The 134,232-nt window shown below is 38.6% G+C and overlaps 3 protein-coding genes across 3 annotated transcripts; 1 reads left to right on the top strand and 2 right to left on the bottom strand.

Moving 5' to 3' along the window:
• Positions 1 to 15,349: 15,349 nt before the first annotated feature.
• Positions 15,350 to 46,312, top strand: LOC139736885 (conserved oligomeric Golgi complex subunit 4-like). The gene is made up of 18 exons (XM_071647545.1): positions 15,350 to 15,451; positions 27,566 to 27,648; positions 28,176 to 28,290; positions 30,377 to 30,427; positions 30,934 to 31,060; positions 31,394 to 31,587; positions 32,173 to 32,329; positions 33,178 to 33,346; positions 34,291 to 34,387; positions 34,590 to 34,751; positions 39,542 to 39,627; positions 40,513 to 40,729; positions 41,252 to 41,425; positions 41,584 to 41,760; positions 42,517 to 42,618; positions 44,315 to 44,443; positions 45,179 to 45,270; positions 46,140 to 46,312. The coding sequence occupies exons 1-18, from the start codon at positions 15,350 to 15,352 to the stop codon at positions 46,180 to 46,182; spliced, it is 2,277 nt and encodes a 758-aa protein (XP_071503646.1). The 3' UTR covers positions 46,183 to 46,312.
• Positions 46,313 to 56,594: 10,282 nt separating this feature from the next.
• On the bottom strand, positions 56,595 to 78,202 carry LOC139736884 (anoctamin-10-like). Its single transcript, XM_071647544.1, has 13 exons — positions 77,965 to 78,202; positions 76,519 to 76,726; positions 76,158 to 76,292; positions 75,304 to 75,426; positions 69,242 to 69,484; positions 68,599 to 68,928; positions 66,342 to 66,397; positions 61,985 to 62,059; positions 60,726 to 60,938; positions 59,259 to 59,450; positions 58,442 to 58,573; positions 57,829 to 57,945; positions 56,595 to 56,767 (listed from the first exon to the last, which is right to left on the bottom strand). Exons 1-13 carry the CDS (start codon positions 78,145 to 78,147, stop codon positions 56,642 to 56,644), a joined length of 2,133 nt encoding a protein of 710 aa, XP_071503645.1. The 5' UTR covers positions 78,148 to 78,202; the 3' UTR covers positions 56,595 to 56,641.
• Positions 78,203 to 96,846: 18,644 nt separating this feature from the next.
• LOC139736868 (mRNA (2'-O-methyladenosine-N(6)-)-methyltransferase-like) lies at positions 96,847 to 128,096 on the bottom strand. Its single transcript, XM_071647529.1, has 15 exons — positions 127,685 to 128,096; positions 123,893 to 124,083; positions 123,113 to 123,261; positions 116,881 to 117,035; positions 115,263 to 115,410; positions 110,000 to 110,083; positions 107,999 to 108,098; positions 107,476 to 107,638; positions 106,984 to 107,159; positions 103,991 to 104,077; positions 102,682 to 102,866; positions 102,132 to 102,225; positions 101,330 to 101,430; positions 100,558 to 100,632; positions 96,847 to 98,931 (listed from the first exon to the last, which is right to left on the bottom strand). Exons 1-15 carry the CDS (start codon positions 127,983 to 127,985, stop codon positions 97,701 to 97,703), a joined length of 3,240 nt encoding a protein of 1,079 aa, XP_071503630.1. The 5' UTR covers positions 127,986 to 128,096; the 3' UTR covers positions 96,847 to 97,700.
• Between the last annotated feature and the right edge of the window lie 6,136 nt (positions 128,097 to 134,232).

The raw sequence follows: 134,232 nt of genomic DNA, 5'->3' as shown, positions 1-134,232 counted from the left end.
TGTATTCACTCAGAATTCACTCGGCTTAATTTTCACTCGGAATTCACTCGGCGAATGGGTTTCACACAAATTTCACTCGTTACAAGAGTGAAATTCACTCGACAACGAGTGAAAGTCACTCTTAATTGAGTGAAATTTTATTCACTCCTTCCGAGGAGTGAATTATTCACTCGAAATTTTTTAGAGAGTACTCCGCATGTAATAATATAGTAGAGGCTACTATGTAATCCCGTGAGATTTTTGTGCCAAAATTGATTTTTTTTGGCTAACTTTGTTAATTTGGGGGTGCTGAATCCAAAAAACTTTGGTTCCATTTTTTCTGACCACGTCTTCAGCCGCCATTTTGAATTTCAAAATGGCCGCCATAGCAAACTGTATTTTTATCCATATCTCATTAAGTGAGCATTGTAGAAGCTTCAAATTTGGTGCAAAATGCATGGTTGTGATGTCAGACACTCTGATATATCATTTTCTGATATTGTGGATTGTTTTGATACAATTACTAGGCTGCCATCTTGAAATTCAAAATGGCCGCCGTAGCGATTTTACGCATATCTCATGTTGCAATTATTGTAGGAGCATCAAAGTTTCAGTAATGCACATGCTTGTGGTGTCTAACGTTCCAGTACAGCTGTTTCCTATAGTAGATCATTAGATAGGCCACCATCTTGAAATTCAAGGTGGTGGCCAAAGAAAAACATATAAATGTAATACTGTGGTAACCGCCATACATGAATTTGCCAAAATTGTCCTAGTTAGACCGAATTCATTTTCAGGTCACGCAGAACGACAGCCATCTCTTAATTCAAAATTGCCGCCATAAATTCAGACTGTAAGGACGAGGTTCCAATGACGTCATCAAGCCATCCTGAGGGGCAAACACTGCGTGGGGGGGGGGGGGGGGGGGGGGGAAAGGGTCCCATACCACTTCCCATAAGTGTGGGTAAGCGTGTAAGCGTTACATCCCACATCCCATAATAGCCAAGCGGGTATGTGGTTCGCGTACACGTGATTTGTTTTAACTCTCAGGCAAGACATTATTTGTTGTCATGGAACCTTGTTAATAGTTGTTTTTAATCCCAGTCATTACAAAAGCAAGCATTGATCAATGCGATTAAAGGTGAGGTTCAAAAACTTGATACTGCCTCGAGAGAATAAAGACAAACAAGTAAAAGTCTCGCAATGGCAAAAATGCCATAGTCACCCTACCAGGCATCCCATTCACAGGCGTGTTTGTTGACCACGGAGCTCATAATTGCTGGATGTATTTCTGGAATAACACAGAATGAATAAGGAATGCCAATGAGTAGATTTTACCTGATTGCCCTTGTGTGGGTCATCCTTAATTATCAAGACTTCCAAGATGCTTACTGATGTACCGCCAATGATTCTAAAACTACAAAGGAGCAATAATAGCTCAGTTCTTTGGCACTTTGGATGCATAAGAATTCCTCAACAATTTAGAACATCATCACACGAGGGCAATCTCAAAAATTGCCACTGCATTGAAAGTTATGAATATGGTGCTTGGCAATCAGATATCGGAAACGTTCAAGGAGGATATTCTAGAAAGGGATGAAAAAGAAAGTTTTCATGTTCTGTACTAAGAATTTGTATCTGAAAGAATTTTAAAAAAATTAAAAAAAAAACCTGTCTGGGATAATATGAGAAAAGATCTGTCTGGGATAATATGAGAAAGGCCAGGCATTCAGCTCTTGCAATTGAAATATTCTGTGTAAGATTGAATCAAAAGTCGTAAGCTTAAGAGGGCCACAATCTTCTTATAACGCTTCTACCAGTACAACAATCTGATAAACTTGTCATTATCCAGTCATTACTGGACGATACAATTATCGGAAGTTATATAAGTTCTACTGTTCTAAGTAATTCCACAATCACTCTCCATCTCACAATTTTATGGCCTTCTTTTCCATCTGACACAGAACAGGGAAAAAAAAGAAACAAAGGGTTCATCAAAGATGCCATGGGAGCTGTCACCTGTCACAACGAGGAAGCTGATATCCTCATTCCATTGCATGTATTAGATGCTACTTCAAGAGCAACAGAGAATTTCAGAGATATTGATGATTATTACGCATAGACACTGACATTTTCATTCTCCTAATGGATCTTTGCTTTACTTTTGCAACTGCATAGCACGTTGTCTGCTCCATCACTGGAAAAGAAGATGATAAAGTACAATTGACACTGTTGAGAGATTATGTTCTGCAAATTGTTGCGAAAAACAAAGGTCTGCTTGCTCATGCCTTTCATGGCAAAGGCTGAAGTTGAGAATTTGAGGATGTCTCAAAGAGCAGATGGATCAAGAATTCTCTAAGCCTTGAATCATGCAGAATGTGCAATGAGACAGTCCATGCCTTCCAGAAGTTGGGCGTAGATGACTTCAACCTGGACAATTGCTCTCGTAGAATCTTGATACAACACATCCAGAGAACAAACCTTGTAAACCTTCACAACCTAATTTGTGCCTCTACTTCAGGGGAATATAATATGGTACATTGTCGTTATTTCAAGCGGATATACATAAACTGTGCAATTAAATGCTTTGAGCTCCCTACACCAATGGTAGCCACAGAATTCATTATCATGTTCATATGGCAAGAAATGCAAAAGTCATTGTTTCTGGAAGAATTTAGAACCAATGCTCCACTGTGTTCAGCCCTATACAAGTGCTGTGACTTCAAAAACACATGCAGGGAACGAGCCTAGAAGACATTAACTAAGTAAATTTCCGATAAATTTTCAAGTATACCCACACGGCTAATATTGTTTATTTAAACTCCACAACCAAATCGTCTAAATGGGAGCATTTAGTCACTCAGACACAGTTATTTAGGCACTTTTGAAAGTCATTTGCTTTGACACCAGAATCACATGATTTCCCATTCACAAATTTTGCCCAAATGCAATGCTCTTGAAGGATTGTTTCCCATGGCAGCCATTTTGCATTTCAATGTGGCAGTGTACCTGCAGGAAACAGTTCCGTCTATGCAATGATAATACTATTTATTGAAGTGATTCACTTCCACATATTTGTAGGTCCTACATGAAAGTGCTCCAGCATGCTTGAGTTTGCAGGGTAAAGATCTTTCAGCACCAAATATGGGTCGAAATCCACATCTTGAATTTCAAGAGTGGCAGCCAATGCGAATAATCCATTATTACAGAATGTATGATTATGTGCGTGTATGTTTGTAAAAGAATGTACAATGTACACCTCCATAAACATTGATATGCCTAAAAGTTGCTTGTAACCATAGATATTAGCTGAAAAGCAGCCATTTTGAATGATAAAATGGCAGCCTCAAAAATGATCTGCAATTTTACGGAGGGGATCAAAGTGCATCTGAATGTTCAACATCATGAGCCCGGTTTATGCCCGGAATGTGAACTTTCTGTATTGTTTACAACATGAAATATTGGTCAAGATATGCATTCTGGTATGGCGGCCATTTTGAATTTCAAGATGGCCACCTACTAGTATAATATCAAAATGGACAGAAAAAGATGTTTCAGAAAGTCTGATAGCATACGCATGCTCTTTGCCCCTAGTTAGAACCTTACACACTGCATACGACTCCAGATATAGGCCCAATTACATATGCTGTGGTGGCCATTTTGAATTTCAAGATGGCCGCTAACCAAAATGATCCATCATTTAAAACAAAAATGTATATATTAGCATGTCACATCATGTCACATGTCACTTGTCACATCATAAGCATGCTTTTTGCCTCAAATTTATACTTTCCATAATGCTTACAACCTGAGATACAGGTAAAAACACAGTTAGTTATGGCGGCCATTTTGAATTTCAAGATGGCAGCCCTCAAATTGTATCAAAACACTCTACAATAACAGGAAATGGTGTATCAGAATGTCTGACATCATAAACATGCTTTTTGCATCAAATTTGAACCTTCATTGATGCTCACATTATGAGAACTGGGTCAAAATACAGTTTGCTATGGCGGCCATTTTGAAATTCAAAATGGCGGCTGAAGACGTGGTCGAAAAAAATGGAACCAAAGTTTTTTGGATTCAGCACCCCAAAATTGACAAAGTTAGCTAAAAAAAATCAATTTTGGCACGAAAATCTCACGGGATCCAATATTTCGACATAGCAGACCGTACTAAAACTCGAGTTACATGATAGGGTCAGAAATATGATACTTTTACTGCTTAACATTGCGTGGATGAAACAAAAAGTCATGTAGAAATACGCGTATAAATGTTCTCATCTTTTTCAAAAATAAAAGAAATAACATGACGTTAACTTGAATGAACATGTTTGGAATTGACTGCCCATACGCGAAATTGAATGACTGAAATACCTTTTCGACTAGTGCTGGCGAATTTGAATGACTGAAGAGCACGTGCCAATTTGAATGCCCGTTTTATGAATTCGAAAGGGACATGTGCAAATTTCATTGATCGAGATGCTTAATTGAAAGAAGAACTTGCAATTTTGAATAACAGAATGTGCAATGACGAGGATTTTCGCTAAATTGAATGAACCTTCTATCAAATGGACTGACAAAAGAGCGAAATTGGCCGGGAAACCTATATCATCTAGCGAGGTCTTATATATATCAGTGTAACATCTTAACACCAACGCTTGAAACCCGCGTGCCCGTCTGTTTCTCGATATTTGGGAGTGCGTGGCTTCCTTAAAGACAAACTGACAGGAGACAGAACAAACAAAAAACAGGGAGTTTTATTTGGGTATACTTTTCGGTAAAGGTGCGAGAATCAGCGGAAGGGATACAATGCACTACTAATCCCACCCTTGAAATCCCACCCTTAGGGTGGGATTTCACGGAGCACGCGAACGATTTGCGAAGGACGCGAATGACAAAATCCAACATTCGGAAAAGTTTTTCTCCGAATGTTTTCCGACAATGAAGCCGAAAACTATTCTTGCGCAATTTGTGCGAAGTTCCCACGACGTATGTGCGATTGTCGTGTGTATCATTGCTAAAGTACAGCATGTTACGTACACGAAGAACACGCGACGGAAATGCGAACGAAACATTTTCAATAATCATGGGAGAAAATGTAGCAAGGAGAGGTGGAAGCAAGAAAAAAAATCAACTCAAAAAGCTTTCTTGAGTTGATTTTTTTTCTTTCATGTATTTCTCCTTTCTTTTTCTCTCATTTCTCTATCGTGTGTTTGCCTACATTTTTTTCCCCCTAGGACGTATCTCCACTAGTAAAGCATTTGTTCCTTTTTTTTTTTTGCAGTTCCTCCAACACATAATCTCTATAGTTCAAATGAAATTTACATACTTAAAGGGAAGGTAAACCCAAAGAACAATGTGGAGTGAGTGAAAGCAGCAACATTAGTAGAACACATCAGTGAAAGTTTGAGGAAAATCGGACAATCGATGCAAAAGTTATGAATTTTTAAAGTTTTGGTGTTGGAACCGCTGGATGAGGAGACTACTAGAGGATATGACGTATGAGTGGACAACAATACAAAGAAAATATAAAGGAAATTCAACAAAAATTCACTTTTCTAGAATTATGAAAGAGCAATGGACCAACCGCTTTCAGAAAGCAGGAAGAATAATTGCTACCCTTAACATATGTCAATATCAAGTTGATGGAATTTGTAATTTTCATGAAAAATGGATTTTTGCAGAATTTTCTTTATATTTTCTTGGTATTGTTGTCCACTCATACGTCATAACCTCTAGTAGTCTCCTCATCCAGCAGTTCCAACATCAAAACTTTAAAAATTCATAACTTTTGCATCGATTGTCCGATTTTCCTCAAACTTTCACTGATGTGTTCTACTAATGCTGCTGCTTTCACTCAATCCACATTGCTCTTGGGGTTTACCTTCCCTTTAAGATTGATTTTAAGTGTATTCTGCGATTTTTTTTTGTATATCAAATATTCTTTCTCTTTGCTAGTCTTTAATTTCTTTCGTTACTATAGTTGTTAATATTTAATTGTTTGATGTTTAGATGTATACTACGATTTTTATTTGTAGAAAACGTACAGGGCATACATCCCTCAAACGTGCGCTAAACGTTCGCGAGAATGTCTCAAAAGGTACGCGAACAGTTCGCGATTACGTCGTAAAATGATCGGAAAAACTTCGCAGATTTCGCGTAACATACGCGAGACATTCTCCGAAGTTTCGGAGTCTGTTTGGGGTTTCACGAACATTTTGCGAACATCGCGCGTGTCTTGCGAAGGTCTTGCGCATATGACGAAGCTTTAAAGACACTTTCGAGAACAATTCACGAGCAAATCCCGACTAAGTGTGCGGAAAAGGTTCGCAAAAAATTTCAAACTTTTTTGAAATTATCGCCGAAGTAAAAACGACATTCGCGAACAATTGACGACGCTTCCGAACCCTCACGTTTGTTTGGCGATCTTTTGCAGACTAAAATGCGAATGCTGGATTTTGCCATTCGCGTCATTCGCAAATCGTTCGCGTGCTCCGTGAAATCCCACCCTTACGCGAATGGCAAAATCCAGCATTCGTATTTTAGTCTGCAAAAGATCGCCAAACGAACGTTAGGGTTTGGAAGCGTCGTCAATTGTTCGCAAATGTCGTTTTTACTTCGGAGAGAATTTCAAAAAAGTTTGAAATTTTTTGCGAACCTTTTCCGCACACTTGGTCGTGACTTACTCGTGAAATGTTCTCGAAATTGTCTTTAAAGCCTCGTCATTATGCGCAAGAACTTCGCAAGACACGCGCGATGTTCGCAAAATGTTCGTGAAACCCCAAACAGACTCCGAAACTTTGGAGAATGTCTTGCGTATGTTACGCGCAATCTGCGAAGTTTTTCCGATCATTTTACGACGTAATCGCAAACTGTTCGCGTACATTTTGAGACATTCTCGCGAACGTTTAGCGCACGTTTGGGGGATGTATGACCTATATGTTTTCTACAAATAAAAATCGTAGCATGCATCTAAACATCAAACAATTATTAACAACTATAGTAACAAAAGAAATTAAAGACTAGTAAAGAGAAAGAAATGTTTGATATACCAAAAAAAAAAAAAAAATCCCGCAGAATACACTTAAAATTAATCTAAAGTATGTAAAATTTCATTTGAACTATAGAGATTATGTGTTGGAGGAACTGCAAAAAAAAAATCAAATGCTTTACTATTATAGTGGAGATAGGTCCTAGGAAAAAAAATGTAGGCAAGCACACGATAGAGAAATGAGAGAAAAAGAAAGGAGAAATAGAGGAAAGAAAAAAAAATCAACTCAAGACAGCTTCCACCTCTCCTTGGGTACATTTTCTCCCACGATTATTGAAATTTTTTCGTTGTTCGCATTTCCGTCGCGTGCTCTTCGTGTACGTAAACATGCTGTACTTTACCAATGATACACACGACATTCGCACATACGTCGTGGAAACTTCGCACATATTGCGCAAGAATAGTTTTCGGCTTCATTGTCGGAACACATTCGGAGAAAAACTTTTCCGAATATTGGATTTTGTCATTCGCGTCCTTCGCAAATCGTTCGCGTGCTCCGTGAAATCCCACCCTAAAGCTAACATGGGTTACCCTGACGGTCCTTATAATAGTAAGTTATACTCAAGTTTATATTGCTAGGCTGCTTTAATATACACTTAACATTCGACGTACTGATGAATGTGGCGGCGTGTAACTTGACTGCCGTTTCGTCTCGAAGGCACAGCTGATCAGAGAACGAGTGGACATAAGGAAATACTATGTATTCTCCTACAACGATGCTGATGATGGCTAAACTCATTGGTCTAGCAATCAGCAAAGCGCCCCATCCATGCAAAAAGGCCAAGACTTCGCCATATCCCTCATGAAGGTAGGTGTGATCCCCACCAGCTTTAGGAAACATCAGGGCTAGTTCCATAAACACCATTGTCCCTGAAGAAAGCATGATAGAACAATACACTCAGTAGCCTACAGCATATAGGCATTTAATCATTTTCAACCATTTATATGACAATGGATCTTATTCAACCGCAGAAAAAACATACACTGTCGTAGGTTAGAATGTCTTTCCAGATTTATGTTGTTACTCTTAATCTTAATTCTTTATGAAATCAAATCTTGGGTTAGTTATGATAAATAAGGACTTAAAATTATGGTGTCTAAACATACACAAATACACAGCAACCCAAGCACACACGTATACCCCCCCCCCCCAACACACACACACTTATATTACATGTATTAACTCTGAATTCAGCTTGAAGGAGATAGTGTATGGAAATGTACATTAAGTGTTTTCATCAGGTAACTATTGATTGAATGGGATATAATACAGTCGAAATCGTCTCTAGACACAATTATTTGTCTCATTAATGTAGTAATAATTACCATGTAGTGGCTCCCTAACGTGAATCCAAAGATACATACATATACATATTATATTTACATGTACCGTGCATACAAATACTACAAGTAAGGACATTTTTTAATGAGTTTACCGATAAGGGCGATGACACCGCAGAAAAACCAAACAAGTAGACTGGCGCCGGGACTCCCGCTGTACCTCAATACCCCTCTCGGAGACACAAATATACCAGTCCCGATGACAACCCCGATCAGCAGCGAGACAGTTTCGACTATGCCGAGTTTTCGGCGTAGAACTACCGGTGAGTTTTGCGTGCTTTGGATGGAGAGGAGGGTGTCGGTGCGGCTGATATCGGACTTCATGCTGACCTTGCTCTGGGAGCGATCCAGTCTTGGAGGTTGACCACCTTCCGATCTGTAGACTGGATAGGAAGGTGCAGATTCATGGTTGCTGATGCTGCTGTCGTTGACCATCTTCTGAGAGTTATCCCCGCCTCTGGGAGTGGGAGGCGCCATTTAGCTTTTCCGTGCTATGACCGCTGCATGTAACACAATGTGTTTGTTGAACAATTATCGTCCAGCGTGGAGTAGGTCAGCCAAAGTGCTGCATAATATATTTATATTGAAAACAAAGAGGAAAACTATCACATAGATGCATGAGGGAGAAATCTAGTTGGGAGTCTCAAGCAATCAATCATGAAAACAGACAAATCTTGTTTTAAATGATATTGATCAAGCTGCCGTTATGAGCGGACTCGTGGTATCTACATGTTGGGTCGCTCTACAGAATCCAAAGATCTCATGTTGATATTTACTCTGTCTCTGAAGGTCGTTAATTTATCTGATTGTGAGAGAGGTGCCGGGCAGTGACTACCAGAAGTTCACTGCGATGACTTTTGTTAACGTATTCGACCTCTCCCTCCCTCCCTCCCCCCTCCCCTCCCCTCTCTCTCCCTCTCTCTCTCTATCTATCTATCTCTTGACCGATAATAAAGTCTTGGAGGAAGACCAGTGCTTATCACCTTTAAGGGAGATTCTATTCTATATCATGTTCCTTTGAATGAAAAAATAAAAAAGAAGCATTAACAAAGTTGATCAGGGAAAATTTGGGCGAAAACAGATGCATTAAAATGTGTTGCGCAGCTCTCCGTCAATTTTTTCCCTACAAAAGTTTCCCTCAGACTTGTTCTTGGTTTATAATAAAGAGTATTATTGCTTTTGCGAGTCTTCCTCGAACAATTTCTGTTATTGCCCAATTTAAAAAAATTTCTATCAAAATCCGTTGTGTGTGTGTGTTTGTGTGAGTCCGAACATTTCCTCCACCTTCACTTACTTCTCTGATTTTTCTGCTTTCACAAGAACAACACACTGTCAAGATTAATTTCCAAGTAAATTTTAACAAAATGAAGTTACAAAATACCAGTTTGGTAGTAAAAACAGAAAAAAATCCCAGAAATATTCGTCTCTCCGTCAAAGCAATCAGCTACAATTCTGTGGTTGCTCTGTTTTATCATATATTCCACCGTCTACTTGGCACCATTACAGCTTGGTGTAAGCACTCCCTGCGTTTTCATTCTAATCACGATCCGAACCTGATACCGATATTTACTCAGTCATCTAAAAGTGGATATTTAACCAGCAATGATTAGAATGAAATGACTCGTATAATCACAATTTATAAATATACCAGTACTCTGCCACGATATATTAAACTGTTCTTGTGAACCTGTAATGGTATATTACAGGATATTTTTTCTTATCAAAATGTCATCATGTACATGACAACCAGAGGCGTAGTGAGCAATCTTATCCCCCCCCCCCTTTTTTTTGGGGGGGGGGGGAGCGCAGAAAAAATATGCATATCACTTAGTGCCATAATGGGCAATTTTTTCACAAGGGGGGGGGGGCGAGGGAGTGAATGTTGATATTCACGATAATGGTCAAGATGTGGACCTACAACTATGTTTTATCTTAGGAATACATGTACTGTATTTGCTGTTCATTAGCCACGAATCTAGAGTAGCGTGCACCTACCTACTAACAGTAAATAGATAAATAATAAAAAATCCACTCGACGGCGTCCGTTAAAAAAAGAAGAAAGATGTCAATGTCAGAGCATAGCTAGGTGTAAGATTTTGTGCGTCAGCGCAGAACGAGGAACGCAGCGACCGAACGTGGGTATAGGGTGTGGGAGAGGGGTTTTCTCCATCCTTTAACCCTAAAAGGGCCGGGGGGGGGGGGGAGGCGGAATCCGCCCCCCCCCCCCCCCCCCGACGGTTTCGCGCTATAAATCTGTAACGCGAGAAGGCCTCGTCGCGAGGCTTCTTGACTTTCTTCGTTCAAGTCTCGCGCAACTTTTGAGATCAAATTTGCAACGTCCGCGCATACTTTTGCGAAGCCACGCCCATTTTCGTACCGGAATGTCGCCCCAAAACGGGCACAATTTTATGATTTTGTGTACATTTCCTATGGAAAACAGTGTTTTGTCATGAAAGTCATAAAAACCTGATTATTTTTACAATTAATTACTTTCATTGATTAATTTTGTGCTAATTATGGTAGAAAAGTGGTCAGTGACACTTTCCAATGAAAAAACAAAGAAAAAACAAAAGTTGAAAAACAAGGAAATACATAAGAAATTCTGAAAACAATACAATACATAAGAATTGAAAAGAGTTTTGGAAGGTTTTTGTGATGTACAATTGTTGAATATGCTAAAACAGATTTGCAGATCAAAAATTAGACTCTCAATGCTTTTAATTAGGCTAAAATATCATCTTGAGCTTAATTTCCATAAATTAAGAATTGATAGTTTCAAAAAAATCTTATGACACAATCTTGTAGATTATGCCGTGGGTCTCACGCATGCAAAATTTCATCGCGATCGCACCACCAATGGCCGAGATCTCAGGGGGGAGGGGGAGAAATCCATCCCCCCCCCCCCCCCCGGTCTGAGCATTGGTATAGCCAAAAAAGCCCGGCCCCTTTAGGGTTAAGGGTATTAGTAGAGGCTACTATGTAATCCCGTGAGATTTTTGTGCCAAAATTGATTTTTTTTGCTAACTTTGTTAATTTGGGGGTGCTGAATCCAAAAAACTTTGGTTCCATTTTTTCTGACCACGTCTTCAGCCGCCATTTTGAATTTCAAAATGGCCGCCATAGCAAACTGTATTTTTATCCATATCTCATTAAGTGAGCATTGTAGAAGCTTCAAATTTGGTGCAAAATGCATGGTTGTGATGTCAGACACTCTGATATATCATTTTCTGATATTGTGGATTGTTTTGATACAATTACTAGGCTGCCATCTTGAAATTCAAAATGGCCGCCGTAGCGATTTTACGCATATCTCATGTTGCAATTATTGTAGGAGCATCAAAGTTTCAGTAATGCACATGCTTGTGGTGTCTAACGTTCCAGTACAGCTGTTTCCTATAGTAGATCATTAGATAGGCCACCATCTTGAAATTCAAGGTGGTGGCCAAAGAAAAACATATAAATGTAATACTGTGGTAACCGCCATACATGAATTTGCCAAAATTGTCCTAGTTAGACCGAATTCATTTTCAGGTCACGCAGAACGACAGCCATCTCTTAATTCAAAATTGCCGCCATAAATTCAGACTGTAAGGACGAGGTTCCAATGACGTCATCAAGCCATCCTGAGGGGCAAACACTGCGTGGGGGGGGGGGGGGGGGGGGGGGGGGGGGGGGGGAAGGGTCCCATACCACTTCCCATAAGTGTGGGTAAGCGTGTAAGCGTTACATCCCACATCCCATAATAGCCAAGCGGGTATGTGGTTCGCGTACACGTGATTTGTTTTAACTCTCAGGCAAGACATTATTTGTTGTCATGGAACCTTGTTAATAGTTGTTTTTAATCCCAGTCATTACAAAAGCAAGCATTGATCAATGCGATTAAAGGTGAGGTTCAAAAACTTGATACTGCCTCGAGAGAATAAAGACAAACAAGTAAAAGTCTCGCAATGGCAAAAATGCCATAGTCACCCTACCAGGCATCCCATTCACAGGCGTGTTTGTTGACCACGGAGCTCATAATTGCTGGATGTATTTCTGGAATAACACAGAATGAATAAGGAATGCCAATGAGTAGATTTTACCTGATTGCCCTTGTGTGGGTCATCCTTAATTATCAAGACTTCCAAGATGCTTACTGATGTACCGCCAATGATTCTAAAACTACAAAGGAGCAATAATAGCTCAGTTCTTTGGCACTTTGGATGCATAAGAATTCCTCAACAATTTAGAACATCATCACACGAGGGCAATCTCAAAAATTGCCACTGCATTGAAACTTATGAATATGGTGCTTGGCAATCAGATATCGGAAACGTTCAAGGAGGATATTCTAGAAAGGGATGAAAAAGAAAGTTTTCATGTTCTGTACTAAGAATTTGTATCTGAAAGAATTTAAAAAAAAAATTAAAAAAAAACCTGTCTGGGATAATATGAGAAAAGATCTGTCTGGGATAATATGAGAAAGGCCAGGCATTCAGCTCTTGCAATTGAAATATTCTGTGTAAGATTGAATCAAAAGTCGTAAGCTTAAGAGGGCCACAATCTTCTTATAACGCTTCTACCAGTACAACAATCTGATAAACTTGTCATTATCCAGTCATTACTGGACGATACAATTATCGGAAGTTATATAAGTTCTACTGTTCTAAGTAATTCCACAATCACTCTCCATCTCACAATTTTATGGCCTTCTTTTCCATCTGACACAGAACAGGGAAAAAAAAGAAACAAAGGGTTCATCAAAGATGCCATGGGAGCTGTCACCTGTCACAACGAGGAAGCTGATATCCTCATTCCATTGCATGTATTAGATGCTACTTCAAGAGCAACAGAGAATTTCAGAGATATTGATGATTATTACGCATAGACACTGACATTTTCATTCTCCTAATGGATCTTTGCTTTACTTTTGCAACTGCATAGCACGTTGTCTGCTCCATCACTGGAAAAGAAGATGATAAAGTACAATTGACACTGTTGAGAGATTATGTTCTGCAAATTGTTGCGAAAAACAAAGGTCTGCTTGCTCATGCCTTTCATGGCAAAGGCTGAAGTTGAGAATTTGAGGATGTCTCAAAGAGCAGATGGATCAAGAATTCTCTACGCCTTGAATCATGCAGAATGTGCAATGAGACAGTCCATGCCTTCCAGAAGTTGGGCGTAGATGACTTCAACCTGGACAATTGCTCTCGTAGAATCTTGATACAACACATCCAGAGAACAAACCTTGTAAACCTTCACAACCTAATTTGTGCCTCTACTTCAGGGGAATATAATATGGTACATTGTCGTTATTTCAAGCGGATATACATAAACTGTGCAATTAAATGCTTTGAGCTCCCTACACCAATGGTAGCCACAGAATTCATTATCATGTTCATATGGCAAGAAATGCAAAAGTCATTGTTTCTGGAAGAATTTAGAACCAATGCTCCACTGTGTTCAGCCCTATACAAGTGCTGTGACTTCAAAAACACATGCAGGGAACGAGCCTAGAAGACATTAACTAAGTAAATTTCCGATAAATTTTCAAGTATACCCACACGGCTAATATTGTTTATTTAAACTCCACAACCAAATCGTCTAAATGGGAGCATTTAGTCACTCAGACACAGTTATTTAGGCACTTTTGAAAGTCATTTGCTTTGACACCAGAATCACATGATTTCCCATTCACAAATTTTGCCCAAATGCAATGCTCTTGAAGGATTGTTTCCCATGGCAGCCATTTTGCATTTCAATGTGGCAGTGTACCTGCAGGAAACAGTTCCGTCTATGCAATGATAATACTATTTATTGAAGTGATTCACTTCCACATATTTGTAGGTCCTACATGAAAGTGCTCCAGCATGCTTGAGTTTGCAGGGTAAAGATCTTTCAGCACCAAATATGGGTCGAAATCCACATCTTGAATTTCAAGAGTGGCAGCCAATGCGAATAATCCATTATTACAGAATGTATGATTATGTGCGTGTATGTTTGTAAAAGAATGTACAATGTACACCTCCATAAACATTGATATGCCTAAAAGTTGCTTGTAACCATAGATATTAGCTGAAAAGCAGCCATTTTGAATGATAAAATGGCAGCCTCAAAAATGATCTGCAATTTTACGGAGGGGATCAAAGTGCATCTGAATGTTCAACATCATGAGCCCGGTTTATGCCCGGAATGTGAACTTTCTGTATTGTTTACAACATGAAATATTGGTCAAGATATGCATTCTGGTATGGCGGCCATTTTGAATTTCAAGATGGCCACCTACTAGTATAATATCAAAATGGACAGAAAAAGATGTTTCAGAAAGTCTGATAGCATACGCATGCTCTTTGCCCCTAGTTAGAACCTTACACACTGCATACGACTCCAGATATAGGCCCAATTACTTATGCTGTGGTGGCCATTTTGAATTTCAAGATGGCCGCTAACCAAAATGATCCATCATTTAAAACAAAAATGTATATATTAGCATGTCACATCATGTCACATGTCACTTGTCACATCATAAGCATGCTTTTTGCCTCAAATTTATACTTTCCATAATGCTTACAACCTGAGATACAGGTAAAAACACAGTTAGTTATGGCGGCCATTTTGAATTTCAAGATGGCAGCCCTCAAATTGTATCAAAACACTCTACAATAACAGGAAATGGTGTATCAGAATGTCTGACATCATAAACATGCTTTTTGCATCAAATTTGAACCTTCATTGATGCTCACATTATGAGAACTGGGTCAAAATACAGTTTGCTATGGCGGCCATTTTGAAATTCAAAATGGCGGCTGAAGACGTGGTCGAAAAAAATGGAACCAAAGTTTTTTGGATTCAGCACCCCAAAATTGACAAAGTTAGCTAAAAAAATCAATTTTGGCACGAAAATCTCACGGGATCCAATATTTCGACATAGCAGACCGTACTAATACGTACATTGTACGTGTGTGTGTGCGTGTGTGCGCGTAAACTAGTAAACAAGATGGCAGCCGCCACGTCTCCGAATGAGCTGATGGCTGGTGTAGAAAACCTCACTGAAATCACTGAAATTCAGAGTGCCTTGTCTAAACTTTCTAAAGAGGAGGTATGTAGACCTATGCGCCTTTGGCGACATATTTCAAACAGCTTTCCTGGTCTTGCTCCGTCGTACCGCTGCGACTTTTACTTGAACGAACCGAGCAGTCCGAATGTTGACGATGCGATGCGAAGCGCGAATGACATCAACGTTAGCTATGTACCAGCATGTAGCCTACACACTGCACTGCTGCCCTTCTTCCAACGCCAGCAGAACGGCCCGCGGCCCGTTCGTTCGTTTGTCTCCACTACATAGTACAGTACTGTGGACTACAGGCATAGATCTAGATCTAGTATTTAGTACCGGACACACACATTTTTGCGTACTAATGACATTCTGTACGCGCAAACTTCGTAGATTTGCCTCACAGAACTTTGTGTGGACCGAAATCGCAAAAGACGCGGCATAGAAATGTAAAAACACGAAGAAATGCACCTCATTTTACCTCAAAACAGTCCCATTTAATAGTTGAGTGATCCGCACCTCGTCATTACCAACAATACTTCATATTTATGCATGTTTGAATCACATTTCGTGACTGAAATTCTATGAAATCCCACTCACATATGGGCAATTCGGCAATTCCACGGTAACTGACGTTACGCGTAAGGATTTTCATGAAATTGTTTACGTTGTAGTTTTGTGAATGAAAGCACCTGGGACTTGTAATTAGCATTGATGAATGAGTTCATGAGAATGAAGAAATACTGTAAAAGTGGAAATTTTCGCGGTGTTCAAATTTTGGCGCATTTCGCGCAACCAGAAACTAGCGCGAAAATAACAGCACGCGAATATTTTTGCTTGCCATATGTGCCTGTGCGTGATGTCTTGATTCCGCAGAATTAAAAACACGCGAAACTCTTCCGACCCGGCCAAGCGCGAAAAATTAGTCACGCGAAAATATCCACTTTTACAGTAGGTGGAAAATTTTCCCCTCAAACTGCATTTCTTATCAAGCAAGTGAAACTGTGTCGGTAACTGACGTTACGGAAAAAGGACATGGGAAATTATGGTGTAGATTTAAATGGAGATATCTCATGTCCCTGACTTCTAACCTTTATGTGTTTAATATGGTAATATACTTAATAGGTTCTTAGGAACAGGTGTGCAAAATAATGTGCACTTTAGATATTTCCTTTTAGCACCATGCCAATTTCAGTGAAGGCATGACGGTAACTGACGTTAGGCTTACATTTGCCATAGGGTTTACACATTATGCAAAATCATGATTGGGAATAGTTTTGTGATATTTTATAATTCTGACCTTTCAGAGTGATTTGTTTGATATGGAATCATATCTTGGTTCATCGATTACAAATGCACAAATGAAATGAAACATTAGTCCATTTTCTTTGTGTTCTTCGAAACTGAAAGGTAAATATGTCAGTAACTGACGTTACACATACTTTTGCTACGGGTTTACAGAGAACTAATTTGTTTAACAGGTTATTATACTGCTGCAGTTTACCAGTAACAATCCCAGGCATTTACAAAGCAACAAATTAAAACAAAATCTAAAGACACAAATGGGGTGGGGCCCTTAGGGGACAAGTTCCCCCCATGCCCTAGCACAGTTGAGCAAAAATAATGTAAATACTCCAGAGGATATTTCTTGACATTTGTCTTAAGATTGAATGCTTATTCAACAGTTAAGATTACACAGATCCATTTTAGATTCAGCAGTTCCAAGTATAAATATTGACATAACTAAAGTTTGTTTGTTTGTTTGTTTTTTAATTGAACAAGAAAGTTTCTATCTAGAGTGCCCCACCCATAATGCCCTGTAGTACTACACAAAACACATATATTTTTGTGTGTTTAGAATATATATTTTTCAGGTCATGGCAAAAAAACGTACAAATATCAACTCATAAATAAGCATATATATGTATGAAATCTGACTGTGATATATTTCTTCTTCTTTTCTTTATTTTATTCCTCCTTCAAGGCATTGTTAGAGCCACAAATAAAGATTTGATCTCCATCATCAATTGATTTAAATGAGTAGTGTTACATGTTTTTTTCTGTGAAGAAGAAACATTATGCTTTTTAGGTCAAAAGGGCATTATTGGTTTACTCCTGGCTTGAAGTAAGATAATTGTTTTACTTTTCCTTTTCACTGGTATATCAAGGCTTGCAAATACATCCCAGATACAAAGAAATAGGACTTTGCAACGAAAGAATTCTAAGATCAATATAAACAAATCTTCCCGTTCATAATTATCATGTATTACAAAATGTCCCTGCATGAATGAATTAAAGTGATCAACAAATCTGAACAGTTTCTTTTACCCTAGAATCACCTCTCACTTTGAGCAACATCAGTGTTCAGTTTGAAACAGTTATGACAGTACATGCCTTATGTACCATAATACATGGTGTGCCATATTAAAACTAAACCAGACATTTAAGTGCAAGCGAAGAAATATATCTGTTTGTGCATTTGCCTTGAGGTAGAAACTTCACTGAGCTTCCAGAAAAAAAGAAAAATGCTAGCAAAAGCAGTAATTAGTAAAGATTATAGAACTGTTGGTATACAGCTGTACACAAGCTTTTTAATACACTAGAAAAAAGTGGTTACCATGCAACCACATCATTGATTAGGCCTACAAACTTTGGTAGCTGTACCATCCCATAGGACTGTGAATGTACTGTCCACATAGTAATTTGAGTGCATATATGGCATGTGGTAAACCTAAACTTCCAGATGATTTAACCTTAAACTTGTGCTGAACCGAACATCAAAATCTTAAACCAAGAAAAAAATGATAATAATAATAAATAAATAAATAAATAGATTTAAAAAATAAAATAAGGTGAACAAAAACAAATGTATCCATGGACATACCATGGTGATGAAATCATTCCCTATCAAAGGGATTGTTGCTCTTTGTTGATAACCTTTGACCTGTCAGATGTATTTAAATGGCCTGAAGTCAAAAAATTTGCCTCAGTTATAATTACTGTTACAGTAACTGACGTTACATACTGGTATACGGGCATGTATGATGTTTCGGTAACTGACGTTACACATTTTGAAGTATTCATTTTGACTCTCCAGTATGCCAAGTGTCCTTATTTCTGGTATTCAAAGGAAGGCGTATGGGCATACATTAGAAATCCCAAGTTACATCATACAGAGCGTACTCACTTTCTTTGATGAATGAAGTTCAAAATTCCTTGTTTTTGGTAACTGACGTTACATCCATCATTGTCAAACTAATTAAAAGTTTTTCTCAAATTCTTTAAAGCAACCAGCTTTTTTTCTATCATGTGGTAAAAGACATCCCTGGTATTAAACTGCATACATATAAAAGATTGTTGTTTAGAGTATTAGTAAAGTGGATATACAGAGAGTAAGTTATGTGACAATACACTCTTTCTTACTATTAAGTTATGGGCATATTTTGGCAGCCATATTGAAAATCAAAATGGCCGCTTTTTTTGAAAAACATCTTAAAACTTCAACTCAAGTATTGTCTGAAAATGTATGGTGTTTGAAACAAATATCATTTTGAATTTTTGGCATCTGTGTCCTATATACCGTGGAATTGCCCATATGCTGAAGATTCCAATAGGCTAACTGCGTCCAGCCCTTACAAGGAGCGTCCCGGGGTTACCAATAGGCCTACTACAAGTACAATATTATTAGAACCAAAAGTTCACTGATCGATATAGGAAATTTGTAGCTAGATATATCGTCCTCGGTTTCAAACGTGAATGATGCGGAATAGTTGTGCGCTACGGAAGGGGCCCGCAAGTAGCGCAACTCGTCACCCGCGCGCCGCGCATTTAATGCAGCTCCCATAGACAAAGCATGTAAAATAGAAGTCGATTTCTCACAAGGACTTATTGCGTGAACTGTTCGAAATTTTCAAGACAGACATATTACCGTAGAATACAAAATTTGAGCCTCATTTGCCGATTTTTCGTTGTCATCCGCTCGGTGAGAATGTGTACGGTGATTTGTGGGATGAATTGTGATTCTGGTGCTATAGTCAAGGCGCTAATTCCTGTACGGGCCTTAATTAAGGAGTTCGTTCAACCCACCCCGCAGAAAAGGTTTGACCACACAGAGTGGTAGATGGGACCTCCAGGAACACCCCCAGGTAGTATGTGAGTCGAAATTGTGGTATCAATAAAATTTTACAGGCCATTTTAGTTGCGACAAGACCTTATTGTTCGAAAAAGAGTCTGTGCACGCCAAGACTACTACACGCACCACTAGCACTGCTACAGGCGCCAGTGCCAGTGGTGCTTGTAGTAGTCTTAGCGCACGCAGACTTTTTCCTCGGCAAACAAGGGTTTTTGCCAGCAAACTCACTAGCTGAGGTCAGTGTAGTTTAGTTTCTAGCCGTTTTTATTTCGTGTATATTTTTTCCGAGTTGCAGCAAGCCGAGTGAGGTTGCATACCCAGTGATCGTGACCCCAAACCGTTCGGAGCGTCGCAATCACTTGGTATGCGCCTTCGCTCGGCTTAGCACAATAAAGTGGGCTTCTACACATGCGCAAGCTGCAACTCGGAGAGATGAAAACGAAATAAAAACGACTAGAAACTAGACTGGGGTCGGTTACGGCTGGCACTGAAAATTACAACATAATCACAGTTTTTTGCAGTTATTTCATGAATAATTCCTCAAAACACCGTAAAACCATATATATATATATGTTGCTAGAGATGTCAGCAAACAATGGGATACATTGTAAGTTAAAATATTGTGCATGGTTACCATGGTAACCAGATGTATACAGGTGATTGAACATCCAAAAAATGCCTCCAACTGCTGCAAACTTTGGTATTTTTTGTTCAGTTTTTTTTTTTTTTTGTAGATAGGTGAATTAAAAACAAACATTTCTATTGATTATTGTTCAAAAAAGTTTTTTTCGGGAACCAGTAATATCCAATCAGGATTCAGCTGTCAATACTTAAGAACTAATGCCCATATTTTCAAAAAGCTCAATAAGCATGTCATTCTGCATAATTGTACCATTTACCGTACTTTTAACACATATTTGACTTCAAATTACAGGCAAATGTTGTTTCCAGCAATGTATGGACACAAAATTCCCTTCAAAATCTATGTTAATACAGAGAGCAAAGCCGACGATATTCTGATATTAGCTTTTTAGAGTTTATATTTACAGAGAAATGGTTATTGGAAACAACCTTGGAAAAGAGCAGAAGAAAGCAATTGATTGTTCTTGTTCTTAAAGGAAATTTATTTAAGAATGCAGATAAATTCCTTTCTAAAGAAGGAATATACACGTACACTGCATTATCCATCAATGGAATTAAAAGCGTACTTTTTCGTTGGTAAGTTAGGGTTAAAAATAAAAAAATAAAATGAAAAGTCATGACATGTAAATTTGTATTAAAACGTGCAGTAATGAATTAATGCTATTAAGGAGAGAATGAGGGAAAATCTTAGGGGTCCTATCCGTTTTATCCAGGTTAACTTTGTAGTGTTGAGGTGGGTAGTTTAACCCTATAAAACCCAAGGGGGGGGGGGCACATTGTGCCCCCTACCATATCTTCATTTGCCGCTCCTAAACCCTTTACCCGATTTCAACCAAATTTGGTGGCTTTTCCTAAAATCTTATTACAAACATTTTGATATATAATTTAGGTATGTCCGATATTCCTGTTTGCTATGGCAACCGTAAACTGACAACCATGTTAGTCAGATTTTGTATGATTTTCTGTTTCAATTTCAGTTAACAATATAATTATGGATGAAATTGGGGTTTTCTTGGCTATAGTTTGCTAAAGGAAAGAAATGTGAAGTAATTATGGTTGAGAATTACCCTGAAATGGTCTTCTTATTATTTCCTTTATTTTCTATATAACATAGGCATCAAACAATAGATATAATAGAAATAATCGAAAATACAGCATTTTTCAAAGATTACCTTTTTAGCTCACCTGAGCCAAAGGCTCAAGTGAGCTATTGCGATCGCCCTTCGTCCGGCGTCCGTCGTGCGTCGTGCGTCGTCCGTCGTCCGTCGTCCGTCGTCCGTCGTCCGTCGTCCGTCGTGCGTCGTGCGTAAACTTTTTACATTTTCATCTTCTTCTTGAAAACCCCATGACCGATTTTCATCAAACTTGGCAGGTAGCATCCCTAGGGGGTTAGGAACTCAATTTGTTAAAATGGGCACCATGCCCCACCCAGGGGGCCCCCAGGGGGGCCCAAACCCCCCAAAATTAAGGAATCTGTAAAAATCTTCTTCTCTAGAACCAGAAGTGATAGAGCGAAGTTAATACTATGAGTTAGTACATTGATGACTGTAGTTTCAAGTTTGTTCATGGCAGAATCAGGGGTGCCCCCCTTGGGACCCAGGGGAGGGGGGTGGGGAAGGGTTCTAATGGGGCCTAAATTGTACATTTTCATCTTCTTCTTGAGAACTCCATGACCCATTTTCACCAAACTTGGCAGGTAGCATCCCTAGGGGGTTAGGAACTCCATTTATTAAAATGGGCACCATGACCCACCCAGGGGGCCCCCAGGGGGCCCAAACCCCCCAAAATTAAGGAATCCGCAAAAACCTTCTTCTCTAGAACCAGAAGTGATAGAGCTAGGTTAATACTATGAGTTAGCACATTGATGACTGTAGTTTCAAGTTTGTTCATGGCAGAATCAGGGGTGCCCCCCTTGGGACCCAGGGGGGGGGGGGGGGGGGTGGGGGTGAGGAGGGGTCCTAATGGGGCCTAAATTGTACATTTTTATCTTCTTCTTGAGAACCCCATGACCCATTTTCACCAAACTTGGCAGGTAGCATTCCTAGGGGGTTAGGATCTCAATTTGTTAAAATGGGCACCATGCCCCGCCCAGGGGGCCCCCAGGGGGCCCAAACCCCCCAAATGAAGGAATCTTTAAAAATCTTCTCTAGAATCAGAAGTTATAGAGCTGAGATAATACTATGAGTGAGTACATTAATGACTGTAGTTTCAAGTTTGTTCATAGGAGATCCAGGGGTGCCCCTCTTGGGGGTAGGGGGAGGGGGGTGGTTGGAAGGGTCCAAATGGGGGCCTGAATTGTACATTTTCATCTTCTTCCTGAAAACCTCATGATGGATTTTTGTCAAACTTGGCAGGTAGCATCCCTAGGTGGTCAGGATCTCAATTTATCAAACTGGGCACCATGCCCCACCCAGAGGGCCCCAGGGGGCCCCAATTCCCCCAAATTAAGGAATCTTGAAAAAATTGGGCCCTTATTGTACATTTTCATCTTCCACTTGAGAATGCCTCGTCAAATTTTGGTAGAGCTGTGAATAATTTAGATTAGTGACTGCGTGAAAGGTGAACTTGCGATACTCAGGTGAGCGCTAGACCCGCGGGTCTCTTGTTATTTTGTGTTATCTTCACACAAGCTTTGCCTGGAATATCATTTGTTTATCATAATATCAATCTGTAAACTTAAAATATCAGTATTTTGGAAATATGAAATGTGATACAAATATATGCACCCATTCCAAGCAATACGTAATAGGTTTCATATATTTCTTTATATTGTAATGAATTACGCCCCCACATGTTGACCTTGAGAAATTTCAACCATAACAAATAGTGAACGTTGACTTGCTCTTCCTTTGTAGTAAATATGAAAATGATTAATATAAAATAACAACATATTTACTGGGGATAAAGAAATAGAAAGAAAAAACATGATTTTAGCATATTTTCTATGTATTTTTCTATGTATTTTTTATATTTTGGGAAATACTGCCCTCAGTGGGTAACCTTGAGAAATGTTGGGTCATGTAGAGCATGAGTTGCTCTACCCATGTGCCAAATATGACGGTCATACATCATATAATAAAGAAGTTATGTAGGGGGCACAATGTGCCCCCCCCCCCCCCCCCCCCTTGGGCCTGGAAGGGGTCAAAATAGCTTGGGCTTTATAGTTAAGACCCGACCTACAATAGGTGATCATGAGCACGTAAGGCAAAATAAACAAACGTGTCTGGATTCCAGATATTTTTTTTTTCACGTTATCCTACTTTGTTGTGGCAAACTTATAAATGACTGTGGAAAATAGAAAGTTATCTGAGCCCGAAATGTCCTTAAAATACCCTAATCCACAAATAAGATTGTTGAACAAAAAAGTTACAAAACTTGTACTGTAATGTATAACAAAGTACTGAAAGTCAGTCACACTGTGAGCTCTAGTAACAGGCAGAACAAGAAATTCATATCTAACAAAGAACTGACGATTCGAACTTGGTTATGAAATATCACCATAAGTTGTCCAAATAATGATACCCTATATCGACAGAATGAATCAAATTTCGTGCACTTACAGTCCACGAAAAGCAAAAAAAAATGTATCTACACTTTAGATATAGCCTATAACAAACAGAATGATTCAAATTTCGTGCACTTACAGTCCACGAAAAGCACGAAAAAGTATACACTCGAGATATTTTTTTTCACTTTTATCGCACGCTGGTGTGGTACAAACATAAATGCTGATGGTATATTTAAGACAGAAAGTTGTCTGATCGTCTGAATTGTCTGACCCTGAGACGTCCTTAAAATACCCTGATTCACAAATACCTCGATCCACAAATAAACTTGTTGAAAATAAAGCTAAAATACTTGTGTGTATACATATATATATATGTATAACGAAGTACTGAAAGTCAATCCATCACACTGTGAGCTCTAGTAACAGGCTTAACAAGAAATGAAAAATTGAATTCATATTTAACAAAGAATTGGTAATTCGAACTTGATTATGAAATATCACCACAAGTTGTCCAAATATATATAGCTTACCAACGAAAAGTACGCTTTTAATTCCATTGATGGATAATGCAGTGTACGTGTATATTCCTTCTTTAGAAAGGAATTTATCTGCATTCTTGAATAAATTTCCTTTAAGAACAAGAACAATCAATTGCTTTCTTCTGCTCTTTTCCAAGGTTGTTTCGAATAACCATTTCTCTGTAAATATATACTCTAAAAAGCTAATATCAGAATATCGTCGGCTTTGCTCTCTGTATTAACATAGATTTTGAAGGGAATTTTGTGTCCATACATTGCTGGAAACAACATTTGCCTGTAATTTGAAGTCAAATATGTGTTAAAAGTACGGTAAATGGTACAATTATGCAGAATGACATGCTTATTGAGCTTTTTGAAAATATGGGCATTAGTTCTTAAGTATTGACAGCTGAATCCTGATTGGATATTACTGGTTCCCGAAAAAAACTTTTTTGAACAATAATCAATAGAAATGTTTGTTTTTAATTCACCTATCTACAAAAAAAAAAAAAAACTGAACAAAAAATACCAAAGTTTGCAGCAGTTGGAGGCATTTTTTGGATGTTCAATCACCTGTATACATCTGGTTACCATGGTAACCATGCACAATATTTTAACTTACAATGTATCCCATTGTTTGCTGACATCTCTAGCAACATATATATATATATGGTTTTACGGTGTTTTGAGGAATTATTCATGAAATAACTGCAAAAAACTGTGATTATGTTGTAATTTTCAGTGCCAGCCGTAACCGACCCCAGTCTAGTTTCTAGTCGTTTTTATTTCATTTTCATCTCTCCGAGTTGCAGCTTGCGCATGTGTAGAAGCCCACTTTATTGTGCTAAGCCGAGCGAAGGCGCATACCAAGTGATTGCGACGCCCGAACGGTTTGGGGTCACGATCACTGGGTATGCAACCTCACTCGGCTTGCTGCAACTCGGAAAAAATATACACGAAATAAAAACGGCTAGAAACTAAACTACACTGACCTCAGCTAGTGAGTTTGCTGGCAAAAACCCTTGTTTGCCGAGGAAAAAGTCTGCGTGAGCTAAGACTACTACAAGCACCACTGGCACTGGCGCCTGTAGCAGTGCTAGTGGTGCGTGTAGTAGTCTTGGCGTGCACAGACTCTTTTTCGAACAATAAGGTCTTGTCGCAACTAAAATGGCCTGTAAAATTTTATTGATACCACAATTTCGAATCACATACTACCTAGGGGTGTTCCAGAGAGTCCAACCGACCACCCTATGCAGTCAAACCTTTTCTGCGGGGTGGGTTGAACAAAGTCTTTTTTTCTGGATCCCTGCGCCTGGACTACTAGGACTAGGTGCGAAAGACGTCGATTATTTCATTGCGAAAATCGTGTCCGGTAATAGACTAATACAATGCGATTTTGCTCCGCGCAAAAAGACAACTTTTTTAAGAGGGGTATGTTTGAAGCATAATTTCTAAAAACTGGAGCGAACAATTGACATAAGTTGGCTGAATTCGTAATTTCCAGGACTCTGAGTCTGTGAATAAGTGGTGTTATTTTTAGCCGAAATTTCATCCTCTGAGTATTGAATTCAAAGCCACGAAAAAAAAGCATCCGGTGATACGATCTACTCTCCTAGTCCTACTATGTCCTAGTATACTATGATGATTTTGTTTGTCTCCACTCTCGCTATGATAATTTACAAGTAGATCATAAGCCCATATGCCCCAGGCCAAAGGACAACCCAAGATTGTTAGAGGGTTCTAATTATTCGTTACCGATCCAAACCATCATCATGATATCGGCGTCATCGCTTCTTCTTCCTCCGAGCTAAGACAGAAAGATCCGTCTGTCCGGAGGAGTCTTTTATTGTATTTTATATTTATCATTATTATCAAATTTTTTTTGACGTTCTCGCTCTCATCCGAGGTGATCCATGAAGCCAGATGCAGTCTCCGTGGAACATATCCTCATCGACCAGATACAGACCGATCTTTCGCTCAATGATTAAGTCTAGTAGACTGTAGCAAATTGAAAGGATTTTAATTTCGGCTGTTTTTAAAGTTTGTCTAGAAACCCCTAGATCTGAGATATGATCTAGCTAGACTCTCTAAACGGTTATGTGGTTATGTGGCCTCACAATTAAATTTAGATTTTAATCATTTAATTCATTGTATTTAGCCCACCTAGCCTAAATTTATATTCATGTAATTAGGCCTTCCTAGTACTAGAGTAGTGTGTAGCTAGGGTAGGATCTAGATTAGTATCGCCACCCACACCAAGGTTCAACCTCCCGTGCCAAGGTTCAACACATAGAATCAAAGCATAGAATCTTAACTGCACCAGCCAGCACCAGCGACCCCATGGCCCCAACACGTATAGTTGGACCTTCTCTTCGGCCTTTTTTTATTAAATACCTTGTATCATAGAAAATATCTCTCAGTTTAAAGTTAACTTCATTCCACTCGAGGCAGAAAATACCGCAGGTTCATATCCCGGGTTTAGATTGTTGACTCGTGCTGTACGGGCGGAATTGTCGGCAACAAACACAAGTGACATTTTTTACTGAACACTGGCACAAGCTCATCATTCTAATTGACCGCCCATTTCCCCATTGAAAAGCATGTAAATCCAGTGAATGGGCAAATACGTGTTAACATTAATTACGTGTATTACTAGTGACTACACCTCACTAAATTACTACACCTCACATTCAACTGGACCCCATGGAAGACCAGCTTAACGTAGCTGAATATTGACTATCCAGCCATCTTCTCAGATGGAAAATGAACAAACAAACAAACAAATGAGGAATTTTGTTAATTTCTTTTTCCTCCTGTTTCCTCATGTTATTTACCTGTGACTATCCCTCTAATTTCTCTTAATTTGTATTCATGTTTGAATGTTCAAGCGTATTGTGGCCCGTTCCATGTGTACTTTTGATTTTATGCGCGAGGGTGGTTGATCTAAAAATAGGTGGTTGATGAGAAGTAGACTTACTAGATGTATATGTGTTTTTTACTGGTTACAGTGTGTTTGGGTCAATAGAACCTTAGCCCGACCAGACGCCGTGCGAAGTATGCGTCTTCTATACCCACTACAACTGTATAGTTAATAGAATCTAGGTTTTCTACACTTGCAGGCAGTCAAATTATGGGCGGTTTGCATTAGGCCTACACCTGAATTTTAGTTTACCTCTAGTAAATTGTTTACTAGATTAAACTGTTAATATGCTAATATGGCATTGTATAAATTTACAGCCACATACATGGTTCTTTCCATTGTTCAAGTTGCTAGATACATCCACTCGCACCTTGCACATCTAAAGTGAGGTATACAACATGCTCCTTTCTTTCTCTCTCTCTCTCTCTCTTTGTTCCAGCAACTTGTGACTGACGAGATCTCAGTTTTGCTTGACCATCATGGACACCTGGAATCCAAGATGAATTCTCTGCATAGGATGGGGTAAATTGCCATGCAGTGATTTCTTTGGATAAACTCTGGTTTAGAAATTCATCTTCCATCTTTTGAATGAAAGATTTGTTCAGCCAATTAAAAAGCAAGTGCCATGGAAAAGAAAATACACCAGTTATATTTATACTTCAAAAATGTGTGATTCCTGTATAGTAAGATGCATAATATATTACATTATGCAACTAAAGCCTGTGAAACCCTGTGAAACCCTGTGAAAGTCTTCTTTCATCATCCCATCACCATTGCTACTGTGTTAGACAGGTAGTCATATGATAACAAGGCTGTGACATATTTGACTCTTCAGCAAGAAATTCTATCATGTTTACAGAGTTAATAGACACTGAAGTGACAAAATAATGGTATCGTTTTTTTATGTTTCTTGACAGATTGTTAGCATAAACTACTGGGAACCTAGTCAAAGCCAATGTGAAACCTTATTTGATGCCCTGCTAAGCAAGACTTGAATCTTTTCATCTTTTTATCTTCTTATTTTAATTTTTGCTTGTAAATCAAACTAGACCAAACTTGCAGCTGGTCCTGACTGATGCTAAACAACTCAGTGGCATGATTGGGTTCACATCCGAGTTGGCAGAAAATGTCAGCAGCAAGGTTCGACAGCTAGATCTTGCTAAGGTAAAAAAAATGGAAAATACAGTGCTTAGCAAAGATATGAAACCAGAATTGTGTCACTGTAATAGACTACTCCACTAGGTATGTCCTCTCGCTAAATGACTGATCTATCTTTCTAAGTATCCTTACTTTGTAATGATAAATGTAACTTACTCTGAAATGTCAACAATGAATATATTTCTTTCTTTCATTCCTATCCCTTTACTATTTTTTCACCTTTAACCCTATTCTAACTGGGCTATTTGAGACCAAGTTTTTACTGGGGGGGTCAATTTGACCCCCCCTTCAGATCTCGGCCACCGATCGCGCGATCGCCGCGAAATTTTGCCTGAAGATAAAGCTGGATGTCAACTACAAGTTTACATGGTCATACAATAGAAAAATGTTTCCTTTCTATTTTTAATAAATTAATTATGCAAGTTTGTGCATGAAATCATATTTTCACCTATAACTCCATTAAAAAGACTGAAGTATTGGTAAATTTTTGTGTCAGAATTCCTCAAGACATATCAAACAATTTTCATGTAAAAAAATAGCACAATCAAAATCAATTTCTTATGTTTTTTATTGTTTTGTTAATTTCTTATGTATTTTATTGTTTTTTCGACCTTTTGTTTTCTATTGTTTTTTTGCCAAAATTTGTTGTAGGCACTTTTTCAGGCTTATCTATACTAGAATTGATTAATTTCAATGGTTAAAAATTGAAATAATCTAATATGTATCAATTTAACCAAAAAACACAATTTGCATTCAATTTGAACACAATATCATGAATTTGAGCTGTTTTAGGGTTGACATGTATATAAATAACATTACGTAACTTCAGAACGGTGTACCCGGATGTCGCAAATTTGATCTCAAAATTTGCGGAAGACTTCAATGAAAAAAGTTGTGAAACTATGTGGCAAAATCTTTGCGCGTTGCCGAATCGTGGCGCGAAACGTCGAGGTAAATTGGTAAATTTTTGTGTCAGAATTCCTCAAGACATATCAAACAATTGTCATGTAAAAAAATAGCACAATCAAAATCAATTTCTTATGTTTTTTATTGTTTTGTTAATTTCTTATGTATTTTATTGTTTTTTCGACCTTTTGTTTTCTATTGTTTTAAATTGACCCCCCCCCCCCCCCCCCCCCCCCCCCAGTTAGAATAGGGTAAAATGTGCATTTTTACTTCCTGGTGCTATAACATTACTTGTGTGTGTGCAGGGAATGATTTTCCTGGTTAAGTATAGCAATTTGTTATGCACTTCAGTGAGACTGCTGTATACAAAATGTCATTTGTCTACCAGTTTCAATACATAGAATTGTACACGAGTTTGTTCAAAATGTATGTACATCAACTAAAATTGCTATTCAATATTAAGAAGGGTAATTAGTCCCTGGTGTGTGTATGTCCTTTTTTTAGCTTACCCGAGCCGAAAGGCTCAACTGCGCTTTTGCAGTTGTTCACTGTCCAGCGTCTGTCTTGTTCCTGTAAACTGATGGCTGGAGAGTGACCATGTTGGCAGGAATCATCAATTGGCGGAGGGGATAATAGATTTTACAAAAGGTGGTTGTGTCTTTTGGACCAAAGGGGCCTGTAGGATGGACCAAAGAAAATTAGAAGGGTCTTGCACAGGGGGCCTGTAGCAATCCCTGAACCTCAAGATTTTTTCAATAGTTTGCCTCGGGTGTATTGCTCTGATGATGAAAAGTGAAGTGTGGCGTTCAGGTCAGCACATCTGTGGGTCTCTTTTTTTTTTCCATTAAGCACTCTACCAATGTAGCATCCTTCACCTACTTTGTCTGTTAGAGGAATTTAAACTCTCTATGAATTAAGGCCTACTATCTGAAAATGACAATACAACTGATCTTTAGCATAGTATTGAGCCAACACATATTGTCATATGAACTGCTGTCATCAAAGTTGGCACACTCTTGTTATCATCTGTAGTATTATCATAATTTGTAGTGTTAATAGAATCATCATTATTATCACTTCATTTGATATCATCAGATGGTGTTGTAGTGGTGATGGTGGTAGTGATAAATGCATAAATTTTGTACAGCAAAGAATTAATACTATGCCTTTTTTGTTTATTCTGTAGAGTCGTGTTCAAAGTGCAATCCAGAGGGTAAATGACATACTTGATTTAAAGGTAAGATCATGTCAAACTGAGCATAACAGAGAATTTCAGTATCTTACTGTACATCCAATATAGAAATCTTTAATATCAACCTGCATTTTTTTTTCATTAACGCATGGAAGCAATAAGCACAAATTGCTGCTGAATTTACACATATTATTCCTTGGGAAGAAGAAGATAAAAACAGTCATTGATTTCAATTTCTATTAACTTTCAAGTTAGCTGGAAGTTGCAACAGAAAAAAAAAAAATCAAAAGGTATTATTACTGAATGTCCCTGGTAACCATTAAAACATGTTGTGATAAAATATCTAAACTTTCAAGAGTCACTCATGTCATAGATATCTGTCAGTGATACATTTGCTTATACATTTTGTACCTTGGTACCTTTACTTTGTCAATTATGTGTCATTGGTGGGAGTTGGAAGCGTCTCAAGGTTCTTGCATTTTAACACAATCAACCGTGTGTTCAGGGAGAATGTGTTTTATTTTTCCTCTTACTCTCTCTCCTTAACACAGTTTTGTACTGATGGAGTCCAGACAGCCCTTCAGTCTGAGGACTATGAAAAAGCCGCTGGTCACATCCACAGATACCTAACACTGGATGAAAAGGTTCTGAAGCAGGTCATCTCTGATGCCAGGGAAGGTAGGAGAAAGAGAAATAGCAAATTGCATCTTCACATGTAGTTTTTGTGTTGTATTACTTGGATGCACTGCATTTTGTTCTTAAAAGTTTGAAGGAGAGAAGTGCCAAGATAGGTGGATTATGCTAGGTGCTGTACTAAAGTTCATTTCTACACCACAGCATCATGGGATACACTTTTGTTTTATGGTAATGAATATTTCCACTGTAAATGGTGGAACTCTGCTATGCCTTTGTATATGATAAGTTTTTGTTATCAAAATACAAAAAATGCAGTCACTGCGAGTGCCAGTCATGCCTTGCCCATTTCACTTTTTCGTAATATGCTGGATGCAGGTAGCAGCATTGACGCCTCCCTCAAGGTACTGCATGAGGCTGAACAGAACCTGAAGGGCTTGGTGAGGGAAAAACTGGACCAGGCCATCAAGTCCTCAGACCGACCCTCCGTGGAGCGCTTCTTCAAGATCTTCCCCTTGCTGAACCTTCACGAGGAGGGGCTGGCCAAGTTCTCCACATACCTACAGGCTCAGGTGAGGACTGAAATCATGACAAGAGGAACCTGTGGTTGTGGCTAGATCTAGTGGACAGTGCACAGTGGTTTCCATTGATAGCTTCATAGTTTAAGCCATAGTATGGTACATGTATGGTACATAATCCACAGTAATCATATGTTGTGAAGGGCTCTGAACACCACGGGATGGTGAAAAAGTGGTATACACAAAAAGAGACAGATTTCATTATTACTTCTCTTGTTATCATAATCATCAGACATTAGGAGCAGAAGTAGTAGTAGTAGTAGTAGTAGTAGTAGTAGTAGTAGTAGTAGTAGTAGTAGTCGTAGTAGTAGTAGTAGTAGTAGTAGTAGTAGTAGTAGTAGTAGTAGTAGTAGTAAAGTAGAAATAGTTGTTCGAGGTAGTGATAGTGGTCGTCGATTTATAGACAGGAAGTCAATACCATTTTTAAAAAAAATTTTTATGCACCAAACTCTAAATAGTGAAAGTTTGTGTCAAGCCCTATATTATGAATGAAATGACAAGGCACTACTCACTGATCATAAGAGGGAGAAAGGTATCTATGTTCAGAGTTTGAGATTTCATGCTACCCTTTCCTTGCAGATTGTCAGCAACGCTAAAGAGCATCTGGCAATAGCATCGAGCGTCGAAAGTACAGACAGGAGAGCAGGAGTCTTGTATGCAGACGCACTGACGAGTCTGTTTGAGGATGTTGGGAAGATTATTGAGGTCCATCAGCCTCTAGTTGAAACATACTATGGTGAGAGGAGTTCCATGTTTTGATCAGATCCCAGATTTGAATTTTAGGATTATATGCTATTTCTGCTACACAGTATTTCAGTCTAACTTTGGTTGGAATGATTATTTTCTGACAGCACTTCATATATTTTGTGAAAAGCAAGTATGAAATACTAGTATCCTGCAGTCCAAATAGTGTGATAGCATGAAAATCTTTACATTTCACTGAACCTTTCCAGTCTCACGATCTCTACATAGTAGGACCATTAGCATAGTGGACATTGTGTGTATGAAGCGACTTTGACAACTAGAGTAAGTGATGGCAATGTACATCATGCCTGGTATTATGAAATTTTTATTTCATTTTTCAGATGCTGCGAAAAAAACAACAACAACTTTTGCCTGAGACAGCAAACCATAAGAGACATTTTATAAAAGTCAGTATTATACAACAAACTTCATGGCCTGTCAATCAAACAAACAAGCAGCTCCCTGTATGAATGCAAAACTATGTCCATATTCATGACCTTGTGGCTAGAGATGTTCAAGAGGAGTGAAAATTGGTTTTGTCAAACTCATCTCTTCAAATTTGTTGCCAAGATCATGCTATTCAAACATCAAGCTTACACCTAGAATCAAGCAAAACTAAGGTGATTGCAAAACAGGTGTAAACTACAATCTAATAAACCTGATTACAGAGGCATGACCCTTTGCTGTGAGATGAAAAAGTAATGACAATAATGGGAATAGCGTGAGAAGGCATCAGACTTATTTCTTAACTTGTTTGAAAATAAATCATTTGCGATGTACGAACCCTGTGGGGCATGTTATTACTGAAGATTCACCTGATGTTAAATCATGTCCCTGTAGGACCAGGGAGGCTGTTCACCATGATTGAATATCTGCAGAAGGAATGTGACAGACAGGCCCAGAAGGTGATCAACACGTTTGTGGAACAGCGCGACTTTGACAGGAAGGCACAACAGGTCCAGCAGAGCCTCAGCAGGTCGGCTTACAAGTCATCAGCAGTTCACGACAAGTAAGGCCTTGATGGCAGGGATGGAGAGAGAGAGATTGGAGGCTGAGGGTGTATGTGTGTGAATATATAGGATATCCTAGGGCAGCAATAGGCTCTTAACAATGTTCAGTTTGCTCATTGCATTGAGATGTCAAGATTTTTCTGCCGTAGGTATAGAGCGATGCAGCAAAATTTGTGGCATTTGACAAAAATGGTAGCTCCTCAGTTAACCTGTTGAAGACTAGTCCCCGGTATACTCGGGCAGGTGTCAATGGGGAATGTGTGTTATTATAGCAAAATGTTTTTGTCCTCAATGGGTCAAATGTAAGTGACTGACACTAGCAAAATGTTTTTGTCCTCAATGGGTCAAATGTAAGTGACTGACACTTAGTAGCACAGAATGGGTATGAAACCAAGTTCATTGCTTCCAAAAATTACTGTTTTCTTTCAAAGCTGGGTTACTACTACATTTTTTTTTTTTGGGGGGGGGGGGCATAAAAAGAGAAACTGAATCACCGTAAATCGTGTCAAGCTGTCAATGCATTTACATTTCCTGAGAAAATAATTGCCTTTAAGATGGACATGGAAAGTTTTTCAGAAAACTTTTTATGTTATTGCAGGCATAGGAATGGTGTTATACCAGTATGCTGATGTTTTTTTTCTTCTAATGTTTGCACTTGGTCGAGTAAGATGAATTTGAAGTGTTTTTTTAGTTCCACAGAATCTGCAGTATCAAAACATAAGATAGTATTACTTATATAACAAGAAAACAATTTGCATGCTGTTATTATTGCACTTGTTTCTTCTCTAGCAAAGTGCAAGATGTTCACACCACAAAAAGTCCACTTTTATAGTATAATTCATGATGCCACTCACTTGCAATAATCATTATTTTCTTGAAGTAATGATCAATGTGAATGTGTGTCAAAGACGTTTCATGGCACTGTTTGCTCTGCTGCCAATAGGCTGGACCCAAGGGATCTAGATGTGTTACTGGCAGAGTGCACCCTTCTGAATGCGAGGACAGAGCTCTACCTGAGGTTCATTAGGAGGCGTGTTACGGTGAGCTGATGTACCTTCCTTCAGATTGTTATAAGGCTAAACCATTAACTAAGTGGTACCCAAAGGCAGCTCTATCATATGTAAATGCTAAGTCATCTTGGCACAGCAGGCCCATAAGGGTTAATGGGCTGGATTGTATTGTCCAAGTTATACTTTTCTTCAGATTGGTAAGAGCCATCTCTCACTGCTACTTGCTTCCTAGAGTGACATTGAGGTGTCCAACGAAGAGGGACCAGCCAAGGAGGAGAGTCTGTCGCATCTGGAGCGGCAGCTGAGAGAGTGCGCCCTCAGCAGGAGGATGCAGGAGATCATTGGAAACTACATCGTGATGGAGGAGTACTTCATGAGGGAGACTGTCATGAAGGTTGCCCGAATCTTGTGTTTGTCTTTCTTTGTCGTGAATTCAGTTTCCTTTACAAAATATTTGTAACATTCACCAAATATCATTCTTATTTGTAGATACGAGTGGATTATAGTCACTCAGAATTGTATACCTTAAGTAGTGGAGCGGCATAGCTTGAAAAATTAGAGGGATTGTGCATTTTATGATAAAAGCACCAAATTTCGCACACATGTTGACAATTACATTAGAAATAAATTCAGATATTGGGCCATCGAAAATAGCGCCCTCAACGGCCATGGCAGCCATTTTTCAAACTGGCCGCCATAAATGCCATTTTTCGTTAAAATTTACAAATTTCAGAAGGGAAAATCAATAAGATTTTGCAAACGAGTGGGAAATAACATTCAAAATAAATTTAGACATTGGGCCACCGTAAATTACGCCCTCAACGGTAATGGCAGCCATTTTTCAAAATGGCCGCCATAAATGCCATTTTTCGCAAAAAATTACAAAGTTCAGAAGGGAAAATCAGTAAGATTTTGCAAAAAAGTGGAAAATAACATTTAAAATAAATTTAGATATTGGGCCATCGAAAATAGCGCACTCAACGGCCATAGCAGCCATTTTTCAAAATGGCCGCCTTAAATGCCATTTTATAGTAAAAATTTACAAATTTCAGAAGGGAAAATCAATAAGATTTTGCAAACGTGTCGGACATAGCATAAAAAACAAGTTCAGATATTGGGCCATCGCAAATTGCGCCCTCAACGGCCATGGCAGGGATTTTTCAAAAAGGCCGCCATAATGCCAGTTTTCATAAATTTTACACATTTCAGAAGGGAAAATCAATAAGATTTTGCAAACGAGTGGGATATAACATGTGAAATAAATTTAGATATTGGGCCATCGCAAATTGCGCCCCCTAACGGTCATGGCAGCCATTTTTTCCTAAATGGTCGCCATAAACGCAATTTTTCGCAAAAAATTTAAACATTTCAGAAGGGAAAATCAACAAGATTTTGCAAACGAGTTGAAATAAAATTCAAAATATATTTAGATGTTGGGCCATCGCAAATTGCGCCCTCAGCGCCAATGGCAGCCATGTTTAAAATTGGCTGACATAAATGCCACCTTTTTCTCCGAATTTACTAATTCCAGAAGGAAAAGACAGTGAGATCTTGCACTCAATTTAAAAATTTCGTTTGAAATATTTCTTGCGCCTATGTATTACATTATTGTAAATAGCGCCCTCTATGGCCATTGCAGCCTTTTTCAAAATGGCCACCATGGATTCCATTTTCTTTTATTTCCTGATTTCACAAAAGGAAAAGTCAATAAGATTTTGCACACAATTTGAAAATTATGTTTGAAATAAATATTTGTATTAGATTATTATAATACTGCCCTCAACGGCCATGGCCGCCATATGCCAAAATTGCTGCCATTGTCATAATCATTTTGTTTTAAAAAATGGTAATTTCAGAAAGAAAAGTCAATGTGTACATAAATTGAAAATCATGTTTAAAATCAAACAATATATCTAGATTGCATTAACTCTAGAAATTGTTCCTTCGCAAATTTTCAAGAAGAAAAAAATGCTTATAACGGTAATTGCAGCCATTTTCCAAAATGGCTGTCATAGATGCCATTTTTCTTTAATGAAGATGTCCTAATGCCGGAAGAAGACAGTAAACATTTTTTTTTTGTTGCAAGTTGACAATACATATAAAGAAGTTTAGACATTGGGCCATATTCATAAACTGTGTTCTCAATGGCTATTTCAGCTATTGGTCAAAATGGCTACAATACACTCTTCTTCTTTTTTTTTTGTCTTGAAAATTTGCTTTAACTTCAGAAGGAGAGGACAGTAGAATACTCACAGAGACATTATATAATCTGAAATATGGTGTTACGGAAATCATTTGAGGAACATTTGAAATAAACAAGGCAAATGCTTAGCAATTATATCTTACCAATGATGAATGCATGTTTTAGGTGGCAAACATAAGATTTCCGAAAAAGAGTAATATGAATATCCAGGGATAATGGCGCCATGTGTTAACTTTGACAGTAACACCATATCATTGAATATATGGGATATATGACGTGTATCTATTCTAAAATGTAACTTCCTAAATATTCTTAAAACAGATACGAAAAAATGGCCTTTCATATTACGATAAAAGTTAATCTACTTGCTATGTTTCCATAAAACACATACCTTTGATATCCATACTGTTAGCCGTCACACACGAAATACTGCAATTAGGACTAAACTGAAAACATGAATTACGAACTAACCCATCAATGAAACCTTTTTTAAAATTTAAATTTCTTTGAACACCAGATTGCATTAGATATAATGGCTGTTTAGCAGTATTCTATTGCTTTCTCCTTCTGGAATAAGGCGATAAGCAAATAAGAATAAGGAGTGTGTGGAAGCCATTTTGCCAAAGAGCTGCCATAGCCGTTGGGACGATGTTTAAATGGTGGCTCAATATCTTCATTTCAAATTTAAATTCAAATTGAAACTTGAATTTATTTGAATGTCTTTTATCAATATTCACAAGAAATTATATTGTCTTCTTGTGGCATTATCATATTTTCAAGAAATAAATAGCATCTATAGTGGCCATTTGGAAAATGGCTGCCATGGACGTTGATGGTGCCATTTGTAATGAACTCATATATTATTTTCTTTTGAATATGATTTTAAACATAAAGGTATGTACAAATTTCTTGGTTTTCTCTCTGAAATTAGCAAATCTTTCCAGAAAAGAAAAGAAGAAAGAAAGAAACAGACATCCATGGCGGTCGGCATGGCCCTTGAGGGCGCCTTCTAAGACGACTTTACATTTAAATTTATTTTTTGAGCATAATTTTAAACTTGTTTGCAAAGTCTTATTGACTTTTCCTTCTGACATCAGCAAATTTTTGCAAAAAACAAAGCAAAACAAGGGGGGCATCCATGGCAGCTGTTTTAAAACTTGGCTGCTATGGCTGTTGAGGGTGCACTTTTGGATGGCCTATTATCAAATTCAGTTTGAATGTAATTTTCCACCTTTGTGGAAAAAAAAAGACATTCATGGTGGCCATTTTGAAAAAGGCCTGGAATGGCCATTGAGGGGGCAATTTGCAATGGCCCAATAAGTTTACTTTTGAATGTACTTTCCCACCTGTTTGCAAAATCTCGTTGGCTTTCCCTTCTGATTTTAGTAAATCTTTTCGAAAATATAGCATTATGGCGGCCATTTTGAAAAATGGCTGTCATGACCGTTGAGGGCACAATTTCCGATGGCCCAATATCGATATTTATTTTAAATCTCATTTCCCATTTATAACCAAAATTTCATTGACTTTTCCTTTTGAAACTAGCATTTTTTTAATGAAAAAATGGCACTTATGATGCCCATTTGAAAAAAAGATGGCTGCCATAGCCATTGACAGCGCAATTTTCAATTGCCCAATATCTGGATTTATTTTGGATGTAATTTCCAGCTTGTTTACAAAAAAAAAAGACCATTGGCTTTCCCTTCTGATATTTGCATTTTTTAACAAAAAATGGCATTTGTGGCAGCCATTTTGAAAAAAAAGGCGACCATGGCCGTTGAGGGCGCAATTTCCGATGGCCTAATATCTAGATTCATTTTGAATGAAATTAAAATTTATGGGAAAAATTTATTAACTTTTCCCTTCTGAAATTTGCAAAATCATCGAAGAAGTGGCACAGCCATTTTGAAAAAATGGCTGTCATGGACGTTGAGGGCGCAATTCACAATGACCAAATATTTAGATTCATTTTGAATGTAATTTCCCACTTGTTCGCAAAATCTTACTGGCTTTCCCTTCTGAAGTTAGCAAATATTTTGAAGAAATGGCATTTATGGCGGCCATTTTGAAAAATGGCTGCCACTGCCGTTGAGGGCGCTATTTCCGATGGCCCGATATGTAGATTTATTTTGAATGTAATTTCCCATTTGTAACCAAAATCTTATTGACTTTTCTCTCCTAAAATTAGTAAATTTTACGAAAACATGGCATTTATGGCAGCCATTTTGAAAAATGGCTGCCACGGACGTTGAGGGCGCTATTTACGATGGCCCAATATCTAAATTTGATCTGAACGTGATTGTCAGCCTGTGTACGAAATTTGGTGCTTTTATCACAAAATGCACAATTTTTCGGCTATGCCGCTCCACTAAAGCAAGAAAATGATTTTTTTTTTTCATTCTAGAAATTTGTCAAAGGTAGTTAATAACTACTGTGCTTGGCTCCATTCACCTAAAGTAAACAAACCTTAAAGCAACACATTACCCAAAGTGTTGTGAGGGGGAGTGAAAAGAGCATGATTTACAGATTGTCTAGTTTTAATATATTATCACAACATTTATTTTCCGTATTCAACAGGTGCCAAGTTTGTTTGTATATTTACATGCCATCGTTGTTGTCTTTTATTTGAGGATATCCATAACCACGAAATAAAGGCTGTAGTTATCATATACGAGTGTAGGAGGGTTGTATTGCATGTCTATGTAATGTGATTCATAATGCAGCTTGCACCAGTAATTGAGCTGGGATAGAATATGAGTAATATAAAATATATGAGTACTAACAGTTTACTTAGGTAAAACATACATAGCATAGAAACATTTGACTCTTGTATCACTAGCATCCTATGAGAGCAAACTTTTTTTTTTTGGGGGGGGGGGAAGGAAACACCATGTAAGTCACCATGTAGTATTGATTTATTCTTAAATGTTTTTATGATCAATATATAATAATCAATCGCTGCTTTCTTTCTTCTTGCAAAGGCCGTCAACATGGACAGCATAGAGCCAGGGACACACACATCAAGTATGGTGGATGATATCTTCTTCATTCTCAAGAAGTGTACCAGGTATTCCTGAGAGAAGTGTGTAACATAAAAATGAATGATTACAGGCTGGCATGTTGAGATGTGTTTAATGACCAATACTCTGCCGATGATTTTACTTGTTATACAGGAGCCCACACGCTCTGTACTGTGTAAGTGGTATGTTTGTTAGTTTGAAATCAACCACTCTTCTGTCTTTCAAGCCCCATATTGTTCCATAAGTTTTCTCTTAAGTCCCATGTATTTTTTTACAGTAAACTTTTGAAGCATTAGCCTGCTTAGGCCAGTAAGCTGTAAGAACATATGAAATATGCCAGTAGGTTACTTATAAAACCAATATACATTATTATCATATCATTTAAGTGTTACGTAGTATGTTAATAGTTCAAAAATATAAGTCAGGGAAAACTGCACTTGGTTTTTACCCTGAGTTTGAGAGTATGATGCAGATCCCTCAGAGATCATGAATAGTGATTCTTTCTCTCTCTGAAGTATTCATCTTTAAAATCTACTTGCATTGTCAGTTTGGGTTTGAGGATTTTGATATTCTTTATCCACATTGTTGGCATCAATAGAATATAAATTCACCTAGGTTTTGGAGGATGCATTGTTGTTTATCATTTCATGTAGGAAACTGTGGAGCATGCTTGGATACTTCTATATACTTTAAACAGGTATGAAAGAAAATTTACCAAAAAAGAGTTTGTTATTTGTTTTTTGTTTGTGTTATAATGCAGGAAAATGTGGCATCTCCTCACCTTTCTCTAATAACTTCATTCTCACACTAAAATAACAAACACAGCTCATGCTGAGATACTCTAAATGCATTGGATGGTAAAATATGACGAAAACCTTCTTTCCTTCCTTGAAAAGATATCCACCACCTTTCTTTCTCTCTCCTATCACCAGGAGGGCCATGTCAAGTGGCAGTGTGGACTGTGCATGTGCCATGCTGAACCACACCAGCACTCTCCTTGGAAGTGACTATCGTGATGTATTGTACGGCAAGTTAAGGGCGGGCTTCCCATCGGGTTCCTTCGATGTGGCCCAGGCCTACAGCATGCTGCAGCAAGGAAGATTTCCAACGTCATCATCAGACACCAATGCGGCTAAACTAGAATTCCTTGTAAGTTCATTAATGTACTGTGATATTTAAACCCTGTAAAAAAGGAAGTCACCTCAAGCAATGAGATATTTTGAATGAAGTCAGTGAAGTTAAAGCATCCAATCAAGAAGAGTGGAGCCAAGGAAATGATTTGCTGTCTATTTTCTTCCTAAGCTACTATCATTCTTTTGTGGATGAACAATAGCTGATTTGTTATGTTTTTTTATACGCAGCTGGACAATAGCCTAGTATAATGATCTGAAGACACTGAATGTGGCATTATGTATTTTCAATGGTCCTTCCACATGTTCACAGAAAAAAACATGCAAAGGGTGCAACAAACTACTGTGTGAAATTGTGCTTGCAAGGAGAAGGGATAGTACAAAGTTGACCACATAGACAAGTTTACAGTGTATACTCAGTAAGAGAGAGAGAGAGATAGGAAGAGAAATGGAATATACATAATATTAATGCTAATCAAAACTTGGACATATTAAGGTCAGTGTACTTTGACATGAAACATATTGTGTCTTTGTTACCCAGACCACCTTGAACAATGTGGAAGTGAGTATAGAGTACACACAGACATTGAGGAAGAGCCTTACAGAGGACTGTCACAGTCTGGTCAGTCAGAGTGGGGAGATGAACAGAGACAAGCTGGACATGTGCTTGACCGAACTCACCACCCACACAAACAAGTTCAAAGATGTGTTGGAAGTAAGTGATCATGATTTCTCTTGGTTCCCATAGCCAAAGTAGAAATGTTTAACAACAAATAAATCAAAGTAACTTTGACTGTCAAACAATCAAGAGTACGGTCAACAGACATTGCTAAACTGATTTATTGGGATTTGATCTCATTGTCTGTGTTGCAGTATGGCCTTGGCCAGCTGAATGCCAGTGCCATCAAGCCACGGATCAAACCAATGGTGGACATGTTCCTATCTACAAGTCACAACATCACTGAGGATGAGTTCTCCGTCTATGAGGCCAATGACCCCTTTGTTCAAGAGTTCATCATGAATCTTGAGCTGCTCCTCAAAGAATTCAAAGTAATGTGCATTAACCTTTTCAGAAACCTGTGATAAAGAAATGTCTGTGATATATAGTATTAACAGTGTATCACGTTCGATTGTTTGATAGCCTTTAAAAGCCTACATTGTCTGATCACAGTTCCAAAAAGTTAAGAAAAATGATCAAACTTAATTTCTTCCTTTCAGCCGTTCTTGAAGTTGATGGAGAATCAGCCAACATGTTATTTTCAGAATCAAGGCAAAGTTTCTCACTTCCTTTGTGCATAATTACTCATATAATCTTTGAAAATTTCCATGGTAGTAGAACTTTCAGGGTGGGTGGTTTCATGGTACATTATGGATTCTTTATTGGATGAGAGTGTGGTCTTTAGAGTGCATGTCTCTGATTGGCTAAAATGGTCACAGTATGGATGGATGATCATGGTTGATTGCACAGACATCCGCACTGTCTGTGAGGGGCTTCACATTTGGCTAAATAAAGGTACAGAACAGGTCCTTAACAGGTCGTCAGCGGCAATTGTGTAGGGGCTCTCGGTCTTATCCACTGTTGTGTGGGGACTAATAGGTGTTGACTAGCCACAGTTGTGTTGGGGCTGGAGGTGTTGACTAGCCACCATTTTGTCCGGGCTAATGTAAGTTATAGAAATAAGCATTTCCTTCATAAACATGAGATATAATATAAGGCTGAAGTACTTCAGAAATCTGTGTAGGTGTTGTATTTGTCACTTCTTGTTCTTTTTTTCCTTTTCTTTTTTAAATCCCACCATTTGCCAGGATTTGCTGACTTCCAGTAACTATGATGCCATCGTAAGCCTCCTGACCAATGAAGTCACAGTTCAGCTAGAGAAAGCCGTCCTCAAGTCTGTCTTCAACAGGGTAAGAAGGGAAGAACAAACCATCACGCCTTATTATTTGACAAATGAGTCAAGTTGTCAGGGCTGTCAGAGTAAGGATCACTTTTTCCTCCTGCGTCCTCCTGTGCAAAGAATGTAGCTGGTACACTTTCATTGCCATAAACCCAATAAAAATGGCTGGAGAACACAGCACAGTTAAAAAAACAAAACAAACAAAACAAAACAAAACAAACAAAACCCTGTAAAACAGGTCATCACTGTGTGTATGTGGATTTGATTGGCTGTGATGCTCTTGTCACATGTACATCGTAGCTCTATGAAGCATCAGAATGGAAACATTTTGTATCTGTAATCACTATCCAATACTCCAAGGTATGCTGAGTGCTGCAGCTCACTCTTGTGCAAATCATATGCATTTTCATGTAGCATAATGTCAGAACCCACAACTTGAGTTTGGTTGAGGAAAACCCTAAATATGTAGTTCATCGGTTCACATGATTTGTAACCAGGGAAAGGCTATATGGATTTACAAATTGTATGTTACGAAAATATCAAATTCACAGTGAAACCCCATTATAACGAGTTCGGTTACAACGAGGTACCGCTTATAACGAGGTGATCGCGTTGGTCCCGTTTTCCTTTGCGTGTAAAAATATGGCTGAACGAATCGGTTATAACGAGTTCGGTTATAATGAGGACAATTTTGGTGCATCATGATAAAGAAAAACATAAGCAATTTGATCGGATATAACGAGGTTCCATTTCTTGACTTGCCGCTTTCAATGATCACACGACAAACGAAACATTGAAAACCGAATTCACGCTATCCACGTCTCCTTCCCGTTTTGCAGAGTACAGTTCCTTCCATGTTTTCTTCTAACCCACACGATAAGACACAGGAATACCTTCCGATGTTCTTACCAAGTTATTTGATATAATCATTTGATTTTCTTTTTCGCGAGATATGTGTGCATGATAGAACGTCATACCACAATGCAACGAGAGAGAAAAAAAATAACGCATTCAAAAAGTTTTCATGTAGCGACACTTGTGGCCAAAAATGGACAATTGGAATGCAAGTGTAACTCGTCATTATATCCTTTCCATTTTTAATTCCGACTAACACTTGTTTTGCTGGTTAGTAAATATGAGTGTGTATGATTAAAACCGAAATAAATAATGAAATCATCGCGATCCCTCAGAGTGACAGTAGCGTAAAAATAGTTGACAACGAATGTTAATCTACTTGATTCGGTGTTCAGAAAAAGAAACAAATTTTTTTTCATCTATTTTGTATCAATTCACAAATAATTTCCCTTTATTCTCTCAATAATAATGATCCATAATTGTGTAAAAACAACGCAAAGGATGTTCTTAAGTTTGATTGATGGGTATGTGTCGTCGTCCTTATGTTTTTCTTTGTTTTTTTATGTGACGGTTATAATGAGGTACCGGTTATAATGAGGTACATGTAATATCACCGGTCCCACGGACCTCGTTATAATGGGTTTTCACTGTACAAGAATTGTTCTGCCATACGTGAGTTGTAGAATTCTGCACTGTCACAATGATGTTCTTGTGAATACTGAAACATTACTTGTTCACAGCTAGGTACTTGTGGTGTCATACACTGCGTAGGGGTAACAACACATGATGTATCACTGCGCATGTGACTTCTTTACACTGCACTTTCTGATTTGTGGTTCCCATTCCAACAGCTTGGAGGTTTACAGTTTGACAAGGAGCTGCGTTCCCTCGTTGGCTACCTCACATCAGTCACTCAGTGGACAATACGTGACAAGTTTGCCCGCCTTACACAGATGGCCACCATACTCAATCTAGATCGAGTGAGTTTTCCAAATGGTGGGGCAACTGTTTTAGTCACCTGCTTGCCACTGTATCCAAAAAAAAAAGTCTTCCAGCACAAACTTCTTCATTGGGGTCTTAAGGGAATTCAGCCAAGTATTGCCACCTTTCATTGCAAATACCTGCCTGGCAGCCATTTCTTTTGTCTGTAGTGTGTTAGTATACAAATAATGCACATTACATAGGACATTAGTAAGAATTATCTCCCAGATAATAACTATGTTTTGGACTGTTCCAAAGTTACAGAGGATGGACAGTTTTACTATTGCCCAACCAAGTAGTGTGCATTATTTGCTATACAAAATAATGAGATGATTTTACTTCAGCAGCAGCCATTCTCGCCTGATTCCCAGGCAACACTGGTTTCAAGCTAACCAAAAGTACAGTCAAGAACAATTTACAATGCACTTATACTGCACAGTCAGTGCAGTTCAGCACGGATAAGCTATTGCTAATACCAGTGATTAGTATACTACCGGTAATGCTCAATGAAAGATAAATGTAGGCAAGATTAAAGATTGGTCATGTGATAGCTCTCAGCTGATGATTTGATTAGGACTCATATTGCCATTTTATAGTTGTATATATAGGGAGGTTATGGGGAGATGGGAGAGAATGCACTTGATTTTTAAGCTGAGTCAATTATTTGCATATTATCTATACTATTTTAGTTACAGAAATATCATCGCTTTCTGATCATTTGTTCCTTCATCCAGGTAACAGAAATCCTAGACTACTGGGGGTCCAACTCGGGACCTTTGACTTGGAGGTTGACTCCGGCAGAAGTCAGGCAGGTGCTTTCATTAAGGTGAGCAAATATTACTATCATACAAAGTAATTTTTTTAAAAAGTATGTGTTTAAACCTATGATAGGATCTGGCAAGGAATGAAACAATGAAAGTTGTCCTTGTGTGCACTCTTGATTGCTTCAAAGTGTGGGAAGATGGCTGTTTTCCCATCAGCTTGCCTTGTATCAAACTTTCTCTGTAAGTACCTTGTAGTACTAGTGATCTTTAACCATCTCGGGCTGACCCTCTCAACATGCCGTTGGCATTGTTTCTAATTAAGTTGCCATGGTAATGACAGATATCAGTTTGTTGAAAATGTGTGAGTAATCTACAATTTGCCTTAAATGTGGTAACCATCTGTATTGCTAAACCGTGCATGATAACTCCATGCAATTCATCTGTGGACACCTGTGTACACCAAAATAGCACTTGGCAAATTATAGATTATACTATCCCCTTAGTGAGGAATAACAAGTAGGAGCAATCCTTAAATGTGTGTTAATTTTTCTGTTAGGCCTGTGGCATTTCAGCTCACTTCACCCTGAAATATGAGAAGCCATGTAATTAGAAAAATCTGGATGCTCTAATTTATCATTCTTTAATTCTTGCTTTAATGCAATTTTGTAGTCTTAACGGATTTGTATCACAAGGCAGTTTAATTCATGCATAATCTGACTCATATGCTTTTTGCTATAATTTCAAAGCAATTTTCCATCTCAATGTTGATTTTAGAGTGAGTAATTGTGCGGGAAATAAAAATGCATATGAGTTTTCCAGTTTAATCTACCGGTATAGTAGAAAATGTCAATTTCTCAATAACTCTAAAATAATATAAGATATGAAACTAAGCAGTTGATTTATGTGATTTTCTCTTATTTCTTCTTTTCAGATTGGATTTCCGATCAGAAGACATCAAGAGGTTAAAGCTTTAGTCTGCAGTGCTGGTCTTCCTCGTAATTATAATCCCACCCTCACAGAGTGTGTAAGGATGTTTGTAGAAATCACTCTGAGATCAGGTAGGAAGGCAGTCGGTCGATCCATTGCAAAAGTCTGTGGATAAACTACCCCCTCCCCCCATCCCCCCTCCTGGTTTTTCAACAAATAACCTAAAATTTGGCACATGTGACTACTATTATGGGTAAAATGTGCAAGACACCTTTGTTGTCGGTGTCAATTAATTTATTGCCAGGGTAATGACAAATTTTCATTAAAATCATACCAAACTGTTGCAGCTCAAGTATTCCCAGTTTGAAGACAGTCCAGGTAAAAGTCAGCATATGTTATCAATGTAATGTGTAGTTGTGCAAGACACCTTTTTTTTTTTTGTGAGTGGCGAGAAATGTGTTGCCATGGCAACAGCATTTTTGAAGGAATGAAAGAAGTTTGTGGATCAAACTAGTCTCAGTTGATGAGCATTTGAGTTGGAATTTTGGACATGCGATGACTATCATCCAAGACTCGTGTTGCCATTTCAGCAGCATTTTTATTCAAATCATGACAAACTGTGGTGCATCAAACTGGTCTCTAAGTTATTGAGCAATGAGTTGAAATTTGGCACATGTGTAATATGATGATGTGTAGTTACATGTACTGTATGTCACAGAATTTCTCAGTCTTTAGCAATGGTTAACATGGCAAAAGCATTTTCAATCTTCAGCAGTCTATCAGTACAGAAGAGTTCTGCTTGGGTCTTAATCAGCGTCAGTGATATTTCAAGACCTAATTATTGTTATTTTCATTATTTTAGCATACATTCGAACACTGGTAGAAATAGGTTTACAGTCCTTTCCTTTATCTTTGAATGATAGATGAATTCAAACACATTGAATTGTGCGACAGGGCAATGAGGATAAAATCCTTGCCTGGGGGCACGACTGCTGCAGCCTGGGTACTTGACCCAGGGACCTTGTAATTGATAGTCTGAGGTAAATTCTTCTCCACTGTGTAAGTAATTCAGAAGAAACTTGGCATATGGTGATTGTGATATGAAGTTGTGCAAGACATTCTTCAAGGGTCGCTGAAAGTATGCTGTGTTAGTTACTCTTATCATTCTAGGCAGTGTACCAGTGTAGAAGCATAAGGCGGGGGTTTTAGTCACCTTCAGTGATATTTCTAGTTGACTGCAGAGGTTTTCATATCAATTTCTTGAATTCAGAGAAAGCCCTGAAGGAGATCTTCAGGCTTGATTCTCTCAGTAGCATACAATTTTCCAGGCATACAGGTCATTGAATCTAGTATGTGTAGCCTTTTCCTGTTGAATCACTTCATACTGCCTGCTGTACTTAAGTAGCAGAGCTGCCAACATTCCTACTTCTGAATCAGGGAGGTTACAATGGGCACTCAGGGAGACACCAGTGAGTTGTCTGCATTCCTATGGCCAAATTGATTTCCAAATTAGGGACACATTTCTGTCGTCAGAAAATGAGGAAATACTTGTGCTTTTAGAGAGCCTCCTGCTACAACTTTGGAATAGTGATTAATCTTGGACTTCAATCCAGATGAAGTGCTGTTTGCATCTATAATCATGTATTGTTAATGTCACCTGAGGAACCATGAATCATCTATTCAGCCCAAATTGACTGCTGAGTTGGTGCCATCACTAGTGTTGCTGACCTTGGAAATGGGGTGAGACTTTCTACAGTATGAGTAACATTTGAAGTCTTTGTGTGTGTTGCTTGGCCAAAGGGTATGGTTGAAAGTATGGGCCACCTATCTAAAATATTTAGTTTGATTGACATTGATGATTTTGTCACTGTGCCCAAGTTCATTACAAAATGGGTTTTATTGGCACCTGTCAGATGTATTTTGTATACATTATCACTACATGAATCAGGAAGGTCGTCTGAAACTATGATGGCTTTATCCAGCTTTGACACCAATCTGTTTTGCAAGATGATACAATCCTGTTCTGTTTTCTCTTCTTTCCTTTTATTGGTGTGCTAACATCTCATGTGTTGACACATGTAGAGTTTCAGACAAGGCAACAAATATTTTGTGTAACCTTTGTTTTGGGACTCCTTGCTGTAGAATTGAAAATAGTTGGTATTTTGCTTGTTGGTCATTACTTAAGTAATTTTAGATGTTTGAGTTGGGATTAACTTGACATGAAGACTTTGTCTCAAGTTTGTGATGGCTGACACAGGCAATGGTTAACCTTTGAACCTTGACCTGACTTCCAGTTTGTTCAATATTTATCTATGCCTGTAAGGTTAATTGTATCAATAATATGTGTGACATGAGAAGGTTCACCATGTTGGCATTGAGACTGCTGCAAGTGTGATGGTATGAGCTCTCTTTTCAAAGCCAGGTGAGAATGAGATACAGGATGGTTGGAAGAGACTACTAGCATGTGTAAACATCATGATTCCTCAACAGTTAATTTAAAACACCTGGATCTTGCTTCATTTGAGGTCAAGGGTCCAAAGGTGTAGGTTATATTGTTTCAAAAATATGTCTATAAAATTAGATACTCAAGTTGTAGTGAAAGAAATCAAATCATGTACAGTGATGTGACAGAAAAGAAAGGAAAAAATAGTGACATGAGGCTGCTTGCAGGTGGAGAGGTCAAAGATCAAAGATTAAATTGATGCATTTGATGGAACTTTGTAACATAGTAACCAGGTTATGAGTGTGGAACACAGAATTGGAAGGACCTAGAAAGTACCTCCACATATCAAGACATGCAGTGTCGTGTCCGAGTATTCCAGTGTGTATGAGGCCAAAGAGTCAAAACAATAAAAAGGGGGGGGGGGGGGGGGTTCAAGTGAAGTAAATTGAAGAAGAGAGCTCCTGCCTCTGAGGCACACATTCTTAGATATGTATTTAATGAATTATGTATAGCTTGTAAGCAATATCATTCTGTATATTTGTGTAAATATACTAAATAAAATTTCATAGAGATGCTGATCAAAGAAAGGTTTGTGTTTATTTCTTAGTTTGCTACAATGTGAAGAAGGTGTGCTTTTTGGAACAGTCTTTTAACCCTATTATTTTGTGTCAGAATTCCTCAAGACACATTAAACAATTTTCTTGTAAAAAAATAGCACAATCAAAATCAATTTTTTTTTTATTGTTTTGTTATTTTCTTATGTATTTTCCTGTTTTTTTGACCTTTTGTTTTCTATTGTTTTTTCCCAAAATTTGTTGCAGGCACTCTTTCAAGCTCATCTACACTAGAATTTATTAATTTCAATGATTTAAAGTTGAAATAATGTAATTTATGTCAATTTAACAAAAAAAAAAACACAATTTGCATTGGATTTGCACACGATATTATGAATTTGAGCCGTTTTCGGGTTGACATGCATATGCAAAACATTACGTAACATCAGAACGGTGTACCGGGATGTCGCAAATTTGGTCTCAAAATATGTGGGAGACTTCATTGAAAAAAGTCATGAAACGATGCGGCAAAATCTTCGCGCGTTGTGGAATCGTGGCACGAAACATCGAGGGGGGGGGGTCATTTTGACCCCCCCCCCTCCCCCCCAGTTAGAATAGGGTTAAATCAATTCACAGCTGTATCATATCCTGACAGTCACCTTTGAGTAAAATCAGTTGTGTTCTTGTAACCACAAGTAACATGATGGTGTTCAGTGGATTTCGACCAGCGGCAATAAGTAATCAGGCTTCATGTCGTGTATTGATGCATGCACAACAATCAAGGATACATGTAAATCATTTAAGATTTCCCAATTTTAATAGTGTGAAAACTATTTGCCTACATACAGGTCCGAAATATGCTGAATGGGCAGGTGCATTATATACCCAATGGTACCCCCAGAGCCTTAGAGGGTACTTTTTGTCCCCGCCGAACGAGTTCGAGCAGGGGACTATGAAACGGGCTCCGTACGTGTGTGTGTCTGTGTGTCTGTGTGTCCGTCTGTCCGTGTGTGCGTCCGTGTGTAATCAAAATCTTCAATTTGCTACTTCTCTGTCATTTATGAGCCAATTTTGATTCTGTTTGCTTTATATGATAGCACTACATGGGAGCTTTGAAACTTCTACACAGAATTTCAGTTGTGACCTTTGACCTTGACCTTTGACCTATATTGTACATTTTGCTACAAAGTGCTACTCCTTCGCCATTTGTAACCCAATTTCGATTCCGTTTGCTTTATGTGATGGCACTAGGTGAGGGCTTCAAAACTTCTACACATAATTTTGACCTTTGACTTCTTTGACCTTTGACCTTGATTTTTGACCTATATTGTACATTTTGCTACAAAATGCTACTTCCGGCGGGGACATATATTACGCACCGCGTAATTTGTACTTTTCCTTTTACTTGTTTCAAATACTCTGAACAAATGGGCATGTGCCCAGTGTGAAATGTATCCCCACTTGCCTGAAATGAAACACTACAATATCCCCAACTGAAGTTGTTTAAGAGACCACACACACACACACACACACACACACACACACACGAGAGAGAGAGAGAGAGAAAGATACAGGTGTCCCACATCAGATTTCATTGTGAACTCAACACAACAGAGGGGATAATGCAGTTCAACCAATTTTATCCTCTTTAACTATGATGATTTTTTCAGATTATTTCCAAATATCAGTTTACTTCAAGCTACCTCATTTGAAGGAGCAGCAGCAACACTATGACACCAACAACATTCTCATTCATTTACTTCCATTACTACTGTATTGGCAATTATCATCATAACATTTTTGTAGTAGTGGTTTCAAAAAGGATTTCCAGTCTGGTAGATTTGAGCTGCTTGATCTTGCATAGCTACCAGATTTCTGATATTGTACAAATACAAAGCTTTGAAACAGTGTCAAAAAATTGTCAGTTTATCATATTCAATATTTCCCATGGACAGTCATGTTCAAATAAATAGTAAATAGTTTGTTTAATAGCAAGGTGATATTTCATTGATATATTGCTTCATAGTAATGGTATAATTCTCAGAACTTTTACATGTTAGGGAGTGTTTTTCTTTTTTTCTGCAAATGTTAAGTCACCACAATTTTAAACAGTGTCATCTTCTTGTGTGAATGAAAGACTTCAGGGCACAATGGTAGTGTGTTGAGAGACTAGTCTTCTTTAATGCTGATATCCCAACCTTAATAAGTATCTTGGTAAAAATAAACTGACAAACAATATGAATCCTGCCGAGTTGATGACGTTGAGAACACAAAGTGGAATATTTGATTACTGCAGACCTGCTATACTGCTTCCTGAAAAACACAAAACACTAGACTATTCACCACCACTTCCTTCATGCTACAATCACAGTATTTTCAAATTTGAGTTGTAGATTTGTCAATTCTTTTGATGCACTCAAATTTTACATAATTTGTCTTCTAACCCTATACTGAGCTGGTCTTTACCCCAATGGTGATGCATCACAGTATCAGATCATACCTCCTAACTTCACCAAATAAAGAATTCTGCTGGATTTTCATCAATTTCCAGAAGTAAACAACCATCCAATTTTCCACAAGACAAGAACACTGTATAATCTACCCTGGTTATTATTCAAATAAATGAAATGACCTTGTATGCAATTAATAACTACATGGTACCATACCACCACCAAAAAAAAAAAAAAAGAAATCAAAAAAATCATGTACATCTGTACCTACACTGACTGATCATACTCCATTACATCATAAATGAAACAAGAAGTAATCAGCTACTCAAAATTTAGTCTTAGAACTTTACAACACTCACTGTACAAAACAAACAAACATGTATCCCTGATAATGGACAAGGAATTTGCACATTATAAAGCAAAACACTGTCTACATATGCCCATTTTTACATCAATAAAGTTGTGATTAGTGTTCATCATACAGTAAATTAAGGCACTCTTTCCACTAACAAAAAAAAAGAAAAGAATGACCAGCTTTCCTAAAGCTTGCTCAGATTGAGATTCAAGAGTCAAGAACAATTCGTTTGCATAACAAAAGTAAAAGTGAAAGGACATATTCCTCAATGCATAAAATTCCTCCATAAAGACAACTGAAACTGCATCTGTATCAAATATCAAGAGCATTTGTATCTTCAACTGCATTTGTATCAAGTTTGTTAAATGTTTTGAAGGCCAGAAAGTCTGCAACCTTATATGGACGTTGTATTGCAACCAAGACAACAAAGGGCTATGTTCCATGATGTCATTTTCGACAACTGCAACAATTACCATCACTGTGGCAACAACTGTAACAATGAAATCAACTGTAAGAAATTTGCTCCATGCTTTGGTATCAGCTATCCATGTCATTTGCAAAAATTGTAAACCTCTTCCTACATCAGGCCCTGGGTTTTTTACAGACGATTTGTATCAGAGACTCTTTAACTCTCACATTTTCTGTGGGAGATCTTCCACTTGAGGCCAATTTCATATTCTCCTGATTGTGTTTGGATTATACCTCATTTAGTTTTGTCATATATATGCTAAAAATTGAGGCTACGATAAGCATCAGAGAGCATCTAGAACCCTAGAGCTTGGACCCCTGCTGCAAGGGACGCCATGCTTTGTGCCTGTAATGTGTGCTATGTGCACATGATATTGTATGCAGCTTTGTGCCACCAGAGTCTCCAGTTTGCCAGAAGTCCCCAGGCAGGAGAATTTGCAGTTTTTAGAGAAACTTGAGTCTCTGACTTGCACTCTTACATTCCACACTTCAACTACAGTTTCACATCATGGTCAATTTGACTTGATTAGAGTAATATCAGACAAACAGAATGACAGAAAAATCAGGCATAAAAATATTAAAGAAAGGTTGGAGAGTTAGACTTTTTCTCATATTTTCACAGAATACATTTATAACAGAATGGCAGAATCATGACGTCATCATTGTACAACTCCCTGACTAGTGTGTACACAAAATGTTTGAAATCAAGTTTTGAGTTGATAATGTTGCAACTGCAGCCTCCTGCCCCTAACAACCATTGTTGCTCAGTAATAACAAGACTAAAACAGTTTGATGGGAAGGATATATGTATGTTGACTTTACATCAAGGAAACTTAGTTTGCCTACTGGGTAACAGTAAGAGTCATACACATGCAATATGAACATAAAAGCACATATGGCAAGCAAGTCGAGAATATGAAGAGATGCACGAAAAATATGAATATGATGCTGCTGCTGCTGATGGTGATGATAATAAATGAGTAAATAAATATATAAATAAATATAAACATAAATAAATAAAAGAATAAAAACAAAAATAGCAATTATGATAACATCAAAAAAACATGTTTGCACATGTTGAACACAAATATACCACTCTGACACTCTTCTCTACAAGAGAGGACACAAGTAAAACTTGTACCAATAAACTTTTGAACATTCATAAGACAGATCCATGAGCTGACACAACTGGATTTGTGAAAGACATTTGCATAACATGCATGCTGTTAGTGAGCTTTGTGCTTAAACTCTGTGATCTGTCATGGCTGTTGAAGAAATCTAAGGAGTCGAACTGCAGCGAAGTTGGGGAGTACCAGTAAATATGATCAAAGGTCTTCTGGCTCAAGACTTGGTACAACAGCTAGCACACTCTTATAGTTGAAAGCAAGAAAATGCCACTAGCACACTAAAAATAATGACAGAAAGAGAGCTAAGAACCAAACTTCATTACTTCAACTCATAAAAGGATTAATGAGTGTGAAGTCAGAAAGCCAGGTGTACCAACATTTAAGAGATTTTGTAGCCTATGAGAAAATCAGGATGTACAGTTGTATATAGAGTTGTGATGAAACTACAACTACATGCATATTCCTTCTTGACATGTTATATGTCACCACTACACTGGTTCAATGCTGCTCTGTGAAAGACAATGGCAAGTTCTGGGAAAGCACAAACTGTACAATGGAGACATGGTGAGCTCCATCATTAAGTTGTCAGAAATGCAGTTAAGTCACAGTCACTAAACATTCAAAAATTCATTAGAAGGGGCACATGTAATGTTACACTGACCATATCTGTCAACTTATGGCATGGATCAAAGTAGCTTTGCATGAACAGACAATCTGGTGTACCAAGAGGTATGTAGTGATGTGTAAATACAGGCATGCTCTTTACAGGCTTGACCTGTCATGGTGCAATCTTACCAAAGTTCTTCACAACTTGATAGTATTACTATTACTGACTGATGTTCAAAACTTGGTATTCAAAAAAGTTAATTCATGAAGCCTCTTTTGATATAAGATTGGTAAGTATACTTAATATGTTTGCCCTGAGATACATACAAAATGGAAACATGAGATGTCAGTGCAGAACATGATGGCTTCTATCAAGGATGATGATGAAGGACATGTATTTCATGTTAAAGCTTTCAGTTACATCCATGTATAAAGACAAAAAAAGATGTGCATCTATGTACCAAGACAAATGTGAAAATGTAAGTACAACGTGTAAAACTCTGAGTAAAACAAATTACTGGTATGACTGCCATATTTCAAATCTTGCTGTGCTTACATTGTAACCATTTATTTATCTGTTTTATTTAGAGCAAGACATAACCCTAATCATGCTTATCACATTTCACACACAACATAATTCCCTCTTCACACCATGCTGAAGTATTGTTTGGGGGAATGATTGTATGGGGGGGGGGGGGGATTGGCAGAATATTACAAATCATTTTATCAGTAAGGTTGAAAACTTATGTGGGGAATGGACAAACTAGCTTGTAAAAGTCTACTTCGTTCAAAACACAGATGCCTCCTTCTAATCCCCTTACAGTGTGTGAGTTTAAAGCCATGACTCACACACATAAAAGATCCCCCTTCATTCATTCATCACAAAAAGCAGGGTGCTATCCTGGTGAAGTTTTCCCCCTACCCACCCACACACGAAAACGGGTGAAAGATACCAATTCCTCGTGGTTTGCCCCACGTCAGCAAATAGTCAGCAAACGATATCAACTCGGCACATTGTGCCATATGCTCGCATGAATGAACCATCCGTGCAATGTAATCAAACTCCCTTTTCATGTAAAATGGAACACTCACATCACACAGCTCCACTACTAGATTTCCTTGGACCATATGTCAGTGGTTGCCATGGGAATGATTGTATTGGGGGGGGGGGGGATTGGCAGAATATTACAAATCATTTTATCAGTAAGGTTTGTCTTCCAAGGTTGAAAACTGATGTGGGGAATGGACAAACTAACTCGTAAAAGTCCACTGGCAATCCTATTTCCTATTCCGCATCTCATTCTCTCTGAAATATTACTTGCCTGCTTTACATGAAAGATATCTCTCTGATTGGGTCACAGACAAGAGATTACTGTAAAACATGATATATTCGCGGCACGAAATTTTCGCGAATTGGAGCCGACGGCCTTGTTCGTGGCAAGAAATTTTCGCGAATTGCCACTTGTGTTCAGTGCATATAGTGGAGATAAGAAATTTCGTGTGCATTTTAATTTTGCGAATCTTGGCACTCGCGAAATTAAAATACATGCGAATATTCCTTGTTTTACAGTAACCTGCCCAAGAAGTTTGTCATGATTGCTTATGCTATGGTCGCCGCTATCGATTGAGCAGCTATGCATTGTTTTGAGTTGTAAATATAAGCTTTACATGAATCTGTTTCCTTCTACCCAGGCTTTTCTATCACTGTCTTCAAATTAATCATATCAGTCATGTCATACATTAGGATATACTGCTATTTATGCATATAATTTATAAGATGGCATGTCATCATCTCACTTTCTTACTGTAAGATTCATCATCTCCATGGCTGATTTCCGTTTTGAAGCATCCTTGAATATTGTTGGTCAAAGCCAATTACCTTGTGAATCACTGACAGATGCGTATGAAATGACATCCTTTGTGTCATTTTGATGGCTTACTCACTATACTTTAATGGGACTACATTTACCTTTTATTGGGATTGTCTTCCACTTTACTGTAAGCACACTAATGAGCAGCATGCTGAGATAAATGCAGTATGTTTGGCTGAGAATGAAAACAGGTGTAATTAATCAAACATAACCAAAAATTCTTCATCCTATCTTTTTTTTTTACCTTTTTTAGATGTACATCTGTTCAGAATCTACAATATATTGAAATTAAGTCAGGTTAAAATCTAATATCTACCTAAATATAACGATATATGTATATATATTTTAGAGGATATATTTTATCAATTAATCAGTAAGATACTAAATTTGTAGTGCATAAAAACATAAATGTATGTGCATATAATGAATAAACAGAAAAAAAACAACACACACAAGGCTGCAATGTGGGTGCACACTCAAACTGACATGACAGTGGCACAGACTTCACACTGCACAGGAGACACACATAGCCCTACTGCAATGAAATTCCTTGATCAGTTTGTTATGCCTTCAGTGGTACCGCCATCCACACGATGCAGTGACCTGAACACTCTTTACAGCCCTGTCGGTGGTCAGTGGGGCTGACTGTTGATATCCGTTGAATCGGATGCAAGCATGGCTGTACGGGCTTCGGCCATACTGGCTGACTTCTCCTTGTCATTGCTGAATGACAGCTCACGGGTCAGCTCAGCAGCTTTCTGTTTCAACAAGAGGCATTAAGATGCAACATGTGATGAGAGACACCAGGTATGAGATTAATGGATGTGATTCAGTGGTTGCTAGGATACATTCTGCCGAGATCATCCTTCACATTCTCAAAATATAATATAGCAGTGCAGGGGGAGCAAGAGATAAAAGTAAGATATTACAATGAAAAACCCTATCATTATATCACATCGACTAGATCTAACACAAGCAAGAAATCTATTTATTGCCAATTGGGTACAGAATACATAGGAGGTTTGGGTACCTGAAAATTAGAGCAACAATGATGGACATGTTACACAGGTTTGAACAAGGTTGGGTGGAGCCGCAGCATCCCCTACGCTCAAAATATCCATCAAACGGCCTCATTTTTATTTCAGTACTCATCTCAGGAAAACATGAGGCAGAGAGGGGGCTCAGTCAGTAGCACATATGCCTTGGATTCAAATGGATTAAAGGGATAATATAGTATTGGTGGAGATGAAGATAAGGCTTTTAATTGTTTGTGAGATACCATGAAACCAATCATGAAATAGTGCAGAGCACACCATTCTAAGAGGAATTCAAAATTTATTTTGTGAAAATCGGTTTTGGAATGGCTGAGACATCCAAAAACAAAGTAAAACAAAGCGATTGCAACAAACGGTGGGTCCCACATTTTATTCGGCTCGCTCTGTTTTGGATATCTCAGCCATTTAAAAACCAATTTTCATCAAATAAATGTTAAATTCCTATTGGAATTACATGTTCTTTCACATTTCATACGAGGTTTCTCATTATCTCACCAAAAATGTTAGAAACCTGAAGTTAGGTCTCAACCAAAACTATGCAATCCCTTTAAGTTTTGAGTTGATCCCACTGAGTCTAGCTGAGCCATGTTGTGTGCAATCGTGTCGGATCCTCTATTAAGAGCAGAAAACATGCTATCCCTTAGACAGGACACAAAATGGAGGTTCCAGCGGGGGAAGCAACTGATGTAGAAAATCATGATCATCTGCTCCTGGAAGAGGAGGGGCTGGGTGGGTGATGTGGGATGGTAGGAAGAGAAACTCACCCTGTCTGCCAGAGCCTTCCTAGATTCAAACTCCTCCTTGGCAAGCTCAACCTCCATCCACTTGGGTAGATCTGGGATGAGGATGGCAATGGCTGCCTTGAAGGCAAGGAAGATGTGCTGAACAACAGAGGGGGAAAAAAGAGATTACCATCAAATACTTTCATTACTGCTAATGTCATTACCATCATAACCAGCTAGTTAATGTCATTCATGACATTATAATTACTAAAGATATAAAGACAGGTATCAAAAGAACCAAGTACTACTACAAATCTACATATACAACATTTTGTCTTCAGCACAATGGATAAGTAATATTATTGTAGTAATCATCTTCATTATGGTCTCATTTACACAAACCACCAAAATCAAGATTTATTGTTATGATTACATTGATGTTACAGTTTCATATACAAGGTTTTATTACTCTTACTACATTACTACATATGTCCTCATTGATCGTCACTATTGCCATTGTCATCAAAATTTCTTTTAGACATTAAAGGATATAATGGCAATGATACCTATGAAAAATCATGCCCTCCTCCTTTGGGAAATTGCACACAAAAAGTTTTAATTTTCTTTGTTAGTTTTTCTCAAAAGGATGTCTTACCTCAACTACCACAAAGAGAAGGATGTACTTGGTGGTGGACATTTCTGGGAAGAGGGACTGGATCTCAGGTGACAGAGCCATCAGTGCCACATTGGTTAGCACAGCAATGATGCTCATAATCTCAAATGTGATCTGAATAAGCAGAGTAGAATTGGCGATAGAAAGCCATTACAGAAATACTGCAACACACATAAATATTTCCCCCACTATGCAAAAACCAGGTTTTGACAGCCCTGTGATTTTCCTCAATACATTTTCAGACTTACATTGTTCACTTCAGAATAGTCTATGACAATGTCATATTTTGAATAAAATCACTACCATGTTTGGCCATGACATATGAAACATGTTTGGTAATTTTTTCTTGATACTTATTTTCAAATAGATGATTTATGCATTTGATGTCAAAGTAATTCATGATAAAAATTGCACTGCAGTTATCCACGTACACACTCAAATCGACATATTAGGAACTGCTAAACATAAAGCTGCAGTATACTGCACGTTTCAACACAATCATACAGTTAGTGACATTGCCACTATTCAATAAACACATAACAACATTAAACAAGAGACACGGTAGGTTTAGCGCTCAACATAGTATTGGAAATTCACCTTCCACACATTTCTGCTGACTATTTCTTTCTTTCTTTCTTTTTTAAAATGCACCTACTCAAAGCACTTCCATAGTTCGATCACTTCTGGTTCAAGAGAAGAAGATTTTTTAAAGATTTCAGAGCTAAGGGGCCCTCAGGGGAAAATACTCTCCAACCTCCATTACTGACTGTAGTCCCTAAAGTTACAAGGTGGCACTTGCCTGCCAAGTGCCAATGTCGGCAACGGCTTGTCCAAAGGGTCGCTGGCACACGCGGCTGAGCTTGAAGGCATCACTCCGCACCTCGATGACATTGTTGAGGAGAGCAAAGATGCCTGCCAGCGGGAACACAGCAGAGAAGAGGAACACGTAACCAAACTGGAGGAAAAGCTCCAAGTAGTCATCAAATGTTCCCTGGAAATCGACAGTAAGATTGAGAATACAACACAAGAATAAGTGCAACCTGATTCACACTCTTTCCCCAATATCATATGAGAGTGAGTGAATTTTATGGTATAGGGAAAACTAAATGTAACAAACACTGCTATGTACTGAGATTGGTTATTACGAGGAAACTTTCGCAGTCCCAACTTACGGTGAACTTTCCTTCCACACAAGTCTATGTAAAATGCTATTCTTACAGTAAGATTAGCTGTTTAGAAATAATTGCTACAAGATGGATTTTGTGATTCCCAAACAAAGAAAAACACAGTTAATCAAACGTGTTATAGTCATGTAAAGCATATCTCTTTGGGTAAATCTTTCCTTTGTCTGTGTGACCATGTTCGAAGATTCTGCAGCTCAATGCAACAAAAATTGTGTCTTGTATATTTTTCACATTGCACTCCACCTCAGCGCTGCATGTTATGCATGTGTGTGAACATGTGTATGTGCACATGCACAGAATGTGTTTGAGTATGTGATGGTCCACGTACAGCCCTATGCATACACGCAGCATCATGAGGTGTGTGAGGCAATCTCCTTATTTGACTGACTTTCTACTATCAGGAATTCCCAATCTCTACACATGTATGCATAATGTACAGAAACACAAATGCGTCGCACAGCATTATGCATAACCTGTTCTAATCTTCCACACACAACATATGCATTTCAAAACAATAACATCACATGACAATTTACAGAGGATCGTGACCGTCACGCAAACTATACATGAACAAATTCATACATTCATTAAGAAATGCAACCTTAAAATCGTATTTCAATGCCGAAAAACATCTTAACACGTAAAGGTGAGTAATTCTCTCACACACATGAATATTGTCAGGTTATCAGTATGAATTGATATGTGATCTGTAGTCCCATATGTACATATATTGATAGTGTCTTAATGTTATGCTTCTTTTATGCCAACTGATATAATGAGATATCAGCTATAACAAGGAAAAGTGCTTGGTCCTGACCTCCTCGTTATATGAGTTTTCCTTGAACTAATTCTTGCAGCCACCCAGAATCCTTCATTTCTGTGTAGTTTGGAGATGACTTAAACCTCAGGTCCAGCACATTCCACTATATTATTTAGATTCGAACTGAATTATCCTTGATCACATCAGTGCAGTGCAAATCAAAGGACTCATGATTGGTACAGAATTGTATTTGTATTCATATCTAGGGGACTGATCACTACACAGGACATGGGGAAGGAGTTAGTGGGATAATTGATCATACTGGATAGACATCCATCTTGCTCTGCTGGGCTGCCAGTTTGGAGGCATCTTTGTGAGGTGAGGTCTCACTACTGGGAGCATCGTCATCTTTCTTAGCCAGTGCCTCCTTCTCAGCAGCCTTCTGTCCTCGCCAGAACCTGAGGATGAGGTAGGGCAGCGCTGTCTCGATGAACTGTTCAATGAATTGTTGGATGATGAGCAGCGTGGAGAGATACTGAGGTTTGTACAGAGGGATGAAAATCATATAGGTAATGAGAGACCAATGGAGATTGGCACATCACTATACCTGACGGAACAGGTTGTGGTGGAGGATGAGGAGGAGAAAGAGAAAATAGCATCAAGTTGCAATTCACACTGTTTTTGGGAATGCACAACATAACAAGACAGCAGAAAATGACATTTTGTGTCATTGATTTTACTCTCTATGTAACATGAACATCACACAGGTCAGATGCAATGCTTCTAATTCGAGGGAAGAGAACATCACATTTTGTGGAGACTAAAATTTTTTGAAAAGAATTTGGGATATTAAAAAAAATGATATAACTGATAAAAAATATAAATAAACATCAGGTCTAAACTTCAAAAAGCTTCAAAGAGTTTCACTGGATTACAAAACATCATTTAAGCAGCAATCTATGCCTAGTACTTCAAGGTTCATGGCTAACACTGGGTCAAACTCTCAATGATATGTGACATGTATTACTGATTATTTCCACATTATCACTGTGCACTTCAAACTTAAGAATACTGTAGCATGTGTTGAAGTTGTGTTAAATTGATGATTAGAGATACACACAAACCTTGTGGAGTATTGACACACCACAATCTTTTGATTCATTTAACAACAGTGTAAGGTAACATCAATTGCAATTTACATCCAATCTCCGAAGCTTTCTAAATATCAAGGCTTATGTTGATGCCTTAGGAAAAACCTTATCAATGGACAAAAGATCTCAGTAGTAAGAGGGCAAGTTCCAACAAATAAATTATAACTTCCTTCATTGGATATCTTTATGTACTCTACAATTGTGCCAAAGCTGTTGCTATCTTGAAAAAGCTTTAGAATAAAAATGTATGCTTTCTATAGCTTCTTTCAGACTTCAAGAATAAAACATGAAAAAAAATTCTGAACCTCATGAGGTAGACTGTATTATATGCACTGCACCCCAAGCATTGCTGCTAGAATACCACATCTACTGACACTTTGACTCACTGCAAACCCTACAGCATGATTATAAGTTTACTAGTGCTTCTCACCTTCCTCAGCTTCACCATGTCTTGTTGGTAGAAAGCAATAAAGAAGAGGCACATGAAGCAATTGGAGAAGTCAAACTGTGGACAGAAAAGACATCTTTGTGTCTTATTTCAATATGTACTTGTAAGCATCTGATCTTGATCAAACAAGATATGTTACGAGCACATTTCACACATCAAGAATCACTCTGACAATGTTGTGTGTTTAAAATTCAAGATTGAGAGCCACAGCAAAAAGGATGAAAAATAAAAACAATACCTTTCAAAGAAGCAAAGTTAGCCATTGCCAACCTTAGAGACAATATGTTGCATTAATGTTGCTGAAAGCAATATTTTGTTAATTTTGTTATGAGCTGACTTGCAAAAATGCGCAAAAGATAAAGCCATTGCAAAAATGCATGCTGTAAAAAGCAGCCCATTTTTGAAAAACATTCACATCTTATACTATCAACAAAGATAGAATTATTAGATTTTCAAAATTTATCTGGATGTTCCCTGAGGCTAGTGGGACATAGTGACCAGTACTTGACCCTGCCTAATGGTGATTCACAGACAAGGCCAGGAGTGAGAGGAGCTCATTATCACATTAAGATTTTAACAGAGTTAATTATTTCAACATGAACATTACTCATAATAGTTCAAAGGCAATGACATTGATGCAATGACTTATCTTTTATGTCTTGAACAGTTCATACAGAATAACATGGAAGAATATGTATGTCAATGGAAAACCAGTTTCAGAGAAAGAATACCCCAATGTTATCATAACAACACATGGAGGGGGGGGGGGGGTTGGGAATTGGCAGATGGTGTGTGATGGGGAGTGTGGGCAAGTGCTCACAGATTCATGGTTACTCTTCAGAAATCAGACAACACAATTACTGCTCTGCCACCACAGAAGAATTATCTTATCATAAAAGCATAAAATAGTACTGCACGGCGACACCAATTACTTGTTGTGAATGTGCATTACAATCTAAATTTTACCTAAAGAACAAAGAAGCGGGGTATCGTATCACCAAAGCTACTAATTGTCTGTAAATACCTCAATCACATAAAACAGAAAAATCTGCCAAGCCGTTTGTCATCCAAACGAGTACATCTTATATCATAGTCATCTGCATTTCATGATATTTCATTGCCCTTGCAGCTGTTCTAGTGGTTCCATGACATTTATGCTCCACTGACAATTGCTCCAAAAATGTGACATATGATTCGTAGCAAACACCTTCAGACATTTGCTGGGCTGACAATTGTTCCGTCGACAATTGCTTCCTGGGAAGATGGTTTGGAGATAGATATTTTTTTCTGCCTATAATTGTTCCAAATATATGCCATGGTGTACGCTATACCGATAATTGCTCTGAAGATGTGTTACATTTGCTCCATCAATAATAACACCAAATATACATGACATTTACTCCACCAATAATCGCTCCAAATATATGTGACAACTAAATTTTCTTTGAGGACACATTGCTCTTGAATTTAATTCTTCTGCCTACAAATGCTCAGTGATTTCATTTGGGATTGATCTAAACATCAGAGCTGTGCCCTCGGCTTGAAAATTATTTGAAACAGTAACTATCTATCACAGCATTCTCAGAATACTAAAACCACTACAATATTTAAATGAATTGACGGTTACTGAATCAATTGTACTACAATTTCATTTATTTCAAAGCATTGATTCGATAAAGAAACAAAACTGATAAGCAAAATGATCTTCAAATGATTCTTAAATGTCGCAAGACTATGATACTTTCACAAAGAATTTAAAAATCAACATTACAGGGGAATCCCGTCATAACGAGATCGGATACAATGAGAATCCGCTTATAACGAGATAAATTGTTCGGTCCCAAATAAATTTGCGTGTTAGCCTATGGGGATTCGGAGTTCCGGTTATTGCGAGATAATTTTCGGGCCTAAAAACAAAGAAAAACAAAGATGAATTTGTGCAGATATAACGACAACTTTCTTTTCTTTTTTTAAACCGAACGAAACAACGGGGAAAATCATGCACTATTTCAAAACCAGAAAAGGTCAATTCTCTGTGAATTGTCTGAATTATCGTTGCGTGCAAGCAGAGACTAAGATCTGCCAGTTCCACAGAGAACGCAATCAAGGTGACGCGCCGCAAGTTCTTAAAGTCTCTTTCCGAGGGCCGTGATGGAACGGCATCAGAATATTTAGAAGCTGTAGCTTTAGCTAAAGAATATGCCTAAATGTTATCACAAACGCTACAATTCGAATTAGCGTTCTTAAATGGTGCACATCTATTTTTGTATCCGAAATGTTAAGTTAACCTTTCCGAAGATGCGTAAAGAGAGTATCTAATTGTGAGCGGGAAATGTTTACAAACGTAGCGAATTGTAGAGAAGTTTCTGGAGAAATTTTGAACATGTTCAAAATTTCTTTGCGATAAGAGAAACTGGTTGCAAAAATGAAAACTGTTTTTGAGTTTGATTGCAACTGTTACCGAATCCTGACGGAATTTAAACTCTGTTACTATTCGCTACTTTCGCAAACATTAGCCGCTCAGTTAGATAACCCATTAACGTAACTTTGATTATGAGATAAATTGAATTAGATGTCAAAATCAAAGTATGATGAGGTCATAAGCTAAAATTAGAATTAGCTCGACTCTAGCTAATAGAAATACTATTTCACTTCACCAGTTACCGGGTACTGGTTTTTGTTTTCGCAAACGGCATGCACCCGTCAATCTCATCGGGTAAAACATTCATGCAAAGCACACATTCAACCTGGTGCTTCGCAACAAGCTGGCAGCACATGGCACTCTTGCAGTAAAAGTCATCAAGCGTTTCGCGCATCGCACTTTACAGTAATAGGGAGAGAAAATAGGATATTGGGCACAGTGTCCTTGAAGGAAATAAAAAATAAGAGTATAAATTGTGATGTAAACTTTCACCATAATACACATGATTTATATCATATCAATAATTTGTCATAGAATGAAAGATAAATTCAGACTTTAGTCACAGCTTTCATCCACGCGAGTTACGCTAAATGCAGCGTTGATAGCGCGATGACCTTACCTATAATAGTTGCATAAATTTTCCTTCATCTCTCTCTTCTCAGATGTGCAGAATGATTAGCATGCGGATAACAAAAAGCAGGCCCCATTTACGACATGATTATACAATATCAAATCTGAAACATTTGATAACAATTAAGCGTCGAGGAAAGAACAAAGATGATTGTAATTATCGCAAGAATGCTCTCGCATTTTCGAGTTGCATTTCCTGTTTTTCTGTTCATCAAAATGGAGTTGTCAAAATGGAGATGCATGTAACCCAATTTTAACAGAGCATGTTTATCTAAAGTGTATTTTCCACAAGTGTTCGGATACAACGAGAATCCGGATATAACGAGAAAAATCACCCGGAACCGACGATCTTGTTATAATGGGATTCCCCTGTATATCAAAAGCACTTGAGAATTCTACTGAGAGTTCAATCTTTGGCAAAGTAAGTGTCCATTGAACAGTTATTATTAAGAAGCAAATGTAATATTTCTGAAGCATATTTCAGTGGAGAAAATGTCCGTGGAGCAGATGTCTGCAGAGCTAAAGTCTCAAAGCATTTGTCGCATAGAGTATATGTTGACAGAGCATACGATGTGTCACCTTTTCTACTAGACCAATAGAGCTCTATGGCTCTGATAGAAGTGAAAACTAGTTTACAGTTTAAGCGTAATTCCACAATGGGTATTCAACGTGAAATGACACCAAATTATGGCATACTACTTATAAAGTTTTCTCTTTTTCCCTACATGTGTCAACAAATTACCTTTGAAGGGTTTTCTCATTTTGTTGTTTGTCTTTTTGTTAAGGGGGGGGGGGGGCTGAGTAAGCTGATGAGCCAAATTTCTGGGAGTGGTAAAACTACACTCATGTTATACAGACTACCACAATTACATACTAGTTGTCAAATCTTATTGGCTTCCAACCATACAATGTAATTGTACACTATTTCAGTTTAATGTTACAAAGAGATATTCAACTACCTATAAAGATGGGCTTCTTAACCAAATGAATAAGCCTTAACATCAAACACTTCCCTCTTACAAAATGTTATGATAATATTCTACAAGGTCCAGAAGAAAGGCAACTCAAAATGCTGTATCATAGGTTCTACTTCAAAGTTTACCTTACAAGAAATATGTAATGAAATAGAACTCCTTCATGTAACTTTGCTACAACAGACAGCATATGCAATGTTAGACAAAATCATGTTTCAGAACATCTAAGGTTACCCAAGCTCACAAATTTTTGCTCATTTTGGAGCAGAGCAGTTGGAGGTGTTGGACTACTGCAGGCTAGGAAGAAACTCACCACAACTAGTTTAAGGATGAGGTTGTTTTCATGAGCAGACTGAAGACGGTGGTTTTCTGTTATGCACACAGAGAAGAACAGACGAGGCATGCAAGACAAAACAACACATAAACTGGAACACAACAGAGTCATTCCCTCACATCCTTGAACAACATCAAACAGGAACGAATGGAAGTATGGTATACGCTATAATTTTCACGTACATAAATTTTCGCGAATTGTCGCTGTCACACATTTTCGCGAGTGGTTAAATTCATGATTGGGGGACCAGAGAAAATATGAAGTGGCAAACAAAGTGTGAATTTTCAACTTACTAGCAAATAAGAATGATACTAGTTATACACTGCATGAAAAAGACTTGCCAAACTCTGCGAACTAGTAAGTTAGAATTCAACATTTTTGAAGTGGTTAAGTCCATCGCGCTAGATTTCTGACGAGTGGTCCCCTTGCGATAATGGATTGGCTCTCTACAGTATTCGTAAGTAGACGTGGACGTGCGTAAACAAGCTTAGCCAGTATGGTCTGTTCGGTAAGCCGTGACATGGTATACTAGTACTGAAATGTTCGTATCATCAAGGCAAGGGATTCATTTCGGAAGGTAATATTTTCGCGTGTTGCTAATTTCGCGAATAGCTCCTGACTCGCGAAATTCGCGAAAATAAAACCCCCGCGAAATATATAGCGTATACAGTAATCTTTAGCACAATTACAATTTCCAGCAAATCTCCTAAATTTCAATAAATGATGATCACCAAAACAAAACCTTAAAGTGAGGCATCTTTTTTCCTGCGGAAATAGGACAGTTCCCGGTAATCTAGGGATTCAGTACGGATGCAAATTGAGTCACTTCTGTCCTAAAAAATAACTAGCCATGGCAAGTTACTTAATGCTTATTAAGAACATGATCATGGGAATAATTTGTCATAGTCTATGTCATTACAATTTTCATATATTTATAGTATTGATTCTGAAACAAACAACCAGCAGTCTATTAGATTCTCACAAAAAGAATTGATACGTAAAGTGCTCTCATGTAAGATGTAACTATTAGACATTCTATGGTTAACCCCCCCAAAAAAAACAAACAAACAAACAAACAAACACTAAATGACATAAAAGCATCCCAAGCACAGCCACTTTTAAATTGGTATGTTACCTTCCTTTTTTCTGTGTCACAACATATCTCACAACAATGTCAGTGAATTGGAAATTCACATTTAATGCACTAAATACTTGCACACTGAACAGGTTTTGCCACAAGAAATTGCTGCTGTCATGCATACTTCTGTCTTCTGTAATGGGATTGCCAGCAGAATGAGGAAAATGTTGGCTCTTGACAGGTTTTATTCTTTTATAGAACTACGCACAGTAAAATTGTGGAAACACAAGAAAGTTCAAAACAAGTGATGAAATGTGCACCAGCAGAACACAAACCTAAGCATGAAATATAAATGTACTATCCTAATCCATATCAAATAAAGGTAATAGAAAAAGAATTGTCAGAGATGCCTTGGCAGTGCTGAGAAGGATGATTTGCTCAATTGTTTTATCCCTGCATCACGCCACAACATAAGTACAAACAGGAATAGCAAGTGTCTACATGAAGCAAAGGAAGCACTGACATGAACATAAAACAAAAACATGTACAGTGCATGCTGCTAAAACCCATATATACAAACATACTTGGTACATGTCTCATGCTACATCTTGGTGCATGTTAACATTCCAGATGTCATGCTCTATCTCAAAAGAAATGATTGGTAATGCCGAAGGGGGTATGACATTCAACAGTTCTGGGCATACTCATTTCTTGTTGCAGACACATTCTGTAGGTAAAAACTCAAGCCACAGAGAAAACAAAAAGGACTCTCCACCCACAAATTGCACAGCAAGTCAGAACTAATCACTGCCACAAGGATTAAGTCCACAGCAACGATATTAATGAATCATTCAGAGGCTATGCAGTGCACAGCTTCTTAGCACACATATCAGGATCTATGCAGCAAGCAACATATTCTTGAGGTGGAAATTGTGCATGATTAATTTCTGGCACAAAGAGTAGTACCAGTGAACTCTGGATTATTTAGAATGTTGCAAACTACAATATTACAGTAACATTTCAATATCTCCCTGACTATTGCAGTGTTGTAACTTTCGCGCTACTTCAGAAGAGCCCAAAATAATTACAGCATGAAATATTCTACATTCACAGTGTATGGTGTTCAAGGAGGTGAAGTTAATAAGCAGCAGCACATACCCCAGTCATTGAGGAAGCTGGCTATCTTGCGGTAAATGGAGTTGATAATAATGATGACAACAGCATACAGGATGCTTGGGATGAGGAGCACCAGACCTCCAACTGTTGTCTTGGCATCCACTTTTGTCATGAGGTAGTCCTCAAACCAGAAGAAGGCGAGCATCATGAGGAATGCAAGGCAGAGGAAGACCATAATGATGGGGGCAGACACACCATACTTCTTGTAGTTGCGTTTGGACTCTGGGTAGTGTGGCTCACGGCGCCCCGTGACAGGGTTAGTGGTGATAGCACCATGGTACTCAGCTCGCGGCTCCTCAAACTTCACCATGCCTGCAGGTGCAAGGATTAGTGATAATTCATGTATGCTTCTTTTGTAGATCGACTCATACTTGCTCTGAACTGAACTGTCATTTCCTGCTTAAACCAGTGAGATCAAATATTACATCTTCAACACAATAATATCTCTCCTTTTATTAGGTTAAAAAAACATGCCAAGTTATAGATGACACTCTTTGAACCCTGAAATCAAATTGAATCACTATAATCTCTGACACAATTCAAATTTCAGCACAATACATTTCTTTATCAAAATCAGCAGTATTCACCTATAACTTCATGTCAAGAAACCATCTTGAGCACTAACCGTAAGTGCCCCACTTGAATGCCATCACATTGCACTTCCTCTTCCAGGCTTCCAGGAAGATGGTGGTCCACAGTAGGTTGAAGATGGCAAAAAAGGCATAGCCATGAGGAAGGTGGCCAACAAATGTGTCAAGCAGGAAGTAGACCAGGCCCACCGCTGCCGGAAGGAACAGGGCCTTGGTGTAGAACCCAAGGAAGGAGAAGTAGATGCCTATCTTCTCACCAAAGTAGTCTCGGATCATTTCTGTCAAAAGATATTTGAGATATAGGTTTGCATTTACAAACAAGGAAGAATGTAGAAATATGGATCCCATACATTTATGAATACACTAACAATTAATCACTATCTAACATTCAAACAAACTATATCTAACAAACAAACAAACAAATGAAACGGACATGAAGTTTATCTTTACAACAATAATAATATTATTATCATCATTATATCATTATCATTATTATCATTATCATCATCATCATCATAGTATTATTATTACCATTATCATTATCATCATCATTATCAATATAATCATTATCATTGTTTTCATGCCCTATAAGCGCTCACACTGAGTGATAAATGGCATTATAAACATCCCCATTATTATTAGTTAATTATTATATCATTATTATTATTATTATTATAATTATCATTGTTATCATTATTACTATTATTATTATTATTGTTATTATTATTATTATTGTTATCTCTAGCTTCACAAGATATCTCTTGGAGATTAATATCACGTCAAGTTCCATCCTGGAACCTTAGACTTCCAGTACTTTTCTCAGGATTCGTGCCGTCCCCAGCAATGCTGCTTTTTGGAGCGTTTGCACTCGATCTGGCACACCAACATCGTCCAAGTGCCGTCGCAGCTGCTTTGGCGTTGTTCCGAGTGCTCCAACGACAATAGGGATCACCTTCGTTCTCATATTCCACAGGCGGCGAAGCTCTCTGGCAAGGTCTTGGTACTTCTCTATCTTTTCCTTCTCCTTCTCGGCTACTCTGCTGTCTCCCGGTACCGCGACATCGACGATTGTGCACATCTTTCGAGCCCTTTCTACGACGATGATATCCGGACGCCTGTGCTGGATGGCATTGTCAGTTTGAACATCGAAATCCCACAGGATTTTAACTTGATCATTTTCAGAAACTTTCTGTGGTTCGTGCATATACCATTTGCTCTCACATGGTATTTCATGTTTTCTGCAAAGCTCCCAGTGAAGGACTTGTGCCAGTTTGTCATGTCGTCTTTTGTACTCCTTTTGCGCCAATTTACTACAGCCACATACGATATGTTGCACTGTCTCGTCTCTTTCTCGGCATATCCTGCATGTGGCATCCACATCTCTCTTCTGTATCTTGGCTTTCAGAGCATTTGTTGACAGTGCTTGCTCTTGGGCAGCGATGATCAGTCCTTCTGTCTCCTTCTTCAGTTCTCCTTTCTTCAGCCATAACCATGTGTCATTACTGCTGATGTTCTCCGTCTCTCTGCAAAACTGCCCGTGCAGCTGCTTTTCTCTCCACTTTGCAGATCTTTCTGTTCGTTTCTGGCTTTTGAAAGTAAGTGGATCAATGGCGTTTACATTATTTCCACTTTCAACCAGAACGGCTCGAAGGAGTTTTTCCTCACTGCTGTTTATGTAATTGTTGAGGCTGATTTGCTCCATTTCAACGCAATCTGACGCACTCACGAGCCCTCGGCCTCCTTCTTTCCTTGGCAGGTACAACCTGTCGACATCAGCACTCATTTGGTGGGTTTTGTAGATCGAGAGCATCTTTCTTGTCTTCCGATCCATACCAGCCAGTTCCGCCTTCGTCCATTCGACCACTCCTCCTGTGTATCTCAAAACTGCTACCGCCCAGGTGTTTAGAGCTGTGATCACGTGTCCGCCATTTAAGTGTGATTTTAGTACACTTTTTACACGTGAGAAGTACTCCTTCGTCACAGACACTTTGATAGCATTGTTCGAGACATCATCAGATTCCAACACTCCGAGGTATTTGTAATTCTCTCCTTCCTCCAAACTCTGTAGTATTCTTCCATCAGGGAGTGGTATTCCTGCACTCTTCACTCGTCTCCCTCTCTTCATAACCAGGGTAGCGCACTTGTTGATGCCGAAGTCCATGCCGATGTCTTTGCTGACCAGACGAACCGTTTGAACTAGCTTGTCGCACTGCTTCTCGTCTTTACAAAAGAGCTTAAGGTCGTCCATGAACAGCAGATGATTGAGGGAGCCATGATTTCCTCCGAGGTCATAACCGGCCGATACATTTCGCAGAACGCTTGTAAGTGGAATGAGTGATATAACGAAGAGGAGAGGTGACAGTGAGTCCCCTTGGAATATTCCTCGTTGTATTCTCACCTGACCAAGATCTTTGCCATTCGATGTGAGGGTTGTGCACCATGCCTTCATAGAATTTGTCAGTAAAGCTCGGATGTTATCTGCAAGTCCGAACATTTGCAAGCATTCATCGATCCACGAATGAGGCACCATATCATAAGCCTTCTTATAATCGATCCAGGCTACACACAGGTTGGTCCTCCTTCTCTTGGAATTTCTCATCACCATTTTGTCAATTAGTAGTTGGTCTTTAGTTCCTCTGCACCCTCGCCGCCCACCTTTTTGTTCGACAGGGAATAAGTCCTTCCCTTCAATGAAGCAATACATCTCATTCGCTATGATGCCAGTCATTAACTTCCATATCATGTTTAAACAAGTTATGGGTTATTATTATTATTATTATCATTATTATTATTATTATTATTATTATTATTATTATTATTATTATTATTATTATTATTATTATTATTATAAGTCTTGTGTGTACACTGGTGGTGTGCCATGAATAGCTCAGTATACTACAAACAAAGTTTGTTTAACTGTTAAACATGGGTAGCCAATGTACAATTTAAGCATTACCTCTGTATTTTCAGAGACACAGAAATAAGAATAACTTTTGTTGTTGTACTTACTACTGTACATACTAAATTCTTTACAATAATGCTAGAACAGACATATAAATCATAGATCAGATACAAAACATTCTTTGAGAAATTCATCATAAACAGTCTCGCTAGTATTCAATCTTAGTAGCTTCACTAAACAGATGGCACTGGATCCATCCCTGTTAAAATGGTGGAAGTGTTTGTAGTTTACCATTTGTTATCATTTTCTTCAATTAAATACAAGAGTTGCATGCTATACATAATTTTACTCAACTCATCACAAGGTACATGGGCTGAACTTCATCTTTGGATATTCCATGACTGAGGAATTGCCAATTTATACACATATACACACCCACAAAGATACACACACACACTTTACTGGTAGAAATAATGAATATTATACTTCTCTATAACAAATCACTACCATCAACACACTTTGCATACGTACAAAAAAACAAAAACAAAAACAAAACTAGAAATGTCGCTATGGCGACTGGTATGCCTCCGCCATAATGCATGATTCTCCTAATAGGTCTATAGTACATGTGGACATTGTGTGATTACATTTTCACAAAATTAGCAAAATATTAAAATGACATATTTGTCACAAATGTATCGAGTGTTCACCTTCCTTGACCTAGATGTTTAATTGGATGAATAGGAGAGCATGTATTTGGGGATTTAAGAACTTTAACTTCAACTTTGATCCTTTCATAAGTTTACACACTTGAGTAATTTTCAAGGTATGGAGAAAAAGTGCAATTTCTGTATTGAACAGTAAATTGTTTTCATTTTCATCTGGCCTTTGATTCATAAGAGAATCACTGTCAGGCAGAACATACATAAATATATACTAAGTTTAAAGATAACTTGAGCCACTTCCGAGATATGGAGAAAGAAGTAAGTTCAGCACTTTCACTTGATCTTTGACCTTTTGACTTTTGACCGTCTTGGCAACAACAAAAAAATCCCAGAGAATCTCTAGTGGGTTATACGTATGCATACATCAAGTTTTAAAAAAATAATCCTGCTGGCATTGCATAAATATAAGGAAAATAGTAACATTTTGAATTATTGCCCTTGACCTATGACCCCATGAACCCCAAATTCCCTAGATAACCACTGCCAATCAGTACATGCATATATATACTTTGTTCCATAAAGATACCTTGAACAATTTCCAAGATACAGAGAAAAAAGTGAAATTTTAACATTTTACTTGCCCTTTTGACCTTTGACCTTTTGACCTCATGACCCCAAACTTTCACCAGAGAATCTTAATTGGGTAATACATGTATACACTAAGTTTCAAGAAATATCTCCAGGCATTGCATAGATATAGGAGAAATAGTGAAATTTAAAGCATTTGACCTTGACCTTTTGACCTTGAGCATGTGCAGCCAAAAGTTGATAGGCACAACTTCACCCCCTAATACACATACATGCCAAGTTTCATTAGGATACCTCAAAAGGTTTTGATAGTTACCCTGTCCACAAAATTCATTACGGACGGACGGAAGGACGGACGGACGGACGGACGACCTCACGGTGATATACTTGTGTGTCTACCCCTTTGTTCTCCCTTTTGTTAAAATAGACACACAAGCAAAAATTTTAGCCACACAAGCCTGACGGAATAAAGGCCATCTATTGTGCACTATTGTTCTCCTAGCCACACAAGCATACTCTCGTTAGCACGACGGACGGACGGACGGACGGACGGACAGATGGACGGACAACCCGAAAACATAATGCCTCCGGCACCACTTCGTGGCGGAGGCATAAAAACAAACTTTCCCTAGTTTGAATGAAGTGATTATCTCACTGTATAACACACAACTACCAGGGTTAGAGCACGCTTACAAAAGGAAAAAAAAAAATGAGAAGTACATCTACCTATCTCATTGAGAGCTATTGACAAGTCTCTTGACAGACACAAATATAGACCATGTGATCAAATGAAAAACAAAATAAACCCATATATTGGCAAAAGCAATGTATTACCAATGTGTGAAGGATGCATTGAAACACATTTTCAAGCATGCTTATACTGCACTCTACACCACACTGGAATGTATAAACATGTATACTGACTGACAATATTGACACAAGGTATCGCAGACAAACATTGCCTGTGTTCACCTCTCGTCCTTGGGTTACATGCTATCACGAATTAAAGACTAAAACAAATATCCTGTTTACTCAGAGGCTGATCAGACACTTGGGTGTGTTACTTAATTGCTATCAAAGTGAGAAAGGAATCAACAGATTTAATAAAATACACAAGATCATTCTGATTAAACTTAACACATACTGATATTTGAAACACTTGTGCCTGCTGTCAATATCCATAGATCTTGAGTAAATGTTTCATCGATTGAGGATTTTCTCTCATCAGTTAAAAACATTAATTGACAAAAACATGATTTGTTTTCCTCACTTAATGGACTTTAATAAGGCTGGTCTTACAAGAGTTATAACTGACACATACAAATTGGTCTTACAAGAGTTATAACTGACACATACAAATTGGTACATAAGACAACTTCCCTTGATAATCAACATTGTTCTCATCAGTCATCACATGCAAACAAACAAAATATATCCCTACACACTTCACACAAAGATTAAATGCAAAAGAATGCCCAATATTAAATGAATCAATCCCGATACCAGTATGAAATCAACTTGATAACGCACAGTCAAGAGACAAAGCTGTTTCTGCTCCTCTTACATTCTTTTGGGCAGACATTTACACTGTACATTCCAGATGCAAACCTAGACAAATCATTGTTGGCCTTGTTTCATGCTTGAGCTTTGAAGAAAGTCTGAAGCCTTGAATCACAGACTCCAGTCCTATGACATATGTAGCAACTGCATTTACATTTGTGAGATGGACCAGCATGATGCAGGTCATGCACTGTACAGATATGATCCCTATGTCATCAGGTGTATTTAAGTTTCTTCAATGCAGTTTTCCACATTGTAACAAAACTTTACCACCATTTAAAACAAGTTGCTATTAGTGTTTGCAATGTCGTCTGTACATAATCAATGGAAAACAAACAACGCTCAAGCCCTATGCAGCACGGAAGTAGCAATGCTTTCTTACCAATTGGCTGTGGCTGAAAATACTTGGAGTGTTTGTACCAGTGCTTCTCAAGAGATGTCAGCTCTACTGGTGTGTGCAGTGGGTAGAGTGCTTTGATCAAACCACAATTCAGCAACTTTGGAACTATAAATACAAAATACAGTGCACTCCTGTTACAACAAATACGGATTTAATGAAATTTTAACAACAAAGTAAAAATTTAGGTACCACAATTATCATACTGAATAACAACACCCCTGTTTTCATTTTCAGATCAACTGACCTTCCCAATAACGATCCTTATTTCATTTTCAGAGTTACGAGCCTTCTGAATAACAAGCTGTAAAAGAATCCTAAACCCTCACTTTTCATGCATTCATTTTCAAACTTAGCGAAAGAGTACAGACAACTTTATGCTTTCTCTTTGATGTAAAATTTTAATGACATTACTGAGATAGCCTTGCATCTACCATTGCTTTTCAGTGTATGATGAGAGCAGAATAAACAAGATATTATACACTTTTGGTTTGCGTGTTACATACTTGACTTGTTTGGTTATTACACAAAATTTCAAAATGTCGAAAGAAAACAGCCAGCCCAAGGACTTCATTATGATGCGAGTGGCCTATAGATTGAAACTTCTCCTTTTCTGTGCTTCATTTTTCCTGATGGTACAGATTCAATGGCAATAAGATTCAATAATCTTTATTCTAATTCATTTATAGAAATTTGGATTACAAAATATGCAGTGTGTATTTACTATGACATCACTATGACATCTTTATTTCACTATCAATCTTCGGACCATGATGACACTTTACATTAGAGAGGAAAAAGTGGCATGCAAAAGTCAAAAAAAAAAAAAAATGATTTACTTATTCTTTGCTCTGGGTAGAGATTCTGCTTCTTGGTCTCTGTGCCAGGAATATCCTGGGCCTTGGTGCTGCGAATGTGGGTTAGGAGGTAGTAGACCACTCGCTGCTTCTCGCAAGTTGTTAGGAAGCATTTATCTGGATGTGTTCATCAGAGTGATTAAAAAAAAATAAAGGTCATTATGATGGTGAACAGCAGCAGAAAGTACACTGATATCAAGAAATCATACAAAATAAACAAAGAAAACAGAGGAAAAGTAATGCTGACAGCACAGTGGAAACCATTTTTCAATTCATGACAGCACTGCTATTCTAACAAGCACTGTTTTCACATTGATCAGAACATTATGTTGAGTAGACAAACTTCCCCTACCCTCGCTGTCAAAATGATCCCTGTGCCCGCGGCTAAACTCTCGCAGGGAGCCGTCCTTGCACTTCTTCCGGAGGCAGATCTTCTCTGCCCCTTCCAGTAGGAGCTCCTTGGTGGCACTGACCTGGAGGATGAAATCCTTGCCGTTCTGTCCCCGTAGAGGATGTACCGACAGACCTCCACCACCTTCCCTTTCTGGTGCCTGCAGCAATGAGAGGTGATTACTTCATTTTTAGTCCATAGAAATTCAGCAAAATGAATGAGGATTTCTATATGATCAATGCCTCAGCCCGACATGCTCTTTCTCATACCTCAAAAAACCCCCCCCCCCCCAAAAAAAAAAAAAAAAACCAAACAAACACAGAAAATGTGATTTCTAGATACCACAAAAGTCATATTCTGAGACAGTATAGACTAATTATCCCTGTTTGCACCAGAGTACCAATTTAGGGCAGGGGCAGTTTCATTCTTTGATGAAACTGCCTAATCAGGTGCGAGAGTACTTGCATTTTCCATAACACGTGCTAGTAATTCACTTTTATTTTGTTCTATAAGTGCGACTAAGCACACACACTCAACGCTATTTAGCTGTCTCATTGATAAACAAAACTGCCCTTGTTGTAAATAGGCGCTTCGCCACGAACAGGGATGACGAGTCTATATCAATTAGAATGAACCAAAATTTTATGTATACATGCACCAGCTTGCATGATATACAGCTTTTAAAGCTCCTTACTGTCTTAAGGGTGACACCCCCCTTTCATACCCTCCCCTCCCTCACTCTGTCGCTTTGCAAAATCTCACACCTAGCTGCTCTTTGACCTTGACGTCTCTATAATGTAAGTGAACAAGCAATCTGCTATAGTAGGTAGATGCTAAGAGCTCTAATCTCATGAATATCAGTAGTCAACATAAAAAATATTATGTATTCCAGTTGTAGGCCGACGTCTTGACCATTATCTTCAATACCTGTACTTAACCCCCCCCCCCAAAAAAAAAAAAAAAAAAACACACACACAAAACAAAACACACAAACACAGAACACATTTGCCTATCATAGATGCAGTGATGATGGAGATATTTTCCTCCCCCCCCCCCCAAAAAAAAAGAGAGAAATCTTTGCTCGTTACACTACTGTATAAAACCCTTGTGGCAGTTGGTGGTGTTGCTGTGAGGGCCTATAAGTTTGGAAACTGATTATCAAAATACAGAAATGTCACATAATTACATTACATCACAGGAAATTGCATAAATGACTGGAATTTCCTATATCACTGTGCGATACCAAAAATGTGTACGGTATGTGAAGGCTATGATAAGAAATTTGTAAGGTAAAACTGTCAAAATTGCAAGCAATATGATTCATGACTTTTACTCTCCTTTTCAGAAGGGCATATCAGTTGAGATTACATCTAAAAATACAGAACATTCAACACAAACCTTGAGTACAGAAATCATCCAATTCTTTGTTGCCATGACAGCACTTTTGTCAAACTCAATGATGCATATGGCATCATCATCATCACTCTTATCGCTATGATTGCAACATCCATCCGGACTGGCCGGGCTACTGATGTCCTGTATGCCAGGCTGATGAGTTTCATCCTCTTTTTGGATATCCATCCTGGTTGGGGAGGAGTCGAGGCCAGCATCAGACCCAGCTTGTTGATGCTCATCAGCATCCATCTGAATACAAGCATGACAGCAATTCAGTAAATATGTCATTTTACAACTACAAGAATTACAAGATCCTTTATTCTTCCAACACCATCCATCTTTGCAACCCCAAAACAGGATGTGGGGGTATGCACCCCCCTTTAATTTTGTAAAGGCAACCTCCTCTTTCTGGATCCGACCTAACCCGACCAGACACTGTCCGAACCACAGCGACTGGGCTGTGTATAGATCCGACCCTGGTATTGTATAGTTGATTGCCATATATTGATACTGATGGAGGAGGAGGGCAACTAACGTTAGATAAATTGTCCACGCTACCCGGGTACCTTCATTATAGACAGAACTCTTCCCCAAAATACTGCCCGGTGCTGAAAATGCAAGGCTTACAAATCAAATCACACACACACACCCAAAAAAAAAATAAAAAATAAAAAAAATCGGCCAGAATGTTAAATTTCATACCATCGGACGAGACGCAGAGAGACCCAAAATGAGAACTTAAGAAGCAAAGATGAATGGATGAACAACATGACGGAGAACAAGTCCTTTGATAATTTGAGGGGTATAGGTACCGGTACACGTATGGCGTACCAATGGTACTTTACGGTAGGCCTACTCTGTTAAAGCTCTACAACCTGTTGTTTAATTTGTGGAATGCCAACAATGTCCAACATTTATCAAACTCCTCTCTGCACTGGATTACAGACGTTCAGACGCACCCTGTCAAGTCCCCAATCTAAACCACTAACATAAACGTTACTATTTCGTTTAATAGGCTACCGGTAAAAATCTCTTGTTTAAGTGATACACATCACAAGTCTGTAAATTAATCAGTTGGTAATAATTTTGTCAAACAAGTGATGTTATTTGGGTAGCGGTCGTCGATTTAATTTCACGTCAGGGACCTAGCTAGCCAAAAACAGTAATTTAGGGTGCGTTTGCAAATTTCGGACTGACGTTAGATATCTCAGCAAAAAAAAATGAAATCACTTCCGTAAGAAATCCACTAACACTTACTGTAGGCTAACAGATCTAAAAAAAAATAATGTGAGTGCAACACGGTGAAGCAGACAGCTGGCTGATCTGAGCTAGCCACGGTCAGTTACCACGTCATGAAGAATTTGAGAGCAAAGTCATATCGCATGACCCTACACGCTATTCCGTGATGATAATGAATAAGGATACGAGATCGAGAGGGCGGGGTTGGCGGAACGTTCAGCTCACAGAGACCATTCGTCCAAATTCACGTTTGTCTGGGTGGGCGTCATGGAATTCATTCCCCTTGCAGATCACTAAACCCCGCCAGCGGTCTGAGTGATACGGTACGGTATGTGCATGCATAACACAACGTGAACGCCGGCCGGAGACGAACAGTCATGTGTTAGTACTACTAGTACGTGTATACGCTCGCCAGACCAGAAGCAAGGCGCGACACCTGTGTACATCTACTGTACTATAAACAGCGACGCAAAGCGTTCGAGCATACCAGCTGGGTCTCGCATGGGACACTAGGCCAAAGAATACTGGTAATCATGTAGAAATGCACACCATGCTCAGAATACTTAGTAATTGCTGTCTCACACATGTCCCTGGAGATGACGTCTGGATCAAACAACTGTTCATGTTAAGTTAGAGCCTACAGTGCACTCCTGTTACAACGAAATTCCCGTTATGAAGATTCAGGCCCCAAAATTACCCTTTAATCATTTATGCAGGAGCGGATCTAGCTTTTTTGCCCGGGGGGGGGGGGGGGGGGGGGGGCAGGAAGGGGGTAATTGACCCAATGACAATGGTTCATGACAAAAAAAGGATACAAACAAAGCAAAACAAAAAAACAAAATAAAAACAAGGTCTTCACATTTTTTTTTTTTTTGCTGCCGTTGATCTCTCCCCAAATCTGCTGACAAGCCAAAAAAAAAAAAACAAAACAAAACAAAAAACAAAAAACCAAACACACAAAACACAAAAAGACGAAAGAAAACGGGGAGGGGGTAAACCCCTCAAACAACAAAGAAAAACAAAAAAGAACCCAACAAAGCGAGGGGGTTTAAACTGCCTACACCTCCACCCTGCCCGCCCCCGCCCCCCCCCCCCCCCCCTCCCCGTAGAAACACCACTGATATAATTATCTCTATTAAATACTTTTAATATTTGTTCAGTGTCAACGAAATTTTGATGATCGAAGGCCTAACGAAAGAAAATTGTTGTAACAGGAGTGGCATAACTTGTGCCCCAACTTCTTCTTTTTTTTTTTTTGATAAGAATAGGCCCCACTACTACTACTACTACTACTACTACTACTAACCACTAATTCGAAGGCATGTATTAGCTTCGGTTCTAGGAACACTACCCCCTGGAAAACCACCCTCCGGATAACTACCACCCGGATAATTACCCCCCAGGACAATTCCCCCCTAGGGCAAACTACCCCCCGGACAACTACCCTCCAAGGGCAATTACCCTCCAGGGTAATTACCCCCCTAGGGCAACTACCCCCCGGACAACTACCCTCCTAGGGCAATCACCCCCTTGGGCAATTCCCCCTTAGGAAAACTACCCCCTGGATAACTACCCCTCGGATAACTACCCCTGGATAACTACCCCCTCGGATAACTACCCCCTGGATAACTACCCCCCGGAAAACTACCCCCTGGGTAGCTACCCCCCCGGAGAACTACCCCCTGGATAACTACCCCCCGGAGAAACTACCCCCTGGGTAACTACCCCCCGGAGAACTACCCCCTGTGTAACTACCCCCGGAGAACTACCCCCTGGGTAACTACCCCCAGGATAACTACCCCCCGGATAACTACCCCCCGGATAACTACCCCCCGGATAACTACCCCCCGGATAATTACCCCTCGGATAATTATCCCCCGGATAATTACCCCCCGGATAATTACCCCCAGATAATTACCCCCCGGATAATCACCCCCCCCCCCCCCGGATAACTACCCCCCCCCTCCAGATAATTACCACCAGGATAATTATCCCAAGGTTAATTACCCCCTCCTCCGAAAACTAGACCCCAGATAACTTCCACCCGATAACTACCCCCTCCGATGACTTCCCATGGATGATTACCCCGGATAAATAGGCCTACAACTCCCCCTCCCCTATAACTATCAAGAGGAAAATTACCCCAGGACAGTGCACCACGCCAATTACCCCCTGGGTAACTACCTCCCGGGTCATTGCCCCCACCCCCAATCTTACTTTTAATAAGAAGAATATCATTACTACAGGAAACGAAGTTCTTTGTATTATTTGCCAGGAATCACGGAGATGCCATACTGATACATCATCTTATGAAAACAACATCTTAAGGATTTACGATTTGTATCGTTTGCATTTTAGGACGATTTTATGTACAAGCTTAATTTCTCCCTCTGTATTTTGACTCTATGTTCATAAAAAACGAAGCTGTCCCTTCATATCCTACCCGGCAATCCAGTAAATGTCAATGCCTTTAACCAAAACTATTTTCGCTAAATCTGTATTTTCTTTTACTGTTCCGAAATTTTGGATTTCTCTTGATAGTATAGTATAAAAAAAGTTTTTAAGTTTGAATGCCTTTACCATTGAACTAAAGACATTTTGAAGAAATGTTACACTTCAGAATGAGTTAAACTTTTTGCAATATTTTTTTAACCACAATCGTCTATCGTTTACCACAACTCCATGTTATACTTCTTTATTTTGAGGAGCTTATATCTCATGCCTCACGTGCCCTGGTTTTGACCCATCATCTTCCTCTTCCCTCTCGCTTTTCTCTGTCCACCGTGAAGGTAGTCTATTCCTGTCATTCATAACTCACCTTTCCTCTTTCTCTCATTACAAGGGATTTATCTCGTGTGTGTTCATGTGCAGTGCACTCCCATTTAAACGAAATGCTCAGGACCGGCAGTTTTTTTTTTTTTTTTTTCGTTTTAGCGAAATTTCGTTATAACCGAACAAATATAATATGCAATGTATGACGAAAAGAAGGAAACCACGCATAAAAAAAAATTATGTTTGTTGAATCCTCATCATACGCTGGAAAGCTATGTGAAATGGGAGATTACCTGTTTAATTTCGTTTAAATATTACATTTTAAAAAGAGCATGAAGTTGTTTGTGTTGTCACACATGTGTAGAAAATGACGGTGTACGATTTGGTTACAGTTTCGCTATTCAAAAGGTTCTTTTCTTACTAAAGTACGTTACTCCGAAGGCTCCTTATTCCGAAGTTTCGCCATCCCCGGGATTCCGATGGTTTGTTTATGTGAAGGTTCGCATTTCCGCAGAATCATTATTCCGAGAGCTCATAATTTAGATCAAAATAATATATTGTTCATTTTTCCGAAGGTTCGTTGATCTGAAAATGAAATGAGGTTCGTCATTCTGAAGGTTTATAAATCAAAAACAAGAGAAAGGTTCACTATTCAGAAAGTCCGTTGTTCCGAAGGCTTTTTCATCCGAAAATCAAATAAGGTTCGTTATTCCGAAGAAATTTTGTTAATGAAAAAAAAAATGAGAAAGGCTTGTTATTTCGAAGATTTATTTATCTTAAGACGATTATAAGAATTGCAATTCTTAAGTTTTGTTGTGTACTCTCCTTTTTCCACCATGGATTAACGATACTTTTTGTAATGTTCCGATTAACGAAAGTTTTGAATTCCTGTCATTTTCGGACTAACGAACCGTATAAGAATAAGAATAAGGACTATATTTTATTATCGGATTAACGAACCTTTGGAATAACGCCAAAATGTGCTTAATAACAAACCCTCTATCTTTTCCGAACTAACGGACATTCAGTTGTATCAGAATCTGTGTGTTTTGTATTAAAGGACTTCGGAACAATGAAACAAACCTTATCTGAATTCAGATTATTGTATTACAATAACGCAAGTTCCCCTCTGAAACTGTGCGTGATACACGGGAGTGAACATTCAATGATGCGTTCGCTCATGCAGACTGAGACGCTTTAAAAATGCTTGTTCCGCTATGCATTTTCGAATGCGATCCGCATTTCGTTATAACGGAGCACATTTCTTTTGTTTTTCTTTGTCAGTGGCGCTCAGAAAAGACTTCGTGATAACGAAAATTTTGTTATAACCGTCTTCGTTATAAGCGAATTTTGTACCATAGACTTTAATGGCGATAATTTTGGGACCAGAAGTTTTGCTTCGTTATGACGAAATTTCGTTATAACCGTGTTCGTTGTAATGGGAGTGCACTGTATCTTTATTTGTGTACTTCGTCTCTGTCTTAATGTGCTTTCTTTGTATTATTTCATCAATTTTGTAACTATTTTACTGTTATACCGTTAACGCTCATTTCAGAATTGCCCTACTGCATTATTGGGCATTAACAACTAGTATATCAAGGATGTGGGAAGAGATTGTCACCTCCTTGGTATGATCACCGCAGAGCATTACCTTCCTTGACAATTACTCCTTATTAAAATTAGGCTCCAAACAATCACCCCTCTTACAATAACTCTCCCCCAGAAAAGTACGTCTCTCATTGTTATTTTCGAACAACGTTTGCTATTTGAATTGAAAAAAAAAATCATATCATCTGGTTTTGGTCGAGACCTAACTTCAGGTTTTAGACATCTTTTGGGTGAAATAATTAGAAACCCCTTACGAAATATTAAAGAGCATGTTATTCCAAGAAGAATTCAAGTTTTTGTGAAAAAAAAATACTCTTGAAATGGCCGGGATAAAACAGAGCAGCTCATATATAATGTAAAAAGGATTCTGTCAACTACAACTCTCTATAGATCTATTCAAAAAGAGGGTGCGGGACAAAAGACTTCGTTAACAACTAGGGGTGTTTTGTAAAAAAAAAAAAGAAATACCGTTAAACTCGTAATATTTTACTCTTTCTAATGAGACTAACTTATATTTGAACTGGATTTCCACTTAAAGTGTCGAGAACATTTAATTTGAAAACTAGCACAATTCTACTTGTATGTAAAACAAGCTGTAATTTTACTCTTATGACAGATTAGGGCACCGTTTGATAAAAGTTGTCAGTTATGACATCTTGTTAGTCTCTAATAATTTCAATAAAACCATGGGTTCTGCTTGATTGATAAGCTCGAGTCACTGACTTGTTACCATGGACCTGCTTTGATCGACCTCTAACGATTGGTAATTGTGTGGAACTGACAGCTTGTCAGGACTGATAACTTTCATAAAACCGTGCCCGGATCCTATCAGAAATTATGGCTTTATATCGAAGGGTCCCTCTCTAATGTTAAGGGAATATGAATTGCAGTGAAATCAACTCTCCTTTTCTTATGTTTATCGTCTAATGTGTTATAACGGTAGAAAATGACCAGCCAAAAGAGTAAATGTGACCGTGCACCTCAAAACGAACATAAAGTCGCACACACTGATTTTGCGTGAGGACTGAAAATAAGTGAAATGGGTCAACCAAGCCGAACTTGACTTTTTCATATTTTCTGAAAGAGCGGGTCTTCTTTTTTTTTATACATTATGCTAAAATTTAGTATTATAAAACGGGCAGGAAAGTGTGTTTTCTTAGCAGTTTATCTCGAACATTTTTGGTAGAATAATGTGATTAGGCGTGTCTTTAGAATCCCTTTTTCATTTCTGAAAAACCTTGTCCACACTCTTCACTTTCAACTCTAATAACTTTTGAAAGGATAGTGTTACTGCTTTGAAAATTGGCATTAATTATGGACAGAATGTGTTAATGAGGCATTTTTAATTTCATTTTAATCTGATAATCCCTTCATTGTTGTAAATCTGGTGGTTTACTTCCTGTTTTTTGTCCCATTCATCGCAGAGCCAGCACGGTTTGGTAAAGATTAAGCGCTTGAATAGACACTGTACTTCAGAGCCTCTTTTCTCAGTTCCCACTTTTCCTGAGTTTGTGCATTCTTTCCAATATTTAGATAGGTTAGGAGAGTCCATTTGATTTGAGTTATACATCATTTTAAAGCTTAAAGCTTGCTCTTTCAGAATATGGTCTTAACTATAAAAATTCATATCTGGCGACTTTTTATTTGTTTTGAGGTGCAGGGTCACAAATGATGACAGTGTAAGAGAAAGGTGCATCTTCTGATATGGTGTTATGAACTTATGGAAAAATTACAACGGGTGGTAACTTTCGGGGGCGGGGAGGGAGGGTTGTCCAGTAGGTAAGTATCAGGAGGGGGCGGGGGGGGGGGGGGGTTCGGGGTATGGTTATGGGGGGGGGGTAGTAATCCGGGTGGTAGTTATCCTGGGGGGTAGTTATCCGGGTGGTAGTTATCCTGGGGGTAGTTATCCGGGGAGTAGTTACCCAGGGGGTAGTTCTCCGGGGGGTAGTTACCCAGGGGGTAGTTATCCGGGGGGTAGTTACCCAGGGGGTAGTTCTCCGGGGGGTAGTTATCCAGGGGGTAGTTATCCGGGGGGTAGTTATCCAGGGGGTAGTTATCCGGGTGGTAGTTATCTGGGGGGTAGTTATCCGGGGGGTAGTCATCCAGGGGGTAGTTACCCAGGGGGTAGTTATCCAGGGGGTAGATGTCCTAGGGGTAGTTGCCCTTGGGGGTAGTTGCCCTAGGAGGGTAGATGACCGGGTGGTAGTTGTCCTAGGGGGTTATGGCCCTGGAGGGTGATTACCCTAGGAGGGTAATTGTCCGGGGGGTAGTTGCCCTAAGGGGGAATAGACCTGGGGGGTAATTATCCGGGTGGTAGTTATCCGGAGGGTAGTTGCCCAGGGGGTAAGTGCCCGGATACGACGCAGAGTGTCCTGCTAATAAGTATAAGTATAATCAGTAATATTCCTGTTGCCAAGGATGAAAGCGCTAGTTCCATTTGTGCACAGCTGAGGCATTTATTCTTCTCATACGCACTCACATGCATGATAAAGGATAATCTGATATGGTAACTCTATTTTTCCATAAATGAATGAAATTAAAAGATGTATGTGTATGTGTGCATCAATATTATAGGCCCCATATATATATATATATATATATATATATATATATATATATATACATGCGTTATGAGGAAAGAGAAAACAGTGCATATAGCTTTGAGATTATTATCCCTGTTACCTGGTACTTATCCTCCTTTTTTTCTTTTTTTCTTTTTTGAAAAGGGCACAAGTTTAAAAATTGGCATCCACAGGGAATCAAACCCTGATTCTTTGGCATGGAACGACAATGTCTTAACCGCTCAGCCACTGAGACTTCATAGCAGTCAAGGCAGACCCAAACTCCACTAACCAATAGATCAATTTTTCAACTCTTTACATTTGTATTCCTTTTTGGGGCAGAGACTTATGAATGATATTCAGCCGCGTGCCTCAGCTGGATCCACTAATGACTACTGCCCTTTGTGTGCAGATGTAAACTGCTGAAGGTATATCGATCGGGTAGCTGTTGGCTCATTAAATGAGATTCATATAGTCCAGGGCTCCACACTAACGGTGGCCCGGTGGCCCGGGGCCACCAAAAACGCACGTTGGGCCACCCAAATTTCAGAAATGAAGATTTTGGTGGCCCGATCGGGCCACCAAAAAAAGTCTGATGCTTGCCTTTACTTTTGGAAATGTACAGCGGTAACAATCGGCTCTGTAAGATGCTAAAATAAATGTCAGATGTTTGCTTTTAAGTTTGGAAATGAATAACGGTAATATTTGACTCCATATGATACTAAAATAAATGTCGGATGTTTGCTTATATTCTTTTGGAAATGAATAACGGTAAGATTCACCTCCGTACGGTGCTAAAATTAATGTCAGATATTTGATTTTACGTTCGGAAATGAATACCTGTTGGTAAGGATAACATTCAGCTCCGGAAGATGCTGAAATAAATGTCGAATGTTTGCTTTGACATTCGGAAATCAGAAATGATAACGGTAACTTTCGGCTCTTTACAATGCTAAAACAAATGTCGGATGTTTACAAATGTCTGCAAATGCTCCCACTTTCTCATTTCAAACGCAAGTTTTGACCACCTAAATAGGCATCAACTTTTATAATAATCTATAAGCCTATTTGCAAAATCTTAGAACTCAGAATAACGGTAAGATGATTGAATTTTCTATTCATTTATTTTAGACAAGGGTACCTGTATCACTTCAGTAATACTTAATATTTATTTTTCTGTTTAGTAGGACCGATTTAGTTTTTCTTATGTTTTTCTTGACTTTTTTTTTCGGGCCACCAGATTTTACTTTCGGGCAACCAAAAAATAAAAATCAATGATTTTGGTGGCCCGATCGGGCCACCAAAAATAAAAGTTAGTGTGGAGCCCCGCATATACATACATATACATTTTAAATACAAATAAATTTATATATATATATATATATATATATTTACATATACATATTCAATAATAGAACAGAACTCAAGAAATGTATCATGCTGTCAATACCAACAGTTTATTTACAGAACACACAATTTTTTGGCACCCTGTCAATTTGTCAAGTGATTTTGTATATCAAAATCATTTGACAAAAGGACAGGGTGCCCGAAAATTTGTTTGTTCTGACCATTCCTTCTACTACTATTACTGTCAATACGTGGATCAAATAATAATAATAATAATGATAATATATATATATATATATATATATATATATATATATATGTATATATATATATATATATTTGTCTTTTGAATGGCATTTGTACCGTCTTTTATGTTCATGTTACACCCAGAATGGGTTGATTTATGATTGATTTGAATGAAATCAATAAAATATCATTGAAAAACAAAACAAAAAATGTATGTGTGTATGTACAATCTCTTTTTAGATGTGTAAACTCAACTTCACATTGTCTATTGTTTCAAACCTCACCACATTTATTACTAACTCATAAGCTCTCTTTATCTCCCATTCTTCAAAGTGAAAAGATTGTGGATTCTTGGCAAAAAAGGGCCCAGCTAAGAATAAAGGTTGCGGCAAGGAAGTTTGCAGACTGATAAAAAGGTTGCTACAGAACAGCTTGTCGCTGATTCATTTGCCTTAATCTTCAGAACTCCTGTCCTTGTCAAAAACCATTCCTAAAAATAAGGTAATCATAAAATTACCACTTTATGCAACTTAGTTCATACCATCACACTCTAAAAGTAATTTTTGCCAGTTGTAAGGTCATGTATGCAATGGCATTCAACTCGGTCGAAACTGAACATTATTTGGCTCATTTTAAGTCTACCAATCATAACAAGGTTGTCCATTTAAAAAGAGAATGCATGGCCTTTGCTAACAAGGTTGATTAGCTCTTCTAATGTTTACTCTAAATAGGGTGAGCAGTCTCCAATCAAAATCTTTGTCACTATTGACAGCAGTTGAAGTCTCCTATCATAAGAAAATTGTAACAGACTCCAAAGGTGAATTAGTCTGGCAGTGTGAAGGACCAGTGAACTAATTCAAAGTTAACTTCAAATAAGCTAATTACATGTAGTAAATTCAGCTGAAATCAAAGAAAAACTAACCTATTTTTAAATATTCCTATAAATGGTGATCTGAAGAGCATACTTATGTAGTAGAATACACTGTACATGGCTTGCTCATCCCAATGCCTATTTGGGCACAATGTACAATGTATATTTTTATCATCAACCAGGTTGTGGCAGGATTGCTGCTGAATGTATCTGGACATGTAGTCTAATGCAAATACACAGATGCGGATCCTTGACAGCCTCCCACTGGCTGTTCTGGTACATGTAATGAACATCTAAAAAAAGAAGTCGCTGCAAATCTGCCACAACCTCCAACTGGCTTGTCTTGCTACAAGGTTGTGGCAGCAATCTGCTGCAGGCCTTTTCCTATGGGTAATACATTCCATATGACTTAATCCAGGGAAAACCAAACAAACATTTTGAAAGCAGATGTATCTTCTGCACAGATGCAGTTTAATTCACTTTCCCAACATGTCTGCAAGTCAAAGTTAACAGCCCTACAGATGAAATATGTGAGCAATTTCTTACACACAACCATTCGACAAATGACGCTGCAAAAAGTGATGCCAAGTTAAAAGAATTCAAGCCCTACTGGTCTTATGACAACAAATGGCACAAACAAAAAACAAATAATACTATACATCATAGGCCACAACATAAGCATACATAAATAAAAATACTCAAAATCATTACCCAACTTGAAATAAGACTATGATCTGTTCCTTTTCTTTGTTTTTGTTTTCTACAGCACTGCTCAGAGATTGACAAAAAGGGTGCACATTGGAACAAAAGTAGTGTTTGTCCTCGACTAAGTCTGGCATGTTAAGAGGGTTCGGCCTGACACAGGTTGTGCTGTCAAACTTGAAGCAATTCGGAAGGAGCTGTGGAGGGCGAAAGGACAGAAAAGACAGGCAGGAGAGCACATAAACAGGGAGATACGTTGTAAAAGAATGAACAGTATATTTTACATTTTGCCAAATCTTAATGTTTGTGGATAGAAATCTATACAACCTAGGTAACTGGCATGCAAAATATAACACTTTTAAGCTACATCTTTACACAGAGTAAAGATGAACTGCTTTTCAAAGATAAGCACATGAAGAGCAAAGCAGGTGGTATAAATGAAGGTACTTTTTAACAAAGAAATTTGAAACACACTGAAGGGCCTGCTATATGCTGCATATATCACTATGTGCAGAGAATTCACAATCAGTCAAATGCTGCTACCAAACTACCCTGGCTATACTTTGTTGTTACCTTTTTATTCCCCCAGTAAACCTCTGTTGCAATTGAGCATGGAGCTACAGTCCAATTATTAGACACGGATCACAAAATATCAAATAAAATGCTTCTTGATGTCCAATGAATGGAGATTGATACATATATACTGGTACCATGATACGAAATTTGAGCTCTTGTAAAGAGACATTGAGACAAGACCAGCAGAAAGGATTGTGAAATATTGAGGGTAATTACTTATTCAACCATGCAAGAAGTCATAATTATCAGGGGCATATTTCATAAAGAGGTTTGCAATTACTACAAGTTGTAGTAATTGTTGTGGTTTCTACTGTAACAGCCAAGAGCGAGCCAATCAGCCATCAAATATTCAAGTTATTACTGCTAGCTACAAGGTATAGAAGTCTCATTAAAAAAAAATTTTAAGAAAAGCAAAGAAGGTACATTGTTCGCTAAAATCAAATCCTTAAACAGGTGGTTGTATGTAGTCACACATTTTATCAAATGTGTTCAAGTACATCTGTATTTTTCAACCCCACAATATTTTTAGGAGTCAGTTCAATGAAAGGACAGCAATTACTGGATGACATATACAGTACACGATCCCGTTATAACGAACACGGTTATAACGAAATTCCGGTTACAACAAAGTAAAAATTCAGGCCGCATCATTATCCATTCTATGTATTTTTATTGTTTATTTGTTCGGTTATAACGAAATTTCTATATAACGAAAGAAATCTGCTGGTCCCGAGGACTTCGTTATAATGGGAGTCCACTGTATGCACAAACACATCAGTCCAAATGGTGGCTGAATAGATAGCTACAGTGTTCAAGAACCAGACACTTCTTTTGTGTATGTGTACTAAAAAAAAGGAGAGCTTATGCCCATGAGATTTGGGTTACAACCAATCAGATACGATGAATGTTTTCAAACAAGACCGCAGACAAAGGAAGCTCAAAACACTTTACCACTGACTTCAAAAAATATGTCACATCTTGTTTTTGTCACTGAGCATATGATTGATTCCTACAGTACAGAAGTAATTTGAAATATGACAACACTTAGTTAACAGCAGTACATTAGTCTAGGAGACAGTTGCACGCATGGTCTTCAAATCTTGCACATTGTCACAATTTGACAAACAATCATATTCAATAGTACCACTAAACTTTACATGGGTAATGTTACAGTGGCCTAAAATTGAAATTCCAGCACTACCAAGTCCTGATTAAAAATAATGTAGGGTGATGACAAATTGAAAAAAAAAGTTGCAACATAACACATCAACACAAAATGACATTCATCACTACGTCACATTTCAGTTTGCAGAAAATACAAATGAGTGCTACATGTACACCATGTAGATCGAAGTAACAAAATCATGATAGTTATACTGACTATTTCACATAAAAGGTTACAATTATACATTTTGCGCATAAAGCTATGCACTGAATTTCTATTTCTATACTTTAAAAATTCTACCAGACATTTATACATTTCCATTTCTTATAAATCTATCAACAAGAGTCACAAGTCTGTACATGAAAAAGTCTATACATGAAAAATCAAGGCATATATGAAATTCACTCTGGTACTGTACACTGTTGTACAGGAAGTTATTTACAACTTATTTCTCAAAAAAAAAGAAACATTTGCACAACAAATATACACAGGTGTATACTTGCATGTCAGCCTTCTTTAGGATCCCTAACAAATAGACTCATTGCGGCAAAGTATGTACATTTTCCTCTTTCCCAGTTGGTTATGCTTGGTGAAAGAGCAAGATACATGTATATAATCTACAAACATACATAGTTTTGCTGCTGACAATGCCAAGAGATGACCAAATAAGAAAAAAACAAACAACCCATTAAATTGCATCAAAGAGCTTCATGTTTGGTAATTAAATCTGTAGTTCTTTGCCTATTCCTAAAAATATATACAGTGTATACAGCTTTTTAATGTTTTGATTCACTGTATTCTGAGCACATTTTCTTTGGTGTACAAAAAAAAGAAAAGAGAAAAAAAAAGAGCCAAAATATGCTAATGTGAATCTGTATGCTAGTTTAATGCTTCACACGCTTGACACAATTTATGTGACACTTCAATAAATATATTTGCAGGCAATGAGCATGTCCATGCTAACTTTGAAGATTGCATTTATCATTGGCAAAGTACTTCGGGATACCAAAACCAAAGCAGGGTCACTACAAATAATTCAACTCTTATTATGATCTAGAATACCTGGTCATTTTGTATGCAATCCCCCCGTTAACAAGCAAAGAGAACCACAATGTCATTTAAAAAAAAAAAAGAAAAAAAAAAAAAAAATCATTTTTTTTTTCAGTATTTAGCTCATGTGTAAACATCTTCACACAAGATCAGAAGCATCATGAGGAACATAAATACAAGATATCAAATAACAGTTTATTCAGTTCTGTTCAGTATATTAAAACTGAACTGATCTGAATAAATTGTTGTGAATATCTTTCATTCACCGTCATCTTCATTGTGGCAATCATTGGTAGTATGAGCTTTTTGACATCATTTTGATTTAAAACTGGTACATGTGTATCTGAGGAATTAAAAAGAAAAGAAAAGAAAGAAATGTAAGTGGACACCATGGGGATGTGTGAGAAGATTACTACCTTGCTAGAACTTGGTGGATGTGGGTCAAACTCTCTGAAAGTACATGAATTTTCACAGAGCACTTTCATTACTCTAGCATATCTACATGGCAGTTTAATCATAACTCCATGGAATGAAGGTTAATGCCCCCTGCATACACATTTTAAGTGAAGGTGAGAGAACAAGGCTTCCCTGGATTTAAAGGACAGAATCATTCATTGCAACCGAAGGCTATAGGGTATGTCCATGCAAGATGGTCATGGGCCAGCCATGCACTCAGCAAGACTCTTCCCCACTCTTCTTTCCATAGAACCCCTCTCTATGTGGCAGATTCCAAGAATGTCACTGAAATTGCTGAATGCTGCATTTTCTGGCAAGATCACAGAGTCATCTTAGACAAAGTGTAGAGAAATTCCAAACACACACAACCACTGGTGTCTTACAGACAACCATTATTTTCTACAGATGATATTGGCAGCTATCCTTTTCACAGAATTATTTAATACATAGGAAGCACCTGAAGAAAATGCCACTCAATATTTTCATGCTTTGGATCAATTCAAAACAGTCATCAAGTATTTGTCAGAATTGCTCAATTCACTAGACAAATATATGAAGATGCAATATCATTTCCCTCTTTAGAGTCACATTAATGCAGTCACAATATTTAGAGAAAGAAGGGAGACTCAAAATGAAACTTGCCATTTTGGCAAGTGCTAGACTACATTCCAAACCTGTAAAATGCCTATCCATTATTGTTAATCTATATATACATATTTTTGTTTGTTTGTTGTTGTTTCTGTTTTGTTTGTTCTTATTTTTATTATCATTATTATTATTATTTTTTTTTTTTTGGGGGGGGGATGAGGGTACAGTATTAAATGAAATTACTTAAGATATCAATTGGTGTCTTGTTCCAATCATTCAAATCCTAATCGGACTTCAATCAGGCTGAGAGTGCTTGATAATACCCTATGTACAGCCATGCTCAGTTTCCACAGTAAAGCATGCATAAATTTCACATCTGTTTGAGTTTAGTATGCTAAAGTTCTGCTCTTGGTCCATCAAGAAAGGTCATATGCACCATGATACAACCCTCTTATATCACTGGAATGATCAATTATAATCAAAGGAAGTTAATCTTCCAAATCATTCATGCTGCTCTGAAAAGCAACATGCCGGCTGTAGCTGGACAACACTTTTTATATCATGCTTGGATAATGACTTGGGACAGGCATTTGGAGAATGAAATACGCAAACAATAATACAGCTCTTGTTGTCGTTTTGCAAAATTGCGCATGAGTCTTGTAATGTAATACACCCAAAGCCACACAAATTAAAATGGTTCTCTTCAGAGAGTTACATTGTGATTTGTGAAAGGGGGGTTAATCAATGCTGAGTAATAATTTAGTAAACATGGTCTTAGGAAAATTCATGAAAAAAAAATTAAATAACAAAGGAGGAATAAATCTTTACAAATCACTTTTAAGAAGTTGGTTACACTGATGACTTGCCTTTAATATACAGGTACAGATGCACACTGAATGAAAAAAAAAAGATAATTTCCATTGGCAAGAAATACAAACATGGCATACAGTTTATTTGCACTTATACCATTTAAATCTTTCCATTCTGAAAGATATATGGAGAAAAATATATCTACACATGTATAAAAACTTTTAATTACTGCTATATACATCACAATATACAGTCACACTATTTACATATCTTACACTATATAAACATACTTTCATGAGTGTTACCTCATGAGAAATTGAATACTCATACATGCTTGATTGAGATATTCATCCATTTAGCACCGTCCAATCATTTGACAATTGTAAATAATGTATGATAAAAAAACTATCCACACTTGGCTTGGCTTGTGCCTTACATATAAAGCCAAACCTATTCTGGAGTTCATATTACCTTATATTGAAGCATTACTGCAGGTTAACAAGAACAAATAGGGAGTGAACATGTCAGTGATCACATGCAATGAACCCCAACTAGGCCAGGCTATCTAAGGATGATGATAGAGCTGTGGGGGCTCTCCAGATCTCAGCTACTGACTGCATGATCGCGACGGAAATTGACACACATATTGCCCGAGATGTTATCTACAGTACGGTGGGTTAATTTATTTTTTTAAATATGATATATGCTACCATATGCATAATGTACGCATGAAATCAGACTTTTCACTATAAATCACTAAATAAAAATCCAAAAAGGCATATTTTTGCTGTACATATTATTTCTGGTGTTCTTAGCAATGGAAGCAAAAAAAAATTGTGCCATCAAAAATAATGTCTGAAGCATTTTATTGGTTTTTTTATTTCTTTGTTTTTCAACTTGGTTGTTATTCGTTCAATGAAGCTCATTGGCAGCACTGTTACAAGCATTAAAAATATGCTGTTAATTGATTTTAATCAATAAAAGCAAAAATAATTATGATTGTCTGAAATTTGACTAAAAGTGAAGTTTGCATTAACCCTGAAAAGGCCGGGGAGGGGTTGAATCAACCCCCCCCCCGACATTTTTCGTGACTACTCCGCCGTGCGAAATTTTTTGACCGCACTGTTCACTGACTTTTTACTTTCAAGTCTCGCGCACCTTTTGACACCATTTTCGCGAAAATCGTGCATACTGTTACGATGCTGCATGACCTTTTCTACATGCCTGTCAGACCGAAAATCGCTCAAAAACGTGATTTTGTGTACAAAGTCTATGCAAATGGAGTTTTCTCTTCTTATTCATAAAGATATGATTATTTTCACTTTCATTGGCTGAAACTAATTGATTTTATAATAATTATGCTTGAAATAGGTTCTGTCATAAGTTTTGCGAAAAAAACTGATAAAACAAAAGGTCGAAAAAACAAAGAAATACATAAGAAATTCATAAAACAATAAAATATATAAGAAATTGATTTTGATACCAGATTTTTTTTCAAGTACATTGTTAGGAAGGCTACAAAGAATGTTATCACCGAAAATTAGGATTCTAGGAGCTTTAATTTCTGACTTAGAGCAAAAAGTAAAATTTTATGCATATATTAGCATAATTAATCATTGTGACGAAAATTTCAATTTCTCTTTGTATGGTTTGGTAGATTACGCCACAGGTAATGTATGTGCTAATTTTTATGGCGATTGCGCGAGCGACAGCCGAGATCTCAAGGGGGGGTTGAATCAACCCCTCCCCGGCCACAGAACACCCAAAAAAGCCCGGCCTGGTTAGGGTTAAAACTATTCATGAATTCACGTTTTTGAGCAATTTTTTATCTGACATGCATGTACACATTTATGAACAACTTCGAAACTGTGCACCGGGCGTCGCAAATTTGGTCTCAAAAGATGCGGAGACTCAAAAGAAAAAGGTCATGAAACATCAAGGCGATTGCTTTTTGTGAAGGCAACATATCGCATGTAATGCTGAGAGGGAGCCTCCCAGGTTCCCCTCCCCTGGCCTACTTCACATTAAGAAACTATAAATAAATCTCCTTAAGTAGTTACAAGTTATAAACAAAAGAACTGTAATTTCCCCCTCCCCTTCCAACAATGCATGATTCATGGAACAAACCTTCTCTATTTTCATCAGGTAATTGTACCCGTATGCACATGATAGCCCACCACAAATCATCTAGCATCATGATTCAATTCACTCCTCATACAATAACCCAACTATGCTGTAAACTTGATAAGAAATATGGAGGATTGCATGTAGCAATAGTTCCTAGAAACCATTTAGGGTAAGGTATCTACGAAGGGGGAAATATGTTGAATTCAAAAGCAAACTCTGAAAGATGAAGTCAGGAAACATGGCCTCACATCCATGCAACCATCAACCTTCAGAAATCTCCTTGTCTGCAAAGGTAACTCCATCATTACAGTTATTGCAGAGAATTAAGTCTTAAGCATACTAATTCATCTCTATCTAATTTTTTTTAATTTTTTTTCCTTAAAAAAAAAAAAAAGGATATACATATGAATTGATCATTGCATTACCACTCAATATGAAGTCTCCTGATTTGTTTCTACATCCCATCAAATAATGAATAAATATAAATACAAATAATGCCTCCGGCACCACTTCGTGGCGGAGGCATAATAAAAAAAGTAGAAGACACTTTGTTGACCCAAATATGTATCATCTTCCATTCCTCTTATGTTAACATTTCAATTTAATGAAAAAAAAAAACTTATTCAACATGAGCTAATAAGTACCAAATCAAAATAAAATAATCTATACAGATTTACATTACAAGAAAATTTTATTGAAAAATATGAGGCAAGACTTGTATTTTTTTTTTGCAAAATACTTGCAAAAATTGATGGAAGATTGCTAAGACTTGAATTCCAACTAGAAATATCAATGAAGGTGAAGATGATTTGATCAAGCCCCAAGGGGGCCACCCTTGGATCTGCCAGGAACAAACTTGAGACAACAGTCACCACATACTTACTCAAAGAACTAAGCTTCTAGTTCTTGAGAAGATCCTTAAATGATTCATTGTTGGGGGGGTGGTATTATGCCAATTTGAACAGATTAAAGTTCTATACCCTTGGGATGCTTCTTGCCAAGTTTGGTGAAAATCTGTTTTGATTTTGAAGAGGAAGCTGAAAATGTAAAAAGTTTACCTACAATGTACGACTGACATTGGACGATGATCGATCATAACAGCTAATAAGCCTAAGGCTCAGGTGAGCTAAAAATGCAGTTGTCTTGCACGACTACATAATACAGTGATCGTATGTGTCAAATTCCAATCAAAACCCTCAAAAACTGAGAGTAGCTGGCCCCACAATATCTTTTTTATGATTTTTATAAATATGCTGAGGCCATAGAAACACATTTTTTGACAATCACTATAGGTGTCTTACACAACTACACACTTCATTGATCATATGCATTCTGGTATGATATTCATGAAATTCTGGTTATCATGGTGGCAACACATTACTCTATAATGACCAAAAAAGGTGTCTTGCTCATGTGCAAATGTACTGGTATTAGTGGTCACATGTACAAATTTTAGGCTAACTGCTCAAAAACTGTGGGAGCAATTTGATCAACAATATTTTGAAACAGACAGAACAACAATCTGACTGGCCATCTAAGCTCACAGTAACTCCTACACACTATGAGTGGGCAAGGGGTAGAATTAAGGGAAGAGGGTACCGCTTGTGGCATATTTATAAGCTCATTTTGAATCTTTCCTTGATCTCAGAACTCTGCCACCTACAACAGTAGACTTCTGGGTCACCAACTGATTACAGCTCAAGGTACTGTCAAGTCTTTTGACTGCTTTCAGCTTCATGGCCCCCTTGGCAAGTGCCTTGGCCCCTCTCCTTACCGGACTCGTCACAACTGGCTGAGAGTCCTCATCATCGTCCTTCCACTCATAGACATCGATACCTTCATCAACTTTCTCTGGACTGGCCAAGGCTGCTTTGCTGATTGGGGTCCACTTACTGCCACTCTTGCTCTCAAATTTGACAGGGCTGTTAAGGACAGGTTTGGCCTCTAGAGGCCGAATAGCCTCTGTCCAGTTGCCTGTTGTGTTGCCTGTGGTGTAGTCAGCTAGCGTCTTAGTGGGAGTGGCTTTACTCTTGGTATCCACAAACCAGTTGATGACACCGAGATTACTCGTCTTGCTGCTGTCACTACTTTTCAAGGGACTGTCTGCAGATTTGGGTAATGTGTCACTGGCATCTGGACTGTAATTGAGCTTTGTTGGACTGAAGGGTTTCTCTCTCCTGAAAGGGCTTGTGTGCATGATGACGGATCCCCCATTGCCTTCACTGCTGCCACCGCTCTGACTGGAGGGCACCTTCTTCTCGGAGCTCATGTGCAAGTCTGCATTGACTGGCTTCACATGGTGAAACCAGCTCTTGCTGGCATTGTCCATGTCTTGCTTCACAGAGTGAATGATGCTTGAGTGTGTGGCCAACTGCTCCACTGCCCCAAGGGGAGAGTTTCTTTTGTGCTCTCTGTCACTAGAAGGTGGTGTGTAGTGTGACACCTCTCTGGCAGGCATGGAGGGATTGTAAGATGATGATGATGATGATGGTGATGACGATGATGATGATGATGATAGTGAGTACGAACTTTCACCATGGTTTCTACTGTGTTCGGTCCTACCATACAGTGAGGAGGAGGTGCTATACTCTTCTCTGCTATAAGACGGAGACCTCTCTGTCCTGCCACTCCCATTGTATTCCCGGTCAGACCTGGAGCGTTTCCTGGACGGTGACATCTCCCCATCTTCTGACATCCTCTTTTTCCTTGGTGTTGTGGGTGCTGACCCGGGTCTGGCTGCTTCAAGGACTGCTTGGATTCCTTCCTCAGATGGTGGCCACACCCTATTCCCTTCATCGTTCTGAAGGAAGAACATCAATGTACCATGTGCTGCTCGAATGTTCACTGCAGATCTGGATTATGGAATGCAAAGAAAAAAGAAAATGCCATGGAACAGATAATTGTAGCCTTATACCTACGCATGCAGGACCAATGTGCATAATGTCTTCTGCTGTCAAATGTCATATCTAATATATAAAATAGGAACTGTTGTGGCTCTGTGCATAAGAACACAGGGTGTCGATCACAGTGTCTTCGGTTCGAGTCCCATGGCTGCAGCAGTTGTGCCCCTAGGCCAGGCGCTCCATCCTCCGTGCATAGTCCTTGGGAGGAGCATTAATCAAGCTCTTGGTCCTGTGGTTGTCTGCTGACAAGCATCCATTGGTTCCTTAGCAGCCACATAAAACAAATGAACCTAAAAATATGACTTAAGGTGACTAAAACACTTCTGTACTGCCAAGAATTATAAACTGTCAATGTGCTGTTACCATGACGACATAATTTCCTCTACTCCTGAAAGATACATCAGCACAGCTTTACATTGCTAATAATATCTGTAATAACGATGATAATAACAATAATAAGAATAAGAATAAGAATAAGAATAAGAATAAGAATAAGAATATGAATAAGAATAAGAATAAGAATAAGAATAAGACGACGATGACGACGACGACGACTTGTATTGCACCAAATCCTCTCTGTAGAGTGCTCAAGGTGCATACATACTATTATTACCCCGGTCACTGGATAGGCCAACATTATTTCCAACCAGCATTGACAGTGCTCACTCTCCACTCCCTGGAAAGCATTCCAACCAGTTGCCATCTTAGGCATGTACATGCTGATCAACTATTATTATCATCCTACTGGGTACCCATTCATACTACTAGGTAGAGAGTAGCAATGTGGACATAGTGCCTTGCAGAAGGGCAAGTGTGTCGTGCTTTGTTGGGCTTGGGCTCATAAACCTAAACCACGCTCATGTGATTTAGCAATATGCACTCTTATCCACTCGGCCAGGACACTTCCACAAATCACCACAGCTTTTTATTGATTTGGGGCCATAATATCTTGCTAACATGGCAATGCACTTTTGGCTACTTATGAAAAGTGGAGCAGATACATCTCCTGCAAGGGTTTTTCCTGATTTGGGGGCCATAATGTGCTGTTACCTTGGTTACCTTGGTGACATGCTTTCCTTACTCTTAAAACTTTGTCCTGCACAAGTGTGCATCAAGTTATAAAGTGCGCCAAGTTTTGTGCCGTTGTCGGGGCAAAGAACTTTCTGCTACTCTTGCAAAGTGTGTCTTGCACAACTTTACACTGAGCTTAACATGTGTGCCAAAATGTTTTTGAATTGCTCAAACATTGAAGATATTTCAATCCATAACATTTGCAACAGACCAACCAACCGCCTGACCACCTGCAAGTCCAAAAGCTGATTCCGATATACATGTACCCCCTTCAAACTTTGTTAGGCAGGGGTAATATGAATTCAATTCAATCAATACATGTTCAAACAGTAAGAATATAATAGTAAACCTCACAGAAAATCCATTTGCAAGTTTATTCATCCTCACGCAAGTTCACAAAAAACTGATATGCCACACCACATGGAACATGCACTACTACAATTTAGGTCCCTTTCTGCAAAGACATGTATTGCCATGGCATGCATAACGAGAAGTATCACTCACTCAGGCATGCTGTGCTGGCCTCCACTGCGGTAGTCATGTTCATACGCTGGGATCACCTCTTGTCTCCTCTTGAATCTGTGGTAGTGTAATAAAGAATACAGTCTTACTGCAAACATCATTCCTTCTCTCTTATCCCCACAAACAAATATTCCTCGTAAACATCACATGACTAAGTCTGCGACCGGACATTTTGAAAAAAACAAAGAAAAGAAAGGAATTTTGAAATAATATGAATTTGAATAAAATTCATCAAGGCACATGGCCAGTACTGCACATGCAAATGTGATATTTTGGCAGCAGCAGAATACTGCTGCATGCAAAGTATCCTCCAGTACATGTGCACATACCAGAGGATACAACAATAACATATACAAAGACAAAGTATCAGATGCAAAACAAATGTTATTACTAAGTACCAAACAGCATTATTACCACTTACTTCTTTACAGAGCTTGTCTAGTGGATTATTAGCCTGGCAAAACTGAAGATTATCTGGCATATCTGAAGGTAACCCAGGTTGGCTTTGACGGAAAACATCTATCCTGTCTTGTCTGATGTCCCTACTTCATTCTCTCTCTGTCTGTCTCTGTCTCTCTGTCTCTTGTCTTTCTCTCTCCATGCCGGATCTCTTTTCACATATTTTCAAGGACCTCAGATTGGTGAGAATTTCAGTGCAAGAATGCATTCAATACTGACCAATGTTCCCGAATTACCATAAAATAGTGAGACAGCAAGGCTGTTCACAGGACAGTGGAGCAGTGACGAGACTTACTTGCTGCTCTCCATCATCTTGAGAGCATTGATGGGTGGATCTCTCCAGTCTGGTATGAAGACGATGAAAGAAAGAGGATCCGTTGTTCTCTCCAGCAGTTTCTATAGGGAGCACAGAGAACAAGCATGTGTCATGAACACAACACAGTATGAGCCCTTGCAGACAGAATAAATACTGAGAAGGCAACGTGAAAGAATGGCACTGAACTATCATATCTTCTAATCAGCACTCTGGATTCCAATTTGATGTCATGACTCTGCACTTTTATGGCAGGAGGTTTTATATTTCTAAACTTATATAGCAAAATATATGTAATACTGAAAATAGCAACATGTCAACCAGGTTGAAAGAGCCATCTTATGTGATGTATTAAATATCCCCGCAAGTCTATGGACAGTACATTGCAACAGTTCTTGGAAGTATTTTGTCTATTTCGCAGCCAGAGATTGCGTAGTTCACTGCTGTAACAAAATAGAAAACAAAATCAGTGAAAATGTGCATTCACGTAATGCAATTTAAACTCAAAGATATATGATATCCACGCACTGTGTTCACAAACAGCAAACAATATATCTGTACACACAAATGATCTTCCACAGCAAATGTGACAATGGACCATATTTACATGACCCACAGTTACTTCTTTACAGATTTTTGAACAATTGTTTTTGCTTCCCTGTCAGATTTTCTAGTTGCATGGACTTGAACATCAAAGATCTTTGCTACAGAAAGAGGCAATGTGACACTTTGGCGAAGCTTCTCTGTTCACAACATGGTCTTCAGTTTTTTCATGAGGACATACCTCGAAGTGAGTCACAGTTGCTTCCATCAGCTCCTCACCGAATGGTGGGTTGGCCTCGAACGAGCCACTGAAGGGAAAGAAGTCCAGGATGGGCCTGTACATATCCAAAACAAATCATAGAATTAATAGGTATTCTGAGATTTGAAATGACAAGGGGAAACACTTTGAGACATTCATAATTATTCACACAAAGATGAGAAAACAAGACATGCACACATGACAATGGCATGCACAAAATAATATCAATTTGAAGGGATTACATGTAGTTGTTTTGATATCTAAACTTGTTGGACTCTTAAACACATTCTAGCTTTGAACTAAAGGATATTCTCCACATCTAAAACCAGGAATACACACTTCTAGACAAAAGAAAAGAAGGAAACAGCACATCAAAAGATAGTGTAGTGTTGAAGCTGTCCTGTACTGTGTGAGTTAAGCAATACATTTTATGTCACTACACAGGAAGTTTAAACTTAAGTTTACTTAACAAGTCTTCAATACTGAAAATTAATGGCTGGTAAGTACAAAGAAAGAAAATAATTTGGATTACCCTCTGGAGCCAAAGAAGCTATCTGTATCGGCAAATGCTGAGCAGTACTGCTTGAAGTAACAGTTCAGGGGTGAGGCAAAGCACTCAAAGGTGACTCCAAAGTGGTCATGGAGGGCCTTGAAGACACCGGTAGTCAGAGCTCCCTGGAGGCCAAAGCCCTCCTGGTCTGCTATACCAAACAGGGTCTGGAAGGTGGGGCATACATAAGACAGTCATGATTGGATGCTCTCTTTATCACTTTTTTTTTTCTTTTTCCCCTGTCTTCCTCTACTCATATTACTGCAACCTGATGACATTATCATCTCGACTAGATTCAATGCCATATGCAATAGAATTCTGGCATTCATTGGCTGGTATCTTTTAGAGTAGAATACTTGCAAGCACAAGTGGTCTCTTGTTTATCTCATATCACTGCTTCTGAAGTTAACTACAGATATCAATGAAGGTAATTAATACCTCTGCCAAACATACAGATTCTCTTGAAAAATATGTCTTGCACACCTTTAAATCACAATCGCATGTGCCAAATTTCTTTTGAATCTTTGAAGGTTTCTGTGGCAGTAAAACATTGGGTGGTAGAAGGCTTCATGGTGCACCACATACATGTATTCTTTCTTGGGTATGTATGTCGCCCTGAAAAGGGCCTACCCATTCCCAACATTTGGCAAGCATGTTCTTGCCATTTTATAATTGTTTATAAAATGCAAAGAATTCCAATCTGCACAGCTTTTTCCTGACTTTTGGAATCAAAATATTTAAGTACAATTCCATGCCTGTTTAAAAACTGTGACGGAAAATCAAATATTACTTCAAGATTCTGTTCCTTCAGATCAAATATAGGAAGATATTAACCCGTTGAGGACGAGTCCAGAGTATACTCGGGCAAGCGTCTATGGGAAATGCATGTTGTAGCAATAATCAAACCATCCTCAACAGGTTAAATAGCAAGGACCTCCCGCATCACCTCTTTTCAAAAATACAGACAAGAAAATACCTTCTTTTTTTATTTGGTCTACTAGCAGTCACTATGGGCCAAATTTTCAGTTAATTGCTCAAAAAATGGAGTAGTTCTACCCACAAGATTTTGCAACTAACAAACTGACTGACTGACTGACTGACAGATAACTCAGCCACCTGATCTCAGAGTGATTCCTATAATATACCTCCTTACACATTATGTGTGGACAGGGGTATAATTAGTCTAGGATCAATAGCCACTAGACACTGTGAATGATATGACACTGTAACAGACACATGACGATGGCATGATACACCGAGATGTAAAGAATAAAAAAGTTTTCACACATACCTGGTACCTCCGGAGCAAACACCAGACTCGTGGCAAGAAATTGTGTCTTGTTGGGTCATCACGGCAGTAAAACTGGTACAATGCATCCTGCACAGACAGAAGGAAATTGTACACTATCTTAGCCACTGCAAATTGAGAAACTTGACACTGCATACGTAACTCTTATCTTACACTCTATAAAAAATTGGACAATGCATGAAGGTTATGATGACTTTTATTTGTTGACATTTATCTTTTCTAACACTGAAATCTTGATACCATTTTAAAATTTAGAATCTAAAAACAGAACCATTGTATCTTTGATGGGTTCAGATAAGCTGCAGTCACGCTGGCAAAACTTGAAGATGATTAACTTTGCAAAAATTTTGCTGTCAGATATGCAAATTTATTAGATATGGTTTTTTAATTGTGTGGATGTGTACATATTGGATTGACCATTTAAAGACCTAATAAAATGGTTTAGACATTTTTTTCTCAATGACGTAACAATATTAAATTCTAAATTCTAAAGCCAGGCTGACACTTGCACAACTCTTGGCCACGATTTTGTTGTGGCAAGTCGTGACCAAAATTTTGAACATTTCAAAATTCTCATCCCGACATGGCACGCAGGTCACGACGGGTCTACGCACACTTCACGCCAGTTTACGACTAGTTTGCGCACTGGCACGACTCGAGTCGTGCCAATGCGTGCCACAGAATCGTGCAAGTGTCAGCCTGGCTTAAGTAATTCTATGGTTGTGCGGGGTTTTTTACTGTTCTGAATTTTGTTCTATATTTGTTAACATAATGGATGCAATTTCCTCGGTTTTGGAAAACTTTCCATACTTTTGCTGCATGCGGCGCACTATCGTTTCTAAATTGTGATGACGTCTAAGAACGGAGTCGTCGATATTGATTGTCGGACCAGCCTAGCCATAGCCAGCGAGCTGGCAAGGTTATGCTAGCGCGCGCAGCGCAGCGACAGCTGGCCGGCGGCTAGCGCTGGCGGGGGAGCGAGCTAGCGAGCGCATAGTAGGTGCCGTGCTGCACTATTGTCATTGGCCAAGCCTTTAGACAAAAGAATATTTAATGAATTGTATCCGATTTAATACTGCCAATAATACAGATTACAACTTTGGTACGCTTGGATATCCATTATTTTTGGCAAACTCGTGAAATGGGCCCCACCACTGCGTGTCTGGTACGGCGACTCGCCTGTTTAAATACTCGTGAATTCAGCCCCACCGTGTGGCGTTCATCGGTAGGTAAGCACGGCGGTGGTGCTGCCTTCCACAGTCAATATTCGTGAATGCGGCGAAAATGACTTGCAAATTTGTCCCTCGACTAATTTAACGGCCAATTTAACCATAAATACAACCCTACCTAACCCTAAACCCTAGGAGGACCTACCCTTGCTTGCTATAAACGCACGGGTACGGTGCACACGCACTGCGGTGGGGCCTATTTCACGATAGCCCCACCACCACTGCGTGTCTGTACTAATACTACGGCGACTCGCCTGCTTTATAGGCCAAGACCTACTCGTGAATTCAGCCCCACCGTGGCGTTCATCGGTAGATAAGCACGGCGTTGGGCTTCCTTCCACAGTATGATTTGTAGCATAAAACAAAAACTACTCGACCAAAATTGACGATCATTCTTGGTATCGTTTTTCTTATAGAAAATGGCGCATCTAAATTACTGATAACAAATATTGCAGAAACTGACCATGGGAAACTGGTTAGGCCTTTTTTTTTTTCTTTTTGCGCAACAACCCACCCTGTAACATATCCCCCTAGAGTGTAGCCTCTGTACTACTACCACAGATTCTGCTTTTACTAGTCTACTAGACCTAGTGGTAATACTACTACTACTAGTAGTAGTACTAGTAGACTACTACTACTAGTAGACTGCTACTAGATCTACTACTAGACTACTGGAGTACTAGTAGTTTAACTTGTTAGCGCCGGCCGACGGGCCAGGCCACGGCCAGGACGCTCCTGCTTGCTGCGGCCGGAGTAGCCGCTCACTTTGTGAGCGAGCTGGGTCTGTTCTTCTACTACTTACTAGACAAACAGTTACAACTTACAATGTCAATCATGTAGAATACAGTATATCCTTTCTAACGTTAAACTATATGGGGGCATACCAGACATACCACTCTGTATTTCCCAGGCGATCGTTTCCGTGACGTCTATTCTCGGACTCGGTGCCATGTTCATACGCTCTTGCACTGGCAGCGGGTGAGATGCAGCTGGTTCATATCGGTAAGGTGCAGCCCCACGATAACGTTCTGGTTCATCGGTAACCGCAGCAGCGACCCCATACGGACAAATACATATGTTACAGCGCCCCGCGACGGGGTTAGTTCATCGGTTGCCTCTCCCTCCCCATCTTCCCCTTCAACTTCATGTGCCTCCTCTTCTTCTCCGCTATCGTCAGAGCTGCAGTCTTCATCATCATCATCATAATCATCAATGTCGAAGTTTACCCATATAGGGGAAGACATTATGCTTGAGGTACCAGGTATTTGTGCAAGCTAACTTAGTGAAAATGTACGTGGTACTAATGCGTACATGTCGACAGTCAGTGGGTTGACCGGGAGCGCACATCCCGCGGGGCCAGGGCCTGGCCGGGCTAGCTAACGTGTACGCGCGCGTACCAAGCTGAGTAATCTAAGTGCTTGTGCTGAGCGGCGTCTGCTAACTGAGCACAACTCCGTGCTTATACGTCATCAATCGGTTCAGGGGTGTTGGTCACATGACTATCTTTTTCGCAAAAGCTGCAACGAGGTCCTCCAAAAATGTGATATTTGGGGGAGTTTCTAGAAGCGACAAAAACCGGAACGACAATGACAACATGTTTACATTGATAATCATGACATATATTTTACATTTCTTTTGCATATTAAAACATTTTGCAAGCATTTTATTAGGTCTTTAAGTGCATGTGTAACAGGCACTGAAAGTTGTCAAATCCTAGTGTCTCTACAAGTCCAAGGGTTTACTGACCAACTTCATTATATGCTGCGTGTTGATCTTCATCATCTCTCCCTTGTATCTGAGGCACGTCACTGTTCCCTCTTCATGCAAGTCAACTGTTGGGAGTCGAGGTGTAGGCACAGCCATTTGAATGTTATAGCAACGCATCTTGCGGTCGGAAGGAGGTCTTGTGAAGGGTGGTGGCTCTGCGAACCAAGATTAATAGGAATCTTTTGAAATTAGCTTTTCTTAGGTCACCCATAAAAAGAAAAATGATTGTAATATATTCAGTTAAGGAGTAAAAGGGCATTAACTATGTACAGCTCTTAATGAGTTTATGACCTTCTGCCCTTCAACTGATAAAATGTCTGAGAACATGACACATTTCTTGCCATCTGGACTTTTAAGACAATAGCTTTAAAGTGTGTGATATTGGCAAGAGGTAGAACAAACTTACATCAAAAACTGATAAGAGTCAGTCACTTTAAGCAAGGCTGGGTCACTCCCTTTGCCTCACTGTACCTTCTATTTGGTGCTCCTTCAGCAGTTCCCAGTGCTTCTGCTGCAGTTTGCGGCATGCCTCACAGGAAAAGTTGTACATCTTGGTGCAGATGTTCTCAATGGATGACCTTGCCGCCTCACACAGATGCGGTCCACACTGCTCTTTGAGGTGTGTCAACCGTTTCTGGGAGGGAAGGTAAAATGACCTAAGGGTGAGCAATGAATCTTCATGCCTTTAATTTGCTCACATGCCCACACTCAAATAACAACTGACTCACTTAAAATATCTTTTATATCAAACTCTTGAACCCTTGGGCACTGGGACATGATTCCTGAGTATTTAAACAAACATGGTCATGCTTGGATGTTCAATTCCTATCCTCCCCATCTTATACCGGCCACTCAATTCAACAGCTCAATCAAAACTACAGCTGGAAAAGACAGGGCTCAGTGCAATGAACGCTGCATATGTACAGATGTAGACAGGCGATTTGAAAAAATGGCTTTTTTCCACTTTTCCTCATCAGGCATCACAGTCACTCACCATGCACTCATCTATGCTGCAGGTGGGTTGTGTGCGCAGCCACTGGAACGTGTCCTCCGCATTCCACTTCACCAGCTTCCTGCTTTCTGAGGAGGCATTCCTGTTTTACATTAGAAAGAATCATCAGACCAGAAAATAATTGCAGCATGGACTGCTGTTCAGTGAAATGTAACAATCTATAAAACTTTCTACAACTCTGCTGTAAGTGTTCTGTAAATGCTGCATATTTCAGCGCTTGTTTGCTTTTATAAATTTCCAGAGTTGACCGATATTCGCAAAATTAACAACACAACTTACTGATATATTGCCTCCTGTAACACTACTAAATTTCTTATTCCATCACTGTGGTTCTCCAATGCAAATTCAGCCACTCCAGTTGTCTTAGAAGCCGAAATTTGCAAAATACGGTCAAACTTGTCTTAACGACCAACTGTCTATAGCGGCCATCTGTCTATAATAGCCCCTTTTTTTTTATCTCGCGTGGCTGCTATAGACAGGTTTAAATGTACTACATTCATGAAAAAGGAGGATATAGTAATATCTTGACAGTGGGCCTGCTTTTCCTGCAAAGATCTAGAATATCTGGCTTTTATCCTATCTTTAGGCATATTCTTTGACAGAGCTCCATCTCCCTGAAACTGAAAACAATTTCTGGGTTACTTCCTGAGGCATATTAAAAACAATGATTAGTCTGCAACATAACATTCATGGCATAAAAACAAAAAAACTAGAAATGTCGCTACGGCGACTGGTATGCCTCCGCCATAATGCATGATTCTCCTACAACCGTAATAGGTCTATAGTACATGTGGACAATGTGTGAAATACATTTTCACAAAATTGGCAAAATATCAAAATGACAAGTTAGTCACAAATGTGTTGATTGTTCACCTTCCTTGACCTAGGTTTAATTGGATGAATAGGAGAGCATGTATTTGGAGATTTAAGGACTTTAACTTGACTTTGACCCATTCATAAGTTAATGCATTGAGTAATATTCAAGGTATGGAGAAAAAGTGCAATTTCTGTATTGAAAAGTACATTGTTACCATTTTCATCTGGCCTTTGACCCTAAAATTCATAGGATAATCACTGTCAGGCAGAACATGCATAAATATGTAGAAAGTTTCAAGATAACTTGAGCCACTTCGGAGATAGGGAGGAAAAAGTTAGTTCAGCACTTTCCCTTGATCTTTGACCTTTTGACCTTTGTAGCAAAAAAAAAAAGAAAAAAAAAAGTTTCCAGAGAATCTCTATTAGGTTATACATGCATACACCAAGTGTTGACAAAAAAAAATAATCCTGCTGGCATTGCATAAATATGAGGGAAATAGTAAAATTTTGAAGTGTTGCCCTTGACCTCCGACCCCTGACCTTTGACCCATGAACCCTAAATTCTCTAGATAATCACTGCCAGTCAGTACATATATATATATATATATATATATATACTATGTTCCATGAAGATACCTTGAACAATTTCCAAGTTACGGAGAGAAAAGTGAAGTTTTAATATTTCTACTTGACCTTTTGACCTTTGACCTCATGACCCCAAACTTTCACTAGAGAATCTTTATTGGGTAATACATGTATACACTAAGTTTCAAGAAAATATCTTCAGGCATTGCATAGATATGGTGGAAATAGTGAAATTTCACGTATTTGACCTTGACCTTTTGACCTTTGACCTTAAGCATGTGCACCCAAAAGTTGATAGGCACAACTTCACCCCCTATTACACATACATGCCAAGTTTCATTAGGATACCTCAAAAGGTTTTTTAGTTACGCTGTCCACAAAATTCATTACGGACGGACGGAAGGACAGACAGAAGGATGGACAGACGGACAACCCGAAAACATAATGCCTCCAGCACCACTTCGTGGCGGAGGCATAAAAATAAATAGTAATAAAAGCTTCCCTTATTACACTAGCACATAACAATCAGTCATTCTGCAAAATAAAATTCTTTATTTTTCATGTATTTCTTCACATATTTACCTTGACTGTATCATGGACTTGGCAGCCTCAGCGTAACTGGAGAGAAGTTTTCTTGCTGCTGAATGGAGGTTTGGTCGGTAAAGCCTTAGTAAAAAGTAAATAGAAAAACAAACATTAGACCACTGAAAACATTTACTCATTTTGCATATCTTGCATACAAGTCATCATGGTTGCAAGGTGCTGTTCATGCATGCCTTGTCATCTTCTATTCTATTTCTAATTTCTTCTTTCTTTCTTTTTGAAGGCATTCCTGTATTCTGCTCCACAATTTTGTTATTCAATTACATGACTTAAATACTGTAAAAGTGGAAATTTTCGCGCATTTTGCGCAACCAGAAACTAGCGCGAAAATAAAAGCACGCGAATATTTTTGCTTGCCGTATGTTCCTGTGCGTGATGTCTTGATTCCGCGGAATTAAAAACACGCGAAAGTCTTCTAACCCGGCCGAGCGCAAAAAATTATTCGCGCGAAAATATCCACTTTTACAGTAGTGTTTATGACTGAACCTTTCACCTTTTGTATTCCTCGGACCTGACCCGGTAAAATATGAACCAAGCCAAGTGCATATGATTGAACACTTTCTAGTTTTTGATTACCCCATATCGGGCCACCTGCGGGATATTCCGTAGTTCGTCCGAATGCCCCAGAGGCCACATACGAAATATCCCACAGTGAATGAAATGACATATGAACGACGTCATTCCAAAGTTCTTTCACCTTCTAACCTTTGACAACATATCCCAGAATGTTTTGCTACACTGTGTGCAATAATTCAAGAAGATTTTGTGAGTCGAATGCCAACAATATCGTCAAAATCATAGAAAAAAATGTGTTTACATGGAATAACGGGATGTAACCACGAAGCGTCAGTTGGTGCTATCTACAGCTGTACAGATTGCTCGATTTGGGATTTTCTGCTGCAGTTTTTGTGGAGGTTTGGACACTTGCCGGGCGATGACATGACTGTGATAATAGTCCCACATGTACATCCACATGTATGTATGACAATTGTATAATTCAATTGAAACTGAAATGCTGTACGATCGTGATGAGTTTTGCTTCAACAAACTGATTATTCACACATTATACAATCGATTTCCTGTGCACTCGCAACAGCTTCATCATCGTCATCATAAACATAAACATAAACCTACAATTATTGTATCAATGGTCATGATATTCATATGTCCAAAAAGCTGACACTCTGATCATATCATTTCCGGTACTGGATGTGTAAAATTACAACATTTGCTATTTTTAATCCATTAATGAAAGCAAACACAGACTAGAAATGTCGCTATGTCGACTGATATGCCTCCGCCATAACGCATGATTCTCGCCATAGGTGTATAGTACAATGTCTTCACAATGTGTGATGACAGTTTCACATAACTGGCAAAATAATGAAATGACAGGTTTGTCAGAAATGTCTTGAATGTTCATTTTCCTTGAACTAGGTTTGCTATAATTGTCTAAGAGTGCAGGCACATGTATTTGGGGAATTGTGGATTTTTACTTGACTTTTGACCGACCCTTTCATAAGTTTATGCATTGAGTAATTTTCAAGGTATGAAGAAAAACTGTAATTACAGTACAAAATATAACTTTTTTTTTGCACTTCAGCCTGGCCTTTGACTCTTAACCTTTGACATTTTGGCAGGAAATTTCCCAGAGAATCTCCATTAGGTAATACATGTATACTAAGTTTTAAAAATAATCCTGCAAGCATTGCATATACTAGTATATGAGGGAAATAGTGAAATTTTGAGGAGTAAACCTTGACCCCTGACTACTGACCCATGACTCCTAATTTCCTACGATAATACCTGCCAGTCAGTACATGCGTATGTACCAAGTTCCATGAAGATACATTGAACCATTTCACCTGACCTTTGACCTTTTGACTTTTGACCTTGTGACATGAAACTCTCTCTGGAGAATCTTCAGGCAGTAGTACATGTCTACACTAAGTTTCAAGAAAATACCTTCGGGCATTGCGTAGATATGGGGGAAATAGCAACATTTTTAGCATTTGACCTTGACCTTTGACCTCTTTCCAATTTCACTACAAAACTGCTCAACTAATTGCCCCACCATACGTCATCCTTGGACCATGTTTGGTGAAAGTTGCTTCATCCAGGTTTGAGTTATCACGTAAACAGATAAATTTAGGATTTGACCTTGATCTTTGACCTTTGACCTCTGTCCAATTTCATGATTTGACCTTGACCATTGACCTTTGGCCTTTTAGCCGATTTCACCCAAAATCTAATCAAGTAATTGCCCCATCATACTTTATACTTGGACCAAGTCTGGTAAAATTCCAGTCAATATTACTCAAGTTATCGCGTAAACAAATGCGGACGGACATACGGACATACGGACGTACAGACGTACGGACGGACGGACAACCCAAAAACATAATGCCTCCGGTACCACTTGGTGGCGGAGGCATAAAAATGATTTCATAACTTTTGGATTACTGCACTTCACTTCTGCTGAGTACTATGACTGCACTGTGCATTGAATGGCAGCATATTATATACCATTTTAAAGGTAATTTTATTCTCTTTCAAATGACATATAACTAGTCTGTGTTTTGTTCATTGCTTGCTAAGAGCGATTGTTTGGAGAGTTGTCTGCCTGTCGGCGTGTGTGTGCAAACGGTGCTGGGCCACTGTGGTGTTTGTTTACACAAGTGCGTTGACCCAATATGGGTTAAGACTATTGTATGTACTGAATCCAAACTAAAAAGAGTACCAGTAATATTACAAAATAAACCAAGAGATCCACAGTTCTAGTGCTCACCTGAGCTCTGCATTTTGCCTTTATGGCACTCTATCTGAGGCAAACTATTTATTGGGCATTTTTAAAGATTCCTTAATTTGGTGGGGGGAAGGATGGTGCCCATTTGAGTAACTTAAGATCCTATCCCCCTAGGAATGCTACCTCCCGCGTTTGGTGAAAATCTGTCATGGGGTTTTGAAAAAAGAGATGAAAAAATGGAAGAAAAATAATGCATGATGAACAATGAGTAAATCGCAATAGCTCAGGGCGGTGAGTTGGCTCAGTCAGTAGCGCGTCTCCCTCACGATCACGCGGCCCTGGTTTGAACCCGAGTCTGGACTGAGTAAAGTTGTGTGTAAACATACCGTCCCCTCTAGCAAGAGGCAAAACACTCTGTCCCTCAGATAGGACATAAAATGGAGGTCCTGTGTATGAGAGAGTCACAGCTCATGCACGTAAAAGATCCCGCTTCATTCATTCATCGCAAAGAGCAGGGTGTCTAACCCGGTGAAGTGGTCCCACCCCACATCCAACTGGACCCCATGGAAGACCAGCTTAGTGTAGCTGAATATGGGCTATCCAGCCATCTTCACAGAAGGAAAATGAACAACAACAACACTTGATCCTTAAGCTCAGGTGAGCTGAAAAGTTACACAGCATTGAAAAACAAAGTGTTTTCCAAGGCGCTTATACCTTGTCGTCTCTGAATAATGGGGCACACAAGGCTTACACTGTGACACATAAAGAGTTAAAGATACTTAATTTGGGGGCTTCAGGGCCTCTCCAGAGAGACCCAGGGGAGGGGGCATGATGGTCCTTTACAGAAAATGAGATTCTATCACCATCCGGATAGGGATGTTGTTACCTGTCAAGTTGGGTGAAACTCTGTCATGAGGTTTTCAAGAAGTTGGAAATGTAAAGTAAAAATGTCGCTATGGCGACTGATGCCTCCGCCATCATGCATGATTCTCCCAATAGGTGTATGGTACAATGTCTTCACAAAGTGTGATGACAGTTTCACATAACTGGCAAAATACTAAAATTACAGGTTTGTCAGAAATATCTTGAATGTTCACTTTCCTTGAACTAGGTTTGCTATAATTGTCTAAGAGTGCAGGTACATGTATTTGGGGAATTGAGGATTTTTACTTGGCTTCTGACCGACCCTAGTATAAGTTTATGCATTGAGTAATTTTCAAGGTATGAAGAAAGAGTGTAATTATAGTGTAAAATAGATTTTTTTTTTGCATTAAAACCTGGCCTTTGACCCTTAACCTTTGACCTTTGACCTTCCAGCTGGAAATTTCCAGGAGAATCTCCATTAGGTAATACATGTACATATAAAGTTTTAGAAATAATAATGCAAGCATTGCATATACTAGTATATGAGTGAAATAGTAAAAGTTTGAGGAGTTGACCTTGACCTTTGACCCCCCTGACTATTGACCCATGACCCCTACATTCCCTATATTCCCTACATAATCCCTGCCAGTCAGTAAATGTGTATGTACCAAGTTCCATGAAGATACATTAAACCATTTGCGAGAAAAGTGATATTTTCATCTAACCTTTGACCTTATGACATGAAACTCTCTCTGGAGAATCTTTATGCAGTAGCACATGTCTACACTAAGTTTCAAGAAAATACCTTCGGGCACTGCATGGATATGGGGGAAATAGCAACATTTTCAGCATTTCACCTAGACCTTTTGACCTTTGACCTCTTGCAAATGTCACTAAAATCTACTCAACTAATTGCCCCATCATACATCATCCTTGGACCAAGTTTGGTGAAAGCTGCTTCATCCAGTTTTGAGTTATCACGTAAACAGATAAATTTTAGGATTTGACCTTGTTCTTTAACCTTTGACCTCTGTCCAATTTCACTCAAAAACTAATCAAGTAATTGTCCCATCATACATCATTCTCAGACAAAGTTTGGTGAAGTTTGCTTGATCCAGTCTTGAGTTACTGCGTAAACAGATAAAATTTCATGATTTGACCTTGACCTTCGGCCGATTTCACCCAAAATCTAATCAAGTAATTGCCCCATCAAACTTTATACTTGGACCAAGTTTGGTAAAATTCCAGTCAATATTACTCAAGTTATTTAGTAAACGAATGCGGACGGACATACGGACGGACAACCCGAAAACATAATGCCTCCGGCACCAATTCGTGGCAGAGGCATAAAAAGTTTACGCACAACAGACACTGGATGCTGTATGAATTATCATTAAAATGACTCGCTTGATCACCTGGCTCCGGTGAGTGAACAACGACTGTAATAACATCAAAGACCTTCAAATTACATATCTGTCATTGTTCAATATTAGAAAACACACACACAATTTGAGAGCAAAAAGCTCAAGTTTTCATAAAAATGGCACGTTTCTTTTAATATGAATATCATCGGGTTTTGATGAGGGTAACCTAACTGATAAAGGGCAAATAATAGAATACAATTTTGCTCACCTGATGGGAATGTCACTCATGATTTCTCTCATCATGGAAGGTGAAACAGCATGTTCACACTGGCTGGGAAGCATGGGATCTTTGCCTTTGTCTACTACCATTCTCTCCAGTAACCAGCGATTGAAGGACTCGTTTGGGGCACTGATGTCTGTGGGTAAGCAACAAAATGGAGATGGAATAGGCGAAATGCGAGTCTTGCCAAACACAAAGATTTTTTATATAATGTTGCACAATCAAATATTGACCTTATTATGTCAATAATCACTCATGCTTTTCATTGCCTTTTCAGAATTTTAGGTGATATGTCAATGGAAAACAACGCATTATAAACAAACTGGAAATGTCGCTATGATGACTGGTATATCCCCACCATATTGCATGTTCTCCCAAATGGAGTAGCGTTATGTCTTGACATGTGAGACGGCAGTTTCACATAATTGGTAAAATTGAACTAACATGTCTGTCACAAATGTGTTGGGTGTTTTATCCTTTCCTTGAACTAGGTTTCATTTGGATGAATGGCTAAATTGTTGCAGAGAGAAAATATTCAGAAATTTGAGCATTTTCACTTGACCTTTCACCTTTGCTCTTTGACCCCTTGATCCACAATTTTCAAACAATCACTAATTGGTAACATACATTTTCATGGCAATACCTTCAGCCTTTTTTAAAATGGGGGTAAAAATTGTGGCATTTCAACATTTTCACTTGACTTTTGACCCCATGGCTGAAATCTTTCAGTACAAAATTATTGTGCAGTAATGCATGTACATACCTAGTTTGAGTAAGGTTAGGCATTGAGTAATCTCCAATGTACAGGAAAAAAGTGTATTTTCATCATTGAATAGTAGAATTTTTGCAATTTAACCTGACCTTTGACCCATGACCCAAAATTTCCCAAGAAAATTATCATCCGGCAGCACACGCATATGTACTAAGTTTCAAGAAGAAACCTTGAGCTAAATCTGAGATATGGAGGAAAAAAAGTGAAAGTTTAGTATTTTCACTTGACCTTTTGACCACATAGCCCAAAACTATCTCTACAAAATCTTTATCTGGCAATACATGTATACATAAAGTTTCAAGAAAATGCCTTCAGGCACTGCAAAGGTATGAGGGAAATAGTGACATCTAAAGAATTTGTCCTTGACCTTTGACCAAGAGCATGTCTACCTAAAAGTTGATAGGCACAACTTCATCCACTTATACATACATACGCCAAGTTTCATTAGGATTCCTCAAACAGTTTTTAGGTTATGCTCTCCATAGAATTATGGACGGAAAGATGGATAGCCCAAAAACATACAGCCTCCAGCGACATTTTGTGGTAGAGGTGTAAAAATAATACAACTAAACAAAATCTTTGTGACAGTATCTGTAGACATGTTCTCATCTGCAGCTATATCCACATTCTCTCATACTCTATAAAATTAGATCAGTTGACAGCATTCCAAAATTGTACACCTCTTGATAAATCACACTTAGACAAAAACTTTATCTTTTATATATATATATATATATATAATATGATACAAGACAAAACCCCCATTTTTATCATTTTTCTTATATCTTGGTGTGTGTGTGTGTGTGTGTATGTATGTTTGAATCATATTCTTACTTTCCCTCGTCATGCAGAGTTCCTGGTATTGCTGTCTAAGTTTGGCCACAACACTTGCTCTCAACAGCTCCATGTCGTTGTGGGGAGGAGGCGTTGTACAGGGGAACCTCTCATGCATCGTCACATTGGATTCCACTGTGAAATCCCAAAACAGCCTTGATACAAGGACAAATAACAAACATAGAAATTATTAATTCAGGTAGGTATAACTTTCACTGAAAATTCTAGCTCTAGTAAAGTGTTACTTCAGATTTACATGTGGGTAACTTTCATGAGCAATGTGGCAATATTAACAAACTATTTGCATACAATGCAAACCTTGCAAATGCATACCTTACTCTCTGTGCTGGATAATATAGATATATTTCTTTGTGTGTATGACAAAATCACATCATATTTAGGAAAACACTCTGTTACTCAGATAGCAGGGTTCTCGCCAGGAATTTCTTCACGCTTGTCGGCACTTATACTCGCTGTTCTGGGGGTGGGTAAGCCTTCACTAATGCTCAATACAACACAGATAAATTGTCGCTAAAATGCCACTAACTGCGACATTTTCACGGAGATGTAATGAACGTTGTGAGGGGCATATTCTCACAGAAATAATGCAGAAACTCCATCCCTTTTGTTGGCAGTAGTTCCTAAATAATAAATGAAAGAGAAGTAGGTGCCGATGGTGAAGGTTCCTTTTTCTTTTAGGCCTTTCCTGTTTCACTGTTGCAAAATAATTAGCCGTCTCTGCATTGCAACAACGCGCGCCGTGTACTAACTACTAGTTCAGTGTTTTTGCTTTCTCGCCGTCTGCTCGACCACGTGGTAGGCCTACTGCATGTAGAAGCACGAGAAAAGAGAACCTTCGGGACATCGTTGCACTTTCCTTTCTAGGTATACTGCGGTAGTTTGGCCGTGACATCAAAGAGATATCATTCAAAAATGTAACTCCCTGATTACACGAGTGATGGTCGTTATTCCGAAGGTTTGTTTAATCATAAAGTGAAACGATTCATTACTGAGTACTTCGAAGGTTTGTTAATCGAAAACAACAAAAACAAGGTCGGCAATATAGATGAATGTTCAAAATAAACAAAACTGATTTAGTTCGGAGATTAACAAACATTTTTTTCTTTATTATTTTCCGATCAACAAACCTTCAGAAAAGAATCTAGTATTATCTATCATCGTTGTTTCGGAGTAACAAACCTTCAGAGTAAGAAAACTGTAACCGTTTTGGGGCCGTTGTTGTATTCCGAAATTATACTGGCAGAACGTTCGAAATAACAAAACTGATTTCGTTTGGATATAAACGAACATTTCTTCTTTATCATTTTTCGATTAACGATCATTCAGAATTAAGAATGTAGAGTATTATGTCATCATTATTCTTTCGGAGTAACGAACCCTCAGAGTACAAAAACTGTAACCGTTTTGGGGCCGTCGTTTTATTCCGAAATTATACTGGCAGAATGTTCGAAATAACAAAACTGATTTCGTTTGGAAATACACGAACATTTCTTCTTTATCGTTTTCCGATTAACGATTGTTCAGAATAAGAATCTACAGTATTTTATCATCATTATTCTTTCAGAGTAACGAACCTTCAGAGTAAAAGAAAACTGTAACGGTTTTGGGACCGTCGTTTTATTCCGAAAGTTCACTGGCAGAACGTTCGAAATAACAAAAATTATTTGGTTGTGAAATTAACGGACATTTTTTCTTTATAATTTTTGGATTAACGAAGCTTCAGAATAAAGAATCTAGCATTATTTTATCATTATAATTTTTGTCGGAGTAACGAACCCTCAGAGTAAGAAAACTGTAACTGTTTTGGGGCAGTCGTTTTATACCGAACTTTCACTGGCAGAACGTTCGAAATGACACACTGATTTTGTTTTGAAATTTACGGACATTTTTCTTTATTCATTTTTCGGTTAACGAACCTTCAGAATAAAGAATCTAGTATTACTTTATCATTACTATTTCTGTCGGAGTAACGAACCTTCAGAGTAAAAGAAAACTGTAACCATTTTGGGGCCGTCGTTTTATTCCGAAATTTCACTGGCAGAACGTTCGAAATAACAAAAATGATTTGGTTGTGAATTAACGGACATTTTTCTTTATTATTTTTGGATCAACGAACCTTCAGAATAAGGAATCTAGCATTATTTTATCACTATAATTTCTGTCGGAGTAACGAACCCTCAGAGTAAGAAAACTGTAGCTGTTTTGGGGCAGTCATTTTATTCCAAACTTTCACTGGCAGAACGTTCGAAATGACAAACTGATTTCGTTTTGAAATTAACGAACATTTTTTTTTTTTTTTACTATTTTTCGGTTAACAAACCTTAAGAATATAGAATCTAGTACTATTTCATTACTATATTTTTTGTCGGAGTAACGAACCCTCAGAGTAAGAAAACTGTAATTGTTTTATTTCGAAATTTCACTGGCAGAACGTTCGAAATAACAAAACTGATTTCCTTTGGAAATTAACGGACATTGTTTCTTTATTATTTTCCGATTAACGAACCTTCAGAATAATAAGGAATGTAGTATTATTCTATCATTATTTCGGAACAAACCCTCAGAGTAACACCGTTTTGGAGCCATCGCTTTATTCCGAAATTTCACTGGCAGTGAACTGAACACTGGCTGACCAAACTGCCTTGTGTGAATGTTAAAAACATTGTAAACTTTCACTAAATCAAGAACTGATCTGGAAGGAGAACAATTCATGTATTAACGAAAATAAAAACTGCGTCACAAATATGATATGTATTCCTAGGCCATCATTGCTAAAGAGAATAACATTTCGCTCTCTCCCGTGAAAAAAAAAGAAGAAAATGCTCGACAGTTAAGCGCATGAAATGTCAAAATAATATTCTTTACATTACGTGAACAACCAAACATTCTTTATTCTAAATGTAAAAAAATATTATAAATAGATAAAGAATGTTTGGTTGTTCACGTCGAAACGTGGGCCTCGCGTGCGGTATCCATTATCATAATATTAATTTTACGTAGCGTAGCTCCTTGAAGAAAGAGCATGATAAAAAAAAAAATGAATAAACACACACACACACACACACAAACCAAACTTCCCTATTAAATTAACATTAATATAATACATTAATACGTTGTGTTCATGAATCCCAAACGGATCCATTTTCACACATTTACAGTGATTGGGACAGAGAAGGGATGGAAGTACAGTAAACCTCGCATGAGTCGAAGCTCTCGGGACTGACAAAAATGCGTCGACTTAAGTGAACTTCGACTCTCGCGAGAGTCGATTTTTTTTCGACTCACAGTTATGTGCATGTATTATAGTACATTTGCATGCATGTGTGTGTGTGTGCGTGCGTGTGTGTGTTTGCATTCAAATTTGTCTGTTCTTGAAGATAATGTTCTTATTTTGTTCTAAATTGAACATGGAATTTGTATCAATACGAGTACTAGTAGTTAAACGTAGTTCTGAGAATATCTGCGCTAATGTGGCAATGTGCATGTGCTATCGTATGTCTATGGTGCAACATAGGTAGCCATCTCTGTCAACCTACCCTGAGAGACAAACACTCTCCCAGGCCCATCCCACCTCCATTGAACAAAACTATACAGCCAGCCAGGCACGCACAAAGAAGCTCCGCCCACTTGGCCTGTCACTAAAATATTAAAGCAGCGATTGGTTGACCATGGAGTTCTGGCTTGACATGGATAAAGTATGGATGTGCCGTGTGTATGGATAAAGTATGGATGGATGTGCTGTGTGTATACATGTATACATGTGCATGTATTCGACATGCGTGCTGAGCGGTACGGTGAGTGTGCATGCTTATACCTGCAGCAGGCCAGGGACGGGGTTCTGCGACATGCCGATTGTTTTTGTTCTCCTCTAAATGTAATGAGAATGCCAGACAAATCTTCTTCGGCTCAAGTGATGTAAACTACGCGTATTTTGTACAAAAGGGACTGAATGTTTTACTTCGACACAGCCGAAATTCGACTCTCGTACTTCGGCTTATGCAAATATTTCTTAGAGAAAATACATAGGGAAAAATCGGGACTTTTTATTTTGCTTCGAGTTAAGTGATTTTCGACTCACTCGACGTCGACTTATCCGAGGTTTACTGTACGAAATGGAAAGGAGAGCAAACTTCATATCGGTGATGGAGAACAAATATTTCAATAATGAACAAGAAAAGGGGGAAGAGAGAGGGCTCAGAACTCCGCCCATATACGGATCATTATACCTAAATTAAACTATTTATTCCTTACATTATCAAAATTTCTGAGAAAATTGAATTCAAGTCCATTCATAACTTTTTTGAGTTATCTAGCCGGAAAAAAAAATTAATCTTGGTGGTGATATTAACTGATGCTGGTGTAGAGAAAAACAAAGACAGCTTGCTCAAAAGATGCTTTCTTCTTTCAGTTTATTTTCTCTGTCATTGATTCCTATCGTTCTCCTCCCATGAACCCCTGCCATGCATGGACGATGAACAAAACAAAATGTTACCGACGCTGCAATAAAAAAAGAAAGAAACACGTGCTCGAAGCAAATCATCTACACTTTTCATGTTGAACAAATCAATGTTCGTAATGAAGAATAACAAAAAATAAAAAATAAAAACAAAAAACACGACCACAGGCAGTGGGGTAACTTGACATAATGGCTTGTGGAAATTTCCACGAAAGCCAGGTGTCAGATAAAGGAATGCCGCACGTACTCCCACCTTACTTCAGTGGTCGTAAACAGCGTGTAAATAGCATGTAAACCAGCTGGGAACAGTGATGAATGATTAGTCATTTATTTTCTGCCCATGAAGGCCCCCTAACCCTGTTAACAAACCAAGCCAGAAGCACGTGGAGCATTACGTACGTTGAACTTGAAAGACCATCATGACAGAATTACTAATTTCGGCCAGGAGAAGGAAAATGGAATATTCACGAATGACGTTTACGAATCCATGGAAAGTGAAAAGGCTCAAATGGAACACATGGCTTTTTAAATAAAAAATAACCCGCTGGAACTACAAAAAAAAAAAAAAAAAAAACAATTTGCACTTGCTTACTCCATTGCACGTTTTTTTCTTTTTTTTTCCTTTTTTTAAACGAAAGATGGAGGTAATTTTCTCCCTGCAGCAATGCTTTGAACACATCTAATTTTGTGTCATTGCCAATGGCCAGCTTCCTAAAGAATCCTTCATATATACGAAACAAAGTTATTTTTAAAAAAAATCCTGGATCCTGGCGGGGAATTCCGGTGGTATTATAAATCCTGCTCACTACCAAAATTTAATCATCTGTTCCTTGCGCCATTTTACCAAGCAACTGTTCCTGAAAATTTCATCCTAATCTGTTCCCAAATTTTGACTTATTTTGCGAATAGAGAGACAGACAGGCAGACAAACGAACAAACAAACCAAAGCAGCAAAAATACAACCTTTGGCGGAGGGGTGCATGCATTTCATATCGTTTGTTTTTGCGTAACCCGACAACAAGTGTGACAACAAGCGAGCACGTGTCAGCCTTCCTCGGCCTCCCTCGGCCTCCGACCCTCTCTTTCCATCCTCTCTTTCCCTCTCACAATACAGTCATGTATGTATACACAGGCGGCTGTCTGTGGCTAGTGAAACTTCACACAAATTGCTGTGTGTGTGGATCCAGAATCAGAGCGCATGTGAGTGAGTAAGTGTGTAATGTGGTGTGCAGCTAGTAGCTACAGTACAGTATGTTGAGCCGCGTTGTTGTGATCGGTGCGGTGACTGTGTGGATAACTTTCTGCGCTTGTAAACTGCTGCTTCTTTCAACATCTAGCTTCTTTTCTAACCAGATAATCAAGAGTAAAAAAGGCGAAAAATTGGTCCGAACTTAGCTCGTCAAGCAAGTTCACGCGTGGTATTACCCTTGTCGGCAAGTTTTACCCTTGTCGGCAATTGTTTCTTCAAACCGCACGCTTGTCGGCACCGACAAGGGTGATATACGCTGGCGAGATCCCTGGATAGGATATAAAATGGTGGTCCCGCATATGAAAGAGTCACAACTCTTACACATAAAAGATCTCGCTTCAGTTATTCAATGCAAAGAGTAGGGTGCATATCTCAGTGAAGTGGTCCCCCTCACATCCAACTAGGTCCCATGGAAGACCAGATAGTGCAGCTGAATATGGGCTATTCAGCCATCTTCTACGATGGAAACGGAACAAAAAAAAAATAGGGTGATATATAATACCTACCCTTTCAGCATGTCTTTCCGCATTGTGGGACTAAGAGGATGGCCATCTACAGAGGACTTTCTCCTAAAAGGGGCCAGGCCCGGTGAGCCAGCTGGCATGGCTATGGCTTGGGGCTTGGCATCTGTGATTTGGATTCCCAGAGGATCATGCTGCATGTGACAAGAAATAATCACATCAAGACAGGGCCGAAATCATATAAAAAATTACTGTATCATGTGACATTCTTGAATTTACTAACAAGTGAAAATATCAAATCTGATCTCAGCATGAATGTGACGTTGCAGGCGTACATTTCTCCGTTCATTAGTGTACTCTACTATCGCAAATTCAACCACTTAAAAAATTGTCAGGAAGCCCTAATTTGCAACAAATTAAGACTCGCTGAATATACAGTGTATACAGTAATGGAGAAAGGTGGGTCAATTTGACAGTGTCAGTGATGGAGAACCTGAAAAGTCTGGTAGGACTGGCTACTGACTTGTGAGAGCCTGTTTAAATTTTCACGCAACTCTGTGTAGTACCTGTTTGATGTCAGGTCCAGTGAATACACTGAAAGGTGACACTCAATGGAAGTAAGCTCCAACAAATAAAGGCAGGAAAATCATCAGTATAGTATTGGATGAATATCTAAGTGAAAGAGACTGATGACAATTTGAAGGAGGGAAAACTCATACATATGTAGACGTAAGAAGAGCTCGATTTCCAAGAATGCTTTACTGATGAAATGTGCTGTGATAATTCACATTCAATGAGAGAAAGATATTTTAACTGTGTCCTAACCCTGCTTGCCCCTACTGGACTTCCAATTGGGGGCATCTCCCACAAAGACTGGTTGGTGAACTTGTTGAAGAAATACCAGCGCTGCTCTCTCTTGCTCCAAAACCTCCGCCAGCCCTTCTCAAGCAACTCCATGGGAAGGTCATGAGAAGGGTCAGGGCTCTGGGGCATGTGAGATGGTGGTGAGGTGGCACCTGTGGTCAATCCCACAAAAACGAACAATCATACATAAAGAATTCAACTAGACACAGTTTTTGTAAATTCATGGGCTAGGATTTTCATGTCACACTAAGGCATAATTATGAAAATGTATCTTGGAGATAATGTCACTGAATTAAAGGACAAGTTCACCTTCATAAACATAAGGATTGAGAAAATGCAACAATATTAGTAGAACACATCAGTGAAAGTTTGAGGAAAATTGGACAATCGATGCAAAAGTTATGAATTTTTTAAATTTTTGTGTTGGAACCGCTGGATGACGAGACTACTACAGCTTGTGAGTCATATGCGTACAACAGTATAAAGAAAATATAAAAGAAAATTCAACATATTTTCACTTTTTTCGCATAATAAAAGAGCACTTGACTTGCCTCTTTCTAAAGGCAGGGGGAATGATATTACCCATAACATTTATCGGTAACGAGTCAGGGGAATGTGTACTTTTTTCAAAAGATGGAATTTTGTGAAATTCTCTTTATATTTTCCTTATATTGTTGTACGCATGTGACATCTAAGTTATTCATACACTGCGGTAGTCTTCTCATCCAGCGGGTACTGCAAAAAAACTTCAAAAATTCATAACTTTTGAACGGATTGTCTGATTTTCCTCAAACTTTCAATGATGTGTTCTACTAATATTGCTACATTCTCTCAATCCTTATGTTTATGAAGGTGAACTTGTCCTTTAACATTACAGAAGAGATTGGGAAACCATACAGAAAAGTTTGTTTTGTGTTGAAGATCAATCCAAAAAAGATATCAAAAACATATGTACACTTGTTCAAGTGCAATCTACTGTATGTGGGGGTCACTTTTATAGAACACAAATATTGATGAGTAAATAACTAGCATATTGAATAAATTTATGCTCAGCAACTCTTCATACAGCTGCACTTTGTTTTAATGAGCAAGTTGATCCTATCAAGAATAACTGAAATACACGAAAACAAAAACTTGTCATTTTCTCCTGATAAAAGTTTAACTCACACAAAAAAGGAGACAGACCCTCGACAATCATATAACAAGATGGAGACCTATTGTACCTACACATTGCATCTCAAGTACATGTAATAATGTAGAGTTAAAACTAAAGCCTGATGACAATCAAGATTACAATCAGTAAAAGAGTCTGGAAATAGGCATCTAACATGACTATAACCCAGAAATAGCTGTTGCTCCACAAACGAAGTGTATCTCCCAGGTCATTCAACTATATATAGGGCAGGGCTCGATACTAACTTCTTTTTCTTTTAGCCCATTCTGGCCACTAAAATCTATGAATCTGAAATTTTGGTGGCCAGAATTAAACTTTAGGAAATATAAAAATTCTATTTGAATGATACCTGCATGATTGGACCACCAAAAGATAACTTTTTTTTTTTTGCAATTCAGTGGCCCAACATAAATTTTTAGTGGCCCTGGGCCATCAGGCCACTAATGCTGAGCTCTGTAATACCAAGATAGATATATATGCATGTGAAGACAAAACAAGGCAGTCAAAGTGTAGTCATGTGAAATTTGACCCTATAAACGACAGAACACACAGTATGACCAAAACCGACAAGAGTCTAGATTTGACCAATCATATATCTCAAATACAAAATTTCAACAATATATCCATCATTAAATGCCACAAATATGACCTGGAAATGTGCATGGTAGAACTCACACAAGAAAATTTATTATAAGCAACTCTTTATACATATTTCATTTAAAAGTTGATGTTATCTAGAATAATTAAAATTACATGTGCATTGAACACAAAATCTTGCCATTTTCTCTTAATATACAATGTAACTTTCCCTCACACGTAAAGGAAACAGAGCAGTCACGTTCAGATAACAACTTTGAGACCGATTGTAGACCTATTGTACCTACAAATAACATCTTAAGTAATGCTTTAAAAAAAAAAAAAAAAACTGACGCAGGATAACAATCAGTACAACACTGTAGATGCTTTTGACAGTGTAAGAGGCAGAACATGGGGGGCAGAATGACCAAAAATTATAAGGGCTCAGATTTGACTATGATGAATCTATGTACAAAACTTGAACAAAATTCAACCAGAAATGGGGCAAGTAGAGTACACACAAGCAGACCATGTGAACGAAGACAGAACAAAGAAGGGCACTACCTGCAAAGTTGTCGGTTGTTGGTGGCTAGTTTTTTAAATGATACACCTCCATAACAAACTAAACAAGAGACTCGGGGGTCACGCGCACACCTGAGTATCGCAATTTCTACTTCCATGCATTCTTGCACACTCTTACCTGAGAACATTGGAAACTTAATAGGTCTGCATATGGATCCCCCCCCCCCCCTCAACTCCAGGGGTGGGGGGGGCAGGCAGCCCTGGATCTGCAATAAACAACCTTGGAACTAAAGTCATCAATGTACAAACTCATGGTATTAACTTTGCTTTATCATTTCTGGTTCTAGAATAGAAGATTTTAAATATTCCTTAATGTGGGGGGGGGGGGGGAGTGGGCCCCCTAGGGCCCCCCAAGAAGGACATGGTGCCCATTTGAAGGAATTGAGATTCTATCCCCCTAAGGATGCTACCTGCTAAGTTTGGTCAAAATTCATCATGAGGTTTTCAAGAAGAAGATGAACATGTACAATTCAGGCCCCATTAGGACCCATCCCCATCCCCTCTCCTGGGTCCCAAGGGGGAAGGGGGGGGGGGCCACCCCTGATTCCGCCAATCCCATGAACAAACTTGAAACTACAGTCACCAATGTACTAACTCATAGTATTATCTAAGTCCGATCACTTCTGGTTCTAGAGAAGATTTTTTAAGATTCCTTAATTTCAGGGGGTTTGGGCCCCCCTGGGGCCCCCTCCAGATGGGCCATGGTGCCCATTTGAACAAGTTGAGATCCTATCCCCCTAGGGATGCTATTTACCAAGTTTGGTGGAAATCAGACATGGGGATCTCAAAGTGAAGATGAAAATGTACAATTTAGGCCCCATTAGGACCCCTCCCCACCCCTCTCCCCTGGGTCCCAAGGGGGGCACCCCTGATTCCCCCATGAACAAACTTGAAACTACAGTCATCAATGTACGAACTCGTAGTATTAACTATGCCCGATCACTTCTGGTTCTAGAGAAGAAGATTTTTAAAGATTCCTTAATTTTAGGGGGTTTGAGCCCCCCTGGGGCCCCCCAGGTGGGCCATTGTGCCCCTTTGAACAAATTGAGATCCTATCCCCCTAGGGATGCTACATGCCAAGTTTGGTGAAAATCGGTCATGGGGTTCTCAAGAAGAAGATGAAAATGTAAAAAGTTTACGCACGCCGGACGCCGGACGCCGGACGCCGGACGCCGGACGCCGGACGATGCACGACGGACGCCGGATGAAGAGCGATCGCAATAGTTCGCTTGAGCCTTTGGCTCAAGTGAGCTAATAAAATCCATTGAGAACATGGCCGGTACTGCACACACAAATGTCATGTAGCAGCGGCAGCTTAACACCCTGAATCGAAAGTATCCTCCAGCACATGTACTGGGTGATACAGGTAACAACACATGTGACAGATGTTTATCCCAGAGTACTCTTGATGTTTTACCAACCTGATATATTTGACTGAGGTTGTCCCTGGACTGGTTTGACATGTGGTGGTTGCTGATGCATGAGCTGGGGAGACATTTGTTGATGCTGCTGGCCATGTTGTTGAGGGTTTGGTGGGTAGGTCTGAAATGGGTTGAGATGCTGACTGTTGCCTTTACCTGGTGCCACTGCTGGACTCTGAGGCACAGGTGTCTTTGGTTGCGGAGAGGAGAGGTGTGGGGCAAAGTGGTGTCCGATGGAGTGTTGTCTCACACTGACTGGGGGAAGCGTGTGTCTGCTGGTGCCTTGCTTTGAGAGATCCATTTCTTCTATTTCTGCAAATACAGTTTAATATAGATACAAAAAATGATTGATTTGCTGCAGACACACCTTATCCCTTTCAATATTATAGAAAAAGAAATATTTTCTCATTTAGTTAGAGGAAATGCTCTCCTAATAAACAGCAGTCCTCTAAGTTAAGGCCTAAAAGGTTTTGATACCACAAGATTATTTTGAAAACTTGCTGACATTACGTATATTTCATCTGAATATGGACGTAACTGCAGAGCAGCATGTATACAATTTCTGCTGATAGTCTGGAATCAGATCAAAATTTTGGCGCTTGTGCAGTTTGCGCCGGCTGCCTAAATTCCAGTTTTATAGCATCAACTTCAATTTTCAGTTCAAAGCAACCAAGTGAAAAACTTTTACCATCCCTCTCTCTCTCTCTCTGGGCTTGTTGTAACTTTAAATCCTTCAAATAATGAATTTTCATGTCAAAATCAATGGTACACATTCTCATGGCAGCACACAATACAGTCAGTTGTTTGATCTGAATGTAGCAATCACATAGCGATTACAGCAAGTTTTTCTATGGCATCTGTAAAAAGACATAGGCCTACTCATTTTTCCCTTTCCCACAGCTAGCTACAGAGGACTTCCAGTCACACATGAAAACAACTTGCATCATTCATAGCTACTACTTTGAATTTCTTACACAAACCTGCTGCAAAACTAACCTTGAACCTTTGATCTAACAAACATTATTTCTTTTTTCATATAAATGAACCTTCAAAATAACAAACTTTTTTTTCAATTTTCGGACTAACAGACCTTCAGCATATCTAACTTTATTTCACTTTGGACTAAGAGAAACTTTGGAATATTGAACTTCATCTCATTTTCAGATCGAACGGACCTTCAGAATTAGGAACTGGTTTATTTCAGACTAACGTTTTTAACATTTTCGTATTAGACGAACCTTCGGAATAGTGAACCTAATTTCATTTTCAGATTGATGGACCTTCGAAAAAGTGAATAAGGATGTAATTGTTTGTTACTACTTTTTCATCATTGATAATCTCATGAAGTTACATTGCAATATATATGCCTACAGATGTTGCGTTGTCTTTGATCACTGCGATTCAGTCACAGCAAAACTCTTGATCGTGAAAGCAAGTAGGAAAGAGCTGTGCTATGCCTAGCTCAGTTTCAGGTTTGCAGTCTCTCAGTCTTGAGTTGACTATATCACTGCTCTGGTTCTTCTTGTAACTGTGTAAGGAAGAATCTACGTAAACATGGAGCTCTATCAACATCCCAGAAGCGAAGCATTGGTGCAATAGTTGGGAAAGACTACAACCTTGTAGTGCATAGAGACCTATTTATCAGAAAGAATGTGGCTTTGCAGTGATCGGTTGTGTAGGCAGTGGAAAAACAATCACACACAGCTTGTTGCACTTTTGTCTCAATTTACAACCATACCACATTTTCAAACTTGTATTTGCATGCCGGTTGGTGTCTGTTTGACCTCATTTGAGGACAAGGTGGGTGAAGTAGGCCTGTGTAGTGAAACTTTATAGCCTGCACATGCTGGCCAAACAAGCGCCAAGTTCCATACGGTCCCATGATATGATCCGATTACGTGATCTTAAAGGGGAGGACTGCGCTTCGCTTCATACACAAAGTTTTTTACTTCCTGAGCTTGACGGACTTGCTCAGAAAATTCATTTCCAAAGATCGACAATCAGTAAAAGATCGCAGGTCATGCATGATCGGTATCGGATTAGCGTCAGCTTGGATGATCGGTAAAACCACTATGCAATGATTTGTGATTAGTTATAAGTGACCATATTTTGGTGCGAAAACCAAATACTGGCAGGCTTTAATACCCCATTAGATGAGATGGATACAGATGCAGTCGAGTGAGGCCTATGCTGAGCTGTGGGCGCTAGTGTTCTTTCGCACCTATTTGTCAAATGACCGCCAAACATGCACAAACTCACTCTAAATATCCAACAGCCTCGAATGAGATTCAAGTCCAGTAGAAAAGGAATTTTTCACCGTTTCGACACTTTTACACATCTTGTCGGAATATGTCGATTGCAGCTAGTTCACTCTGCGATAACTGCGTTTTGCTCAGGAGCAGACAGCGCAGCACGGTGTGAAAACACATTCACAGCAGCAAGCACCGCAATTGATCTGAATGTAGCTATCTCACAGCAATCAGAGCAAGCTCTTCTATGGTATCTTTAAAAAGATAATACCTTTACGCGCTTTCTCTCAGCATATACCGAGTCGCAGTAGCGATTTAGGATTGGGGTTGTTTGTGTTGTGTGTGTGTGTGTGTGTGTGTGTGTGCACGTATGTACATACAATGTACAATGTTTGTGTATAATGCAGTTTGTCTTTGTATGATTTTTTTTTTGTTTCTGTGAACGTTTCTGTTTCTGTGATATAGAATTGAACGAAATTCGAATAAAGAATTATTTTTAAAAATGCATGTGTAAGGGCTTGAGTGTGTATGATGCATGAAAGAAGATTGTGAAAAATGTGGTTATAAGACAAGGGTGAAAAAATATAAAGCCTCAAACTAGAAATGTCGTTATGGCGACTGGTATGCCTCCGCTATAATGCATAGTTCTCCGAATAGGTCTATAGCACAATGTCTTGACAATGTGTGATGACAGTTTCAAATAACTGGTAAAATATCAAAAGTGACAGGTTTGTCACAAATGCATTGTATGTTCACTTTCCTTGAACTAGGTTTATTTGGATGAATGGCTATAATGTCTAATAAGAGTGCAGGTATTTGGGGATTTGTACCCAACTTTTGACCCTTTTATAAGTTTAAAGAAGTAGTGAAATTTAGCACTTTCACTTGACCTTTGACCTTTTGGCCTTTGACCTTTCGACAAGACACTTCCAAGAGAATCTGTATTGGGTAATACATGCATACACTAAGTTTCAAGAAACAAATCCTGCAGGCATTGCATAGATACAAGGGAAATAATGACAATTTGATGAGTTGACCTCGACCTTTGACCCCCTGACCTTTGACCCATGACCCCTAAATTCCCTACATGATCACTGTAAGTCAGTACATCCATATATACTAAGTTCCATGAAGATACCGTAAAGTCCCGTGTGTAAGACGCACCTTTTTTTCGTCGAAAAACATGAAAAATCGGGGGTGCATCTTATACACGGGTACAGTCAAATCACAAAAAAAAAATCTGTCACGTACACCCAATTCTATAAGGTCAACTTGGGGCCATGTATGCCCATCTACGTTCGGAGGGTAAGCAATCACTAAAACTTACAGATATATGAGCGATCTTTCAATCTGGACACACACAACAGCTGTAAAAACGGGATAAACTTACATCGGCCTTGTGTACCGTATGTATCAATCTGGCCATAGACAACATGCAGCTGTAATATGTGATGCGATGTAAACCTACCGGGTACCAATGTATATCAGTCTACCAAGCTACCAACACCCAACCTAACAACTAGTAGCTGAAATATGCGATGTACAGGTATCGGAAAGAGTTCCTTATGTCCCCCCCCCCCCCCCCCCCCCCCACTAGCTGGCAAAAAAATGGATAGATTGCTATTTTTTTTAATTCATAATGGACTAAATAAAGGTTATGCCATTTATGGGAAGACTTCCCATAACCTTTATTTAGTTTGTTATTAGTAAGGGGGAATAGTGGTTTGTTTATTTTGTGCAAGTACACAAAATAGAGAGTTAGTTGGTTCGTTCGTTCGTTCGTTTGTTTGTCCGTGTGCAAAACAACTCAAAAAGTAGTGAACGGATTGTGATGAAACTTGCAGGAAAGGTTGAGAATGACACAAGTAACAAATGATTAACTTTTGGTAGTGATCCGAGAATTTTTCGGGAATTTATGAAGGACTTTGTGAGCGAGCTGGGTTTATTCTTCTACTACTTACTAGACAAACAGTTACAACTTACAGTGTCAATCATGTAGAATACAGTATATCCTTTCTAACGTTAAACTACGGGGGCATACCACACATACCACTCTGTATTTCTCAGGCGATCGTTTCCGTGGGGCCTATTCTCGGACTTGGTGCCATGTTCATTCACTCTTGCACTGGCAGCGGGAGATGCAGCTGGTTCATATCGGTAAGGTGCAGCTCCACAATAACGTTCTGGGTCATCCGCTGCCCCTCCCTCCCCATCTTCCCCTTCAACTTCATGTGCCTCCTCTTCTTCTCCGCTATCGTCAGAGCTGCAGTCTTCATCATCATCATCATCATCAATGTCGAAGTTTACCCATATAGGGGAAGACATTATGCTCGAGGTACCAGGTATTAGTGCAAGGTAACTTAGTGAGTAATGTACGTGGTACTAATGCGTACATGTCGACAGTCAGTTGGTCGACCGGGAGCGCACATCCCAGGCCAGGGCCTGGCCGGGCTAGCTAACGTGTACGCGTGTGTACCAAGCTAGTAATCTAAGTGCTAGTGCTGAAAGAGCGGCGTCTGCTAACTGAGCACAACTCCGTGCTTATACAACCATGTACGTCATCTATCGTTCAGGGGTGTTGGTCACGTGACTGATTTTTTTTGCAAAAACTGCAACGAGGTCCTTCAAAAATGTGATATTTGGGGGAGTTTCTAGAAGCGATAAAAACCGGGACGAAACTGAAAACATATTTACATTGATAATCTTTTGCATATGAAAACATTTTGCACACATTTTATTAGGTCTTTAAGAAAAGGAAAAAAAAATTTTAGCTTTCCAATGACACAAAAAGAAACTGTGTCGCTACATTCAGCCCAAATGATCAACCATTTGCAAGCGCTTAATGAATAACGTATTTGTTCTGTGCTTGTGTACAGAGCAGCATTTCAAAATCAAGCGATCAAGATTTTCCAATGATTTTCTGACACAGTTTGCAAATATTAAGTGTTAAAAACTTCACATCTGTACTCTGTTCTATAGCGCCATGAGTATCTTTTTAGGTAGAATGAGCGCTTTATAAGAGTCTCTCTATCATTACCATTATTATTATTATTATTATTATCATTATTATTATCATCATTATTATTATTATCTATTTGACTTTGGAGACTCAGATGCCAGTTATCTACTAGACTAGGTTACTGAATAACAAGGGTGAGTTTGTATATATGTTTAGAGAACATTTGACAAACAGGTGCGAAAGTACACTAGTTCACCACTAACTATACACAGCCCAGTCGCTGTAGTAGCAACAGGGCTGTACAGACGGGACCATCAACCACGAAGAGAGTTCAACGATCGCATTGCGATCGCTTTGAATTTTGATACTTTATATCTTTTTTGTCACCTCAAACTCATCTAATACAATCTTCTATAATGAGACTCTATATCTATGCTATCAATATTCAAATTCACATTATGCAACTTACCGAAAATGATGATTATATGCAGCATGTGCGAACGGTACATCTGATACTGGAGTACTAGTAATCGGTAGTAATCGGCAGTTCACTCCCTCAATCTCTCGGTCGACCATACGTGCTGCTACCAAAGAGCGCACGCACGCAATATATCGCTGCACTTCTAGCCACACACCCGTGTGCATAATTTGCTGAGTAGTCAACTCGCCATTTTGAATTCTGCAACGATGAACCCCTACAGTCGGGGACTCCTGCGCTGTTCTACTGCGCTAGAAAGTGTCATTTTTTGTTCAATGGACATATCGTGAGGGCTCTCTATGGACTTATGAACCTTCTATGATACAAGCATGTACTTAACGTGAGTAACGTATACATTTTTTATAAGAATCGTGTAAGTTTTCATAAGTTTTGTAGTTGCGTTGTGGTTCCCCACTTTGAAGGTGTATGCCTCGTCTGTCAGACGCTGTATTCGCACAGCGTACTAACAGCGTCTGGTCGGGCTAGTTCACCACTAGCACCAAGCTGTGTATGAACAGTCTAGATATGATTGTGAGCATGGTGAGCGTGGTGATGAGCACTCTGCCACTGGCAATATGATAGCAAATTGCCAATAATAGGGTGTTTGGAGTATTTTTCTAACTTTTGAAATTCTTTCAAAAGCCGATTATGAACAATATCATATGAAAGAGAATTATGTGATCAAGACATATTTCAAATTTCATGACGAAACGATGATCCTATCTCGAGAAATTAAGCTTTGAAATTACGCCAATATCAGAACTTTTTCTCGCTGAGAACGAGCAAAACACGGCACAAATCATGTTCGCTGAGATGTAGCGCTGAGAAGCTGCATGAGCGTGTGAATCTTGAGCGAGAGGTT

The sequence above is a fragment of the Diadema antillarum genome, unplaced genomic scaffold (genome assembly GCF_040938485.1).
Source record: "Diadema antillarum isolate AM-2024a unplaced genomic scaffold, OU_Dant_1.0 seq00000672_RagTag, whole genome shotgun sequence".
Classification (NCBI taxonomy): Eukaryota; Metazoa; Echinodermata; class Echinoidea; order Diadematoida; family Diadematidae; genus Diadema; species Diadema antillarum.
This window is presented reverse-complemented; position numbering and strand designations above follow the sequence as displayed.

Coding starts and splice junctions, on each gene's coding strand:
- LOC139736868 (XM_071647529.1), bottom strand. CDS start 127,985: ATGGATCTCTCAAAGCAAGGCACCAGCAGACACACGCTTCCCCCAGTC. Junction 102,867..103,990: donor GTTTGCTCCGGAGGTACCAG/GTATGTGTGAAA, acceptor CCCACCTTCCAG/ACCCTGTTTGGTATAGCAGA. Junction 102,226..102,681: donor AGCTTCTTTGGCTCCAGAGG/GTAATCCAAATT, acceptor GGATATGTACAG/GCCCATCCTGGACTTCTTTC.
- LOC139736884 (XM_071647544.1), bottom strand. CDS start 78,147: ATGGATATCCAAAAAGAGGATGAAACTCATCAGCCTGGCATACAGGAC. Junction 58,574..59,258: donor CCGACATTGGCACTTGGCAG/GCAAGTGCCACC, acceptor CTGCTTATTCAG/ATCACATTTGAGATTATGAG. Junction 56,768..57,828: donor GGAAGGCTCTGGCAGACAGG/GTGAGTTTCTCT, acceptor TTGTTGAAACAG/AAAGCTGCTGAGCTGACCCG.
- LOC139736885 (XM_071647545.1), top strand. CDS start 15,350: ATGGCAGCCGCCACGTCTCCGAATGAGCTGATGGCTGGTGTAGAAAAC. Junction 27,649..28,175: donor AATTCTCTGCATAGGATGGG/GTAAATTGCCAT, acceptor AAATCAAACTAG/ACCAAACTTGCAGCTGGTCC. Junction 40,730..41,251: donor CGGCTAAACTAGAATTCCTT/GTAAGTTCATTA, acceptor TTTGTTACCCAG/ACCACCTTGAACAATGTGGA.